The 143,284-nt window shown below is 39.7% G+C and overlaps 6 protein-coding genes across 11 annotated transcripts in view; all 6 read left to right on the forward strand.

Moving 5' to 3' along the window:
* Positions 1-1,995: 1,995 nt before the first annotated feature.
* LMO2 (LIM domain only 2) lies at positions 1,996-5,378 on the forward strand (the record flags this gene model as incomplete). Its single annotated transcript, XM_029963262.1, has 2 exons — positions 1,996-2,216; positions 4,394-5,378. Coding segments are annotated over 2 exons (441 nt in total), but the record flags the coding sequence as incomplete, so codon positions are not given.
* A 9,133-nt stretch (positions 5,379-14,511) lies between these two features.
* FBXO3 (F-box protein 3) lies at positions 14,512-28,094 on the forward strand. The gene is made up of 11 exons (XM_018081851.1): positions 14,512-14,658; positions 17,290-17,379; positions 18,138-18,301; positions 19,864-19,978; positions 21,499-21,703; positions 22,433-22,478; positions 23,917-24,001; positions 24,837-24,959; positions 25,378-25,493; positions 25,862-26,052; positions 27,065-28,094. Exons 1-10 carry the CDS (start codon positions 14,549-14,551, stop codon positions 26,047-26,049), a joined length of 1,242 nt encoding a protein of 413 aa, XP_017937340.1. The 5' UTR covers positions 14,512-14,548; the 3' UTR covers positions 26,050-26,052; positions 27,065-28,094.
* A 5,867-nt stretch (positions 28,095-33,961) lies between these two features.
* Positions 33,962-37,815, forward strand: CD59 (CD59 molecule (CD59 blood group)). Its single transcript, XM_008922911.3, has 3 exons — positions 33,962-34,074; positions 34,747-34,848; positions 36,247-37,815. Exons 1-3 carry the CDS (start codon positions 34,011-34,013, stop codon positions 36,438-36,440), a joined length of 360 nt encoding a protein of 119 aa, XP_008921159.1. The 5' UTR covers positions 33,962-34,010; the 3' UTR covers positions 36,441-37,815.
* A 5,356-nt stretch (positions 37,816-43,171) lies between these two features.
* Positions 43,172-80,678, forward strand: LOC103757914 (golgin subfamily B member 1-like). Of its 6 annotated transcripts, none has more exons than XM_018081799.2 (29): positions 43,172-43,213; positions 46,423-46,480; positions 47,119-47,262; positions 48,035-48,181; positions 49,118-49,240; positions 49,812-49,979; positions 50,338-50,523; positions 51,414-51,536; positions 51,709-51,822; positions 52,673-52,994; positions 53,357-53,466; positions 53,807-53,924; positions 54,457-54,548; positions 55,019-55,170; positions 58,734-58,887; positions 59,483-59,606; positions 60,457-60,587; positions 61,676-61,785; positions 62,075-62,243; positions 62,570-62,674; positions 62,946-73,475; positions 73,840-73,991; positions 74,656-74,815; positions 76,067-76,219; positions 76,751-76,918; positions 77,907-78,004; positions 78,334-78,468; positions 79,088-79,202; positions 80,009-80,678. In XM_018081799.2, the coding sequence occupies exons 2-29, from the start codon at positions 46,436-46,438 to the stop codon at positions 80,165-80,167; spliced, it is 14,307 nt and encodes a 4,768-aa protein (XP_017937288.2). In that variant the 5' UTR covers positions 43,172-43,213; positions 46,423-46,435; the 3' UTR covers positions 80,168-80,678. The 6 variants fall into 6 exon arrangements, with proteins under 6 accessions (XP_017937288.2, XP_017937294.2, XP_017937289.2 ...); XM_018081805.2 differs by having other exon boundaries at positions 62,946-72,776; XM_018081800.2 differs by having other exon boundaries at positions 59,483-59,573.
* A 4,487-nt stretch (positions 80,679-85,165) lies between these two features.
* LOC103758008 (actin-like) lies at positions 85,166-90,502 on the forward strand. The gene is made up of 4 exons (XM_018081798.1): positions 85,166-85,242; positions 85,487-85,615; positions 88,351-88,462; positions 90,438-90,502. Exons 1-4 carry the CDS (start codon positions 85,189-85,191, stop codon positions 90,446-90,448), a joined length of 306 nt encoding a protein of 101 aa, XP_017937287.1. The 5' UTR covers positions 85,166-85,188; the 3' UTR covers positions 90,449-90,502.
* Positions 90,503-130,644: 40,142 nt separating this feature from the next.
* The window catches only part of SHANK2 (SH3 and multiple ankyrin repeat domains 2), a 324,279-nt gene continuing 311,639 nt past the window's right edge, over positions 130,645-143,284 (forward strand). Inside the window, exon 1 of the mRNA XM_018081844.2 lies at positions 130,645-130,672. The gene's annotated coding sequence lies outside the window, so the exon portion shown is untranslated. The remainder of the gene's footprint in view (positions 130,673-143,284) is intronic.

Consider the following 143,284-nt stretch of genomic DNA (forward strand, 5'->3'; position numbering starts at 1 on the left):
CCTCGCTGGGTTTTCCACTCAGAGAAGGGACTGGCTCCAGTACCCCGATCCAGGCTTTTGGGCTGTGCTCCTGCTGTCCCGTCCCTCCTGCACACCCAGGGATGGGAGCTCAGCACAGACCCCGGGTCACTTCAGCCCTGCACATGCTAATAACTGCACTTAGGCTTGTTTGGAATCATGATAAGAGGGAAGAAAAAAAAAGAATTATAAAATCTTCATTTGCAGATAACGCTTCAAACATCACTCAGAGTAAATTGAGTCATTCGTGGTTTGTTTCCTGTGAGATACTAAAAATGCCATTACTTGGAGCCCGGAGTGAACACATGGGAACCGCTGCTTTTGGGGATTAAATCACTTCATTCCATGTCACATCTGATGTTTTACATGTTACATTTTCTCTTCTTTTATGCTGTTTTTTAAGAAATGCTAATCCAAGCTCCTAATGATGTCCAGCTTTCAACTACAAAGTTTTTTAATCTTTATTTATTTACCTGCCTTGTGTTCTAGTGACTTAAGTGCTGGCTTAGGAATCTATGGACATCAAAAAGCTTAATGTGTAAACCAGGAATGCTGTTCTGCATAAACATCCGTTGGGCTGTTCTGGAGTTTAGGGCTGTCCAAGAAACCTGGCTTGGGATTCCCAAACACCCCTCAGATGGAATATTTTGGAATGCATCTGAAGTTTCAAATAAAGGATAATAAAGGATAATGATGTGTGTTTCCTATTGGAAGGCTTTCAGGAGTTGCCAGAATGGAGCCCACACATTAGGAAAGGGAGTAATGAAGCCCAAAAGGATACATTTGGAAAAACCAGGGCCTAATCATGAGTTCCCCATGATTTTTAATGAAAACTCACAGGATGGAGAGCTGGCAGGAGAAGGATGTTACCACACAACTTGCAGGGCACAGCAGTTTAAACTTAGAAGAGTGAAAACCAGAGCAGAATATAACCAGATAATATCTCAGGGCTCAGCTTGCCTAAATAAAAACTGCAGGATCACTTTCTCAGCCCAGAAGTTCTTGACCAGAGGTCATTCCTCCCTGCTGAAGAAAGTCATTTTTGCCCAGAAAACTGCTGATCCAGTAAATAAGCAGGAGTAATATAATTTTTTCCTGTTGCCTGTTGGAAACTGTGAGCAGCCAGCTCCTTCTCCATCAATGTAGGTCTCCTCTACCCCCACCAGCCCAAGGGAGGACAGACCAGTGGCAGAAACAAATTAATGAGGGACTCTGTGTTAGAGCAAGAAACAAATAACATGGAAAAATTTGGGGGTCCACTCTAGTTCCCACAGGTTTGAAATTAAGCAAGTGCTTAGAGGATGGATCCAATAGATTTTTTAGTGACTCCCATGGGGGCACCTTCCTTTGAATTTTTTTGCTGTTCTTTTTTTTTTTCTTCTCTTACCTTGTAAAATTACCCCAAAAGACAAAGAAGAGAATTCCTTAAGAAAATAGTTTTGAAGAAAATTCTTGCTTTATCCTCAGGTATTACCAGAACCATCTTAGATTTCAGAGCTTTTTTAAAAAGCAACAGCATAGGGTGCTGAATAGTCAATGCTAATATTACAATAAAGATTTGTGTGTCTAATGTGTAATCCCAAATAATTGCTTGAGTATAGAGACCCATCCCAGTGGATTCATGTCCTTGGCTAAGGCAAAAAAGAAGTCCTGCACTAACATGAGGTAAAATTCTGGCTCTATTAAAACCAGCAGTGAATCTCAAACCAGTTGGGCACTGGTCTCATCTGTTGCATTTATTCATTTCATGCTGTTCAGGGAAATGACATCCTCAGACTCAGTCTTCAAATTTACATTTCCCAATGGAAAGTGTAAAATCCCTCAGGTGCCTTTTTTAGTCCTTTAGCCCTTGGTGAGATGGAATAAAAACAAGGATATAATCCCTATTCCAACGTGTTTTATTTTGCTTTTCCTTCTCCTCACACAGATGCTTTCAGATCAGAGTTGATTTTCCAACTCCAATGATTCTCTCATTCCCTCAGGGAGCCAGTGGATGAAGTCCTCCAGATCCCCCCTTCTCTGCTGACATGTGGAGGGTGCCAGCAGAACATTGGGGACCGGTATTTCCTGAAGGCCATCGACCAGTACTGGCACGAGGACTGTCTGAGCTGCGACCTCTGTGGCTGCAGGCTCGGCGAGGTGGGGAGACGCCTCTACTACAAACTGGGCAGAAAGCTCTGCAGGAGGGACTATCTCAGGTACACAACCCACTCCTCACACCTTCAGCCCTCTCCTTCACATTTCAGCTTTGCTTGTTCATTTAGTGAGTACAGCGAGGAATAAGGAATTGATTTTTAATTGCTCTTAAGGCCTGACAGCAGCCGGGAGTGTGACGCAGCTCGCGTTTGAGATGTGGACTCATATCATACTTGTAGAATCCCAGAATGGTTGGGGTTGGAAGGGGTCTTAAAGATCATCTCGTTCCAACCCCCTGCCATGAGCAGGGACACCTTCCACTAGACCAGGTTGCTCCAAGCCCCATCCAGCACTTCCAGGGATGGGGCAGCCACAGCTTCTCTGGGCAACCTGTGCCAGGGTCTCCCCACCCTCACAGGGAACAATTCCTTGCCAGTATTTAATCTAAACCCACTCTCTTGCAGTGTGAAGCCATTCCCCCTTGTCCTGGCACTTCAAGCCCTTGTCCAAAGTCCCTCTCCAGCACTCTTGGAGCCCCTTTAGGCACTGGTAGGTGTTATAAGGTTTCCCCAGAGACGTCTCTTCTCCAGGCTGAAACCCACAGCTCTCTCAGCCTGTCTTCATAATTTTGGGTTTAATGTCCAGATGCTTTATGGTATTGCTGGGATTCTTCAGTAACTTCTAGATAAATCTAAAGATTATCTGTGTTGGTTAGATAAAAAACTTGGAGTTGTTTACAGTTAAGTCTTTAAAATCTTGTTTAAAAAAAGGCATTTTTTAATGGAAACAAAAGCATTGCTACATGTGGTGGATAAATCAGAATTATTTGATAATGTGAAGAACATAGTAAGAGCTCCTAGGACTTGGGGTTGTTGGCATCTTTTGGTCTGCACAGACATAACCCCACAGCTCCAGGTGAACCCTACAGGGTCAGTGTTGTTACTTCTTATGGGTATTTTCATTGATAACCCTCTCCCTGTCAGTTTTTCCCAAAATTTGTAAGTAGAAGGATTAGTTGGAGATTAATATATTTCATAAAAATTGGTAACAAAGGATCTTTACATTCTTGAGTACAATTAAAATGTGTTCCATTTCTTCTGGTTGTGTTCCATTTCTTCTAATGGATCCCTAACGTGTCAGGGAACAGAATAATGATATTTAATGGTATTTTTCCAGCTATTTCACTGAAGGCTGATTTACCTGCCAATAAAAACTATACCAAAATCTCAGTGGACTCCCTAATTATGCTGTTCCTGAGCTTTGCTGATGGGAATTTTGCTAAGCTGAAAGTAAGGACTAAGTTCTGCTAATGGGACCACTTGTAAATCCAGCAGTGATCCAGTGTTAATTAGACTCCCCAAATACTTTTCATCTTAAAATGGAAGCAACAGGAAGTATGGCAATACAATTAATGCATTTTCTTGCAGTGAAATTCAATCCTTTTATTTATTTAATAATGCAACAGATAATATCTTCCCCCGTTAATGAAAAATTTGGCAACCTTTGTGTAACCTTAGCATTATTTTTGTTGGGCAGAAGCGAACAGTGACATCTCCTGGTAGATGAAAGAAATTATGTTCTTTCCCTTTAATCCTTTCCTTAAACTAAGAAGCACAGCTGAAGACAAGCAACATTTATCCATGGAAAGGTAATTTGTCAATTACAGAAGTGGAAGTATTAGCAGGGCACAACTTTGTGCAATATTCTGGGGAACCTCTTCCTGAAGTGCTCAGCAAATTCAAGATAAGGTCATTGATCAGAGAAGTAAATTATATTGATAGATTTGAGGAGATTTAGATTGGATATTAGAAGAAATCCTTCCCTGTGAGGGTGGTGAGGCCCTGGCACAGGTTGCCCAGAGAAGCTGTGGCTGCCCCATCACTGGAAGTGTCCAAGGCCAAGTTGGATAGGGGTTGGAGCAACCTGGGCTAGTGGAAGGTGTCCCTGCCCATGGCAGGGGTTGGAACTGCATGGACTTTACAGTTCCTTCCAACCCAAACCATACTCTGCTTCCATGATACTGAAAGCAGGTGAGGACCTTGGATTTTCTGCTTCAGTTTTTGGTGTTGCAAAGTTTCCAGCTCTGCTCGGCAGCTTTCCTCGTCTTTTCCAAGTCTTTCTGACTCCACACTGCTATGACTAATGGCTCGAGGCACTGGGGTTGTGTCCTTGTTTTGATGTGGTTTTTCCCACCTCCCAGCAAAGGAACTCTGCTCACTCCTCTGACGTGTTGTTCCAGGCTCTTCGGCCAGGACGGGCTCTGCGCCTCCTGCGACAAGCGAATCCGGGCCTACGAGATGACCATGAGGGTGAAGGACAAGGTGTATCACCTGGAATGCTTCAAGTGTGCTGCCTGCCAGAAACACTTCTGTGTTGGGGACAGATACCTCCTCATCAACTCGGACATAGTGTGTGAACAGGACATCTACGAGTGGACTAAGATCAATGGGATGATCTAGCAAGGACGTGTCTCAAAGTCTGTCACAGACATCTCGCGGGCGATGCCGGTGCCCGGCTGCAGTGAGGAGATCGACACTGGAGCTGTGGAATTTAAAAGGGGGGGAAACACCACGGAGGCGGCCCTTTGCAGGCAGTGCCACATAGAATGTAAACTACATATAGGTGAAGGAGGGAGAGCAAAGCAATAGTAGATAGACTGACTTGTGGTGACCACATGGACAGTAAATGACATCAGCCATGGGGACAAACACAACTCCATAACCAATTCTCCCAGCTGGGAAAGAGTAGGGACTTCTGTAAAGAGATGTTATGATGTCATCACCTGCAGACTAGGATTGTGCAATTAAATTTTCTTTTTGTCTTGTTTTAATGAATTAAGTTTAGACTACAGCTCCCAAATTAGGTGTGAGGAGGAATACTGGAAGGAAAGAACCATCCCTGACGTGGTCATTCCACATGGCCTTCCACTTTGGATGGGAAAGAAAGCAGGAAGAGGGTGGGGGTTATTTTTGCATGGATTTTTTGTTTTTCCTTTGGGAATGAACAGTGCATCCTCTAGTCCCAAACTCTTCTTTTAAAAAATCCTGCTGAATAGTTGTTTTTGGGCACTGCTGTTTTGAGATGAGATGTTCCCCAGATCATTTCTATACAAATATAAATCTAAAGAGTTGTTCAACTATTTTATTAACTTAGATTATATCAATAAAATATTCGTTGTGTGTAGTAAGACTCTGCAGCTTTAATAAAAATAATGGAAGAATTAAGTGTTGTTATTCCTTTTCTTTTCTTTTCTTTTATTTTCTTTTTTTTTTTTTTTGAGTTGGGCTGGATTTTGGTTGTATTATTTATTTTCTTGTTGGGGTTCAGAGCAACCTGGTCTAGTGGAAGATGTCCCTGCCCATGGCAGGGAGTTGGAACTGGCTGATCTTTGAGGTCCCTTCCAACCCAAACCATTCTATGATTCTGTGGTATCATATTTCCTCCAACTTGTTTTCTCTAGGATAAATAGTCTAAATTCCTTCTTGCATGAAAGCTGTTTCACACCTCTGACAATCTCTATTTCTCATCTGTCTCTGTTTTTCTGATTATATGTTACCCTTTTTGAGATAGGTATCACTAGAACTGCAAGTTGTGCTCAAATACACTAAAATTTAGACCTTTTGACAGAACTGAACAAGTCCTATCCACTTAGAATATGCTTAGCATGTCCATTCCCCCCATCAGAACTAACACATCAGGAATAACACCCATACCTATGGGTATCAATTTCATTATTTTCAATAAATTTGTCACTTAAGGCATCTCCCATCCAAGTGGTAGCACAGATCAATGACAACACTTTGCATTTTACAATGGATATTCTGAGAGCTCGTTTGACTTTTCTTGATTTTGTTGCCACACCAAGTGTTGGGGACAAAACTCTTAAATCTTATTACTAGTGGAAGTGGAAACTACACATAATGAAATCATTGAAAAGTACAGTTTGAGGGCGCTGTGACTGAGCTCTTCTCCGGTGATATGCTGACCTCTGGAGGCCACAGGCAGCTGGTTGGAATTATAATTACCAGCCTAAATTCTTGCCACTAGAGGAAAGAGAGAGATGTGCAAGAGGAAAATTCAGCTATCAGCTCTCTTCATTCACAATGGCTCCTTGCAAATCTTAGATCGAGCTGGAAACAAAGTCTAAACTAATTAATTAATTAATTAATTAATTTACATGGCTTGGTGCATGTACCCAGATGACAGGTTGGCATCTGCTGATAGTACTGACTGGTGAGGGGCAGTGGGAGATAAAATGAGCTTCCCTTCGACAAAGCAAGCCATGATTTGGCTTCTCAGAGTTGCTCTCAAGAGGTTTTGAGCTACATCCTGCTCTCCTGCAGCAAGATGGTACCACTGACTCTAAAATCAGTTACACCAATATAACAACAGCACTGACATGGTCAGAATCAACAGGTATCAGTACAGGTAAGGGTTTTGACACTTTTTCCCTAAACCTTTCCCAGCGTCATTTCTAACCTTACTAGGTCATGCTGCAGAGCTGATTTTCATGATTCCTCCTCACAAAGAGGTTTGACCAAAAATTTAGTTTAAGAGGCCTCGTTAACATCTGGGCTGAGATCAGGTAAGAGTGTCAATAGTTCAGGGAGGCTTCGTGATTTACATGAACTAGACCAAGATCTGTATTTTGTTCTCACCTCAGAAGGTGTTCCCTGTGTGACTTTTGTCAAAGTAGTTAAATATTCTATTTTTCAATTACACACTTGTAGAATGCAGATATTGTCAATTATTCCATAAAATTTTTAAGATTTCCTAATGCAAATATGCTCATTTTGTGTAAGGTGTAGTTTAAACAGCAAAATTCATTTTTTTAAACCTAAATTAATGTATTTGTAAAGCAAGGATGTTGAAGGGTCCACAGTGCATATCCTTATTTTGTTATAAGACCACCAGTGTGATGCAGTCTATGTAACTTCAGAAAGCTTAGGTTGAACTGGAAAGAAGAGCCTCCTCTTGAGCAGTAACATTGCTCTAACTGTATAATTATATCAGTCTGCTGGTGGACTTTTCCCTACTGGATTCCCAACTCTTGCTCTTCGCATCCAGGAGGAGAGAGAGAGCAGATTTCTCCTGGAATTAGTGTAACCAACGCTTCACCTCTGTCCTCACCTCAGTTATGCTCCTTAGAGTAAGGAACTGGAATAACAAGAAGATAAAATATTCGAAAAACCACAGCAAAAATAAAAGCAAAGATGACTTGAACTCATGAGCAAAAAACACAAAAATCTGACTACGACTTCATCGCTGATATTCAAATGCACCATCCTTCCTGTGTTTTCACTATCAGCAGTATTTTAAAAGGCGTATCATCTGTCAAGATTTCCCTTCTTTGTCCCCATTATTCAATGTCATGGTAGGAAGATGGGAGCATTACCATCCATATCACTTTTTTAATTCCCTGCCCTTGAATAAGGGCAATAAGAGCCCTGTATAATGGAGTTTTCAGGGGAGAGAGTAAATGGGAATCGCTTGTTAATTCAATACAGGATCCAGAAGCGGTCTCTCCCCTCTCTTTTCTCAAGGTAATACTCTGCCTCCAATTGTCATTATACCCAAGAATCAAATTATTTGAATTCTGGACACATCAGCACAAAACCCAAGACTCCCTGCCAATTTTGTAGCTGCCTTGGAAGAGAACATCAGAGAGCATCACTCATTTATATGACTGCCAGCCCCAGACTGTAAATTCAGAAAACAAGAAGGCCTCAGGTGCTGCACTTTAACAGGTCTTTCTGCTCCTGAATCACCCCCACCTTAACATCCCTATCACACACAAGGTAACATTTTATCTCTGAAAGGCAAAGCTTTCAAGCATCTGCCAGGGTGAGCATCCACTTTGTGTGGCCTGGGTGTGAATTGAAAATTAGACTGTTAAGTTTATTAATTGGTATCAGTGGCTTAAGGCTTTGAAGGAGATTCATGACACTTGGGAAAATAATCTATAAAGATTTTTGTTGCTCTGAAAAGACAGTGCGGCATCAGCTTATTTCACTTGCAGCAGGTTCATCTCTTTTATAGAGCATATACTGCACTGCAGACAAAGAGAATTTTAATGGATATTGAAAAAAATTATCTATTCCTCTGTCCCACAACAACTGACAAAAAAACATAAAAAGACACAGAACAGAGAGATTGAGATATGATATCACAAAACATTTAAGGAACTATAATTAAATTAGGATTCAGAAGTCTATCAATGGGATGAAGATTAAACTGGCTGAAAGTTGAACCGTGTTTGAAGTAAGTTGTTCCCTCCTGCTGTGGGTCGCTTTGTACCAGGCTAATGAGAAGGCACATCTTGGAAAGGTCTCTAATAAATCAGCAGATCTCTGATGGTTAATTAAACATAGTTTGCAGGAGTATACACCATGTTCCATTTTCAAGTGCCTTGCAAGCATTAATTACTCAACAGCCTCTGCAGACATTTGCACTTGGGTGGTAAAAAGCCATGAACTTCTGCTAAAATAAACACATTTGGTGACATCTCTGGTGTATTCTTCAAACACAGAGCTTGACCCACCATTTCACTCTGTGTAGAAATACTCAAGCAACTCTTGAAGCCCCTGTGTTCTTCACCCACAGCAAAGGGATGATCAAAAAGCTCCTGTTAAACTGCTTCTCTATTAAAAAGTAAATTTTCAAATATTTAATTTTTCGCAGGGCGAAAAGCAGATAATGCATGAAAAAATGATATTTTTGAAAAGATTTTCAGAGTAGAGATATTTCTTTTTATAATGAAAAAATTGAATACACCTTTTGCTAGGTGCTCTGTGATCACCTCTGCTCTCTGTCTGGCATATTCTGGTTATATTTATACACTGATGTAAGACAGCAAAGCTATAACCAAAGGTGAATGGACTGCACTGATTTCTGTGGAGATGCTGGAACTGGAGGGGTAGCAAGAAGGAATGCTGCAACAGGAGTGACTAGAGCAATGGAAAGCTGTTTCTTTGTGGTGTTGAGAGAGGAATAACCTTTTAAAGCCATGACCAAGAGAACTAACCCCTTTTTTTAGTCCAGTGTGCCAGCTACCTTTCATATGATTCCTGAGATGTTTCCTCATCACAGGGCTGTAACTTCTTGGCTTGGTTGGTAAAAGCTCACAGGGGTTTGGTTTTCTCCTCTCCTCAGATGTGTGTCTCATCTCAAACAACTTTACCAATGTATTTCAGGACAGCTGTGAAGTAGTTTTGAGCTAGAGATGCTTTACTTATTTATTTACATTTTAAGAGACAATCACAATAAAGCTGAAATTCTTCTCCGATAAGACACATAGTCTTCAGTCTGACCATATCCTGAAGCATCTTAACAGCTACCCAAAGCAGCTTATCATGTTAATACCTCAATAAAAAAGACCTAAGGCCTGCAATCATCAACCTAAATACGCTTTGTAACACTGGGAAACTCTTGGTCAGTCCAAGATAATGCTCTATCATCACGTGGTTGTGATTTCTTGCAGTCCAGAGCTGTGAGTAAGCTCAAAATGAGCCGTGATGCAGTTGCCCTGGAATTCTTGGAGTTGGACCAGCAGCTTGTTTGACCCACCATGCACGAGAAGCGTGTTGTTCAGCTGATAAGAGAACTGAGAATGTGCATCAGCAAATATGGTTTGTTTATCCCATAACAACTGTTTTTGAGTAGGACGAGCAGAGAGAGGCCGGGTCTGCACTACACAGATAAGAGCTCGGACCAAAAGGACAACCAAAGGTTGCACCAGGCTTCCTGGAAGCTTCAAAAGAGAAGCTTTCGGTGGGAATGGATGACTAAGGGAATTGCAAAGGGCTTCTGGAGGCTTTTATCTGTGTGCTGCCTCTTCAAATCTAGCTCAGCACTTCAGACATTTGTTGTTGCCATCCTCTGATGAATGAGTGCACTCTGGGTTCAGGTGTTCGTAACCAAAAAACCCACCACTGCAGCCTCATCTAGCTGCCCTCCTCGTTAACAATCTCAGCTAATGACCTAAAGAGAGTGTGTGGAGGTGAAGAGTGAGCTGCTGTCTGCTTCATACAGATGTGGGAGTTTTTTAGTTCAGGAAAGAATAGCAGCAGTTTTCTCCGGGGATGCCTCATTATTCTCCATGTTCCTCAGGTAAAGAAACGCCTCCTGAGCTCCCATACAAAACAACCAAGGTCTCAGCACTTTCCACAGGATCATGAAATATTCCTCCAACCCTTGCTTTTGCTGGAGTCTTTCACACATCAGGAATCACACACAGTGAAAATGCTGGAAGTGCATGAAATTAGGAATATTCCTGAGGCTTTATTACTGCCCTTTTGGACCAAGATAAGATTGAAATTAGCAATCTTGGTCTCCTGTGGATGTAGTCAGTGCTAGTCTCTGTCAGTGTTAATCAAGCACACACAACTATGCACAAAACCTGAACACAGGTAGCAGTGCTGCTGACCTTTGATGAAGTACCGTTGATTATCCACTGAGTTACTCTTATACATTATCTGCTTAATTGCATGTGTTAGCTCTTGGAGGCAAGAATCATGCCCTTCTATGCCATCCATGCTCTGTAAAGTAAATAAACTTTGTTTTTTATACTTTCATAGGTTAATGTTTCCGTTTTTAGTAGTATTTTCTATTTGGTTTATGTGAAAGAGGATGATATGAAAAGCAAACCAACTCTGAGCTAAGCAACCCTGGGAAAGAAAAAAACTTGGCTTTGCCGGTTTGTGTCAACATTGAATCTTTCATCCAAAGAAAAAAGCCCAGTCTATCAACATTCCTCTCTAAGTGGGATTCCAAACTCTCCAAACATACATAAATATTTTAGACCCATTTCAGAGCTAAGAATCTGAGACAAAATTATTTGCTAATAACAAAAACAAGCCTGAAGTCACAGAGCACTTTGGCTCAGAGCTGGGACGACCAGAAGAGGTTTCTGACAACCTCAGGCAACTGATGTAGGCAAGAGCAACCATGTAGGGTCATTGGACAATTCCAGACAGAACTGACAGACAATTCCAGTTGCTCTGAGTCTTTCACTGTAACCACTAGATGAAGTCCATTGATTGATTCTTGGTGATTCCTTTAACTTTGTTTAACTGTGGAGCTGTCAAGGCTAATTTACCAGCCTGTGAGATTCAGGAGGAGGGTGTTTTTGCCTGGGTCCACATGGCAGTAATGAGGAAAGGATTTTTTCATGTGTTGTTTCATTCTGTGAGAAAGCAGCTCAAAGCTGTACTCTGACAGATATCCCATTTGTTACTAAAATGTCCGACAAGCTACTCTGCAATATTTAATTTATTCAGGTACACATTTCCCTGAAGTTCTGGCTCTGATCCCTTTCTCTGCCTCCCTGTCATCTTTCACATCTCATCTGAGATTCACTCCTGTGAAGCCTCAAAAAGCAATTTGTTATCAGTTCATTTGTAAATCCCCCACTTTTCAAAGGACTGCTGAACTGTCTTTATGTCTATAAGTGATTCACTGGAGTCACTGGATGACCGTAGAGCTCCCATTTTTGATTTTCTTACCCTACTCCTTCCGTGCTCTTTATTACAGCCACTCATTGTGTTCTGGGTAATTTGAGATGATCTGATTTCCAAGGAAAGGTCACCGCCTCGTTGTTCCTATAAAGCCCTGACCTTATTGCATCTTTGCCACAGTAAAGAACAAACCCAATAATAACAGTATAATAACAATACAAATTTTCTAGACCTCAGCTTCTTTCTTACTACCAATTCCCTAAGCTGCCTACTCCCCTCAAAGTCTCAGTTTTGCCCACTTTTTATTGTCCATTTAGAGCACTAAGAAGCTGATGTGAAAAGCAGACCATTCCCTGCCCAAAAACCTTAGCACATTAGTTGAATTTCAAGAGACACTCAGCACCCGGTGGTGAAGATCCCTAGTGTTTAATTTCACTAGATTTTCTATAAGTAAAAATAAATGAAGGATGCTAAAAGCCTCATCATCCTTCAAAGATTAAACATGGGATGCACGAAGCAATCTGAGAAATTTTCAGCCTGAGGAGCACCTCTGATCTATTTGGCCATTTGGGCTCTATGACTGGTGATAATGGAAGAAAAATTAGGCTCCAATTATTAAAGTGGAAAAGAACCTTTATGTCTTGAGTGAGCTGGAAAAATTCCATGATAACTTACTGGTGTCACTTTGTGCAGCTGTCAGTTACTTAATGGAGAATGCAAAGGCTGATGTGGGTACAAGATCAAAATACGGCAATTTTAAGTGGTTTTATATTTGCTTTTGGTTTTGTGGGTTTTGGTTGGTTGGTTGTTTTTTGTGAATTTTTTCTTCTGCCTCAGGAACGGGTATTTCTCTTTTACTATGTGTTTTTCACACTTGTTAGGAGATCCTTTAGGAAAGTAAAATGCTAAACCCTTGACTAACACCTCAGATCTATGCAAGTACTAGAAGCAAAACTCTCCAGGCTTTGGATCAATCTTTTGGCAAAACCTGATGGAGATAAAGAATTATAGACCTTCTCTTGGCTCTGCATTGTTAGATCTTCATGGACCACAAGCCCAAGGACAAACACAAGTAAAAGCATTTTAGTAACATTTTAATCATGCATTAGAAACAATTCTTTCTCTCAAATCAGAACAAGCTCACTAAAAGTGAGGGACATAAAAAGAATAGTTTCTATTTTTGCTGCAGCTGTTGCATATCATGTGATTTGTTTCATATAAAATGTGATCCATATATACCCTTAAGATGCAACATAGTTTTTTTTTATTTGAAGCCATTCCCCCTTGTCCTGTCACTCCAGGCCCTCTCCAGCTTTCTTGGAGCCCCTTTAGGCACTGGAAGGGGTTCTTAAGTTCTCCTGGATGCACAACCCCAACACTTCCTATTAATTCCCATCCCTTTGGTAAACAGAAAACTTCAAAGCAATGGCAAACAGTCAGCTGTTGGAAGCAGGAAGTTCCCCCTCATCTTTCAGGGATCTCCATGGTCTGATCCTACAAGAATATATCCACATGAAAATTCAGTGGTCCAAGTACTCCACTGAACACAGGTAATTTTTTCTGTTTCAGGAAAGCAAATTAAGACACTTGATCTCTTAATATTCATTAGAAGGAAAGCACAGCTTTGTGTGCATCTGTTAAGCCCCAGACTGGCAAGCTGGGCTCCTGCCAGTACCCAAACCACAAGAGCCAGACACCATCTGGGATGCTCGAGGATATGGAGACACCTGCCCAGGGTTCACAGATTGGCACAGTCAGCAAGGGCTGAGCAGCACCAGGGCAGAGACCACCAAAACCCTGGTGGTCTGAGCCCCCCACAATGCTGGGGCTCTGTCTGAGTCAAGCATCTCTACAGGACAAAGTTCAACAAAGGCAAGGTCCTACACTGGGTCGTGGCAATCCCAGACACACAGGTTGGGCTGAGAAGGGATTGAGAGCAGCCCTGCAGAGAAGGACTTGGGGGTTATGGCTGATGAAAAACTCAACATGAGCTAGCAGTGTGTGCTCACAGCTTGGAATGCCAATGGCATCCTGGGCTGCACCCAAAGAAGAGGATTTTCCCCCTTTACTCTGCTCTCGTGAGATCTGACCTGGAGAATATTGTCCAGTTCTGGTGTCCCAACATAAGAAGGACATAGAACTATTGGAGTGAGTTCAGGGGAGGCCATGGAGTTGATAAGAGGGCTGGAGCACTTTTCCTACAGAGATGGGCTGAGAAAGTTTGGGATATTCAGCCTGGAGAAGTTTGCGTGGAGATCTCAGAGCAACCTTTCAGTATCTGAACGGGACCTACAGACAAGCCAGGAACGGACTCTTTGTGAGGAACTGTAGTGGCAGGACAAGGAGTAATGGGCACAGAATGAAAGAGTGAAAATTTAGGTTACATGTTAGGATGAAATTCTTCCCGGTGAGGGTGGTGAGACACTGGCACAGGCTGCCCAGAGAAGCTGTGGATACCTCAACCCTATCGGTGTTCAAACCCAGGCTGGACAGAGCTTGGAGCAACCTGGTCTCGTGGAAGGTGCCCCCTGCCCATAGCAGAGGACAAGATGATCTTTAAAGTCCTTTCCAACCCCTTATAACGCTCTACGATTTTATGACACGTTTAACCACTGAGGCGGCACGGGGGCTGGAGGCGGCCGCCCTCCGCTGCTCGGCGGGGGTTGCACCGGGGCAACGTGCGGGACCCTGCCCGCCCCAAAGCCCCGCAGCCTGGTCGGATGCCTTTAATCCCGCCGGGGCTGAGGGCTGGGGGCTGAGGGGCTGGGGGCTGAGGCTGGGGCTGGGGCTGAGGGCTGGGGCTGAGGGCTGAGGGCTGGGGGCTGGGCTCTGAGGCTGCTGCGGGTGAGGGTGTAGCCCCGCCGCGCCCAGGGGGGCGCTGCTGGGCCGTGCCGCGCGAGCGCCGCGAGGGGCGGTGCGTCCCCGGGACGTCTCTCAAGATGGCGGCGCCCCCAGACATGGAGCCACCCGCAGCCCTGAGCCTGGAGCTGCTCCCGACCGACCCGCTGCTCCTCATCCTCAGCTTCCTCGACTACCGGGATCTGGTGAGGTACGGGCGGCTCGCGGGGCTGGCACGGGCACAGCGCTCCCGGGGCTGGGTGGGAAAAGGGTTTGGCTTCCTGCGGCGGACACGGCCTGAGCACCCCTTCCCTTCCAGCAGCTACGGGCTTTCCCCCGTTTTTTCCTTTTTTTTCCTTTTTTTTTTTTTAACAAATTGAGATGTTCCCTTTTACTGAGAGGGTGGTAAGACGCTGGCACAGGTTGCCCAGAGAAGCTGTGGCTACCCCATCCGTGGAAGTGTTCCAGGCCAGGTTGGACGGGGCTTAGAGCAACCTGGGATAGTGGAAGGCGTCCCTGCCCATGGCAGGGTTGGAATTCAACAGTCTTTAAAGTCCCTTCCAACCCAAGCCATTCTGCGATTCTGCTTTTATCTTCCCCATTATATGTTGGCTTTTTTTGTACGTAAGCGAACCAATAACTGAATTTGGGAAATCAGTAACTTTTTCCCCTAAAACTCTTGTGTATCTATGGGCAGATAAAGGGTGGTCTTGCTGCCAGGAAATATATTCCATCATGCGAATGAGCTTCTGTTTGAAGGAAGACCAAATGAAATTAATCGGTGACTTTTCAGGGAAGGAAAGTTGCAGGTGCTTCTAGGAAGAGTTGTGACTCAATAAAGATGAGTGTGGTTTTAGGTAAAACCTCACCAGTGAACTGCAGGCTCTGGCAGTGATTGAAATCACTGTTCAGTCAAGGAGGGAAGAATAATTATGAATAAAATAGAATATTGCCCAAATATGGGGGTTTGGTGTGGGGTTTTTTCCCCCTCAAAAATATTAGTCAAGAATGATAAAGACATCAGGGAAAACAAAAAAAGAGATTAAGTGTAACAAAAACTCTTAACAGTTGTTATAGATGGTCTGGTTGTAGTTGCTAATTGTGTCGTAAAGGCACTACAATTTTTGTAACTTATTTAAGAAAATAAGATGGGTTTTGCTGTGCAAAGATAGCTAAATACTGTGTAGATGTCTTATTTATAAGGTCAGTAATGGCAGTTTTGCAGAACTGGCTGTTTGTAACACTCAAAGTGTTAATTGAGGAAATCTCTAGGTTGTTTATATTTACTTAAGTGACATATATACTGTAAGCATTACAAACACTACAGTTTCCCTCTATTCCACCAGCTGGTAAATCTGGTGGTGGCCCTTAAATATTTGGTCACTTCTCAGCTTTTGCATTGTTTATGTAATTAGTGAGAATGGCTTTAATTGCACTTTTATCACATTTTAAGCCATGTGATCCTGTGATGCCTCAGTAGCTTCTTTCCTTCCAGAAATTACAGGCTTGATTGAAAAACACCAACACAACAGATTTCTGCAAGGGCTTTGACTTTGGTATATATGGACTGTCCCCCACAGCCCATATATAATATAAATATAATAATAAAACATGTAAATATAAAAAATCCCTGTGTCGTGAATGAAGTTCTTACGTATCCAGATGTCAGGGGTTGAAGTGAATGTGTTTGTGTCGTTGAGGATGCAAAGGGTAATTTCAGTACATGCAGGAGAATCACTTTGATGAGGTTGATTTTGAAATACAATTACAATTCCAGTTTAAACAGCTTACAGTGGATATGAGGGAGGAAAAAGATGTCTTGAACAGCTAGTATGAATAATTCTGTATTCTTAGTGCAAGATGCTTTGACCAGCTGTGGACTTTGGCTGATTTTACTTATAAAAGACAAGATTGAGGGTCATCTTTATCTCATTATCTAACTATGTCTTTCTTATTTACCAGTTTCTCTTCTACACTGACAACCCCCCAAAAAGTAGTAACTGAAAACTTAAGTTTGGTAACCTCATTTGGGGTCTTTAGATGTTAATCACAGCCATTCACACACATTAACTGTTAGAACAAGCTACCAGAGGAAGTGATATTTCCGCATCTAAACTGGTGGTATCTTTTGGGGAGGTTCTTCAAAGTTTAGCTGATAATTCAGCTCAAATTCATCAAACCAGGATCAACTTAAATGATTTCTGAGGGCTGTTTTAGACCTATATACTACAGGGTTTTTAATATTTCATTTGCAGTAGTGCTTTGTAGTGCAGGATGTGATTCTTTTAACTTTCTGAAGCAGCAATGCAATGGCAATAGCTGATATCTGGTTTTCATTAGGGTGACCTTGCAGTATTTATTTCCATGTTATCATCATTTGTATTTATCCTGTGTCTGTCTTTTTTTTCTGGTCATGAAGTTTGTTGTTTAAACAACTCTAAGTGGAAAGTAGCTTTGTAACATTCCAACTGTATAGTTTCTGTGGCTTACTGTGGAAAAGATTAGGTAGAGCCTGACAGTCCAGGTAAGAAAGAGATTTAAATCATAGCCAGCCAGTGCTACTGGATTGCTTGCCACTGGAGGAGTGGAGTCATGCTGGAATCCTTCAAGCAGTGTTTGTACTGGTGTAGGTCTACAGGATGACCTGCTTTACAAAATCACTTTGTAGAAAAGTAGTTCATGACTTACACAGCTCTACTGAAGACTTTTAATCATTGTAAGCACAACTCTAAAAGGCCAGCTAGCTAACTTTCAAACTCTGCATTTATTTCACTGCTCAGTGGTTATCCCTGTTTGTTTTGCTGCTCTTCTGCAATCAAATGTAATGATTTTATATTTATAGTTGCTGCTATTTAAATCGAAGACTGAATCAGCTGTCAAGCCATGATCCATTGTGGAAAAGACACTGCAAGAAATACTGGCTTATTTCAGAGTAAGTAGGGTTGTTTAAAGCCTTTTTTTCTCTAAAAATGAATTTCTAAGCTTCATGAACATGTGAGGGTTAAAAAGTTTTATGAGTGGATAGAGAAGAGTTGATGTAGAGACTTCTCAATTGTTACATTTTTATTTAGGTGTGTGAAGGTGTGCTAAATTTTGTAGCTTCAGCATTGGAGTGAGGAGTTGAAATATATCCTATGAGAGAGATGCAAGGGCTGCAACAATTTGGAGGCAAACATCCTCTGTCAGATGTTAGTCAGCACCTTTTTGACAGCCTGTCTTCCCATAGCCTGTGAGGAAAACAGAATATGCAGGAATTCCCTAAGAATGTGCACTGATCTGAAAGTCACTGAGTTCTCATTTAACTCTCTGGTTTGCTCCTTAATCCTTCTTAGTGAGTGAATAAAGGAGTTTGTGACTAATGCAGTAGATAAAAAGCCTGTGTGTAAAATGTGCTGTGAATTAGCTATTCACCAGTTCCAGAATTCACTATTATACAGAATCTGTTTAAAAGGCACTCTGTGTAAAGGAGCATTGTTTCCAAATTTTCCCCTAAGTACCCCAAATGTTTCCTAATTTGGTTCCAGCTTGCTGTTTGAATAGATGCTGGAATTAATTGAGTTTGTGTAGCTTCACATAGCACAAAGTGTTCCTGGGTTAATATTCCTGCCAAATAACAAATCCCAACTCCTTGAGTTTAGAACACGAGCTTTTCAGGCTGGTATTGAACTTATTTCCTTTGTGTCCACTTAGAGAGGAGAAAAGCCGACGGAATGAGAGCTGGAAATCCATCTTCATCAGCACCTACTCCGACCTGGGGAGGTACATCCGCTACTATGCCACCCTGAAAAAGGCCTGGGATGACCTGGTGAAATACCTGGGACAGTGGTGTCCCCGCATGATCGGCTCTTTGAAAGGTACTGTCACACCTGCCTGGCTCACCCAGCTTTGTCTTTGGTTGACTGATTTTTTTGTTTGTTTGTTAATATTTTTTAGTGTAGTAATCTCATTACTCCCAATATTATTCTGATTTTATGCATGAGGTTTTCTTAAGACCTAATTAAAACACAGTCACGCGAAAACAGGCATTTTAATCTGAAGCCAAACAAAAAGGAAGTTGTTTTTTTTTTTCCCTGTGGTCAAACAATTGGTTTTCCCTTTTTTTTTTCCCCACTTAAGATTTTATTTTCAATTTCAGTTTGTGTTTTAAGACTTGAAGTACATCCAGTGTTCTGGCTCATGAATCTTACACAGCTACAGTTGAGTTTGAGCTTTTCTGGTATAGGGACATAAAAGACTTTTAAATTTTCAACTACTCGGTTTTCTGTATGAAGTTGACTTTTAGCCCAAGATGTTTGATATAACCTGATCTGAGAAATTAAAAGACAAATGATCTCTTTCCTACTTAAATCTTGAATTTCCTTGCCTTGCTGGATAGTGCTGGATTCCTAAGTTTTGCTAAGTATTTGTGATAATAGAATATGGTTAGAACTTAATGTTTTCTTTACATTTTTGTGGAGGTGTAGCTTGAGGCTTCACTCAGGTATTCAGAACCTCTGAATTGTCAGTCAGATATTTGGTTACTAAAATAGAAAGTTGGGGGTGTTGAACAGATTTTACCACAGTTTCACTTCCAAAATCCCTCGTAAGCAGTTGTGCAGTGAAGCTTCTCTTTGTCTACAGAAAGTCAAAAATAAATTAAAATTATCAATTTCCACACTTGTAGAGCAGTGGCAGGTTTTAAATAAGACCTTTGTAAATAAACCTTTTAGATAAAATCTTTTTAATACCCTTTGTAAGTGATATTGTTTCAAACCTTTTTAATACGTTTTGTAAGGGATATTGTTTCAATGAATTTTTAAATTATGTCCTATAAATGAAACAGATAATGAACACAAAAAGGGTTTCAAAAGATTGCCAAACAAACCTTGATTGGAACAGACCATACAGGCCACCCAGTTGAATTTTGCTAGAAGTGAGGGTGTGGAAACCTGCATGTGGAGGTGTAAGAATAGTTACTCTCCGCCCCTTTCTGTTGTTGATATGAAAATCCCCTTGTTAAAACCCATTTATTGCTTCAAATTCCAGGTGAATGGTGGCTGCAGCCAACATGTCTGTGTTACTGACTGGACTGGAAACTGAGAGAGAATGATAAAAGAGTAAAATCAATATTGCCTGAAAGTTGTAACTGGGACTCAGCTCATGACAAATTCTGGGGAAAAGGTTGATTTCACTTGATAAATACTTTGTGCTGAAGTCAGACCTGTGAGGTTTCACTGGCTAGAGATTGGTGCTGTCTTAAATAATCAGTTCATGTCATCATCTCCCTTCCAGATTTATGTCATATTCATTCTGTGCCACCCAGCACACAGTAAAGTCACCAGATACTGACTTGAGTCTGTGTTCTTTTGATCAAAGCATTTACAAATTCCATGCTTTGTGTTGGAAATACTTGAAATAGCATTTCTTTTGTCCCCAGAGAGTGTGAGGGAGGAAGACCTGGATGCTGTGGAAGCGCAAATACGTTGCAAACTCCCGGATGATTATCGATGTTCATTCCGCATCCACAACGGGCAGAAGTTGGTTGTGCCTGGGTAAGGAGAGAAAACTACTCACCAAGTTATTAATTCCTGTTGTATTTCTTAGACTCCTTATTTATTAATGATGTAAAATGCCTCCTGAACAGGATAAATGAAGCATTTAAATGGGTTGTCACTGAGTCACCACTTGAGTGACACTTCTAGAAATGGCTGCCTTCTAATCTTGGAAGTAATTGAAAACACAGGATATATTTCTAATTGCTCTAATTACTCTTAAACTTCCCTGTTTCCTAGTGAAAACCTTTTTGATTTTTTGCAGTAACTCAAACTTCCAGCTGTTACGCTTTTAATCATCCCACTGTAAGTTGCTTTCCTGAAGTTTTGCTTTGTATTACAGAAGTAAATTAGCCTCTTGCACTCCTCAGACTTCATTCTTTAATACCTTTCTTTTTCTTTAAAATGGTTAGGGAATAACTTTCAAATCAGTCATATTAAGTAGAATGAAAATGTCAGTTCTGCAAATTAAGTTTTCTCAGTAGATTTTACAATTTTATGCAGTTTCAGCATAAATCAGAAATGGAAGCAATTGTCATTGTCAGGTACTCCAGGTTTCTGTGTTTGGATGTTGGCAGAATGTGCTAGTTCCAGGCATGACTTTGTAAGGAGAAAGAGGAATGGAACCTGTTGCCCAATGGGATCAGCCTATGGCACACTGACATGTGGCAGCTTGCACCTGAGTCATTGCTTTCATAACACCACTGAAAGCTCAGCATCTGCAGGAGTTTGCATCTAATTTGCCTTTCCCTGGTGTTCTCAGCAGGGAGTGTGGGTGTGGATCTATACACTGCAGACCTGTGTACTCTTCCTTTGCCAAGTGCACTGCCCTTGGGAGTTATCAGTTTGATCATGTTACCTTTTTTGATCATTCTTACATTGAGTGTATGTTGCTTGGGTTTTTTATTTTCACCCTGGCTCTCATCTAGCCCAACACTCCTATCAACATTAACCTTAGCTTCCAATGCTCACCTCCGTTCCTAATCTCTACACCTTTCTGATTAGCACTACTTTTTTCCAAATGCTTATTTTCCTCTTTTATATATGAGAAGAGAGACTGCTTTTACTGCTTCAACATCACTTTCTTACTGTCAAAACCAAATAAAAAATCCCATCCCTTGCTGTGATGCTTACACAAAGCTAGTTAAAAATTAGACAGTTGATGACCTTGCTATATCATGTTGATGAATCTTGTCTCGTTCCTGCCTCGTATGTCTGTTTATTTGTGTCTGCATGCCTTAGTTTTATACTGAAATTATAATCTCTCTGACTCAGTGGTTATTTTGCTTCTCAACCTTTTCCCTGAAGCACAGACCACCTTGCTCAGTGTAATTTTGATCACTGACTGTCCCTGTAGCAGCTTGGTATTGTTTATTCCATGGAAACATCGTGGATGCTTTGATAGTATTGAAATGAACTTGTACAAAACTGGAGATACAGATCGCTGGCTATTATTACATTTCCCAGAAGATCACAACTTTGCCTTGTGGATTTATCTTTCCTGTTTTTGCTGTTTCCAGTCTGATGGGAAGCATGGCCCTGTCCAACCACTACCGCTCCGAGGATCTGCTGGACATCGACACAGCAGCTGGAGGGTTCCAGCAGAGGCTGGGGCTGAAGCAGTGCCTGCCCCTCACCTTCTGCATCCACACTGGCCTGAGCCAATACATGGCCCTGGAGAAGGTGGAGGGACGGAATAAATACGAGATCTTCTACCAGTGTCCAGTAAGGAACATATGTTTATACTTGCCAATCTACTTTGCTAATGATTGATGGTGCCCCTTTGCGTGTTATTGGGTGTCTGAAATATTTTATGTAGCAGAAAGTGAACACTAAGAGATGATTATTAGTTTGCCCCTGAGTTACCATCTGATTATCATTGACATAAAGTTGTTAATGGCTATAGCAATTTCTATAGGTCATGACAGTGGACAAGATTCATTCTTATTGGAAGGTATCAATTTAATTTGCTCAGTTTATGGCAGGTGTGTGTATATATATGTACACACTCCCTGTTTCTGTAAGGAAGAAAAGACCTGGTGGCTTCCCTTCCACCATCCATTCACCTGAAAAAACAGTGGATGTGTAAAGGATGGTTCTTGTAAAAAAGATGGGGATCTTCATCCTGTTGTCGAGTTTGTGGCAGTTTGTTTTCAAAGCAGGTAGCAATGACATTTCTAGGGATTGTTTGATAATGGATCACTTGAAGAATGTTAAGATTCTCCTTTGTATTATGCCAAGTATTTAAACCTTCTGGTGCAGCTTGGGAACTTGGAAGGTTCCTCAAACACTTCTATTTTGGTTCATCTGTGGACAGCCCTTCTGTGTTAAGCAGCCAGATTTAGTTTTAGTGAATATTGGGAAAGTGTTCCCATTGTTATATTTCAAGTGTTGAATTTTAACCTTGTAAGTCCAATGCTCTCTTTCTAATACACCTTAAACTTTCCCTTTTAGGACCAAATGGCTCGAAATCCATCTGCTATTGTTATGTTCATTACAGGTAACAATTGAGATAAAATACTTTCTATTAAAACTTGCCCTTCTGTGTGTCTTTGGTACGAATCAGTCACTTTCTAACCTGTCCAACAAGGTGAGCAAAACCTCTGTTAGCTGTCATGGGGTGATGTCAGCGCTTATTAAATACAACACCCAAGTGGACAGAAAGATTTTATTTTCTTTTATTTTTCCCCAGTAGTTTCTGCAACCATGTGAGAGGTTGAAAAAATCTGGTATTTGTGGTTATGTAAATTTAATTCCTTTCAGTGGCAAAGAAGACATGTAACAAGTGTCACCAAAATTAATACTAAAATGTAGCCTCTCACATTTCTTATTACTGTGAGAAGCCACACTGGGCAATGCTATACCTTGGGTAGAAGGTAGTCAAACTCTTAACCACGTCAGTTTGAGGAAACCTTTTTAGGTGTTGCTGCTTGTGGGATGGTCCAACTTATTTCAAAGTATTCCACTTGGCTGGAAGGGTTAATCTTGGCTTACCACAGGGTGGAGGAGAAGCTTCACACAGCATTTCTCTTGAAGGTGGCAGGTAAATTGATCCAATTTCTCCACCTGGAGTTACTTTACACAAGGTTTGCATTTTGTAGGTTAGTGGTAGAAAGGAGGATAATAGACATGGAGTCCCTTAGACTTCCAAAAGGGCAAAGGACAGCACACAGAGCTCGTGCTCAAAGGAAGAAGTGGTAAGTACACTTAATCTAATAGGAGTGGGAGCACTTAATAACACATCAGTGAAGGTGAGGATAATAATTTCTCAGTATTTCAGCTTAAATCCAGTTTTGAATCACAAATATTGACAAACAGTTGAACTCTTCTATAGAGCTCTGTATTGCAATGCTTGGAAGATTTATGGCTGAGAAATTCTGTGTATGAAACTCTGAGAGTTAAATGTGACATCTTGAGTGTCTGCTTAGCAATCAGGCTGTTCCAAAAGAATGGCTGTGGGTGTATGAGAAGGTGTTCTCAGACAATGGCTCCAACTGTATGAAAATCCCAGGCTCTTTGGAATGACACACAGCCTTAGTCTTCTGGGATTGTAGCAGGAATGTGGAGGGTGTCGGACTTATCACTCTTTTTAAGGAGAGGAAATTCTGCACCTTGCTGGCATGTTTTTTAGAAACTATTCATATGGAAACCAAATAGTGAGACCATGATCATAATGTGAAAGTATTATAGTTAAGGAATTCTTTGTTGACTGTGTGATTTCTGGAGTGTGCACTCTTAACTCCTAATTCTCGGTTGGTTCCTGCAAATTCTCCTTGTTGGTGGGATGAACTGGAATATTGACTGACTCATCTAAGGAAGTGAGAGTTTGTTATAAAAATATTCAAAGCTTTAAACTTTTTCCTTGAGGTATTTACTGTAACGTGCTCAGTGGTACATTTGCCTGTCCTTATGAATGCTTTTTTTTCTTTGGTATGTAGGTACATCCTACTTGGAATGGTTTACATCCTATGTAAACAAAGTTGTAACTGGAGGTTATCCCATCATCAGAGACCAGATTTTCAGGTATCGTGACTGGCATTTATAACCTCAGTGCAAGGTTTTGATGCTGCTTCTAGAATTCTGACCTCTTTCCGAGTAGTTTTTGGTATCTGAGACAAAAACTGATGGTGGAGAGAGGAAAAAGCACATGAAACTTCCTGAAAATAAAGCTGTAAAACAGCAACCTCATTTTTTTAACCAGAAGTTTCAGAGCTTATAACTTTGCATTAATGGGACCAGAATTTTGCATTATAGGTGATCTGAAGTTTAGTGAACAGCAAGATATTTATTCTGTGTGCCATGAGTGTGTTGCTGTTACAGGACTGTTCTGAGTTATTAAAAAACCAATTGTGTCAGCAAATTGGTCTTAAAATGACACTTGAGTATGCAATAAACAGGACTTGATCTGGTGTTTGAATCTTCTTGCACTTGCAATTCTTCTAAATACAATCAAGAACCTTAATTCTATCTAACTGGGATGCTGTAGAACCAAGTTCTTGATCTGTAAATTAATTTGCTGTTAGAATTTCTAGGTTTTATTCTTTGAATACCAGAATGACACAACCTTATTAAACAAGTGTGTTTTCATTGACTTCAGATCAAACAATGCACCCAACTTGGTGCAAGTGTTAATGGAGTTCCAAAGAGAGGCACAACTTCTTAGGTGATGAGGAATTACATGTCATGAAGACACTGCACACGCCCATCCTTTATTTTACTGCTTAATGAAAAGTTAAAAATTACATTTAACTTAGCATCACAGTGTTCTTATTAGTAATTAACTAATTGCTTTCCATGTCTGTTTTTCTGTATTGAATATGCAGAGCTGTTTGCAGAGTTAATGTTTTCCTCTCTGTAGGTATGTGCATGATAAAGAATGTGTTGCTACCACAGAAGATATTACTGTGTCTGTGTCCACCTCTTTTCTGCCTGAACTCAGTTCTGTACATCCACCACATTATTTCTTCACTTACAGAATCAGGTAAAAATTGAATAAAATTGAATTATTTCTTTTAGCACAGGATAGATCTATGGAATCTCCAAAGCATCAGTTGTTGCAAATTTATGTCCAGCATTCAAAACAGTTCTAAAATTAATAGGATGTGCCCAACATGCTGTACTTTAATATAAAACACACTAAATTATTACCTGGTCAGGTGGTAATTGGAAAAGCACAGTGGGGTAGGGGGAAAGAAATTACAAGCAGCTCTTGTGATTTAGAAAGGGGTAAATAACAGAGTGAAGCAGGGGCATGGAGATGTATCCTGCCAACTGAGTCAGGTTACTTTACCTTAATGTGTTTTTTTTTTCCCAGCTTACTTTGAGATCCCAAGAGCACTTAAAGAATTTCTGAAGTGTGGGAAAGTAGTTTTGTAACCATTGTGTCCTTTGGCTTCTAGAATTGAAATGTCCAAAGATGCTCTTCCTGAGAAGACGTGTCAGCTGGACAGTCGATACTGGAGAATAACAAATGCCAAAGGCGATGTGGACGAAGTCCAAGGTCCTGGAGTAGTTGGTAAGTGAAAGATTGCTTTTCCTAACCTAATAGAGAGAATATTTAATGTATTTATTAGGAAAATTCTGTTATTAGTTGTTGGTCAGGGTAGTAGTTTTATGGTGTGTATCAAAATCATTTTGTATGCTTCCATCTGTTTTGGCTTTAAAGTTGGTTTGTAAGGGATATCTGAACATCCTGCTACTTAACTGCTCTTCAGACAGTTTGGTTTTTTTTTAATATCAATAATTGCTGAAAGTCATTTATGCATCCCCTGGAATATAAAATGAGCTGCCTGATTATGTTGTGGAGTGCAAGTGCTTTAGCAAACTGCTAAATTGTAGTTCTACTTCAGTCCTTACCATTTTGATTTAATATTTTACCAACAGGGGAGTTTCCAATTATCAGTCCAGGGAGAGTCTATGAGTACACCAGCTGTACTACGTTTTCCACAACATCTGGATACATGGAGGGCTATTACACCTTCCATTGCCTCTACTACAAGGACAGATTCTTTAATGTCACAATTCCCAGATTTCATATGGTGTGTCCAACATTCAAGGTGTCTACAGCATGAATGGTAAGTGGAGATGCAGTTTTCAAAACAGCTCCAAACAGACCATGAATGATATTTCAGATATTTTGCCTACAAAGATGATATTGCAGGAGCTGTTTGGATTTCAGAGTTCTTTAAGAGGTTCTTTCTTGAAAGGCTTTTTGAAGTGTGGTCTGTATGACCACGCTCATCTGTTTTAGCTTTAATAACATGTCTGCTTTTTTCAGACAAGTTCCAGTTAATGGCAGTTTAAAAGCTGTACAGTCTGTGTGATGTTCATTAGTTCTTGCTGAAAGTGCATTTCATAAAGTAACTTTGCAAATCACCAAGATGATTCACTTGCTGTTAATTATAATGTAATTTTAGTTTGGAGATTGCAAGTTAATTGTATCATTTCTCCCTTTTCTTTGGCACATTTAGAGAAGAATCCTTGATGTATTTTATTCCTAGTTTTTGTGCAAGCACTGAGTCTTTCCTCAGGGGTAGGCATTGTGCACTTTCTCACGTTTATCCCAGGATTTGAGACACTCATTCCCTGTGGCTCTAACAGGAGGTGCCAGCAGATGTCGTGCTTCTAACAGAAAGTGACATCTCTTAACTCTTGCTCACAGTTTTGGGAGCTGAAACCTCCTTCCCTTCAGATGACTGTAAAAATAATTTGCTTTTCTCTGTTGCTTTACCTCTGTTTTAAAGGTAGCAGTGATCCTTTTGCTTTTAAAATAAATAAAAGACAACCTAAGCCACCAAGAAAATAAATAGAGCTGAGATACTGAATTGGGGCTTACATAGTGGTAGGTTTGGAATGATGAAACCTAATGGAGATTTACTGAGTTAAAGGTCAAGTAACTTGGTAAAATGATCTCTTTTGCAAATTAAACTCAGTAATTGTAAGGAGCTGGTTTCAGGACACGGATCTCAATGTTTGCTTCAGTTCATCGACGTGATAATGCAGATCAGATTTCTCTAGGCAGTTGTTGGTGCTTTCTTATAACTGAAGAGAAGGTTTTAATTAAACCATGGGTGTGTTTTGTATTAGGAAACAAATCCTAATGAGCCTGCAGTGGATGAAGACGAAGATTCCACAGCCACAGATGACACTAAAGATCGACCCAGGGTGTTGGACATTCCTGAGCCCTCTGGGTGCTGCCCACATCGTACCTGATGGGATTTCTCCCAGACTGTTTCTGGAAAGCTTCTGGAGCTGAACTCTTTGGGGCTAGTGCATAAGAATATTTCTGACAATTGTAAATGAACTCTCTGTTGCACATCAGGGCAACTAGCATGAATGTTGGTGCCAGTTCCAAGATCCATTAGAGTATAACTTTTTTTTTCCCTAGTTTGGAAACGGGAGTGGAGGGAGGGGACAGAGGGAGGGAAAGGAAGAGAAAGGTGTTTGGGCTTTGTCCACTTTTTTCTGAAGTGTGAAACAGCTTGATAGTCCAAGGTAATCATATCTTACATTTTTTAAACTATTGCCTATTTATGATCATACTGGAAATAAGGTGTGGGGGGTTTGTTTTTGTACAAGCATTTAAAATTAGCATTTAAAATCAGCAATAGACAAGATGGCAAAAAAGGCATATCCTATTGTCCTTGCTCATGAGTTTCTGCTCTGAATAACTAAGAATGAAATTTGCAGTTTGGTCTGTATATCCTGTTTGGGTGAGTTTAGGTGCTCTTATGCTATTTTTTCTTTTAAATCAACATAGGAATAGCAGAAAATTCTGGTCATCAAATGCATAAATTAGGAGTGAAACTGGCCTTATTTTTAGACAATCTGTTTGTCAGCTTAATTTTATGCTAAGTGACTCTGGTTGGATAATGCCTCTGGGAATGTAGTGTCCATGCATAAATCTGCCACTTGTTGACCAAGAAACTTCTCAATGACTACAAAGGATGGATTTGTAAATATATTTTGAGGTTTTTTTTTCTTTATATGATGTTTGCTGTTGTCATAGGTGACCAATTTATGTTAAGTATATTTCCCTAAATCCTCTGGATTTTTGTAACTACAAAATAAAAATAAAAAAAAAAAAAGAAAAGAAAAAAAAGAGAGGAGCCTGACAGAACACTAGATGACTAGAAACTTTATATTTAAAGAAGTATCTGTTTGGTTTATCAGTTTTACTTTGTTTCTGTTGTCATTAATAAACAATTTAACTGCCTCCTTCGCTCTCAAGGTCTACATGGGACTGTTCTTGCCAAAATTTGGGCAATAATTATGTGACAGCAGTGCTGGAGTAATTTCTTTTTGACAGGCAGAATTAGTAGCTCCTATGAGGGGAGAAAAAAATATTGTGGTTCCAGCTCAAAGTTTCCATTATTGACTAATTGCAGCTTTTTTTTTAACAAGTCCAGGTATTGGACTCTCCATGTGCTCAGCTTTCTGAAGTGCCACACAGCACTTCCACAAGGTAGATATTGAGTATGATCCCTACAGCAGGCATTCAGGTGGAACATCTAGAGAGGCAAAACCAACTTCTGTTGTCCCTCACAGGAGTGAGAATTGCTGGAGTGGTTCCAAAATATTGCCATTGTGAGTATGCTGTGTATTAGCTGGGAAGGGAAGATGTGGTCTAATGCCTTTTCACAGAAATTTCATCAAGGATCAGTGAAAAAAGGTTTTAGTGGGACTAGAACTTTCTCCAGGGCTGTCAGTCTGTTGTGTCTTTTTAAGGACAAGATAACCTTCATGGTTGGAGGCCTTTCCTGGGAGGATTCCTACCAGGATCTGTATGTTCTAGTTCAGTGGAATCAGCATGAGACTCTGCACAACCCTTGGAAATTTCACTCTTGGTTTTTTGTTTTGGTTTTTTTTTTTTAGGGAGTGGTTCTCCTTGGGTTGTTAAAGATGAGCTGTAATAATTGCTGTCTGTGGGAGAAGTCATGATACAGGACAGTGCTGTTCTCTCAGCTGCAGTGGGGGGGGGTGAGGCCTCTGCTGGTGGCCAGGGGTGTCAGTGGAGTGAAGAGGGAAGCAGAGAAGTGGCAGGTTGCTGTTACTGCTCCAAACAGTTTGTGTTTGTGACAGGGAGGTTATTTCTTTGCTCCAGGCAGCTATTTTAGCACAGGGCGTATTCGCCCGGAGCTGCCAAAAGCGTTGTAGCTCTTTAGGATGTGCATTTGAGGTGGGGCTGAAGGCAGTGCCTCTCCCCATCCCACCCAAAACTGAAAAGGTAATGCCAGGGAGGAGTGAATCACAGAATCCCAGGATCGATGTGAAGTGAAAAAGAGCAGCCAAGACCGTTGAGGAAAACAAGGAGTTGGTGATTTTCCTCAGCACTGCTGGGCTGTCAGAATCTTCACGGAGCAGCAGGAGAGAATTGAGTGAGATCCTGCAGGTTTTGGGCAGGTGTAACACCCACCACACAGTGCATCCAGCTGCCAAATTCTTCCTGTGGTCACTGTAATCCAAGATCCGTAATCAGGAATCCAAGATCCTCAACACAGGAATGTCTTTCACTTCCTTCGGCCACCATCCTGCAGGTGCAGCCTGAAGTTCTGCCACCTGGTTCAGATCTGACTCTGATACTGGTGCTCGGTTAGGACTTCACCTGGCAAGGTAAAACCAGCCCTGTTAACCCTGGCACATCCAACACAAATATGAAACTAATCTCATCCTTTTTCTGTCCATGGAAGAGCCCTACACTGACAGTCTCTTTATAACTGTAAGATTCCTTCAGCATTTTTGTGGGATTTTGCTGGTTGAATGATTTAATGGAGAGGACCTTTGGCCATGATTTCCTTCCTATGACTCCATCACATGAGAGAAAAACAAGTGCTGTGCTGGACAGTTGGAAAAAAAAATCAACCAAAAGTTGCTATGCAGGTTATTCCAGGGCTAGTTTTAGTTTTTCCTGACATTGTTTAATCCCTCAGAGTTTATGCAAAGAATTTAAGATGAAAAATTCAGCTGGAGTTGGAAATACCATTTATCTGTGATGATACAGATAAATGTATGCTCTGTTGGAGGGACTGGTGACAGATTTTGGGAAGGAAAAACAGGTAAATGTTCAGCTTTGGCTGAAGTTCCTTGTTCCCAGTTCCTCATTTAACTGAATTTATAAGGGATTTTTTCCTATCAAGTATTAATTGGGTGGATTCTCACTTAATAAATTGCACCCAATAACCCACAAGTATTTTACCCTTATATAATTTTGCTTTTATTTATGGTTTAAACAGAGGTAGAATCTTTTAGACATTTATAAGATTGTAATCTCAGGTGACGGATAATCATTTTACCACATCAACAGAATCTAACATAACTTTTGGGTGATTTGGGGTTTGCTTTAGGTTTAGCAAATAAATTGGCAGTTTTGGTGTGGTAACAAAAATAAATCCAAGATTCCTTTTGAAATACAACTGGTAGTCACATGTGTTTAATACTGTACTCAAGTCAGCACTCAACTTTTTTTTTTCTAAATAGCACTGATATAAGTCAATGTAACAAAAACCCCCTTTTGGTGTCCTCAACTACATTTCTGTTGCTCTTCTTCAGTGTTTTTCTAGGTTGTGAATGTTTAGCTCTATATTCAGCTGCCTCTGGAGGAAACTGCCACTTTCCATTCCTGGTTTGTTCCTTTGTGTGTTCTAAAAGTCTTGTTTTCCCTAATCTATTAATTCCCACCATAAGGCCCTGGGGAGACCTTAGAGCATCTTCCAGTGCCTAAAGGGGCTCCCAGGGAGCTGGAGAGGGACTTTGGGCAAAGGCTTTGAGTGATAGGACAACGAGGAATGGGTTCCCATTGCCAGAGGGACTGAATATTGGGGAGAAATTCTTGGCTGAGAGGGGGGTGAGGCCCTGGCACAGGTTGCCCAGAGAAGCTGTGGCTGCCCCATTCCTTGGAAATATTCCAGGACAGGTTGGACAAGTCTTGGAGCAACCTGGACTAGTGGAAGGTGTCGGAGTTGGAAAGAGATGACCCTTAAGGTCCCTTCCAATCCAAACCATTCTAGGGCTTGACCGCGAGTGGCAACGCACGACAGGCTTCGGGAAGAACGCGCGTGAGGGCGGTAGCCGAGTTCCCAAAAACCCTTCTCGGCCTGTGGAAGCAGCGACTGCGCAGCTACCGCCCGTTCCCGCTCCCTTGGGATCGCTTCTCCCGCCTCGGCGCCCCCCGGGAAGGGCGCGCTCCGCCGCCGGGGGGCACAGGGCGGGCGGCAAGCGCGCAGCCCGTCCGCTTCACACAGAGGGAGAGTGCAGGGAAGGCGCGGCAGCGGCGGTGTGGGGAGAGGAGTGGTGCGGGGAGAGGAAGGCTTTTGCCGGCACTGCGGAGGTTTGGTTGCAATGTGTTTACGCCGTTTCTAAGGCGGTGGTGTTTTGCCCGCGCCCGGGGCTGTCCTGAGTCACGGCGCGGAGCGGCCGCACCGCACTGCGCTAACGCGGGGCCGGGGCGCTGCGGGCACCCCTCGAGCGGCCCCGGAGAGCCGGGGAGGGGAGCCGGGGGCACCTGCGGGGGGTCTGGGCACGGGAACGAGTGACCTGGGCAACTGCGCAGCCCGCTGCTCCCCGCAGGCGTGGGGCTCGTGGTGCTGTTCCCTGGTCCCCGCAGGAATGGGGCTTTGTGGTGATGTTTCCTGGTTCCCGCAGGGACGGGGCTCATGGTGCTGTTTTCCTGGTTCCCGCAGAGATGGAGTTTGTGATCCTGTTCCTTGGTCGCCCCAGGGATGCGGTTTTTGGTCCTGCTCCCTGGTCTCCACAGGGATGGGGTTTTTGGTTCTGCTCCCTGGTCTCCACAGGGATGAGGCTTGTTGGTCCTGTTCCCTGGTCCCCGCAGGGATGGGATTTGTGGTCCTATTTTCTGGTCACCGTAGGGATGGGATTTGTGGTCCTCCCATTCTCTGGTCCCCACGGGGATAGGGTTCATGGTCCTGTTCTCTGGTCCCTGCAGGAATGGGGCTTGTGTTGCTATTTACCCCATTCTCTGGTCCCCACCAGGATGGGGATGGGGCTCCTGGTACTGTTCCTCTTTTCCCTGGTCCCTTGCAGGGATGAGACTCGTGGCCCCGTTCCCCTTCTCTGATCCCCGCAAGGATGGGGCTTCTGGTCCTTGTCCCCTGGACATCCTGCAGAAATGGGGTTTGTGGTCCTGATCCCTGGTCCCTGCAGGGATTGGGGCTCGTGGTGCTGTTCCCTTTTTCTTGCCCCTTTCTGTCGTAAATTGTGATTTATGGTGGCAGTAGCAGCAGGTTTGTCCGCCTGCCCTCTCCCAGGTGGGACTGCAGAGAAATTCTGTTTCACAACGACGCACTGAGCCTTTCATTGCAGTTGTTGTTTCTTGTCATTGAGATGGGTTGGATGCTTGGGTTAAAAAAGCAATTTAGAAAATTCAGTCTAGGAAATGTTTTTGGCTTTATTTCTTTTAAGCCATGATGTGAATTGCTGTCTCTATGTATTATTTTTTTTTTTTAAGCTAAAGTTTTCCTGTTTTTAAGCTAAAGTTTTCCTCCCTGTCATTCTGGAGTACAGAAACAATTACTCATTTCACAAAAACAGACTGGTTGAATTACTACTGGCCCTGATGATTTTTATTCATTTGCCTTATATTTATTCTGGTCATGACTTGGTTTTGCTAAAAGGCGAGACTGTTTTCCCGTGCTGACACATTGGGTGACTGAGGACTCCTGGAAGATGGAGAGATTCCCAGGGAGGTTCTGTTTGCTGTCCAGAATGGCTCTTGCTGTAACCACCAGACCAACAGCCCTTCTGGAGATTTACGTCACTGTGGGATGAGCCTGTGGCCTTGAAGGGCTTCTTTTGCGAAGTTGTTTACCCCAGAAAAATCAACTCATCTTGCACATTATGGTTATGTTTTTCTTAGTTTTCCTGCTCTGCAGCGGGTCATACAGACAGGAAAAAAAAAGGTAGTAGCCCTTTTTTTTTGTTGCATTTTTTATTTTGTTAGACACAGGTTTTTTGTTGTTGTTGTTGGATGGGATTTTTTTTTGTCAGTAGGAAAATTAAAAAAGGGTTGAGAAGCATTTAAATATTGTTTTGCTATGAAACCATCTTTTCAGTCTTCTGGGAGAAAAAAACTCCAACCTAGCATGGTTATAGCTGCATATAGAAATAGCTTCAAGCAGAATTAACAGGGTCAAGAGCAGTGATGTGATGATTTTATCATGTGTAAAACTTGTTTTCTGAATACCTTTAATATTCTGGGACTTTCAGTCCCTCTTGGGCTTTGAAAACAAACATAAAATCATGCCCTCCTAGCACAAGTATGGTCCCCCCTCTCCCTTCTGTGCCTGCTTGATGCCTTCTCTGAATATCCTACTCTGCAATAGCAGAGATTTTTTAGTGGGAGCTCTGATTGCAGTTCAGACTCTGTGCAGAAATCTGTCTAATAACTCCTGCTTTGGAGCTGCCTGTGTTCAAACAAAATCCTGCCCTTCCCGTCTCCCTGCTGCTCATGGATTGCAGCAGTCATGGAGACCTGAGCCATCGCTGCAGGCACTCGGTGGGTTATTGAATATGTCAGTCCCTCAGGGAGAGGGAGAAATTTTGGGAAAGGACAGGCAAAAGCTCCTTTAGAACAGCCAAACCTCTTGCAACACCATGACAGAGAAGAAAGGAGCACAGTCTGCCTCCAGGGTTATTGGGGAATTGCTGTGAAAGAAAAAGCATTTGAGACATAAATGGCCTTTTTTTTGTTGTTGTTAGGTGCATTTGTAGTTGTGAGGAATAGGGAGACCTGTTGAATGGTGTAATCAGAAAGGAGAAATGAGACCCATCTGAGCCTGTCAGGGCTCAAATATCAATTCTCAGAATAAAAATCCCATTCTCAGAATAAAAATCCTCTCTTGGAAAGTGAAGTTATTTTTCTCTCTTGTCTCTTCCTGTTTCTCCTGGCCAATGCTTCCAGTTCCATACTGAAGTCTCGAAGTCTGGATTCCTCACTGGGGATTTTGCTAGTTCCATGTGGCTTTTAAATATAATTAACATGTAACATCTCTTTATGCCTTCAAACTAGGGAGGAAGCATGACCAAGATGAACTTCATCCTGTTAACCGCCTTCATTGTTCTGGTTGCTTTTTGTAGTTTTGGTGAGTAGAAGGGAGGGACCTTCCTATGTAATGTTGTGACAGGGGCTGAGAAAGTCATGGCAAAAATGCCAGAGAAGGAAAAATAGCCTGGATTATTTCATACAACTTTGGGGAATGACAGTGACCTTTGAAGCAGGGCTTAGTTTCTCTCTTAGTTTCTGATTGTCTTGGGTCAGAAGAGAGAATCAGGATGTGATGCTGCTTAAAGCAGCAACAGACTGTGGTGGCTTGCTGCTGGAAGACTGGGTGATTTGGAAACCAGTTTGTTTATGAGAGAGATATATGAAATAAAATAGGGATAGAATAAAATTGTGCTGAAAGTGTCATTGCCTGTCCTTTCCTGCCTGGAAAAGGCAGTCTTTTAAGAGCAGATAAAAGAAGCAAAAATTTAATACCTTGTTCTACAGACATATAATGGTGCTTTTAAAAATGACATGAGTACATGCTTCAAAATCTGCCTTTCAGAATTGCCAGTTTTGATTTGTACAACTGACATAAGCTCGATTTTAGCTGAAGTCTTGAGTTTAATAATTTTGGCTTGAGTTTAATAACCAGGCATTTGTTTTGTGACAGTTAGATGCAGACAGTGATTATTATTTTTTTTTTCATTTTTAATGCTGCTGCTGTCTCAGTGCTTGATTATTCAGTAAAGATAAACCCTTGTTTTCTTAGGTTCTACCCTAAGATGTTACCACTGCGAGAACAGCCCTTCCTTGTGCAGGTCCAACAGCACTTGCTTAACGAATGAAGATAGTTGCTTGCAGATGAAATTTGGTATGTATGGTGTCCCACAGACCTAAAATAAACACAACTTGTATCAGTTTTCATCACCTGTGCATCTCTAATCTGGCCTTAGTATGCATTTCTAAGCCTCACTCAAAAGAAGGTTGCAAATCCTTTTGAAGGTCATGCTTATATCCAAGCAACTGATAATGTAATGACAGTTTAGGCAGTTGATTTATAGTTGTACAAGCATATATACAGATGTCTGTATATATGGATTTAAGAAACAAACAAACAAAGAAACAAACAAAAACCCATCCAAAGGAGCTGGAAAAAAATAGGAGACGGCGCTGACTTTAAAATACAAACTCTTTGCCCTGAATTTGTTGTGCTTTAAGAACAGATAAAGAATGTGCAGCCCACAGAATACACCTGAGATGAAGACTCTGTTGTTTATGAATTGTCACTACTAAAATAAATTCACTTTTCGTGAGGGTGAAGGAATCCTCACAGAATCGCAGAATGGTTTGGGTTGGAAGGGACATTTAAAGATCATCTAGTCCCACCCCCCTGCACTGAGCAGGGACATTCTCAACTAGAGCAGGTTGCTCAAAGCTCTGTCCAAGCTGGCCTTCAATGTTTCCAGGGAAGGAGCATCCACCACCCCTCTGGACAACCTCTGCCAATGTTTCACCACCCTTATGTGCTCTTCAAGCTCTATCTCCTGCATATTCTTCCCTGAAAGGGCTGTCGAGCCCTGCCACAGGCTACCCAGGGCAGTGGTGGAGTCACCATCCCTGGGGGGATTTAAAAGCACAATTTATTGAATCCAACATCTGCATTTCTCTTGGATTGCTGGTGATAAATGCAGGAACTGATGATAAATACAGGAACTGTGGAGTAGCTCCATGGAGCGCTAACAACACTATTGCAATCACAAGCTTAATATCCCAGATCACCACTCAGAATAGCTGAGGGTGCAAGACTTAGCAAAAGGTGTCCCTTCTGCGGAGGGTGAGGGGGACAAACCCACCTACCAGTCCCTGCAATTTCATGTCTCATCCCCCAGTTATTTTCTGTGCATTTTACACCTTATTAACCACTGTTGTGCAAAGTGCTGTGGGTGGGAGTGTGGTCAAACCTTCCCTGCCTTTGTGGGCACGTGGTAAGGGTTATTTCTTGGTAGGAGGTGAACAAAACATTTGTGGGTATCAGGTGTAAGTGAGGCTGCAGAGCTTCCACCTCAGTCCACATTCATCCCCAGTGCCATGGCAACACAGACCACCAGACCTCCATCCAGTTGCTGTGTTTACACCATGTCACATATTGAGCTTTGCATTTTCTCCAGTGTTTTGTGCTTCCAACACCAGGCAGTGCTTTTCTCTTTGTACCAACAATGATATTACTGTCAATATGCTCTTAATCTGTTTAATTTATTTTTTTTCATAGGTAAATTGAGAACTTTCTCCTGCTGGAAGTTTTCCCAGTGCCACATGAATGAAATTGCCGAATTCTTCCAGCTGGATAATTTTGAATTCTTCTGCTGCCAACATGACCTGTGCAATGAGGGGGCCATTACTGGGGTTAACAAAGCAGCCTTCAGTGTTGCCTCTGTAATGGCTATGTTATGGATGCTCCTGTAATAATCCTGATTCCTATGCTGTACTTCCAAGCTGAAATTACACAAAACCATAAACTCTTTTCTATATTGTACTTCTCACATTTTCAGTTCCTATCTGTGGGCAGAAACATTACCTTTCCATTCTAAATTCTGTTTCCTGAGGTTTTATCTGTTAAATCACTGTCTCCACTCACGGGAAGGAGATGTGTGCTGTTACCAGTTACTGAGGTGTTTTGATCTATCCCCATATTCATAAGGAAGAGAACTTATTAGGAAGTAGTGTTATGTGGAGAATTGGGGCAAACTCCAGTGGGTGGTGTGAAAGAGAAGAAACACTACAGTTTTTCTGCTGGAAACCATCATATTTTTACTATCCCATAAACTGTAATTATTGGGTGGCATTTCTGTGGGGTTTGGTTTGGTTTTCTTTGGATTTGCGCTCACCACAAGAAGTGTTGGCTCATAAGTATGACCTTGCTGCAGGCTTCTGAGGATGGAAATATTCAGTTTAAAGTAATGTAGACACTTTGTTTCCATCACTGTAACTTTTTTTTTTAAACAAGCCAATGATATAACCTTGTCAAGTACTGTTATTTTGAGAGAAAGCATCTACATTTCTTAAGCCAAAACCAAAATAATGCTGTAAGTGAAGAACACTTTTCCCTTTTTTTTTTCTTATATATATTTCTGTGAGCATGTAGACAACATGTGCTGGCTTCTTTTTTTATTTTCCTCATGTGATATCCATGCCTAGGATTTTAACTGAGCATGTGCTTTGCACTGAGTATTTATTGGTATACTGAAAATTGATTATAAAATGCTAAAGAATTGAAATGGCACATCTAGTTTACTTTCCCACCTAGTTGGGTTTTGGTGAAAACAGTGACATGTAAACTTAACCTTTCAAGCTTCCACCTAAGAGTATTAAAATCTTGCAGAACTTTATTTTTTTGACTTTTATGCAACTCTATAAATGCCAATGCACAGTATAAGTGTGTTTATATAGCATGAATAGAAGCTGCTCAGTTTGGATGTGTAAGAGGTCTGGAGCTGGAATAGTCCATGGTGGCCTTTGATACATCTCTGGTACCTGGGGACCCTCTTGGTCAGGTATGATGCCAAGTTCTCCTTTTTCTCTTCTGGAGCTGTTGATATGTCCCTCCCAGAGTTGTGGTCCACTGCCAATGGAATATCCTCTTCTTGAGGACCCTCTGCAGGGTGCCAGTGATGCCAGTTCACCCAGGCAGGACGAGGGCGTTGCTCCATATCCATGGTGGGCTCTGCGACGTGTCTTTTGGTTAAGCTTATCATAGCTGTGAGAGTATCCTGGGATCTGTCCTATCACTCCAAATATGGAAGTCATCCTGTCTTTGATTAATAAAAATGTCAGAAAAGAATATGTGGAGTGAGCGTGTGGTGATTTATCAGCATGGTATTTACAGTTAGATACAACTCCAGTCATTTCCACGAGAGGTGCATCCAGACTTCCCATCCAGAGACTCTCAGCAAGTTGCAGGTAGACTTCTCTCCTTCCTTCTTCTTATTTCCCACATGATTAGCAAAAACAGACACTAGAAGATAGTAATTTCTGCACAGTGACCAAACTCAGGCTCGTTTTAGGTGAAAAAGTATTAAAGCACTGACTCAGTGTAAAGGGGGGAAGGTTTGTAGCAGATTGGTGTCTTTTGTTGGACAAGCTGATAGTTCCTTATGTTTAAATCATCTTGGTTGCAGCATTTTTTCTCTGCTGTATAGTCAACACCTCTTGGTGGTGGCACTTTTTAACTTGTTTTATTGCTGTATGGTCTGCATATATAAAATATTCTGCTTTTTTAATAAGTGCAAACAGTAGCTCTGTATTTTGTCTGAGTTCAAACAATCATTTTTAATATTTTGTTTATAGCCTTGAACACTTTTTGTGTCTAATTGATCATATTTCTCCTTCCTTCCTCTTCTAGAAGCAGTTTTGAGCAGTAGAAGGCCACTTTTTTTGTTAAGATGAACAGCAACATTGTTTAATTCCTGTTAGGTTTGCATTTTCTGAGCTTGCAATGGGCTGCCTGATGAGCTCTCCTGCAGACTGTGGAACAGTGACTGCTCCTTGAATTTTGGCTCTTCCGCCACTGCTGCTGTGTCACGTCCAGATCTCATGGCCAATCCTCAAAGACGGGTGACCAGAGCCATTAAAATCTTAGATGAAATACTGGAATTTGATCTAAAATTCCATTTAGTTATGCTAAGACAGTCTAGTGGAAGAGCAGCAGGACCCCCAAGTCCTCTTCTGCCAACTGGTTAGCTCCCAGCACCTGCTGGTGCCTGGAGTTATTCCCAGTCTTTGGGGTGGGTCTCACAAAATGGAACTTGAACCCCAGGGACTCCTAACTTTAGGCCACCCTCAGTGGGAAGCGCAGCTGCCAGGTATTTAAGACACAGGATAATGCAAGAGAAGTTCAGGGTGACCTTCTGTATCACTGTGCAAAGGTGTCTCTTGCCCTCTGCAGTGAGTGCTGGGTAACTTGCCACTATTGTCTGGGTTGTTTTGGTTTCATTTTGTAATTATCTAAATGGTTTGCTCTGCTCTGAATTAGAGGCATAATTCAAACCTCAGCCTTAGCCATTTACCTCTGAGTGTGCTTTTTATGCCAATACACATCATTTATATACTAATGGCCCTCTAATCATCAAATCTAATAATCAGAAGATGATTAGATGATCCCTGCATCTACTTCTCAATATTCATTGCTGTCATAACCAGTAGTCCCTGTTTTTTTTGGATCACAGGTTACACAGGAATAAGAAGAAGGAGGTAACAAATGGAAGGGGTAGCAGCAGCAGAAATTCACTCTTGTGACCTGTCTTTACCATTAATTCCTCTCTCAAGCCTTCATCCTGCTTTCTGCCTTCTGCATAGTGGTAACCAGCTGTCTTTGACTTGGACTTGGGCATGGAGAGCTTGGAATTTTCATGGTACTGGTAGGAATGTGGGGCTGATATACTTGGTTGATAGGAATTTGGCTTCATCCTGTGTGAAGGCCTACTCTGGTTTTACCAACCCTCATCAAATATGAGGTGGGATGTCTCCATGTTATTTCAGGATGCAGGATACTGTGGAAAGGAGCAGATGCATGGGAGAGAGCAGACAGGCAGAGCAGGCAATTTCCTCCCACTGCTATTTGGAATAAGAGGAAAGAGGAGGCTGACCAGTGAGCAGCTTTATTTTGTAAAAAGGGAAAGGAACTGGTAAGATAATAAAATAGTTCCAGTAGAGAACTGCACATTAAGTAACTCACTGTTGCACTAACTGAGGCATCTGGATACTGCCGTTATATAAATATTAAATGCATTTAATAACAATGGTGTTCTTCCAGCTGGAAGAGAGTTTAACATGTCTCTGAGGGGCTTGGATCTCTCTGCTAAGTACAGTCAGTTCCAGGATTGGCAGTAGAGCAAGGGAGTTTTTGGCTGTGCCTAAACATCCAAGAGAGCATTGTCTGCAAGATCCCCATGTTCTGTTCAGGCAGAAACAAGCACTTTTTGACTCGACACAATGTTAATACTGCACTAATTAGGGCACTGCTAACACCATTCTGCATTTGTCTGTGGGATCCCTGAAAGAAGGACCTTGTAATTTCTACTCCCATCTTCCCAAGAATAATTTATATACTGGGATAAAATCAAGACCCGCAGATGATATTATCTTTATGGGTTTATATTCTGTGTGGATCATTACAGTATGACAACTTACTGCATAGGAAAAACTGTCCTGGAGCCCAGAAAAGGGCCTGCCTTAAAAATGCTTTTGGTTTTTTTCTTGTAAATGGAATGAATAAAAAAAAAAAAAGTATTTGGAGCAAAGTTTCCCTCCTGATTAACAAAATTTCTGCATGTTATGCAATGTTGGTTCTATTTAAGTGTTTAGGAGTCTTGCATTGATTTAGATGCTCCCAAATCCAGATCCCAGCCCTGTTCTGAGTCTGAGTTATTCATGGCACACTACTGTTGTTCAGGAATAACAATTTAATTCCTCACTGCACAGGGTTGGCTTGATGCTTAATACAATTGAAACCAGCCACTTACACCATTTTGATGGCTAAAGATGAGAGTGAAGCACGTGCACTCCCATTTTCTCCTGTTTCAGCTATTCGGAGATGCTGCTTTGGGGCAACTTTGGAAAAAGATGGTGCTATGGAGGTACTGCAGGATGGGGATAAAATTACAAAGGTTACAGGTTGAATAGATGGATGTTGTGGTCAGATTCACTTTGGAATTTGTCTGGGAGGCTACTGTGAATGAAATTAATTGGGGCAGGAAATAGTGCAAACATGACTCTCTGCCTTGTGCTCTGCTAGGCGCGTGAGGAGCACAGTGCAATAATGAGAACATTGGCTTAAAACTTTCCATTGTTTTAAGGATCCAAGTTTCCTCTGGGTTTCATTAAAATGCACAATATTTTTGAATCACTCACTAGCCCAGCAGTGCAACAAGGTGTTTATTCCCCCATTTATATCCCACACAATCCTTATTCTCCAGGTGATTCTCCAAGAAGGGCTCTGTGTCCAAGCCTGCAGTGCTGGAGTTCATTCCATGCTCAGACTCCTATTTCCAGAGATGCTAATGTCTTCCAGAGAATTTCACACATCCATCATCAGTTGACATGTCACTAAGTGGTCCAGGCTTGGTGAGAACATGCACAGCTCAGTATAATCATTTAGGTTGCATCCCAAAAAAATGAAGATAAGAGTCTGCAGCGTTGCACTAGGAAAGATTAAAATTATTAAAATGACAAACACATCTTGAAATCTAATTTCTTGTCAAGTCTGTTGAGTTTCTTCCTTCCTGCTCCCAGTCATGTTAATGTTGTAGGCTCCTGTAAATTAAGGTTTATTCTCTGTCTGTGGTCTATAGGATGAAGTGATGCTTGTCTGGGAAATGCTAGGGCTGTAGCCCATAATCCAGTGCCAGATACTGCTGGAAAGCTGCAGTTTGCACACAGCTAAAATGACTATCTAAAAGATTACAGAAGACAAAATACAAAAGCTGCTGCTGTCAGATATGATGTACAGCTTTTGTACTTGTATGTTCTACACCGTAGAAAGATGGAGGTGATTTTCTTTTTTTCTGCTTAGAAAAAGGATTTTCAATCCATTCCTCTCCCTGAAAGCTAGATCAATAAAACTATTGTTATGAAAATTGCTCTCCTAACTATATAGCAACCAGTTTTTCTAGTATGAAAGTGTTTTAACTTTATTTTTTTATATATATGTGTATATATATGTAAAATTCACATTATACACTGCAATGTAATGAGGTGGTGGAATTTTACTGGAGACTTTGGCATTGTTCAGCACAGGTCAGTTGTGAATTTTTGGGATGCTGTGCACCTATACCTTTACTAAGAGGTACTTTGAGACCACAACTGAATGAAACTGGGTCTCTCTTCAGGAATTTTTTCAGAGTCATTCACTTTTCCCTAATGATGTTTATACACATTGATGAGGTCCCCTCTCAGTCATCTCTTGAAGCTGGACAGCCCCAACTCTCTCAGCCTTTCCTCATAAGAGATGCTTCAGTCCCTTAATCAATGTTGTTGCCCTGAATTACCTTGATCTCATTTTTTAATTGTCTTGGAGGGTCATTTTTTATTTTTCCTTGGGTTACATTTTTGTTCTTCGTAACTTGTAATGTTTTGCTTCTGATGGAGCTGATTTCTCTACCTTGCTAAAATAATTACAGCTGAACCTGCTTGAGACAGAGGCACTTAGAAAATGGGGAAGTTTCAGGTTCCTAACCCTTATTACAGTCAGATTCCAATTAACTTCTCTGTTACAAATCATGCAGTGTTAGCTCACTTCACAAAGGAATACTTACTGCTTGGTATAAAAGACACATTTAGATGGAATATAGAAAGTTGACATTACTTTATTCAGCGTTGAGGTACACGGGGATCACTCCACAAAACATGTACATCACTTATCAAGCCTTTTAATTATTTACACATTTCAGCAAACACAGGAATTAGTTCAATGGCTTACAAGTCACATAGTTCTCTTTGTTAATTAGTATTCTATCTTCTATCAGTTATCGGTTTCTCGCTTCTCATGCTAATTAGTCCACATTTTCAGTCTTTTTATTACAAGTCTTCCTGTTATCTTTTTATTATCTTTTTCCCGGATAGGGCATCTCTGGTTCACGTAACGTGTGTCTTCGTGGTAACTGCATTCTTGGTGTCCAGGTCTCAACAATAAATAAATAAATTCCTCTCCCAGGTCTAAAAGAAATGAAGCACATCAGGCCTTAAACTTTAAATTTGTTTTTCTAACACACGGACGCCCCCCAGATCTCGTCATCTTGCATTAAAACAAGAATATCCCCCTGCTGCTGCACAGGCTCCTTTTTAAAGGGATACAATTTGTTCGGTGACAGCTGTTAAATCTCATCGCGTTTTTCACAAAGCGACGCGTGACCACCTGAGGGCAGCACAGGCCCGGTGGGTGGAGGTGCGACACAACATCTAATGCACAGCAAGGTGTAGGAGACGTGTGTAACTCGTACGGAGGGTCCCTGTTTTTTTCACGAGAAGGAAGTTTAGGACTAACGCGACATAAATAGGGTAAAAATCCCCCAAAGCCGTGTGGAAGGCGGGCAGTCCTCCGGGCCGCCAGGGGGCGCGGCGGCCGGTGGCGGTGCCGCTCCGGCGGGGCGCGGCGGAGGCTGCGGGCCGCAGAGGCGGCGGCGGCCGCACGGGGGCTGGGCTCGGGGCTCGGGGGGCTCGGCCGCCCCTCCGCCGCCCCGCAGGTGAGTCCGGGGGTGGGATAAACCCTGCCCGGCTGAGCCTCGGCCGTGCGGGTGGAATCCCTCGGGAGGCGCGGGGGGGGTGAAGTGCTCGGGGTCATGGACCCCCAATCCCATGTGCTGCTGGAGCCGGGATGGGAATGATGGGAGTGATGGAAATAGCTCGTTCTGTTTCTGTCTGCCTCCCATGCACCTGCGCTGCTGTGGTCTGCCCTTAGAAAATAGTGCTTCGATTGTATGTTACTTTTATTATATGTCTATATGAAATAACACGTATTTATTATAGAAATTAATATAAATAAAACGTATCACCAAACTACTCTTTAAAATTGTTTTTTTTTATTTATCGTTTTATTATTTATTTTTATTTAATTTTATCTATATAAAATATTTAATCTATAAATAGAAATGTATATATTATTGAATTAATATAAATACTAATGCATATTATTATTAAATTATTATGAATAATAATTTATACTATTATAAAATAGTATATATTTTATATATACTATATAGTATATATTATATATGCTAAATAGTATATATTTTATATATATATTTATACTGTTATATACTATTATTCTTTAAATGTGGTCAGTGTGATCAGGATATAGTGCTTGTAACAGCTACATAAATATATTAGTATATTTTTACAGAGTGTGTGTGCTTTGGTTAACACAGCTCCAGTTTGTACTTCTTGCCTATATGTCATATGTTCATGTAGATTTTGCTCAAGATTTTGCCCGGGTTTTGGCCAGGAGCTCTTAGTTCATACATGACACAGATCTTTTGAAAACAAATTTGTCTTGTTCAGCAGAAGAACCAACATCCAGACAAGGGTTAAACCAAAAGTGTGCAGATATGAGGAGAAAATAATTCTATTAAAATGGTTTGCTTTCAGTGGGCGTGTTCACAGCAGAGAGTTTTTCCAGGAAATGGATTTAAAATAATAAAAGACTTAGCTGGGATTTTACACTCTCTGTTTTTCTGCTTGTAGAAGAGAAGGAGGAAGGGAACTGCCCTTATATTCCTTTGTACTGAGAGGGGCAGAGCTCTCCCTCAGTATTTTCTTCCACAGTCTATTTCTGCAAGAGAAGGGGGAAAGGTCCTTCCTTAACAGCTTGATGGTGAGAACTCAAATAAGTGCTCTTCGAAGGCATTTTTTTATCAATATGATTTTGGAATAGATGTGTGAAAAGCTAGACAAACACCAGGAGTTCTGTGAGAGTCAGAAGACTGTTCCTCTGCCCGGGTAGTCACCTGGAGAGGGATTTGTAAGATTATAGTTCAGTGTTTTGCCATGTAGTTGGTCACCCTGAGCTGTGGGACTTGTGTGAGTGCTGCACAATGAGCTGCTGCCAAAATCTGTATGTACCCCTTGTACTGGGCCCTGGGGTATCTGACTGAGGGGAGGAAGGTGGCTGGAAAGTGCCCAGGTGCATAATACCTTGTTAGGTTTTCTTTAGTCGGATTTGGCTGCAGCTGGTAATGAATGAATATGAAGGCAAAGCTGCCACTGGGACTTTTCTTTTTTGCTAACGTCCCGTTGTGATAAGAGCTGAAAACTCACTTGTACTTTCAGCATCAGGAGAAACTTGTTTCGTAAAATTAAGTGGCATCTGTTGTATCTCATGGAATTTGTGGAAGATAAGACTATCCTGCTGTTCTTCAGTGAGGAGATCAATGGCCTGGAGTGTGTGGTGGATGCAGGGAATGGTTCTCAATGCAGCAGGGCATGTAAGATGAGCAGGATGAAGGGCTGGCAGTAATATGAAACCTTGACAGTGAGAGTGAGCAGCTTGAACTTGAAGAAAAGCAAATATCTGTCATTGAAACCTTCAGAGAGGAGAGCCACAGAAAATTTGGACTCCCTGTTTCTCTTATGCCTGGTGCCTGAGAGTGTCCTAGGCACAGTCTACCAGAGGAAGGGAAATGGGGATCAAAAATTTACCTGAATTGAGTTTAGATGTCCTTCAAGGAGAAGGGATCAAGTTGAGTGGTCCAGAAGCTTTAACTTCTTGCGTGTACCCCAGAAAAATAGGAAAAATACATTGTTGTTGGGTAAGGAAAGCTTGGTCGATTTTATTTCCCAGCATGATCTGGAAAACTTGTCAATATTCAGTGTCATTGGTGTAAATAACTGCTCCTTTCTGCTGCGTTTTTAAGGTGTTCGGGTAGGAATGCTGGCAGGTGAAGCAAACAAAATGATTGCATCAGTCAGGGCTGGAAATGAGCTAAAAAATTCATAAATGAAATACAAATGCACCACCATGTTACATCTAGTGAGTCATTGTGTCCTCTTTGTAACCCTTTTATGTGTGTGGAAATGAGCTTTTCACTGAGAACAGGTTTGATGTTACAGCTCTGGAGTAGTTGTGAGAGGAGTTTTTTACTTACAGGTTCTGTAATTCCCATCCCCAAGCCCATGGTTTTAATGTTAGGAAAGATCCCTGGAGAATCCAGTTTGGCCTTGGAGGTGATGTGGGCCATAGATTGCAACCTGTGATTCCTGAGTTTAGCTTGGAAGTGCTAAACAGCTTTAAAAGCAGCCTCTGCTATCAGTCTGCATTCTTTTAAAGATAAGACATGTGCTAATGTTGATTATAAATTGCTTTCCAAATTCAGGGTTGGCCTGGGAATGCCTATTTCAAAAGTCTCCAGTACAGATTACAAAGGACACATGATTTTCCTCTGGGTGTTACTATGTGAGAGGGAGAATTACTGAGCAGGTGCGGTGCTAGTTGTGTTTTTCAGATGTGCAGCAGTCACAACAATTAAAGCAGTTGGTTCTTTAGTGGTTTGTAACTTTCTGTATGATTTGTTAGAAATCCACACTGTTTTCCTGCAGTGACAGGCAGTGTTTAAGGTCAGGTTAAATATTAGCAGACTATATGTGGTTTGTATCTTCTATTTATGTGTTGGAGAAGCAGCTGTGCTGAATGATAAAGACTTTTTATGGATTATTTTTGGTAGTAGTGACGTTCTACTGCCCAGCAGTTTTTAGAAAAGGCATATTACACATATTTCATACATGATGTCATTATTTCTCAACAACTGGTAATATGGTGGAGATCAGAGGTGCTGTCAGAGTGAACCAATGAGTTTCAAGCATTTCACAATGAAGTACATAGGGAGAAGTCTGAATTAATTACAGCTCTCTGAGAGTCTCTGTTACTTACTGTGTTCTTATTTAATTTCTGTTTTCAAAGCCATCGTGGAGCTATGTGGAAATGGGGTAGTGGAGATGATTCTCCATCCAAAACAGTAGTAAGTGCTGAATTACTGTTAATATCTTAAGAATTTAATTTAACTTTTCTTATACTAATCATATGTATTTGCTCTGTTATAAAAGAGTTGTTTGACTAGCTTTGCCATGACAGTTCTAGGACTCTAAAAGTCAGGTTGTGTTCTTGTTTCTTATCTACTTGGTGTTTAATCTCTCATGCATAACCCAGCTGCTGTATTCCTCTTCCCTCTGCTTATCTTGCCTTGAGGAAACATCTGTAGGAATTATATAAGCTTTAGCCCAAGTGTATTTCTGTGTAGAGTATGTTCAGTATCAGTATTTTATTGATATTTATTTTATCTCCCAACACTGTTGGTTGTCACAACACAAATACAATGAATGAGGAAATTCAGTTTTAGATACCTGGAATGCTTTGATGGTTTTGCTGTAATTCAAAGTAATATTCTTAAAGCAGTTTTCAAGATTTACAGTTCTATGTGAGGATCAAACTTGCTAAAAATGGCCTGTTGTAGGGATGTATAGTAAATGTAAGTTTTAATATTTAATTTAATAAGATTTGCTGAATTTAAAAAAACCCCAAAACTCAACACACCAGCTGCAGGCTTTTTGAGGTTGTCTGCAGAATTTTGTTTGATCCAAGCACAATTAATCCCTGCAGGCTGCAGGCTCCCAGGATGCAGGAAACATGTCTGTGATGGATTTGACTGAACAGCTGACAAGCACTGAGCAGCTGGTGGCACAGCTAAAGGAGCTTGTCAGGGAGAAGGATGCTGAGCTGCAGAATAAAGACCTTCAGTTAAAGGTACTGAGTGTGTGTTCTGTCAAAAAGAATATTTAAAAGACCCCTTCAGTCCTGTTTATAATGTTTTTATAGATACAAATCTGTTACAGTAGCTCAAGGAACATGGTCACACGGAGCTGTTATGGTTTCTGGACATTGCTGCTTTTTCCCAGCATGTGTAACTAGGAAGAATTTATATCTAATATCCTAAAGATTTTTTGGGGGGTTGTTATTCTTTTCTCTGTTTTTTTAAACGCTCGTAAGGTTGGACTGTTCCTGCAAGACTTATTTTTCCACTTTTTATAAAATACCTTCTGTGGTTGTGAACAGCCAAGTGTTAAAATATTGAATTTTTTAAAATTCCACTGTGAATTAAGTAATCTCTTTAAACAAAACAAAATGAACTTGTATAGTATTATAAAATATTATTAATCAATATTATTATAGAAAGTATAGTATTTTGTCTTCCTTTTTGCATAAAAAAATAATTCTTCTTTTTAAAAAATCAAGTCCAGAACCTGTACAGCGATGAAAAAAACATGAAAATTTGTATCATAATGCTCTGGATTCTGTACACTAATAATAAACCATGTGCTGAAAGTTTAAATAATAGAAAGAAAACTTAAATAATGAAAATGAGACATTGCAATGTCTCATCAGGGGAGAGATTTTTTTTTTCTTTATCACTTCAGATTTCTCCCTCTCTTTTTTTTTTTTTTTTTTTAATGGAAGCACTGAAGGAAGCAGTTGTCCATGGAGCTAATTTAGTCCTTCATGACTTTGATGTTTGTAGGAGGAGAAGGAATCTGCTGATGCCAAACTTTCCAAGCTGAAGCTGCAGAACAAAGCCAAGGTTGCATCATTAACCTCCCAGTTGGAAGAGCTTAAGAAGCAGTTACCAGGAGCAGGAGGCTTAGAGGCAAAAGCAGAACCAAAAAAGGTGAGTGTCCTCACATTTTAAACCATGTATAATTCCTGTGGGCAGTTTGCCATGCTGGACTCCATGTGGAGCCAAAGTTCACATTAGGATCAGGGTGCTGTCAATTCATCTATGTTGCTATTTAATAGTTTTATTTTTCTACAGACATTTAGAAAATGGTACATTCCTTTCAAATTGTTTTAGTAAAAAAAAAATTCTTACTGATCTTCATCTTATTATCAGCTCAAAGTTTTAACACATGTGAATCAGGAAGGAAACATTTTGAGAAGAAATGAAAACCTAACTTATTCCTTAGGAAATGGAAAACTGTCCTTGGTAGCAAAATTTAAATTAAGTGTTGGAATGTTTCATTTCAGTGACAGGTGTTTTACTGTTAACAGAGATCTGTTTGTAGTAACACAGTTGTGCAAGTAGGCTTTTACTTCTTCAAAATAGCATATTTGGACTTCATACAGCTTCTAAAATAACTTTAGTGAGGCTTTGGTATTTTTAGGGCATTTGTTTTTTAAAGCAGTGCTGAAAGGGAACAACAACAGCTTGTAGCAGTCCCTAATTGTCCTCAGAAATGTGCAGTGCCATTATTTATGATTCTGATCTATTTTGCTAATAAAACATGCTTAGCAATTGCTCTCGATAGCATAATAATAGTGTTTATAACCCAGCAGTTACACCTATGGAAATTACTTATCAATAATTATCATTAATAATTTAAATACAGAGACTTTTATGAGCTTAATACAAATTCTATGCCTGGTTTGTCCAGCTTCTACATGGAATATATAAGAGAACTGAAACACAAACCATGAGTAAAGCCCACTTTTTCTCACTAATATTATTTGAGTAGATAGAGGTAAAGAAGCCAGGTGTTACCTGTTAATGGAAAGCAGCCATGTTTTCCCTGTTAATGGAATGCAAACCTCCCTGGTTTTTTTTCAGGCATCAAAAGATGGTGACCAGGAAAATGCTGCAGCAAATCGTGGGAAAATATTAGTGCTGAGAAGGAGAATTGAAGAACTGGAATCCCAGATCACCCAGAAAAATGAGGAGTTACAAAAAAAGGTAGCATTTTGCATGATCCCAAGGGTGTGGCTTTCCACATTTGTGTATAGGATTATGTTTAAATATATTTATTTAAATATGTAGTTAATTCTATGCTGCTAAACACATATTCTGAGAGTTTTCTGTTGAGTAGAGGAGTTTATATGCTACAACTTCCCTGAACAAATGCAGTGGAATTCTGTCATTTTGCCTTCAGTGAGCAGTGAATCCTGAATGAATGGAATAGGATACAGAAAGATGAACTTTGTGGGTATTTAAATCATGTATTTTGAACAAAAATGCTGGCTTGCTTCAGTTTTTCTTGAGTCACAGCAGAAAGAAATGTAGGCAAGGGCTGATTGCATGTGTTCTGTGGACATGACTGTTCTCTCGGGAAGGTGGCAGGAATGTGAGCGTCACAGAGAAAAAGGTTCAGTAAGTAAAGATTATACTTAAAATTGAACCAGTTATACATCTGACTGTAATTTTTTTGAGTACCCTAATAGAGGCAGTAAGGAAATAAATGCAAATCAATCACCTGTGCTGTGGATGGAGGCAGAGATCTCAAGCAGTGCTGTGTTTTCACTGGCAGAGTGTTGAGCTGGAGGCCCAGCGCTGCCGTGGGGCTGAGATGGATTCCATGCTGGCAGAGAAGGAGAAGAGATTGGCTGAAAGGGATGCTTATATCATGGATTTACAGATGGCCTGTGGCTCCAGTGGGGCTGCCAATGAAATACACCTGCCCAGTGAAGAATTGAAGGTATATCAGCACCTCAGATATAAACTCTCCGTAGAGGTTTCAAGGAATCAGTGAATTCTGATGCCTCTCTGAAGCACAAATCCTCTGCAATTAATTTGTGAGAATAAAAATTCTTCACTGATTATTTTCATTTCTATTTACTTATAGTTTCATTTATCTTTATTCTGTTGTCATTACCGCCTACACCAATTAGTAGCAACTTCAGAATATGCTGAGAAATTTAATTCCAATTAAAACCCAACCTCAGTGTTGAGTTTAATGTTGCTCTAACTGAGAGAAGGGCTTCATGAGTGCTGTATCTTTTTTTTTTTTTTTTGGTGTCTATTCTGCTAATTGTCTTCTGGTTTGCAATTTAAAGAATCAGCTAGCAGCTAAAGAGTCATCACTGCAAAGCATGGAGATTCTAGTTCAGAACCTTACCAAGAAGGTTGTAGACAGTGAAGAAAAATGTAGCTTGTTCCAGGAACAGATTGAGAGCCTTAAAAATATTCAAAGCACAGAGAGAGAGTTTTTCCAAGGAAAAGAAGCCTCACATATGAAAAATGTAAGTAAACATATTGTAAAAATATTGATCATTTTTTGTGAGAGAAGTTGTGTCTTGGCTGTAGTGTTTAGGAAATGATATTTTTCATTCTAGATAATTTTTGATTAATGATCTATATAGTGTTCAGATGAAATTGTTAAATAATACTTAAAATTAAAAAAAAAGAAAAGTGGAGCTAGGGAGCATGTTACCCACTCCTTGATGTTACCAGGCTCTTTTACCTCCTTTGGAAGTTAAAACTCAGATTTTAATGTGATGTGTGTGTTTTCTCAGCATTTGAGTTCTACCACATATGAAATTACTCATCTCAGAGTTTCCCACATTACTGGATGTCTGAGTTTATTTTATCTGTAACAAAAATGTTACCTTTGATCCTGAGCAGACCACACCTGTTCAGCAGCAGGCAGGGAATTAGTTTGGATCCAGGAGAGAGAGGAGAAGACAGACAGCTGAGGCTGTAAAAGCCATTTTGGGGAGCAGATGTCACTCAGATACAAATTTGGGTAGGACATGGGTGAATTTATTCAAAATGTCATTAGCAAGATGCCAAAAGTTAGATCCAGTTCTTATAAAAATGATAAGAGGACTGAAAAACACCTTGGAAGTAGAAAACAGATTTTTGAGCAGCACACGGCTGAGTTTCAAAGTTGCCATTTGGGCTTAACTGATAGGAAGTTGCTAGAAATGAAGGTGATATTTGACTATTTAGCGTATTTACTGTTAACTGGAAGTAATATTTAGGCTTAAATGGAATCCATTATCTTGCAGTGCCTTCAGTTAGACAATGCAGTGTACTTTTACTTACAAAAAGGACTTATAAACATTTACTTTTAAAAGTTTGCTTACACCTTTGTGGTCTGGTTTCATATTTACTTTCTTTGTGGTTTTAGGTACGTGTGCTTCAAAAAATCATCCAGGAGAAACAAAAGGAGTTGGAAGCACAAAGAGAAAAGCATGAGCAGGAGCTCTTTAGATTAGCTGCTAAATCTGATGCAAGTGCTGACCTAGAACAGGTTTGTTGCTTTGGAAACTCAGTAGCTTGAATTTGGAATCATGGAATTACTGAACTGTGACACAGTTCAGATGTCTGGCTGGGAAAATAAAAATCAGTCTTATTCATTCTCTTCTGAAAGTTTTAACTGCTTTATAGATTACTTGATTATTTAATTTAATTTTTTTTCCTAGCTCCTAAAGGCCTTGAAACAGAAGCTCCATGAAAAGGAGGAGGTCATGCTTGGAAGGACACAGGTGATAGATGTCTTGCAAAAGGAACTGGATGACAAAGACCAGCAATTGAAAGTAAGAAATGGCATAAATGCACAACTAAATTCATCAGGTCATTTACAACCTCAAAAAGCTGTCTGGTTTTACATGAAGATTAGTTTAGGCAGTTCTCTGGGAGGCTTTGACTATTTGCTAGTAATGCAACTGTAGTTATTGAGACAAATATTAATTCCAGTTGGGAAATTACCTTAAAGGAGAGTTAAAGTCCATAAAGTATAAGACTGTCAGCTCTCACTCTTACTTTGTCTTGATAATTTTGGGAACCTGCCACGTAGGGAAGACTTTGCTGTCAAAAGTTTTCAGTTTCTCTAGTTAGCGGCTGCAGTGAGCCCCAAAACTGAGGCTTTTTGTTCCTGCCAAAGAGGGTGTTTTGCTAGTTTTGTGCCTTTCCTTTTGCTGTGTTGCAAAAGCAATACCTAATCAAGGTTCTTTGTGTTTAAGCACCTGCCATGATCTCTCGTGTTAACCTCTGAGTGATGCTGCTTCAGTTCAGCAGTGTAGAAAGAGGATGTTGTGGTCTCTCAGCTAAAACAGGCACATTATGGCCTGTCTGGAGTGCCAGGTCCAGCATTTCAGCCTTTTTCCTTTTTCTTCAGTATTTCATAGAACCAAACATTCTTTTTTATTTCATTTTCACCTATGGGAGAGGTTGCATGTGGTGCACTTAAATAGTGATGCCATTTAGATGAAGTTTTTTGAAAGTTAGAGCTGAGAAGCTTTTGTAGTAGAGCCAAGTTACCAACAGTAGCCCTAGTTTTTGATTGTAATGTATGTAGGAATACCAGTATAATATTTGACAGTGGTAGCAAAAATACTTTGCATTTAAATATAAATGTTTTTGTGTGTTGTGTTTATTTTTTAACAGGAGATTAATGAAAACCTGAAACGTCTCCTGTCTGAAAAAGAAAACCTCCAGTCTAAACTGGATGCTGAGAAACATGTAATGAGAGCCCAATTAAAAGACATGATGGAGAAACATGAGCTTGAAATGACAAAAGTTAAGGAGAAATATAATGCTGAACTGCATGAAATTCAAGAGAAACATGAAACTGAGCTGCAAGAGAAGGATCGGGCCCTGTTTCAGCTTCAGAAACAAGTGGCAGAATTGAGTGGGAGTGGACAGAGTAACTCCAAAGAAGCTAAAGATCTGGAATCTATAACCAAAGAGAAGATGGAAGATTTGGAAGGTATCCTTTTTAAACAGTTGTCGAATGGAAAGGGTTTCTTTGCCTCAGACTATTGTGTGTTTTAGGCCAATTTTGTACCTGTTGCAAGCAGAACTACATTAAATTTAGTGGAATATTATTGCCACACCAGTTAAAGTATCTATGATCAAGTGCTGTAATAATGAGGATTAGAGGATCACCAAGACAATCACATGAGCTATAAATTTCTCACTGTGTTTCTAATTGTTATATTTTTCTGTAAATGCCTTTTTCTTCTCTAAGTGTATAACTTCCAATTGCTAAAGGAATTAACATAGTTAATCTTTCTGCTGTTTTAAATAGTTTTAAATAATTTTAAATAATTTTTACTTCTTGTTTTTTAGTACAAGTGAAATTAAAAACAGAAGAGGCCAGCAAATCTGAAGCAAAGTTTCTGAAGATGAAGGCCTGGTCTAAATCAAGAATCAAACAGCTGGAGGATGAACTAAAAAATGTATGTGTAACTTTCTTTAATACTCCATGTCTGTCTTAAACTACTGTGCTTAGAGATTTGAGTGAAGAAAAGTAAAATATGGGATAAATAGAATATTAAAATAATTTACTTGAAGAATATATGAATAAATGTATAAAAATGGAATTACAAAAAATGTCGATACAAGATGAAGTTTAAACAAAAATAGTACAAACTGATATTACCAGCATTCAAGAGTAAGTTTGTTAGAGATGAGCTACTTTATTGCACTTTAAATATTCCTAAAAAATAAAAAAAAGGTTGCATTGACTTCTCTGTGCTTTTGCTGCATTTGAAAACCTGTGACTATTTTTTCTTTTAGTTTTCCTCAAAGAATAGTGATGTATCTGCCTTAAACAATCGTGTCTCAGAATTAGAAGTCGAAAATAAAGAACTGCAGTCAAAACTGCAATCGTTGTATGAAATCAGAACTCACAATGGTAAAAGAAAATCTTCTTGTTCTTTTTTTCAGTTGATTCAAAGTAAAGAGACAAATGAATTTTTAGTTTCCAAGTGTATTTTTTTTTCAAAAACAGATTCTGAAGTAACTTCATGCAGTTTTTAACAATAGCAGACCGTGTTTTAAGTCAGAGTTTCAGCTCAGCTTTGCCTTCCCTAAATCTACCTGTGCATAATTCTTGTTGCATTCAGGCTTAGGCAGAATAGGTGTAAACTTTTCAGGGATAGGCATCTTAGGAGGAAAAATGAGACCAAATAAACCTGGAATATTTATCAGCATGTATACAATAAACTTTTGAGAGCAGTGAGTTGCAAGTAAATTAAGAATTATCTTTCCTTTTGTAAGGATTTGAGAGGGAATTTTTGCTTAAAACCCCAGGTAGTTTAAAGTAGAGCTCTGTTATTAATATTGCATTTGCTCTGAACTTTCATTTTGAATATTTCTTTTAAATTTTTATTCATCTTCCATTTAATTATGTGTCCTAATGAACCAAATTTATTATGTTTTTGTAGAAGAACTGCTGAAAAAGCTGGAGGTCTATGAAGAGCAGCAAAGGAAGCTGCAGGCTGATCTCGATCAAGTTACAAAGAGAGCAGCTTCCCAGGTTAACTTGCAAATTGATTTGTATGAGTTACTGATTAATGGTGCTAATTGGACTTTGAAAAGTGTCAGCTGGATTTTGGAGCTGAGAATTAATTTCATGATAGATGGAATTGTCAGTGTCAGTAACTTCAGTTGGATAACAAGATGACAGCTTTTGAATTACTTAAAAATTAATTTCTACCTCCTTTGCCATGTACCTTAAATTACATTTTTCCAAGCAGTTTGCTATTTATTTAGTTATGTTTAACATGAGTCATCAAAGTGTGGCTGTTATTTTTGTAGGCAAAATATTTTTGATACTATATGAAGTGGTGGGGCTTGTTTTTCACATAATCAATGATAGCAATTATCACTTTCATAGATTTCTTTTATGCAAAGTGATGAATTATAATGGCTTATCAGCTTAAAGTATTATTCACATTTGCAGTGGGGTTTGGCAAATATATTCTAATGCACGATTTCTCTCGTTAGGCCAGTGAATCAGGTAGTGTGGATGAATTGCAGAGTCAGCTCTTGGAATGGCAGGAAAGTGTCCCAGAGTCAGAGGAGTCCCGGGATCAAGTCAGAGAAGAGAAATCTGCCATGGCCTTGAGGATGGCTCAGATTGAGGAGGAGAGAGAAGGTGAATTGCTTTATTTGCAGTACAATAATCATATTTTTATCTATATGTATGTGTGTGTCTGCTGAGCTTCAGGCTGAATTGATAGCACACCACCATGACTCATTTCTGTAGTCATATAATTTGTATATGAAATTGCTTAAATTCGCAATTTCTACTTTTTCTTGTTTCTTTGAGTTTGTTTTTCATACATTCGTCTTTTTTTGAATAATTTTTATGAGTAATTGTGCTTGTTCTGTTTGCCATCTGAGCTCTGTAAGACTCCTTGAACTGACCTCAAAAGCTTACAGTCAGCATATGAAAAATAATAATAGTGGTAAAAAAAACTTTAATAAAGAGTTCCCCATTGAAATATTAAAGCTGCCTGCCTAGAGCAGCTGATGAAGGTGTGGGGGACTGTAGTGTTGGTTCGAATTTGATGAATGAAAGTGTTGCTTTAGCAAAATGTGCTTGATATGGAGTTTCTCTTTAAGAAATTCCTTACTAATTACATTTAGAATATTGTGTAATCTGTTAATAAGTGTCACTTGTATAGACCATCTGAATAATGTTAACTGACTGTGGCTTGGAGCTAGTTAAAAATATTAAATTACTTACAAAAATAACATTTCAAGTAATGTCAGGTTTTATAGTTTGTTAAATTATGAATTAATCAGGTGATGAGAAACTGAAGCAGTTTCTATTAAAACTTATGAAAGTCTGGTTAAATTTCAGGTAGTTTTTACTGTTTTTTCCATGCCAGCTGGGTACTATATTGTAATTTTTGTCCTCTGAGTTAACTTGTATGGGGATTAATGACAAATTTTAATACACAGGGCCTACCATCGTAATTACTGCAGTTAGTTAATTTGAACCTTCTCTTTTTAATTGCAAATTGATCATGGAAATGGAAAATAACTGAAGTTCAGTGTGTAAGCACAGAAATGTTTTCAGGATCATGACTCTTCTTTTGAGGGATTTTGTCATGTGATGCTTTGGGATTGAAAGAGAGTAATATCCCTCCATTAAATCTACTTGTGGTGCCTACAGAGCCACATGCAACATTAATAACAGTTGTAAAATTTCCTCTGCCTCAGTCCAGGTTTAATTTTGCATTTTTTTTTCCCCTTGGGATGAGCATGACCTTTCTGTTTCTTTTTTTCCTGCCGTTCCTGGTGAGCCCTCAGCGTCCCTTCCCCCTCCACTCCTCCCTCTGCTGTGATTTGGGCAGCCAGGGACAACAGTTTCCCATCAGTTTTGTGCATGCAGGTTCCTGCAGCAATGGCAATTGTAATGTTCTGCTGCTGATTTCTTCTTTTTTGGCTTTTTTTTTGGGAGAAAATCGCCAGCAGTACCTTATAAAATTTGCCATTGATGGTATGTGGTTCTTAGCAACACGTTGTAACAAGTGCTGGGTTTTCACTTCAGTTTCTCCTGCCTTGCAATACCTGTTTCTTCTTTTGCATTAACCAAATCATCTCTATATTTCTTTGTGGGAACAGCTGACTCCATATTTATATATTATCCATGTTGTATTTCTTGGTCACGAGTGGTGGTGACTAAGAATGAAAATCACTTCAATATTTTTGGTAGTACTTGAAATCCAGTAATATTTTAAAAAAACCCTCACACAATTATATTCCCTTCCATAAATAGCAGAACTTGGCTGCATTAATATTAGTTACCAATAATTTAAGCAATATATAACCCCACTACTCATGCCATCATGGTCTGTGACAATTTGCCATATATGACAGTTATCTCTTTTGGACTGAATATGTGGGGAGCTGCAAAAGCTTAAAGGATGACAATATTAGTTACATTTATAAATCTGGGGCTTGTTTCCTCTGCAGATCACCAAAGATGGTGCTGCTTAACATGAATAGTGACACAAGGAAATACAAACACATCATTAGTTAGTTTAAATGCACTGTGTATCTGAAAAAAGTTATTCTAGAAGTTTTTCAGTCTTTTTAATGTAATTGCAAATGAAAAGCTCCCCCCTAAGCATCTGCAAAACATTAGAAAATATATTTAATTACTAATTGTTGCTAAAGCAATGCTCAATTTAACTGGAAATTTTTTAACAGTTGTCTGAGTGCTCTAAGTCATTCTAAAGCTCCAATTTCTAGCCTTTCATTTTCATGTAACAATGGTAATTTTGTTTTTTTCATTATCAGATACTTAGGAACCTAAATATTTTGGATTCCTAAATGACCGTGTCAAAGAAGGGGGTTAAATTCTTATCTGGAATAATGTTTATTCCTTGAACCCTTTCACTGAGAACTCTTGTAAGCAGAGGTTTAAGACCTGTGATCAACATTTGGCATTTTTTTTACAACTTTGAAAAAGTATGTATAATGATTAAAAAAAAGTGTAGAATCTGAAAAATAAACAAAGGTGTGTAAAACAAATGCTGATAAATTGACAGTGCAAGAAGCCAAAGTGTAATTGAAATCAGAAGTGTAATCCAGTTTATCAACCCCACTTTAAAAGAATCATTAATTTTTGTCTTTAACTTTTTTCCACTAATCTTTTCTGACAACACATTAGGTGTGTCGTTTTGAAATATTACAGGAAGAATTTAAATCTATCAGGTGTTAGAGAATTGTGTGGTAATGAAATTCATGGGATAAGTAATCCTTGGACAACTCAATTCAGAGAAGAGTATTCCCGATAGGCACGAATCTCCAAATAGTTTCACAGATGCATCCACATAAGTTCCATGAATTTTGCGTGCTGTGAGCACAACTGTGGATTGATGTGCTTAAAATCAAAGCCAAATTTGTAATTATCTAATTAATTTTTCTTGAAGTATGGAGCCACCTTTACTTTCCCTTCTTTTCCCTGGCTGTTGTGTTTTGTCTGCTTCGCATGAAATGTCCATTTCCTAATCTATTCCCCCAAATATGTTTTGTTGTGTCACAAAACAGATGGGAATGTCCTTTAAATGACAAATCATTTCTAACAATGAACAGGATGCATACCTAAGCTTTCATATTCTCAGTTTATTCAGTGTGTTTATTTACTAGTGATTCTGTATTTGTCTTAAAAAGAGTGATGTAACTAATTTGTGATTAGGTGGTTTGATACCAGTTCGCAGTGTAACACGTGCTTGTGACTCCCTCAAATTATCTGGCTTTATAGCTCATACTAAAATCAAAGTTGGAAGGGACACGTCATTTCTGTAAAAATTAATGTGATTGTTCAGATTATGCAGTCACCAGCTGAAAAAACTGTGGTTTTTATCACACAAATATATTTTAACCTGGTAAATTGAATTGAGGTGGAATTTGGCATTTTAATTTTTTTTTGTGTATTGGTATAACCTCACCCTCTCCACTCTCCTGTGTAAAGTCTTCATTTAGAGCTGGTGAAGAAGTGAAGTTAGACTTCAGTTTGCTTCTCCTTAGTGAGATACTTTATGTTCTATACAGCAATGTTGGAGGGAAATCACGAGGTGAATGCAGTGGATTTTAATCTTTAATCTTGTTCCTGTCAGTGATTTGTAGGGTCTTCACCCTGTCCCTGGTCTCTCTTCATGTAGTAGTGTCTGATATAAATGTAAATGCTTTCCTGTGGCACAAAACTGATTGAGGATGACTGGTTCTTTCCTGGCTGCTCCAATCCAGCCATAGTCTCAGGGCAGCAGGAGCTGGAGGAGGAACTGGCCACAGCTCAAGGAATGGGCAGGCTGCAGCAACCCAGGAGGAAAGGCAACCAGACCAGCAGGAAGCTTCAGGTGGGTGAAAAGAATTAAGTTTATTTTTACTTGTACGTTCATAAAAATATGGGGAGTGATGTTATTTATGTGGTGCTTTAGACTTCAAAACATCAAAGGCTTTTTTGGTTTAGATACAATCTATACAAATCTCTTGGTGGAGCTCGATTGAATGATTAGTACCTGTCCATTTAGGTGGATTTCTAGGCAGTTGGTGCGGTAACTTGCACAAAAAATGATAACTTTTGTAAGAATTAGGATGTCATTGTCACATCAACATATTGGAAGAATAATTTTATGATTAGTTAACTATAATATCTTTAGAACTCAGGGGACCAATTAAGGTATCCAAACATAGTTATCCATTGCTCTCTCAGATGCCTGAGGGTATTTTTAAAAGCTGGCAGATACCTTAAAAAACCTGTGGGAGACTTGGCTTTTCTGGAAATAATAGCTCCAATGTCCACAGTAATCCCCTATATTTGCATTTAGGCACCTGAATTGCTTGCTGAGTTTTAGGCCTTTTAATTGAAACTATGCTTTTAGTAACAGAACTGTTTTACCCTTGCTGCATTTCTCCTTTAAATTCATCTTCATTCTCATGTTTTATGTGTAGGAGGAATACAACTTCGATGGCAAACAATGCTTTCAGGAGCTGAATGTCACCTTGGACAGCACTGACTCGGCTGAAGGAGAGAACATGGGAGGTTGGTGGCCAGAGTACCCTTCACCTAATGCAGGTGTGACAGCAACTAGACAGTTTATTAAAGCATGCACACAGCATCTGTATTTTGTGTCCACTTTTGTTTTCAAATTCAACTAACAGCCCATTTGTGGTGTATTCTAATCTTTGTTGAATTTTTTTGGCTTGTGTTTTCTCCCATTTCATTTCAAAGCATGTGCGTGCTGGATGAACTGCCTAGTTCTGCTTCAGTAGTAGCGTATGGATCTGGCTGGACACTGGGATTGGATGAGCCTTGGTGCCCATCAAATATCCTCTGTGGCAAGATCATGGGTTTTTTTAAGTTATGAGTCTTGTACCTGTGAATGTGTTCCCAGTTTATTTCACAGTTAATGTCGCAAACTAGAATTGCATCCCATTGCTGTTTGCTTTTCATCCAAAACCACAATTCTTGATTTTTAATGCTGATGTTTTTATATCAGTGGTAAAGATTGCAAATACATCTCGTTGTTAAGATGGAATAGGTTCATTAACAAATTTTGATACACACCAGTTTATTAATGATTACTTAAGATCTGATCCTGCAAGTACCTGATCAACTTGTGGTTTAAGTAACATGGGCCACACTATTGATTGAACCACAATAGTTGTGTCTCAATATAACAAGAATATTCCTTCTCTGAGTTCTTGAGCTCTGCAACTCTATTTTGGTTTTTCAACAGTTGAGGGTACTTTTGCCATCTAAATTTTGGGAACGCAGGGCCTCAGGCATTTCCACGAGAAGTGGGTGAGGTCTGAGTGTGCCCAGCACTGGTGAGAATCATGAACAAAAAGCTGAAACCATTTCTAGACTTCAGGGATTTTAGTTGACTTCTCCTGAAATAACTTTTCTCCTTTGTCTTGAGTAGGTTTACGGAGTGTGGTGGAAGAGTTGGAATTAGAAAGGAATCAACTGCAGGAACAAATTCTCTTTCTGGAAGAGCGTTGTCAGGATTTGGAAGACAGATTTCAGCTTCAAGGTAGAATGGAGGCTCTTCAGGTGAGCTTTTGAGTTGTGTAAACCTGATGATTCAAGAGAATTATTTTACTCTCAGTTTGTTCTTACAATCATAGCCTACAGTATAACAAACATCAATTTGCAGCTAACAAAAATGGCTAAAGCCTAATTTATACTTATAATTACGTTGGAAGAGAGTGTCCCCTTACTACATTATGCTCTGAAGTTGAAGCCTGTTGCTTCTGTTCAGCTCATGGAGAAACATATTTAGGATTAAGCTTTTTTATTTGTTGTAGAAACATAGGAAAAGACAACATAATTTTCATTATTCTTTGTGGAGGCCTTTGTCAGAAGGTCCAGAATTAGATTTTGTTACTCCCTCTTCTTTACATCCCTCAAGTTTCTTTTCTGTGAATGTGTATGCCGTATTTATATATATATGGACATTTATAGAAAAGAAACTGTATAGAAAAATAATAATTGAATATTTATATATATATAAAATCTAAATTTCCAATATTAGACATATATTTATATTATAAAATTATTCAGTGAAGACCCCACAGAGTAAAGTTCTTTTCAAAGTAAGACTTAATATTGCCTGACTGACAAATTACAATGATAATTTGTGAACTTTTTTCACTAAATGACACATCTGATCTCTGTCTCAACCACTTGGTGCATTACTCATAGTTCTTTATGAGTACATATATAAAAAAAATATAATTTTCAAGTGAAAGACAAGCTTATATTAATTATTACTTGAGAATCTTGTAACCAAGCCTTTCAATACAGGTAACGTTTGGTGTAGAGGAAGAAGGGCAGCCATTGAGGGCTGTACAGGTGTGTTCTGCCTCCTCCAAAATGCCGCCTTATTTTCATGACTGGTGACAAGTGTGCCATGTTTGTCCTATTTGCTGTTGGTTCTGGATGTGTTTTGCTTTTGGTTTTTTGGTTGCTGTTGAACAATTCCTTTAATTTATTTTTCTTTTTTGTGGTTTTATTTTTGAATTGGTGCAGTGGATCTGACTAGAGTAGGAGATTTGTACTGTGTTTAAAAAGCCAGAAGAGCTGTGTGGATATTAATTTTCTCTTCATTATGAATAATCTTCGTTATTGTTTTGTTGCAGAATGAAAATGAACGTTTGCAAACTCAACTCACCCAGTTACGCAACCAACAAATGCGAGATGTGGAGAAGCATCAAATTCTCATCTCTGGCTTGAATGAGCAGCTTAAAGGGTAAAATGAAGGTTCTTTACAACTCCAAGTATGATTAGCTTGCTTTTAAACTTCTAATGAGGAGTATAATCTCTTAAAACACTTGAAAAAGAGTTCCTTGATTCATGTTTCTGTTTGCAGTGATGTTACTTTTGTACTTGCAAGTTGGTTTCAGTCCTAATATTTTTGTACTTGAAAGTTTAAATGGAAAGTATAAAAATAATTACTCTCTTAGAAAAACAGTTTGGGGCTGGTAAGTCTAAAAAAACTTAAGCTTTGTTTTCAAAATGCCTAAATATTTTCTTCTTAGATTAAGTGACAGAAATAGTTTCCTTGAGAATTCACTTGGAGAAAAAGAACAAAAACTGTTGAGCACAACAGAAAAACTGGAGCAAATTGAAGCTTTGAGGAAACTGCTTCAAGAAAAGGATCTTCTCAACAAAGAGCTTGGTGAAAAGTTTGTACATACTGAGCAAAAAGTAAGTTAAATTTATTAGCATTTCATTTATTAGAACTAATGAGCTTTAGCCATAACTTTATTTTCCCAATCTGAAGGTTCTGCTGTGTTTTTGCAGTTCTGTTCATTTAAATATTTGCTTTAAGTTTGGTGTAAGGATTTCTTAGACCAGGCACAGCTTTGCATGAAAGTATTTACATTTTATTGGGGTGATAAGTTATCATGGTTTATTAACTTAAAAGTAAAAACTTCTCTGTTGTGTAAACTCAGTATTATAACTGGTGGCATCAGAATTTTAATAAAATTCTGTTTATTTCTATCGCATGAATTTTTCTTTTTGATGCTAAGCTGACTGAAGCCTTAAAGAAATGCAGTGTGTATGAAGTGGAGAACACTGAGCAGAAAGCAGTCATCAGTGATCTCACAGAAAAAGTTGCTACACTGAAAGAAAAGGTAACTCCTAAAAATAGAGAAGAAATGTTACATTCTTTTGTCATGGCCTACTTAAATGTCAGCAAAAGTGTAACAGCATTAGCTGCTTAAAATTTTATACACTGAACCTTCTGTATGCAAAAACAATCTAAAGAATAACATGGTTACCTTGTGATGTTACAGTTTGGTACAGGTTGTTACTTTAAGTATTGATCTACACGCAGAATGTAACTTCTGTTGTCCCTCTAACATGTTTGAAATATTCTTGTAACATTATTTTCTTGATGTTTAGACCTTGAAACAAGACAGTGTGGTGGAGTCAATGCAGCTGGATCTGGACCAGACCAATGAAGAGCTTGACAAACTGAATTCAAGCCATTTAGAGGAAAGATCTCAGCTCATTCAGGATCTCCAGAAACGTGAAAGAGAAATTGATAATCTTAAAGAGGCACTGGCAGAAAAGGACAGGGAGATGTCTGTCCTGTCTGTGAACATGGCAGAATATTCTGAGCAGGTTATGATCCTGAAGCACCAAGTGCAATGCAAAGAGGAGGAAATGCGAGGGATGGAAGAGACTTTGTCAAAGGCTGAGAGGGAAACTCATTTACTGAAGGAAGTACAAACAGCTGATGTGAGAGATGCAAGTGTGAAGATCTCTGTCCTTTCTGAGCAGAGTAACACAATGAGACAAGAGCTGGAGAGAGTTAGAGCTGAGAATGAGGCTAAAACCAAAGAGAATGAGGAATTAATAAAACAAAGCACTGAGAACATCATGACAATTAAGGATCTCCGAGCGGAAATCAAGGCCAACAGTGTTGCTTACAATAACAAACTTGCAGAATGTGAGTCACAAATTACTTTGCTGAAAGAACAGATTAGTAAGTCATCTGAAAAACTACAAGAAACTGAGGATAAACAAAGAAAAGAAACTGAGTATTTGAAATCTCAGCTTGAGGAAAATGATGCTCTGAAGGAAAAATGGAATAATTTGCTTAAAGAGAAAGAGAGTAAAGCAGAGACACTTGAAAATGAGTTAAAATCACTTAAAGATTCATACAACAAACTGGTTTTGGAAAATGCTAAAAAAGATGAAGCGTTGTCTGAGTTATCCAGGAAACTTGTAGAACATACTGAACATCAGGAAACAGTAAAAAAAGAATTGCAAGAGAAACAAGAGCTTGTTATTTCCTTAGAGCAGAAACTTGGGGTTTTGGAGCAGCAAAATGAAGAGACTAAACTTAAATTAACTGGAGATCTGAAAGCCAAAGAGATGTGTTGCAAAGAACTTAATAATCAATTAAATGAAATACATAAACAAATTAACAAACTGGAAATAGAGACACAGGAGAAAACTTCAGCTAATAACCAATTACAGGCAGATCTTGAAGGGAAACAAGGAAAATTGGCAGAGCAAATGAAAGCAAATGAACACCTGAAAAAAAGTATAAATACCATGGAAAAAGAGAAGGAGCAGCTCATCAGAGAAAATGAGAATTTATCCAAACTCCTGGATGTAAAAGAGTGTGAATTATTAAAGAAAACCCAGGCTGTGGCAGAAATAGAGAACAAGTTGTCTGTTAGCACTGCTGAGTACGAGAAAACACTCTCAGCACTAAATTGTGATAAAAACACTCTGGCAAAAGAGATTGAACAACTTTCAGCAGCTGCTGAGCAAAAGGAAAGTTCAGTTGTGGAACAGCTGCGGGAGAAAACAAAGGAATGTGATGTGCTGGCTGAGCACTTGTCTGAAAGCAAGGACCAGACCCAACAGTTGCGTGAGCAAGTGCAATCACTGCTCATTCAGCTGCAGGATATTAGAGGTGAAGAAATAAAGAAAGGAGAAATGTTAAATAATAAATTATCTGAATGCAGTGGCCTAATCCAAGAGCTCAGCCAAAGTAAGGAGCAGAATTTACTCCTGCAGGAACAAATTCAAAGCATAAGTTTGGATTTTGAAACTGCAAACAGGTCTCTAGAAGAGAAAAACCTTCAAAATGATTTGTTGTGTAAGGAAATAGAAAAGACTAAGCTTTGTGTTGTAGAGTTGCAGGGTGAAATTAAAAATCTTAAAGATGAAAGGACAAATCTGTCTCAGTTGGTAGAGGAAAGAGACCTGGCTGTCAAAAATCAGGGTTCTGAACTTGAGAAATTTCAGACGCAAGTTTCTGAAAAAATGGAGGAAAATAGAGTGTTAAATAATCAGCTCCAGCTATTAAGCAAAGAAGTGGAGGTGCTTAGGCATGAAAAAGAGAACTTTTCAATCATATTAAATGAGAAATCGCGTGAATGTGAATTCCTTCAGTCTGAAATTACTTCAGCAAAGCACCAAGCACAAACAGCAGCTCTAGAAAATGAAAAATTGAAAGCAGACATTGAAACAGTTAATGTTACAGCAATGAAAAAGTCAGAGGAAGTAGCTGCTTTAACTTCACACTTATCCCAACAGAGTCATAATATCTTAGCTCTCAAAGACCAAATTGATGGCCTGTTGATTGAGAAAGAAAACTTAAAAATGGCCTTTGAAGAAAAAGAAACTCTCCTTTCTGAAAAGGAGGCTTTGATTAAGCAAATGAAAGACAGTAAAGTGGCAGGAGAAGGGCAATACATGCAAATCATTTCAGATCTGCAAAACCAAATACAAACCCTGGGTTTTGAAACTAGCCAGCTCAGAAACACAGTGCAGGAAAAGGAAAATGAATTTAAGAGGCAAGCCCAAGAATTAAAGTTATTAAAAGATAAATCTGAAGAGTCTGATGTACTTAGGATTCAACTGTCTGAGAATATGGAGGTTATTTCTGACCTTCAGAGTCAGCTTAAAAACTTGACAGAACAGTCATCCCAGTTGAATGATTCAATTGTACAGAAAGATGCATCTTTAAAGCAAAAAGTAGATGAATACATCAGTTTAAAAACACAGTTTTCTGAGGTACAGGAATCTTCTGTTTTGCAGGAGAAACAGTTACAGCTTTTAGCCTCTGAAACAGAACAGTTAAAAGTACTTGTTTCAGAAAAAGAATCAACCATCAACAATATTTCAATATTCAGTGAGAATTTAAAGGTGCAACTTCAAGAGAAAGAGGCTGAATGTGATGTCTTAAAGAAACAGGTGGTGGAGCTGGAGGAAGTGAGAGTGAATTTCCAAAAAGAAATACAGCAGCAGAAGAATGTAATAATTGAGATGGACCAGTCCTTATCAGAAAAGGAATCCTCTCTTATGGAAAATGAAAGTCTCCTCAAAATTCTGGAGGTAAAAGCAAAGAAAGATGAAGAGAAAACAAATTTAATTTCTCAGCTCCAAAATCAGGTACATGAACTAACACAGGAACTACAAAAATCTAAAGAACTACTCCACGAGAAAGAAAATGCCGTTTTATCTCTTCAGGAGAACATTGAAGGACAGAATGAACTGAGAACTGAGTTGAACGTGGCTCTTGAGAAAAAAGAAGAAGTTATTGCTGGACTCCTTAATTCCTTAAAGGAGAAAGATGCCAGGGTACAGTTGGCAGAGAGCAACGTCAATGCTCTTTCCAGTGAGATTGAGGTTCTCAGAGAAAAATTAGAGAAAAGTGCAACAGCCATGAAAAACTTCACTGAGGAATTTCAGGAAAAGAATGAGAAGCTTGATATTAATCAGAAAAAAATTGATTTATTGACTGTTGAACTTGACTTTCTCAAAAATGAGCACCAAAAAGCACTAGACCGAGTAAACGCACGGGAACAAGAACTGCAGCAGAAAGAATTGGCTGTGGAGTCTCTGCGTGTGAAGTGCACTGAGCAGGCAGAGAACTTGGAAAGTCTGAGGTTAGAGTTGGACAACCTGAATTCCAAATCATCTCAAGAGTGCCATGACAATGTGCTTTTAATAAACAGTCTCCAGTGCCAGGTGGAGTCTTTAGAGAAAGAAAAAAATCTGTTACAAGAAGATGTTGGTAAACTGATGGCTGAAAACACGCAGCTTGGGGCATCTCAGAGTGATCTGCAAAAGAAATTGGAAGAGCTCCGGGAAATCCAGGAAAAACTAGAAACCAGTGAGAATTACTCAAGAATGCAGATTGATGCTGTCAAACTGCAGATGAAGACTGAAAAAGAGAAGTTACAGATGCAGGTTAGTGTGAAGGGTGAAGAACTTTCTAAATTAGAACTTATGTGTGAAACTCTAGAACAAAGTCTGCTTGAGTCAGAAAACAAATGGGTGACAGAACTTGATAGGGCAAATTTGCAGAATAATAATCTTACTGAGCAAGTGAGCAGTTTAGAAAGTGAAATGAAATCAAAGGATAGGAAAATCCAGTCTTTGCAGCAAGAGCTGGATCTTATAAAAGAGAAATTAACTCAAAGCTTGTCTCCATTACTTAGTAGTAGGCTTTTATGTACGGAACAAAAGGCACAGAGTTCAGATTCTGAACTGAAGCCAACTGATAGTAAAACTCAGCTGGAAAAATTCTCTGCTCTGATAAATTCTATTCTGAGCAAAGAAACAGAAGGAGAGCAACTGCAACTCCTGCTTTTAGAAAAACAGAAAGAAATAGACACCATGAAAGAGGAATTAAAAAGTTTGGAGTCGCTTCAGAAGCAGAAGGAGGCGCTGCAGAACGACATGGAAAAGACGAAGGGGGAATACACATCTGAGATGGAATGTCTGTCCAAAGAAATGCTCACACTCAAGGAAACATTATATGAACAACAATCTCTCTTGCAAGAAAGGGAAGAGTCCTTTGCAGAAATAAATAAGCAGGTTGAATTTCTGCAAGACAAGATAAATAAATCAGAAGAAATAATAAGAGCCAGTCAAGAAAAGCTGCAGATTGAAGGTAAAAAAGTAGCAAGTCTCCTTGAAGAAGTGGGGGAAAAAGATCAACTCATCAAAAACTTAACTTCCCAGGTAAATCAGCAGAAGGATTTAATTTCTAGTCTGAGCCAGCAACTGAAGGAAAAAGACAGTTCTGTTACTCAGGTCATGGAATCATTGTCTAATGAAATGCTGAATTTCTCTGAGGAGAAAAATGCATTAAATGCCAAACTGCAAGACCTTGAAGCTGTTCATAAGAGTTCTGTGGCAGAGCTAAACCAAGTGCTGCAGGAACTTGAGGTTTGCAAGAAAGAACTGGACCATAATCAGGTTCTGTTAAACAGTAGAGAAGCTGAGTTTAAGGATTTAATGAGTGAAAAAGAGGAGATGCAGGTTAATCTCGAGAAAATGGGCAAGGAAAAAGAGAACTTGAAAAAGAAACTTCAAGCAGCGTTGATAGTAAGAAGAGATCTAATGCAAAAAGTTGGAAAACTAGAAAAGAGTGGACAGGAAGAACTAGAAAAAGAGCAAAAAAAAGGAGAGGAGCTGTCGAAGAAAGTTAATGAGTTAACAGACAAATTAAAACTAATTGAAGGACAAAATAATGATTTTAAGTCTCATCTTGGCACTTTGAAGCAACAACTTCTAGAAAAAGATGCCAAAATAAGTGATTTAACTGAAATTTTATCTTCAAAAGCTTCTTATTTAGAGGAACTTCAGCATAATATCACAGAGCTAAATGATGTCATTGCTGAAAAACAAAATGTTTGTGAGCAGAACCTAAAATCTTTAGAGGAAAAGGACTGCAGGCTTGCTCACGTGCAGTCTATGCTTGATGAAAAAGCAAGTGCCTATGAAAAGGAACGTTCTCAGCTGCTCTTAGCTCTTGAACAGGTGAAGTCTGAACTGAAGAAGAAGGAAGAATCATCAAAGAGTTCCAGTTTAGAAGAACCTGGTTTAAGTGCTGGGGACAGGAAGGAGTGTCTGGACCCCAACAATGACATTGATGTCATGAGTCAATTAAAAAAAGAAAAAGAAGCTTTACAGAGGGAGCTTTTGGTCATGAAAGAAGATATGAAAAAATTTCAGCAAGAAAGGGAAGAGCACAGGAAACTTGCAAGAGATTTTGAGGAACAAAAAGCCCACCTTGAGCAGCTCAAACAAGAACATTCAGTGGCAAGTGAAGACACTGAGATAAAAGAGCTAAGAAGTGATTATGCAAAGCTTGAGGAGGAAACAGCAATGTTAAGGAAAGAACTGAGAAAAATATTGCTGGAATTTGGTGATGAAAGAGAAGAAAAAGTCAACTTAATGTCTTTGAGTCAGCAGGAGCAATGTCAGGGCAGCTTGTTGGAGGACATAAAGCAGCTACAGAGAAAGCTGAAAGTGTATGAGGCTGAAATTGTAGCTCTTAAGACAGTGCTTGAACATGTGAATAATGAGAAGGAAACACTTATTAAAAAAGGTGAGGACTACAAGCTGAGCCAGGAGGAACTGCAGAGGTCAAGAATTGAAGCTGAGAAGGAGGTTGCAGAAAAGAATGAGGAAATAGAAGCATTGAGGTGTTCACTTGCGGATTTCAAAGGTAAACTTGATTTGGAAAAGGAGTTATTAAGCAAAGCTGTTAAGGAGGGCCAAGATGAAGCCCACAGTTACAAAACAGCACTGGAAGAAATGAAGAGTGAGAAAGAGGAACTTCTCAGCTGCTTAGAAAAGTCCAGTTCAGAACTAATGAATATGAAAAAGGAGGTAGGACGTTTCAGTGAAGAAAACAAAAGTCTCGTGCAAGAGCTGTGTCTGCTGCGTGAGAAGGCTGAGATGAGTAGACCTGTGGTGTCTGGCAAAGAGCTTAAGGAAGAAAATTATACTGAAAAGGAGCTGGGAGAGGTTGGTTCAGAAAGGAATTTCCTTGAAGGAAAGTTAGAAGGTAAAGACACAGTTTTTCAACTATCAGAGGCTGATTACTCTGGGAAAACTAAACTGAGAGAAGCAACGGAATGTGAAATGCATAAACAAATGCAAATGATGGAAGAGCCACTGGGAAAACCTGCAAATATAAGTGATTCTAAACCCCAGGAGCAAAGAACTGTAACAGAAGATAAATCCAAAGAGCGCCTTCAGAGGAAACTACAGGCAGCTTTAATATCGCGGAAAGAAGCCCTGAGAGAAAATAAATGTCTAAAAGAACGGCTTGATCAGCTGATGTTGGAAAAAGAAGAGCTGATGAACAAGGCAGGGATGCTGGAGCACTTGTTAGAGCTTGGCAGAGACAAGCAAAGTTCAAGTGCTGTTGCTCCCTTGGCTGGAGAGGAGAGCCTTGTCTCTGAAAATGCGAGGCTGCTGACGGAAAACGAGAACCTCAGCGCAGCATGTGAAAGTCTGAAATCCACCATGGAGTCTATAGTTCAGGAAAAAGAGGCCTTTTCTTTCCAGCTAAATACCTTAAAAGATTCTCAGACAGTTGAATTGACAGGCTGGAAGGCTAAACATAGCGAATTAAAGCAGGAGTATGAATCACTTCTTCAGGCCTATGAGAATATCAGTAGTAAAGTGGCAGAGATGAGGCAAGTTATTGATCTCAGTAGGAAAGAGAAGCAGGAGGCTGTTCAAAGACTCAGGGAAGGAGAATCTGAGAAGGAGGCTCTGGAGAAGCATTTACAAAATCTCATGGATGAAAATGAGGTTATTAAGAGTCAACTGAAACAACTCAGTGAATCCAAGAAAATGGAAGTCGATGAATTGCAAAGCAAAGCAGAAAGGCAGATCCGTGAGCAGGAGGCAAGGATGCAAGAACACCAGGATCGCCTTCATGAGCTCACTGAGCAGAACCATCAGCTGATGGAGGAGAATGAGCAGCTGAAACAAACTTCTGAAAACTTAAAGCAGGCCTTAGAGAAAATCCAGAATGAAAATGATGTCCTTCATAATAACATCACTGTAACTAAAGCAGCCCTGGGAGAGCTCCAGGTTCAAATGGAAGTGTACCAAAATGATACACAATCTAAAATCAGTGATGCATTGTGTGAGAATGAATCACTGTTAAAGGACATTAATGTGTTAAAGGATAAACTCTCTGAAAAAGAGCAAGATGTGCTTGTCCTAGAACAGGAAAGAAAATTAATTTCAGAAAAAGCACAAGAAACTGAAAAATCTTTGGCCCATAAAAATCATTGTCTAACAAAGCTGGATATGGAGTGTAAAAGCCTTACACAAGAAATTGTTAGTCTAAATGAAAAAGTCAAGATTTTAGAGGATGATAAATGTCTGTTACAGGAAGAATTAGAAAATGTACAAGAAAGTTCTTACAAAGTAAAGAATGAGAGAGAATTTCTCGAGACAGAGTTGCTTAATCATGTTAAAAAAGTTGACCATCTTACTGATAGAATGAAATCAGCACAGGTGCAGAATAACTTGCTGTTACAGCAGCTGGAAGAATTAAAGGCAGAAAAATGTCATGTGGTTAAAGAAAAGGAAGAACAGCAGCTCCATCTTGTAAAGATGTTTGAGGAGAAGGTGAAAAGTGCTCAGAGGGATAACAGTGGAACTAAAAGCAAAACAAAAGAATTGCAAGAACTCTTAAAAGAGAAACAACAGGAGATCAACCATTTGCAAAAGGATTCCATAAAGTTCCAGGAGCTGATCCTGGACTTGGAAAGATCTGTGAAAGTGTCACAGTCGAAAAGTGAAACATTGGAAAAGGACTTAAATAATGCATCAGAAAAGCTGGTGAAATCATATGAAGAAATCCATCATCTCAAGGGGAAGCTTTCAGCACAGATGGACTTGTTTAATCAGTCAAAGAATGAGGTGGACAGGCTTAAAGATGAGAATCTAAACTGGAGAAAAGAACTTAAGAAGAAGGAAGAAGAACTGCAACTCCAAAAGAGAGAATATGAGAGAGAATTGGAATTTCATCTCCAGCAACTAAAATTGCTTCACAAAAGGGAGTTTTCAAACCTAGAGGAACGGCACAGAGCCCTCGAGAGAGAAAAGGATCGGGCAGTTAGTGAGATCCAGGGTTTGCAAGAGGAAATCAGCACTAAGGACTCTCAAAACAAGCAACTCCAGGTGGATTTGAACGCAGCCTTGGCACGATTAGCTGCTTTTACAAAGTGTATGTCCTCTCTTCAGGATGACAGGGACAGGGTCATCACTGAGATGAAAACCTGGGAACTGCAGTTCAAAGAGGCCATCCAGAATAAGGAGAGACAGATAGAAGACAGTAATAAAAGAATAGTGGCCTTACAGGATGAATTGAAAGATAAAATGACTCAAATTCAAGAACTGAATATCAAATATTCTGTAGTAGAGGAAACAAAGGATGAACTGTACTTGAGGCAGAAATCTGTTGATATGCAGCGCTATGAAGAGCTCTGCAGGATAAAGGAAGAAAACACCTTTTTTTTTAACAGACAGCAAGAGTTGGAGAGTGTTCTTCAGTCCAAAGAAGAAGCTTTGCAAGCACTCCTTAAAGAAAATAATTCTCTTAATCATCTCATAGAGAATAGTAAAAGTACAGGAAGAGAAATAAAAACTCTGGAAAGTAATTTTACTAGACAGGAGCAGGAATTGCAAGAGCTTCTAGCAGAGAAGGAAAAGGTGAATGCTGAGTTGCAAAAGCAGATTACCATTTCTGAGCAAATGAAGGTCATGCTAAATAATAAAGACAAAGAAATTTCCATACTTATTTCCTCAAAAGGTGATGAGATTTCAGACTATCTGGTTCAGGTACAGACTCAACACAGAAATCAAATCAAAGAATATGAACTTCAGTTAAGGTCTTTGCAGATGGACAGACAACAGGCTGAGGAATCCTGTCAGAGGATGGAAAATGAGCTGAGAAATCTCCAGGTGAAAGCAGAAAAAGCAGAGCAGGAGAAGGCTGCCATTGCCAGTGAAATAGATGCCTTTAAAAAATCAATGTCATCTCTTCAGAATGATCGGGATGAGCTTTCTACCAAATACAGAGAGCTGGAGCATCTTCACCAGGATGTCTTAAATCAGAGGGACAGGCTTATAGTTGGCAATGCAAGTGAGAATAATGCTCTGAAGCAGGAATTAAGGATACTCCTCAATCGAATAGATGATCTGCATTCTGAAAATGCAATGCTGAGTGCACAGCTCATCAAGTACAGGGAAGATCTTAACCAGGTTTTGTCTCTGAAAGACCATCAGCTGAAAGACTTACTGAAGCAGAAATTGGATTGTATCAAAAGCCTTGAGCGTGAAAAATACGATCTTCAAAAGCAAATAAAAGAAATACAGCTTTCCAGTGAGCTGCAGAAGGGGACTGCTGTGTCTTTGGAACAGGAAAATAAAAAGTTGGCATCTAAAGTAAGTGATTTAGAATCTCTAGTTGCCTCCTTAAACAAAGAGAAACTTGTTTCTGAATCTGGAGAGAAACTGCTAAGTAGTGATAGTGTTCAGAAAAAAGAGTCAAGTGGACAGCATGGAGAAAACATTCAGAAAAAGGTTCAAGAACTCCAGAAATGCAGAGGCAGAAATGTAGGTGAGGAATCCAGCAGGAGTCTTTTGACACCTCAGTATGGAGATAAACCTGGTGCTTTTGCAGAGAAGGTGCTGCTGGAAGTTCAGTCTCAAAACAATGAGCTGAGGTCCCATAATGAGGCCTTTGGGAAGGCAATGACTGCTCTGCAGAATGACAGAGATCGAGTCCTAGAGGACTTGAAGGCACTTCAGAGCAAATACACAGCTGAGCTCAAGACTGAAAAAAGGAGAGGAGATGAACTTGAAGCTGAGTTGGAGGGGTTTAAATTACATCTCATCAGTATCCTCAAAGAAAATCCTCTTCTGCATCGGGGTGTCTTTGATGCTGCAGATAAAGTTACACTTGCTCAGATTGCTGATGAAGTTGGAAGTCTCTGTAGGACTTTAGTCAGTCGGGACATGGAAGTGAGCAGGCTCTCATCTGAATGTGGGAATTATGTCCAGCAGATTGAAGCATTTTCCAAGGCTATGGCCAGTCTCCAGAATGACCGAGACAAATTGCTGCAGGAGCTCAGCAATCAGAAGGTAACTTCTGAAACCCGATATCCCATTGATTGCAACAGCATCAATGAGAGAAATTACTGTGAAAGTAATTTGGATGTGCCTCAGAGCAATAGGGTAACGCTTTGGTAAGTTTTAAATAGCCACATCACTTAGTAGTTTTATTCTTTGTGCAGGGAATGCTTTGAGACATTGTGGATTCTGAAGTTTAACTTTGTAGGTTGTGTAAGTGCTATGATAGCACTGCGTGACTAAAGAAGGTGTGTTTACAATTTTGGGGGTTAGTTATCCTGTTAAATGGAGCAAATGGGGAAAACCAATATTCTGTAATCAAACTTCAACCATAGAGTTTTCACTGCAGTTCACTACTGATGTTTATTAAACGTAGGCTAAGGAAGGAGCCAGCCTTGCAGCTGTGGAAATATCAAAACTAAAGACCAAGGTTGATGATTTGGAGAAGGCACTGCATCAGACAAAAGCCTTCCAGGCAGAAACTGAGAGAGAGATCACATCATACCAGAATGAGCTGGCTGGATTAAGGTATGAATTTTAAATTTAAATAGTGCATGTGGTTCTTGTTTAGAATTCATTACCGACTTCACAACCCAACATAAAACTGACACCCAGAACTAGCAGGAGGCAGGATAAGAATGTTTGTAATGTGTGACATCAACTTCCACAGGGTTGTCTTTGTGCACAGTTTTCCTTGTGTTTTTATGTCTCTTGGTTTATGTGAAGTTTCAAAGTCTTACTTGAATGATTTCTGTTCTGTTGGTGACTTGGGTATTTGGAACTACAGTAAAAGAGTATGCTTGGTGTGGAATAACAATAATTCTGTTTGAATTTGAGGCAGTATCCTGGTACCTCACTGCATTTTATGGTCCATAGTGCAATTTCTAGATCTCTAATTATAAAGTCTTTGTAGGGTATTATTTATCTTACACTACAAGTTTTTTGGGGAGAGGATGTAGATCAAAAGGCCAGCCCCACATTTCTCTGTAAACGTGAGCAAATTATGAAATACTCAAACCTCATTTTAACTTGTAGACTTAACCAGTGAACAGCATAAATATATATATATATGCATATTACTCTTCCAAAATTACCATTATTTGTTACAGAAATAACAGTAAGTACAGCTTTATCCTTTTCATTGATTTGTATGTAGTGTATAATTCTTTAACATACAATATTTTATGTTCAGAATGGAAAAAAACCTCCTCCTCTCTGAGTCCCAGGCACTGAGAAATCAATGTCAGATCACAATTGCTGAGAAAGACCGACAGATTGCAGAGCTACAGAAGCTGCAACAAGACATGGTTGTTATGAAATCAGTCCCTGCTGGCAGCAATTATCCAGTCAAGGTAAAGAAATGGAATGCAGCAGGAATGTAGAATGGAATTTAGCAGTTTATTGTGTTGAATTTGCAGCCTTAGAAGAGAACTATGCAGCACGTGATAGCAATCTGGCAAGTGTTAGGTTAGTTAAATCCAGAATATAACAGGAAGAAGTTAAAAAAAAATTAAATGGATTTTTTTTCAGATTTATTATGGCTGCAACATGTGTTTAGGGACATGCTTTTTAAGAGGATCAAGAGGTTGGTAGTTCACGCTGACAACAAATTTCACAATTTGTGTAGTTGGTGCAAATAAATTTTAAAGATCTAATAAAATTCATTCTTCAGAGCCTAAATCAGTGTCTAATTCCTGCAGATTAGAGCAGGATGTAACTGGGGGGGAAAGGGGAGATGTCCTAATGGAAGTGCTCTTGCCTTTCCCCTGAAGCAGCTGGAATTGGCTTCTGCCAGGAACAAAATCCTGGATTTAGAAAGGCAGCAGCTGACACCCAGTCTGGCAATTGCTGTCTGCTTTTGTAAACTGTCATTAAAGCTTCAAGGAAAGTGTTTTTTTGAGTACTATTCTTATTTCCCTTTTGTGTGCCAAAGGAAGGAATTTTTAATTTCATTAAAACCAACATTTTAGTTGGTCAGGTTTGAGTTTCATATGCTGTTCATTTTCTGTGATTAAAATCACAAATAAGAGCTATTGAACAGTAATATCTGTGGGTTATGGAGTATGTGATAAAAATCTTTATTTCAGGATTATGTGGGTAAAAAGATTCCATAAAGCATTAGAGTTAAAGAAGGCAAGAGCTGTAAACTGATGATAAGATCAGGTGTGTTTTTCTTTTCAAAATGGACTCTTTCAGCTTAAAATCCATATTTCCAAATAGCTGTTCTGCAGGTCATGAATACAAGACATTCTTAGCTTGAAAATAATTTTCGAATAATAATAATTTTTGAAAGGTGTTTTATATTAATATGTTTCTATTTTACCACCTTTCTTTGTGCCTCGCACTATTTGCAAATTAAAAATTAAGTTGGGTTGCTTTTTCATGGTAGTTTTCTATTTTTTCTTAATGCAAATATTTAGGTTGAAAACACTATATATTAAAAAGACCTTGTCTTCTACTTAAAGTGTCTTGCAAATGTGGTATTACATTGTGAGAAGGGTATTATATTGTGCAAAGGAAATCCTGCATATTTAGTGTTGGAGTTGTGTATTATTTAGAGAACTCTTGTACTGTTTACCCTGAATATCCTAATACTTTTTAAGGCTTTAGAAACTGCCTCCCTTGCTGGAAGTGGAGATGCACCAGAGGAAATCAAACGTGTCTTGGCTGAGAAGAATCAGCTGCAGAATGAGCTGCAGCGCTGCCTCCAGGAGATCCACCAGAAGGACCTGCATTTCCAACAGATTAATTCCAAGGTAATTTAGAACAACAGCTCTGATCCTCAATAGCTCATGCCAGTCTGGGCTGGGATCACACAGAAATATTGATAAATTGGTGGTGTCTTGCATGACTGACAGTTAATTTTACTTTAAAACTCAGATTCTTGAAAACAACCCAGTTGGCTCAGACTAGAAATTGCAGATTAAATGTCAGTATTGTCTTCTGTCAGGCTCTTCTGACTTATTTGACTGAGAGGTTTATTTGACTCTGCATTCTAAAGCTGTTGATGGGGCACTGTTCAACTTCTACTCAAAATATTTTTCATTATAGACAGAAACAGGCTGGAACAAGATTTTACCTTCTGGTTTGGGTATTTTGATGACAGGGGAAATCAATGCTCACGTTTCTTTATTTGCTCTCATAAAACAACTAGTTTAAACCTCAGCGAAACTGTGACCTTGCCAAAAAGTTTGTGGAATTTTGAAACAGCAGGTCTCAAATCTGTAGGAATTTCCTGGAGGAGCTAATTCCTAATTTTTAGTTCTTTAAATGTGAATTCCTTGCAGGTTGTGCAGTCAGCAGAGGAGAATGCTGTCTTGTCTGCCCAGCTGAAGACTCTGTCTCAGACTCTGAGGGATAACCAGCTTCATTACACTGACCTGCAAAATCGGTATTTAAGACTGGAGAGGGAATATCAGTCAGTGCAAGTGGCACCTTTCCAAGGCTCTGTTCAGGTAAACAATACTTTTAGGGTTTTTTCTTCTGTGCTTACATATTTCATGCCAAAAATTCACTTTTTGTTGTACTGATTCAGTCCTTTTGCTAGCCCTTTGTGTGTGCTGAACATAGCTGTCTTTATTGTTGTAAAGCTGTTGTAATTTGACTTTTCATTTAAAGAAGCTGTTTATACATGATTTTTCTTTTGTTTTGGAGCATTTTTTCAGTTGATCCACAACTGGCAGAGGTAATTGAATGATCAATTATCAATGGATCAGGAAATTTAGTGGTAATTTCACATCATTCATGAATAGTTTTGCAAGGTGTTTGAGTAATATTTTCAGAAGTGAGATTTATATCACCACTTCAGCATTTTGGTACTGTTTCCCAACCCCTCATACACATAGGTTAATAATAACAATATAACATAAGGTTATTATTTGAGGGCTGGAACTAGATGATTTAAGGTCCCCTCCAAGCCCATGCTTTATGATTCTATCATTATTCCTTTGTGAGATTTTAATTTTTAAAAAGCTTTCCTGTACTGCCTTGGCTATTCATTAACAATCAGTTAATATAATACCCTAAAATAACATATATGGATAATTATAGTAAACAACCCTCACTCTTCCATAAATGGGAATAAACCCAAACAAGGAGAACTATAAATTAAAAATAAATGAATAGCTGCAATATTTTGAAACTGTACTCAGTGCTGCATTATTATGTGGATATAGATGCATTTCTTTCCCCTCAGAATTATTCAGAGATTGCTGCGGTAACAGGTGTACCTGTATCCTTCAGGTCCCACAGCATTCCTCAACTTTCTGTTAGAAAACAGGCCTGGAAAATTTCAGCTCTGGAAATCAAAAAATTAAATGGTACAAAGAATTATTTGTTCCACTGTTTTGTGCTGCTTATGGCTTCTTTAATTGAAATAAAGACTTTTAGCAAGTAGAAAAATGGTGACTGGCTTTTTTTTTCCCCTCTCTTAATATTTCCTAGGACGAAACTAGAGCAGAAGTTCCCCCTGGAGCACCACGGGAAAGATCTGGGATTATTGTTGAGATAGACAATATGGAGCTAAATGAGCTCAGGAAAAGGTCAGGACTCAGAGCATGTATTAGCAATATTGTTTTCCTGACAGCTGTGTTGTGAGTGTGAAAGTAATGCTTTTGTATCCCTCTAAGGCATTTGTGTGGAGAAGGGAAAGAAGTGGATTTACAGTGGATTAAATAAAGCATAAGTCATATCCTTGAATTGTTACCATCTGTGGTTTGTTTTTGTACCTTACTTCATTTCAATTTAAAGCTAAAACATCTTATTATAATTAAGTCTGTCAGATAAAGGAAGATTTCTTAATAAAAAAACCAACAAAAAAGTAATTCTTTAAGTACATAAAATACTGATTTCAGGTTACATTTTGTCCTAGGCTTGCAGAGACTGAGCAGCAGTATGAGTCCGTGCAGCAGGCTCTCTCCCAGCTGACAGAAACACTGGCAGAGGAGAAGAGCAGGAGAGAAGCTGCAGAAGAGGCTCTTGGGCTCTCTGAAGAGACAAGTAACAGGTAAAATACCGTGTCAGATTATTTGTTTGCCTTTTATTTTTAGTGAGAGGTTAGTGATAGGTTTTCCTGTGGGTGTTAGATTTGTGAGCAAATAATAGAACAAACAGATAATAGAACCTGCTTTTGAGTCCACAATGCCTGAAGCAATGGAAATCTATGTATAACTGTGTAAAAAAAGCTAAGTTTAACTCTGGATGAAGAAAGTGTTACAAGCTTTGGATTTTTTTTCTTTATTTAATTTCATCTGTTGGGCTTAGTGGTATTTCTTTTTTTCCAAGTTAGAAAAAAAAAATCACATATACAGCTTTAGCAGAGCCACTGGTTAGATTTAAAATATCATTATCCATCTGCCTACATAAAGTATCCCTCACAACCATCATCTGAAAATCACTATTCAGTCAGGTAGTAATTTTGGTGTTTATTCTGAATAAATGAAACATCTTAAGCGTAGATTGTAAATAAAAACTGAAAAAGACCTGGCAATATAAAGTGAGTCTGACTGCTCTGTGTGGAGACCTTCCCTTAGTAATGTAAGAATGCAAAATAATGTTTTTGTGCGAATTCAGTACTTAAGAGAAGATAATTCAGTACTCCATATCTCCCTGTAATTTTTCTCTAGGTTTGAAGTGAGCAGTTACAGATCTGTACCCACTGAATACACTGTCCAGATGGAAACTGAGGAGGAGAGGGAAGCCTTAATCATCAATCCCAGTGAACATGTTGTTGTGAGAAAGGTAAGGAGATGAAAGCTTTCAAAAGCCCTGAATTACCAGCTACTTAAAAAGGGTATGCATGTTGTATCCTGCTGGTTGCATACTGGATTGAAATGGCACAGCTCATGGTCCCCTTCATGCTACTGCTTTCTTTTTTCTGTCTTGCCAAATTCCTATACCTTATTTTCAACTGTCATTCATTCTTGGAGTGCAGATTTCCCACCTGAGTGACTGGAAATCACTGATTGTCAGTTGTCCTCTTTATGTGTAAGCAGTGGCACAAGGCAGCTACTTGTCTGATGTGCCTTGGCTCTGAAAAGCTGACGGAAGTACTCTGTGTGTTTGGTATCAAGAGAATGGGCAGGCCATCATTCAAAGCAGCAAACTACTTCTGAAACTCCATTTCACTGAAAAAACATCTTTAATTTCTTTCTCTTTGGGCTGTGAGCCAAATAGAAGCAGCTGTGTAAACTGCATCATAAGACATATTGCCTGTGTCAAAATTAAAATGGTAGCAATCATATTTGTACTACACACATCCATTAAATAAAATGTGCATTGCATTTAATTATGTGCATACGCAAAATGCAATATGCATCTCTAGTGTGTCTGTGTAACTGCATAATACACAAATACCTGATATTCATTCCTCTCCCCTTTTAATAATGCTGGTTTTTTGAACTTTAAATGATTTATGTTTTTATAGCCTGTGGTGTGGCATCAATTGCTATGTCAGAGGTTTACGGTGCCTCAGAAATCCAAGCTGCAGTGGAGCTTCTTATTCATATTCATGATTATTGATATGGAATTTTTTGTTTCCTACCCAGATGAAAGGAGGAGCCCTTTCCCTCCGGAGGTGGCTCCGAGGGCGAAGCCTTTACTGTTCCAAGCTGCTGACTTCCCGAGCAAAATCCCGCTATTTATTCCTCGCTTACCTGGTCACTCTCCACCTTGTCGTTTTCCTGTGCCTCACTGGTGTCCTCTGAATACTGCATTTCCTGGGTGGATTATTTTGGTGTGCCAATTTAGGATAGTAGACTCCTCACATGCTGCTGTTACACTATGCACTGGACACAGTTGTAAATATTCCTGTGACACTACATGAATCTTGAGCTTCTCCAATGAAATTTGTCTTTATCACACTTTGCTCCAAAGTTGACTTGAATGGCTCTTTCACAGTGGAATATTTGCTAAGGAGAAAATATTCCCCTCTGCCCTCTAAAGAAACTGCTGCATACAAGTTATTTAATATTGTTTGTGAGTACATAATGATTGGTTACTACTGAATGGGTTGTAAATGATATCTTTTCTATACAAATTTTATTTTAAGAGTCAAACTATAAATTTCAAAGGAATATCAAGATATTACTGTATATTGGCTTCTTGATTCTCACAAGAAGTTTTATAGAGTGCAATAAAGGAAGAACTACTGAATTTTTGATTTTCTTTGGTTGCTTGGGAGTTTTTTTGGCTGAAAATAAAAGAATTAAGAAGGTTGTTCTTTGCCATTCAGTTTGTGCCCAATTCTGTGTGTGGTAATGAGGTAAGCTGATGATTAAAGACACAGTAAAGATTCATAATTGAGATGACATAAAGAAATGTCTTCAGCTTCTTATATTCTCTTCTTTGTAATTTTTTTCCCTGTAACTTGTGGGGAGTTTGGTAATTTTTTATTGACTTGCATTTCTTGTCTTGGTGGGGTTTAGTCACTGCCTGTCTTTGTGCAAAATGTTCCTCAGCTGCAGAACACATGAAATTCAAGCTTATAAAGGCACAACATTTCATATTTTACATGTTTGAGCTTCAAGGTACAAGTCAGTAAAGGGTAAGTTTTCAACTGAGAATCTTGTGGGGAAAAGAAAAACCACTGTAGGTAAATCCTGTAAACTTGATTCTTTTGATGGTCTTTAATATTTCTTAGTCTAGTAAAGGTCTGATTTTTTTAATATAAACCCAATCTATTCCAATATAAGTGATGATTTTTTTTTTTGTATAACAGTAATTACTCATCTCCTTTGAATGGCTGATTCAGTCCCTGTTTTCAGCCCTCGTGTCAAGTACTGGGATAACATGAGGACTGTACATGCTGACTTATCCTTTTCCAGCCTGAAGATGGGTGTTAGCAGAAGGATAATGAAGTATTGTTAGCTAATTATGTTACAATGAAGCAGAATGCTTTTCAATGGCAACACTGGACCTACAGTCCTTCCAGTTTTACCTTGTGTGAGGGATTTTTGTCTTGAGGGGAGAAAACAACCCTCTGTCCTGAGGCAGAGCAAGTTAGTGAGTGGGAAAGGATCCAGAGGTGTTGGAAATTCTGTCCTAATTCATCCAGGCCTCTTTGCTGTCGCTGACAAGCACAAACTGAAAAAAAAAAGTTTCCGCAAGTGGCTTGACATGTGTAGATATTCTGTGAACTCCTTCCAGAGGCTGATATAAATATGTTGGGAAGTGAGACCATGTCATTTATGAAGCAGCTTCTACAAATCATCACCATTTCCTGGGTAAGTATTGCCCTGAGAGTGTTTTCATGTTACATTTCATAATTTAAATGCTTTGCTTTGCTTAGTCTGAGATCTTTGAGGGATTACATACTTGTTCCTGGACTTGGATGCCTTTTACCTGAGGTTTTGAAGGCATTCCAGAGGGTCTGCTGGTGTAGGGTAATCCAGACCTTAGTGAAACGAAATGAGGAAGAACAGTAGTGTTTTCTCTCTGAACATCAGAAACCAAAAAGGAGGTTTTCTGTTAATTGTATTTAATTTTGCACTTGGGAATTAGACAAGTAAAAACAAACTAAAAATTAAAATCAAGCAAATTTAGGAACTGCTTTAAAATTCTCTACTCTTAAATTCCAGTGTCTCGTGATGTAATTTCTGATGTATTTAAGGACTGAGTTTCCCTCTGGTTTACATTGTTGGAATCAGAGTCTGTGGGCAGTTCTGTAATGTTGGATACTGCTTGTAAATAGTTGGTTTATTGCACCCTCTTCCTGAGGGGTTTAGAAGAAAATAACAATTCACAGCAACATTCATTCATGTTCAAAGATACCAGGTATCAGAACTAATGGTTAAACATTCCTTTATTACCGCTGTTTGCAAATGCATGTGATAAAATCCCATTTTTGCATTGTTAGGGACAAGAACTTTGCTGGACGAGTGCTGTTTTTCATTCCTTTCCCATTTCTGAAGTACCCTTCCTTACTGAGTGAAGTTGCCAAAGAAGGAAAAATAAAGTCCTCCCCTCTTCTCAAATGCTTAAAGAAGCAATTGTCCAATCCTAAAAATAATCACTGCATCCAAAATACATCTTGGTGAACTCCAGGCCCTCTCTTGTTGGGAGTTTTGCCATGAATTTTTCAGGGAGATCAGCACTTTATTGTGATGGCCAACTCCTGAAGTTGAGATGTTCCTGGGTGGTTGTGCCAGCTGCCTCTTGTTCTTTTTCGCAGAATAACCACTTCCATGAGGTATTTACCATTTACAAACATGAAGTAGGGCCTAGAGTGAGCACTCCACATTACAGAGTGGCTATCACTGAAAACACACAGCAAATGCTTCCCTGAAACTTTTGCTGGGGGTTATTTTTAGTTGTTCATTTGAGATTGATGGTGACTCTCTGAGAAAAAGGCAAATTTCAAGAAGCCATGAGGGAACAACTGCCATCTTTGAAGTAATGAAGGTTTGGTGATTCTTATGTACCATGAACTACTAACATTAGAGCTGGTATGTGCATATGAGTAATTAATTTTAAACAAATGAACTTTCTAGAAGATAATTCAGCCTTGAAAGAGATGGGGTTTATGCTGAAGTCCAAATAGACCTTGTCCTCTTGCAGAGCTTGTCCATGGTCATGAGGCCAATTAACAGAATATCACAGGATCCTTGGGGGTGCAGCAGATTTCCCCTTTGAAAACAAAGGACTGATTAGTTTGCTTTGGTAAAACCCATTCAAGTGGAAATTTGTGTGGATACTTCACATGCTTTGTTACATCAGAGCTTTAGCACTGACTTTGCTGTTTAGGTTTATTCTTTCCCAACATTACTCCTCCTACAGCAGTTTGCTCTCTAAATGATGGGGTGTTCCTTCTGTCCTGTTCCATCCCATCTGAGGAGTGTGTCCCTCCCTCCAAATTGGTGCTTTGCAGCCAAAATTATGAGGCACTGTGTGTGATGGTGATGAAACCACTGCCCTTGTATGTGCCAGTGGTGCTGGGCTTTGCAAAGTTGGATTTGCAGGAGATGATGCCCCAAGAGCTTAATTTCCATGCATCATTGGACATCCTGGATATCAGGTCAGTTGGTACCAAAATGAAAGTTCTGTTTGGTTTGGATGGTTGTGTTCTGGGGGAAAAAAAACAAACCAGCTTGTTCAATTAATTAGTACTTGGTGAATCAGTGCAAATTAAAAACATTGGCAGAGCATTGCTAACATGAGAAACCAAATGAATAATAGTGATAAGTTCCCTTTTTGTTCCATTAAGCAACAGTATGGCCCAATAAAATTCCAAAGAGGATCTCCAGCACATCACTTTATAAACTCAAATAAGACTGGAAAGGATAACTGTGGCTTTTCTTGACCTTGAAAAGGGTCTTTCTGTTTAATTAGATTTCTAAAAGTTCCTTTGCAAATAGAAGATGCAGATTTTTGTTTGTTTTGTTCATATCTGAGCCAGATTTTGATTTTCTGGACTGTCAAAACCCTTCCCTGAAGTTCTGTGTCATGAAAAATATTTTACCATACGTTGTTATATTATTTGGGGCAATTGTGATACACTTCCTAATGCAAAAGCGATAAACTTAGTAAAACTATTATTTAATAAGTGAGGGGTTTTTTAAAGAAAATCTGTCTTTTATATAAGTATCTCAGTTTCATGAGACTGAAGAATTTTACTAAGGAGGATGAATTATGAGGAAGACCAAGCTCCTCCCTCTAAGCAAGTGGAAATCTAAAATTAAGAGGCTCCAATGGAAGAAGTATGGAGAAAAAAAAACCAACAACCCCTTATTAAAGGCTATGTATGTACTGGTAGATCAAGAAAAGAACACAAAACCAGCTAAGCACTACTCCTGTACCCAACAGTCCCCCCCAAAGGAAACAGTTCAGCACTTTCTGCCTTTGGGCGCCATTCTCAGCACGGCCAGCAGGGGGCGCCGTTGGATGGCGGGGGGAGCAGAGCCTGCAGTGCTCGGGGTTGGCCAGCAGGGGGCGCTGTCGGGCTCTGGCAGCCGCCGCGCGAGGCCCCGGGAGCGGGAGAGGCCGAGGACGGAGATTTCCCCTCAGAACTAAGAAGGGGAAGGGGAAAGGGGGAGAAAAGGGGTTCTTCCCGCGGACTCACGCTGTCAGCGGCTGGCTGTGGCCAGGACTCCCCCAAAGGTTCCTTCGCAGAAGGGTCAAGCCTCTCCGATGAAATCTGAGCAAGTCCGGGCTGGGGGCAGAACAGGGCGCAGGAGAATGGAGGCGAACGGGGGCCAGAAGCAGCCAGATGACCCGGCCGAAAATAAAGCAAACTCAGAGCCCTTCCACACACACCCCTTCCCTGAGTCAGGGCAAGAGCGAAATGCCTGCTGTTTCCCGAGGAGAGGGAAAAAAACCCTCATCACCTCACCCCCCCCCAAGTCTTCTGGGAGCTATCAGCCTGGAATGCGGGTCTGCTAGCTAGTTCCTTTGGGTGCGTCAATCAGCCCAGGCAGACACCCTCCCCCTCCCTCGTTCAACATCTTTCTTTTACAGCTATGCAGGGGAAAAAAAAAATTTCCCCTTGGTTTTTTTAGAACAAGTAAACCTATTACAATAAGTTAATACTTCCCCCCTCCCAAATGTACATTTTTAAAAATATATTTCTCTTCCAACAAGGGGAAATCTCACTGTTTCAAGGCAATAGTGGAACTGCTTAGACAGAAAGAGCAACCAAATAAGTAAATCTAGAGAGATTATACCTTTTCCACCTATAATTCCTTCCCTTTATTCCTTTGTGCAGTGACAAAGGACCCACCTCTGATGGAGAATGATGAGTTTACTGGTGCCCACCTTGGCTGGACTCCTGTGTGGGCAGCACCAAGTATGTGATACTTCCTTCATTTTTGAAGCTGCCTTGCTCTTCCTGGTTGATTTATAGGAAGAATGATTCCAGAGTAGGTGGTTTCCCATAAATTCACATTTTAGTTCCTTACATGTTTTGGGAGTACATTCTGTGAGGGCAGTAACAGGTACAGTATTTCACATGAAGTTTTAACTTAAAAATGTTATTCTATCTCTGATGTGCCTGATATATTGCACTAATATTGGAATAATATCCTTTGCAGGATGTTATGGTTGGAGTGGATCAAAAAGACAGCAATGTAGAGGCTGAAGCACCAAGTAAAAGAGGGATCCTGAGGCTGAAATACCCCATTGAGCATGGAGTTATCAGTAACTGGAGTGACATGGGAAAGGTGGGTGTTTATTTTTAATGTAATTTTGTTGAGGCACAACTTCCTTGGTGTGTGGCCAGAGCAGTGACCTCTTTGGGAAGTGCAGGAGAAACTGGAGAGGCATGGGAAGTCCAAAGGACACTCTCACTCTGTTAAATATCTCAGATATTCCATATGTCCTGGTCTCTTGGGGAAGTGTCTGAGTGTGTATGTGGAAATATTGTACCTCCTCTTTAGAGACAGGATTGTTATTTGGTCCCTAGTCTCCAGGTAAAATGGCCTGGGGAGAAAATTCCACAGGGAAATTCTCCTGGTAACGTTTTCCTATGGAAAATACCACAGAAAGGATGACAAGGGGCTAGGGTTGTTCTGTACTCACACTTTCCAGGATGAAGTGTGTGAAATTATAATCTCTGTATCTAAAGTCAGTTCTTGCGTCGTATTCATGAACCCAAACTGGTGAGTGCAGAGTGTTCCAGATAACAAACCAAAGTCGATAGAGGAGCAATGGGACTTCCTCAGTTCGTATCTGGAAATAAACTGCCCTCCTACTCCACTAGGTGGAAGCACAATATTTGGATTTCAGTCTTGCACTGCTTGCTGTGAGGACACCTGTCTACCTCGTACATCCCATTATGTTTTGCTCCCTGATAATTTTCCTGCTGTCTGCATTCAGCAAGAAATTATATTTTGCTGAAGAAAAAAAAAAATTGGAGGTCATTATTTATGTTCCCACATCTGGAAATTGTCCTGTGCACAACACATACTGCTGTGTGTTCCTTCTCTGGGTAATGCTGGATGCAAGAGCAGACTATCTAAAATGTAATTAGGAAAAGGAATTGGAGAAGGTTAAAAAGGTGACATGTGCTTTCCTGTAGTGTGAACTCATGGGTGGATAGATTGGTTTTAAGGTGTAATGTGAAGGAGGCTTCTGGCCCTGCTGTAGTTCAGATAATGGTCAGGTACTGTATGGGCTCTTGTAGCTTTAGCTTTTCTTCTTTGTCACTCAAATCACTTGTGGAAGTGGGTCTCCAAACTTCCCTTCTTCTGGTAGGGAAGAGACAAGAAACAGAGTTGATGACTGCTATGATTATTGCAAATAAGGAAAAAAGTGTATTTTTGGTTATATACAGGCTTCTGTGATTCAGTTATGTATCTCAGGTCCTCCTGAAGTTCTGTAACAAACACAAAGACTCCTCCTTTCAGAATTTCTGGAATAAAATTCCTAAAGTTTTGATGCAAAGGCAATATCTTTTGCATGTGCATATATATATATATTTCCCCCAAAATTTTCTAAACCAGTTGCATGATTTTGATCCAAGCCACAGATTTATTTCTAATGCTTGGAAGTCATACTCCTAAAAGCATCTTGATGCAGAAGAGACAAGGGAATTACTGGGTAACGTGCCAAAAATGGGACAAAGGCACAATAGTGCAGTGCCCAACCATCCACAGGGTACAGAAAGAGGGGGATCACCAAAGAAGGAGGCTGAGTGTGAGGGGAAAGTGGGAGCAGGGATACTGCAGGATGTGGGAGCGGAGGGGGGAGCACATTCCTCTTCTCCCGTGCTTCAATTCACAATATTCAAATTAGGCCTGCTCTGTTTTCCGCTGGATAATAATACAGGGCATTGTCCATCCCTGTTAATTTGTTCCCAGGAGCTGACCTGACAACATGTGGGAGGGATGGAGCTTTTCTGACTCTAGTGACAACATAAATGTTTAATATAAGTGTTGGGGTAATTTGGGGTAGTTCTTCCTCAGTAATTTGTCTTTGCTGCTCACATTTAAGTCTCATGGCCTATAAAATCAACACTGAATTATTTTGGTTCTTGGGGAATATCATTATCCCTCAACATTATGGTTACTGGGCTGTGCAGTGCCTGGATTTGAGGGAAAACCTGGAAACTGCCCAAGATTTAGGCAGGGTCCTGCTTTGTTCCTCACTGCTGAAATCACCAGCACTTTGTGAATTATGTAAACACCTTCTCTTCCCTTATGTGTTCCCTGTCTGAAATAGCATTTTTTTCTTATATCTGACTGATATATATTTTTAAACTTTTACATAATTACTTTCTGGTTTATTCAACTTCTCCCTGCATTTCTATTCTAAACCTTCAAATGGAAGATGGCCTGGCATCCCAAGCCCCACTTCTGGAAACATCTGATTATTCATTTTTTTTTAGGGGATTGATATGGAATTGAAATTTCTTTTTAGGACTGATTTTTTTTTTTTTCCTCTAATGAGTAATTCCAGCTCTGGACAGCTGTTAACTTTGTAGGTGCTTCACAAAAGAGGATCTTTCTTCCATTTAAGTTCATTTTGGAGCATAATAATACTTGTTTCTGAGATATTCTTCAAATAAACTTACCCATAAAACTATCCTGATGTTTTATGCTCAAAAATAAGCTCATTGGGTCAGGCAAAGCTGAGGTAAAAAAAAGAATAAAACCACAGCACAGTGGTTTCAGTTCTAAAATAGAGGTGAATTTGGCAGATTTGCACTTGCATGCTTTCTGTCTATTTTAATGTCTGTAAAAATATTAATAAAATAAAAGATAGAAATAACAATTTTTATTGTATGATATATACTACTTGTATTTTAAATATAATATTATTTAATATAATTTAATATATTACTAAAAATATATTAAAAATCCATTACTCAGGCTGTATTTGAAGAGCTTTCTTTGTAGTTCTGTGGGCAGAGGAAACCATTTTGAGACACTTCTCTAAAGCATTTTTTCACTTTTAGGTTTTGACATCATTCTTCCTACAACAAACTCTGGTTTTGCTGGAGGAACATCCCACCCTTTTGACTGAGACCCCCTTGAATCTGAAGGCCAGCCATGGAAAAAATGACTCAGGTAATTGTCTGAACCCTGTGCCACGGATCATTCCTGCATGGAAGCAGCTAAAAAATATCAATAGTCCCCGGTGTTCAATTTTGTTCTTAATTTGGGAGCTAATCCCTTATGGTTAGTGTGGGTTGGCAAGATGGGTAAGCCATGATGAGAGAGCAAGAGTTGCTGCTGCTCTTGCATTATCAAGGTCCTGAAACATTTGGGACTTGAAAATATGTCACTGCCATGCACAGGTATCCTTTTAAAAGCTCGGAGTGATTTTTTTTTTTTGTGTGTGTGTGTGTGTTCACAAGACTGTGCTCAGTTCTGGATGTAGGAAAGCTGAAGCCAAGAGGCTTGTGATGCTGAGTTTTGGTGTGTATCTAGATAATGATAACACAGGATTATGTGATTTTTTTTGGTTGGAGTTGGTGAGTCATTGATGTATTTAAAAGTGAGGTTTGAAAGTGCTGGTTGTGAACCAGCTGAATCTTCAGTGTGAGTTTTGGATCAGTGGCACATTTTGGGTGCCCACCTCTGGCTACCAAGAGTGTTCAACTTGTAGCCCAACTCCTCAGCTACTGCTTTCTACCCTTGACACTGTCCCTTCATCAGCACTTCTGCATCAGGCAAAATGCTACTTGTCATACCAGAATTGTGAGTTTTGAAAGATTAGAATAAAGCACATGACTTTGTGGAACTTCCAAGTGGAGCACCTCTTCAGGGGTCAGGGGAAAAGTGTTCCAAAACTGGAATGTTTGTGTTGTCTTGGGAAAATGAGTTGTCTTAGCAAATGATGCTTTGCTAAGTGTTCCTGCCTGTGACATACCTAGTCTGATCTAGCCAACTTTAATCAGAACAAAAAGCAGACCTCTGAAGTTTTATATATTTTGGAGCAGCTTTATGGCCAAAAGTCCATGTTACAAGTTTAACCAGTGATAGAAAGAGAAGTAAATGTGATTTAAATACAGATATAGGTATAGAATCACCTGGGAAAATGGGATGTGACTCTGCACTTCCCTTTGTTCCAACTTTTGGCATATATTTAATAGGAAGATTATGCATCAATTTAGCAACAGTGTAAATAAATTAATTAAGTAGTGAGTTTGACAGAATGAATTACTGGGAGAGAATACAACTGGGAGATAACAAACTACAACAGACCATAAGAACAGTGTACTTTTTAACAACCAGGAGATGTGGCTCATACAATAGACGTGTCCAGGACTGCTCCTCTGTCATTATACTGTAATGATAAATCTTGCTTTCAAGATTGTTTAAAGGCTTCTTGTTTATTGCTGATTGCATTAAATTCATCACCATAATTATGAAATATTGTTAATTCATGTAACCTTTAATTGAAAGCATAGTTTCCATTAAATGTTGGCTTCATTGGCAAAAATATTAGCCTCTGAAATCCAAAATTTGAGTTAACCCCCTCACATCAGAAGCTCTGATGGTGATGGTTGAGTCCCCATCCCTATAGGGATTTAAAAGCCATTAGATGTGGCACTTGAGGACATGGTTTAGTGATGACCTTGGCAGTGTTGAGTTTACAGTTGGACTCTGATCTTAGAGGAATGGCTTATTATTCCTTGAGATGGGAATAGGCAGCTTATTCCTCATGGCTCCTTCCAGCTGTGTCTTCTGTGCATTTTTTATGTGTGTGTAGATATATACATATAAAACTCTCTAGATTTCTCCACTGTGCAGTCCTGCCATCAGTGTAAGAAAATTATCCCAGGGGTATCATCTTCAATTAATGTTGTCAGCAAAAATCTGACCTGGGTTAATAGAAAGATATCCACTGGCTTTGGTGATTTTCTTTTCAAATGAAATCCCAAAGAAAATATAACATGCTGTTCACAGAAGAGCTGTGGTTCAGGAGGGGACTCAAGAGTAGTAACTGTCAGTATTAATTTTAAAAGAAATAAAATTTACTATCTCTTCAGATCCTGTTAAGTGTAGATCTGAAAGTTTTTTCTACTCTTCATTCCAGATTCTGTTTAAAACATTCAGTGTGCCAGCCATGTGTGGAGCAATTCAGGCAGTGCTGTCTCTGCCGTGGGACCAATGACTGGTGAGTCTTCCTGGGGGTTGAATTTTCCACCTGTCCTTCTCTTGAAGTCTTGAGTCTTCATATATTTTGAAAAACAAGTTAAAATACTACAGACTTTGTAGCCTGATGCCATGATATAATTTTGTATACAAAGATGGGCAGCTTACAGGAATTATGACTGTCTTAAATACTTGTTTTATGTTTAAAATTCAATTATTTGTGTATCAGAAATGCCTTATTCATTTTGAGTGGAAAACGTGCTTCATTTCCTACCCAAGAATAACATGACTTTACACAGGTATTGTTATATTTTCCTAGTGGTGTGTTTTACTTTAATGAGAGATTCACATTTTTATTAAAAAATAGGTGGGTTTTTTTTACAGTTTGAACATGACTTCATATCTGTAAAGTGCTGGAGCTTGTCTTAAAAATGGGCTTGGGAAAATCTGTGTCCTGACTGTCACACTGTGTCTTGATTAAAAACTTCTTGGCTGCCTGCAGCAGAACAGGAGATGGTGAGAGACATCAAGGAAAAGTTTTGTTGTGTGGCATTGGATTTTGAAAATGAAACAGCAACTGCTACTTCTTCCTCCTGTCCTGAAAAGAGCCATGAGCTTCCTGATGGACAAGTTCTCACTATTGGGAAAATTTCAGAAACTCCCATCCAGGCATCCTTTGTAGGTGGGACAGGACTTTTCTTTCTAGGGATTTGGCAGACAATGAGAAGGAGAACTTTTAACAAGTATAGACAACCTTCAGCTGTAGGAACTGAGTTATTTATTCTCAAATGGAGTCACTTCTTTAGAAGCTATGGATGCTGCTGCTGCTGGACAAAAAGATGCTTCTTTTTAATTAGTAATAAACTTCCATTAAAATTCTCAAAATTGGCTTCCTGGGAACATGTTAAATAATGTGTCACTTCAAAACAACCCCTTCTCCTGTATTAATTTTAACAAAGAAAAATTGTCACCATCATGGAATTTACTAAACCTATGGAATATTTGGCATCTAGCTTTTAAATGGGAATGCTGTCTTGTAAGTGATTTTTGAGACTTTAGTCTCCTGCAATTCAATTCTGCATTTCCCATCAGCAATGTTTTCCTGCTAAATGATATAAGGTCTGTGTGAGACACTTGTCGTCAGTTATGTCACAGTTCTTGATGTTCACTTTTAAAATACAAGCAGCATTTTAAAGATTTGTTTTGGGGGCTTTTCCCTCTGTTTTTGCTTCCAAGTTAAATGTTATGTCTGTGATGAAATAGTATTGTCTTGGAATTAGTGAGCTCTGTATTAGGGCTTTGCTGACATTCTAAGAAACTCTAAATACAAGAAAATCTATTTTAAAAAAGCAGCATTTTGGAGATAGAAGATGGAAATGGAAAATCCAGAAACTAGTAATTAACCTTTGATTAAAGTGTTTGTTGGTCATTTTAATTGGGGATTATGGGCTTTGAAAAAGAAATTACATCTGCTTTACCTCATGTATGCAAAATAGGGAGGGAAGAGAAAAAAACATGGAGTGATGAAAGCAAATCACCTTTGTGGAAAGCTTCTTGAGACCACTGGGGACACCACAGCTGGGGTGAACTCGACCCCTTTTTCTATCTGGGAAACTTTTAATGAAAGAGGAAAAGGACCTGGTGATCTTTTACTGCAGAGGTTAATAACACATGATACTGATGAGCATTTTCTGTAAGAAGTGAACCCTGCAGATCTCATTACCTGGACCTCCTGATTGTGCATTCACATCCCACAAGAGGAGTGGAAAAGACACTTGACACATTTAAAAGGTTATAGTGGACAATGTTTACATTTCTGATTCTATTCCCAGTGCATTTTCTTCTTATTAGAAGTATAAAAGACCACTAAGGGTCATCCAGGCTGTTTTCCATCCCACTGCTGGCTGAGGCATGTCTGACTGCAGTGAATGTCAAGGTAAGGACAAAATTTGGGGCCCAATTCATTAACTAGCAATTGCTGTAACTCAATCTGTTTTGCTTGCATCAATTTTAGGTAAAACTCTTGATTTCTGTTGTAAATCTTCATCTAGAAACTGTGGGGAGATGTGCTGAGTTATGTCTAAAGTGTGACAGCAAGGCCAACTCTTCATCACATCAGAGTTGGGCCAAAGCATGGAATAGTAAAAACCATTCAAAATACCCATCAGTCTATGCTGGTTTAACAGGGCATTTTGGAGAACAGCAGTCCTGAGAGAAAGAAGCCAAGAATAGTAATGTAGTGACAGCAAGCAGTGAGAGTTGCAAGGCCTGACGTGAATTAAATGTGCGAAGGCGGAAGCCGAGCCCAACAACAACCTGATATGGAGGAGAATGAGATTAAGGGGTTGAAATATCTCCTGCTTAAGGTTTGCCTCAGGCAAGAGCGAGTTTGTAGGTGTAATATGTTGTTGAATTTTAATATGGAAATGTTTCCTGGCATGTATTTCAAACTCCCTAGAAATAGTGATATTGATCTAACCTTCAATTAATGGGAGAGGTCCTCTGTGAAAATCGGGTCTGGGTTTGAATGGCAAATAGCTTTAATATTCTGAGCAGAGAATCATTTACACAGCTCAGTAAGAGACTATAAATCACCAGGACTTTGGCTTTTTTTTTTTATTATCATTTTAATGCAGGCTTGCTTTCCCTGGAGCAAAGGACCAGGAGTGTGGTGGATCATTGAAAAATCACAGAGGTGATGTCAGTAGGTACAGACAACAAATAATACAGTTATGCAAAAGGGAGTTATTTGAAATCCATTCCTGTTCTCTGTTGCCATGTTTTTCAGAAATCTGCTCTCTTTTGGGCAGTGGGATGAGATGAACACTCCCCCCCTTTAGCTTTTACACAATCCAGGGGTATCTTTCCACTTTCAGTTTGCACAGAACATCCATTCTGAAGGCCATTTTTTATAGCAGTCTTTTTCCTCCTAGGCTGTTGGCAAATAAACTTTCTTAACCATGAATTAATACAGAGTTTAACTGAAGTTGATGCTGATATTGAGCAGTATTCTATAGAGCTGTTCATGATCCAGGTGTACATTTTGCAGGTTTACTCTCTTTATTGATTTCCTATCTGGCCCAGAGAAAATTAGGTTCTTACAGGGCTTCGAAGCCTCTAATTAAACCAGAGAAGAATTTCATCCAGTCCTGGCCTCCACTGGTCTGTGAAATACCCAAGCTGAGAGATCACCTTGACCAAGTGGACCCCCTGATTTAATAATACCATTCATAGAGCTTGCACCTTCAGAACTGACCTTCCCTAGCAGTTTGACCTTGGAAGCGTCACTTTTATTTAGTTTAATAAAATAAAAAGAAAAGAAAAAAAGGAAGAATGGCTCCAGTCTGCCTAAACTTGCCTGGTTTGTGCTACTCAAGTTCCAAATGACAATCCTATCTGCCCACTTTCTGCTATTATAGTCTTAGCTCTGTTTCTGGATCTACCTATTTCCCTGCTGAAAGGTGGAGAAGGATGAATTGGGTAGAGTTTTGTCATACTTTTTAGCTGAAAAAGCATTAATTAAGTGCTGTGGTCTGGGTTTGAATTTATTTTACTTTTGGTAAGGTTTTTTTTCTGCAACAAAATATCCTCTTCTGATCTCTTATATAGACTTATTTTCCAAAGGGTTGTATGGTGGTTGTCTGCAGAAAATACTACTACTCTGAACATTTTCCTATGGCCATTCCAATTGCTGCATGTTTTGCTGTTGTCCTTGGTGAGTGAGAGAAGATGTGATTCTCTGAATGTGTGTAATTCCCTGGCCAGGCAACTGCTTGGAGATTGTCAGGAAGCTTTCCTTCTGGAAGCTCTTCCTCTCTGGGAGTCTTGTAAAGAGCTTTTTGCATTGCAGGTTGCTCACTAAATCAGCTGCTTGGCTCTCTCACAGAGCTGCTGAATTAACATGATGTGACCCAGGGCTGCGAAGGGATTTCTTTCATTAGCAGGACAGGGATGCTCAGGAGAACACAAGATGTGTTTCCCAGACAACAACTGATGTCGCTGGTGACTGGAAGAAAGTACAAAGGTTGAAAAAGGAGTTTATGAAGAGTAGGGATCAATTTAGAGGGGAAAAAAAGAAGCAAAATTATAGATTTTTACAAAATATAAAACAACATATAGACCTGCTTACAAAGTCTGTGAAACAGCTGTGAGAGTCTCAGGAATAAAAATCCTTCACAAATGAATGGCAAAGAAATGCAGTTTAAAACACCTCCTGAAGTCTGTACACGCTGCAACCTTAAAGTCACAATCCTTACCCGACTTTTTTTCTCCAAAATAAAACAATCCAGAATGATAATCCTGCTGGAATAAACACAGATGGCAATTTGTACACGATTTAATTTCAGCTGAAGTTTTACTTCACATTCTGAGCGGAAAAAATAAACCATCTCTGAGTGCTCATGATAGGAAGGCTGCTGCAGACTTTTGGTTAATATTTAAGAGGCATTCCTGACAGAGGAATACTGTGCATCAGCCTGACAAACCAGCCTGTGGCTCACTTTTGCAAAATAGCTTAGGAACTTGGATGCACCATTCATCTCCTTCAGTATCTAGAGAAGGATGACTTAAATTTCCCTCATCTGACCATTTTTAAACCATTTAAAAGATTATTTTTCTGTGCTTAAAACTATAGCCACTTGGGCTAACAATCATAACTATTCTAGGATCCTAAAGGTATGTGGTTTTTAGGTTGCAGTTTCACAGATGTCCGAGTTGATCTGTTGGCTTGTTGCCATAAGCAAGGCAGGGGCTTTTTCTCCCCTCTCATCAATTCCCTCCCTTTCCTTTTACCTGCTCTGCAGTGGTCAAACAAATGGCCTCTTTTGTTTTGTGTTCACTAATTAGCTTCCAGATGGGTTAGTGAGTTGAATTGTCTTTTGGACAGTCCTGGCAACCCTCAAGGCTGATGCCAGGTGAAAGCAGACAAAGGGGGAGTTGGCTGCCCCTTCCACTGGCAGGATTTTATTGCATTGCCCTCCTGTTTAGGGAATCTTCAACATCAGGGGAGAGAATGTGGTGTATGCTGAGAAACAAGAGTTCTTGTCTATGTCCAAAATCCAGTAATACCTCTTTCTATAGTCTTGGACCAGGACTGCCAAAAGGTAGGAATGGGTGGGTAACAGAGATGAAGGAAACCCTTCTCAGGACAACCAAAGGACATGATCAAAGCAATGGTCACAGACAGAAAAAGGGAACTTCCAGTTAGATTTAAGGAGAGAATTGTTATCTTGTATGTGGATGTGCACTGGCAGAGGCTGCCTAGGGCACTGCGGGGAATCTTCATCTTTAGAGGCTTTTAAAACTTGACTGGACATTGCCATGAACAATCTGATTTAATTTACAAGTTGACTCTGTGTCACGCAGGATGTTGGACCAGGTGAACACCAAAGGTCTCTCCCCGTCTGATTTTTTTCTTCTACAGATGCAGGGTAATTTTTTTCACTTGCCCAAGCTCTTAAAGAAACAATCTGAAAACAGCCATCATAACAACTGGTAACAGTTCTGTGTTTCAAGTTCTGTGAGTATCAGAGACTGAAACGGTTAATGATTTATGCATTCTAGGATTGCCAGGAGACTTTTTCAGGCTTTTGCAGGACTTTTGCATTATACCTCTGATGGGCAGCTGGGCCCATCTCCCCCTCCAGTGCTGCTGAAGGTGTCAAGCCCTGAAAAGGCGAGGAGAGCCATGTTTACCGTGCCCTCCACATGAACTCTGCTCTGGGCTGTCCTAGATGTTGGAGGTTGATGGTACGGCCATCAAAGCGCATCCCCCCGCCAATCTTGAAAGGCGGGAAAAACCCTTTTACGAGGCCCCTCACAGGAACTCTGCGCAGGCCCAGCAGACGTTGGAGGCTTGTGGCATGGCCCGGGACACCATCCATGGATATAATAACTCATAACTTCTTGGAGTGTGGGGGCTTCCCTCCCCCACCCCAATGGATCAAGGCCACCACTTCAACTCACAGACGTGGAAGCTGCAACTCCCAAGTTCCATCGCTGGACCCCGTGGGCAGTGACTATAGACATCTTTCCACTCTCATCTTTGCTTTCCCTTACTCTCCCTTACCCTTATCCTGTCTTTCCTTTCTCTCCTTTATGCATTTTCCCTAAAGGTTATCTTTATGCCATATTGCTATAGATGAGACATATAGACGATAACACCCAAAATGGCAACATACCTGTTTATCTTTGAAACAAAATTGTTCTAAAATAAACCCTACGTATGTAAGTTTTCAAACACCAATTATTTAATGTCGTTTCACTCTAATCCACCCCAAGGGATTTATTAATAAAACCTGGGTTACCCCCCCTTTTCTGGGGCGGATCGTAACAGTGTGTCTCTTTTTCCACATCAGCATCTGGTGGACAATTGTTAAACCGTGACTGTTGCTGAAAAACTTTGACCGGTGGTTTTTTTTAACTTTTAACTGTTGCTTTGACCTGGGATGCTTTCAGTTTTCTTATTAGAAAAAGGAGGAATAATAGTAAACACCTCTGAATTTATTGCTTGCTTTTAATTAATATCTTTTCCTTTCTCAAAACTGTTTCCACTCTCAGGCCCACGTTGGGCAAATATATTGGTAAAGTTTGTTGGAATAAGAGGTTACAATAAAAGCAGAGCTCTGGGATGCTGCAGTTTATTGAACTACTCGCTGAATCAGTTTTCCTCTCCACTGCCTGCCAGTGGATGTCACACTTACACAAAAATGGTGCAAGAAACGAGTCAAATTTCTACTTTTTCCATTAAAAAAGAGTTCTTGCACTAAGTCTTTACAATCTCCTGAAAGAAAGCTTTGGCTTCAGTGGGAGGGCAGCCTGAGGGAAGAAACAAAAATCAGCATATCCTGTATATTCAGTGAGGATTTATTTTCAGTTTTATGCACCTGGACTGAGGGGTTCCTAAGACATAATGAGGGATTTTACTGTGAGGAGTTATCAAATCTGTAAGAAAAGCTTTCTCCCTGGTTTTATTAGTGAACTCTATCTATGCAAGGGAATTCTGTTATAAATACAACTTAATATGAATGTCACAGAATCACAGTAACAGTTTCATCATGATTTTCTTATCAGAGCAATGTGGCCTTGGCATTTTCTTCTAATTCTTTGCATTGTGACTTTCTTTGTTGTATTTCAGCAAAACATCAAGGCAGTGAGGTGCTGCTGATCTGGGGCTTCTGTGCCCTGGAAAAAGCGGTGTCAAGGTTATCACAGAAGTTTGTATTTAAATTGTGAAGCGTTGAAAACGAGCAATGGTTCAATGGTACTGTACACACAAACTGAAGTGGACAAAAGTAGCTTTTAAAGACAGTTCTGAGTACTAGAGAGATTATTGCCATTCCCTGAGGCACAGGAAACTTAAGAGGCTTAACCAAAAACTACAGGAGTTCATTGTGAGAAGCCTGGGCTGATGCCAGAGAAACTGAGCTTTTTTTTTTTTTTTTTTTTTTAAATTTCATTGCTGAAATCTCAGGGATTAAAAAAAAAGAGAAGAAGAAAAAAAATACCACCACAAAAGAATTAGTGGCTAAATTATTTTGATTGACTTCAGCATCCAAGACATGCACTTGGAAACTGATTCTTAGAAGACAATACTAGATTGGTGTCATATTTAAAGCCCTTGGATTTGTCTTGGTCAGTAGAACTGAAATAAAAATGTTTGGCAACAACCTTTCTTTCCTACAGTGGTATCCTGTTAAATCTACTCAGTTATACACTATCAATCATAATGTTATCATGGTTATATTAGTTAATTGCTATGTTTAGTAAGACTAAACTTTTTATTTGACAATATTTTCTATTATTTAAAATACTTTTTTTAATGAAGGCTGAATGCATATAAAAAAGTCTTAATTGATGGTGAGAATGCTGTCCCTTGCTTTGGGAAATCACCAAAGAGCTAACCAGTCTGAAAAGAGAGTCATAATTGAGAGATGTCATATCTTGTTTATGCCAAAGTTACAAGTTGCTTTTGAAACACCATGAAGTGTCTCAGGATGTACTGTCAGCATGGGTGCAACTTTTCTCCTGTTAAAAAGGGCCCTGCACCTTTGTACATTCTCGACCTTAATTCTGCAAAACGTCACCTTTGACTTCCTCCTTCTAGGAGAACACGATAGAGACAAATTCCTGCTCTCTAGTCTTTTATCTTGCCAAAAACAGACCAGATCGGACACATTTTCTATCTAATGACTGTATATCAGTATAATAATTTAAATTGTGGGTGCGTTAGTGGTCAGAAAAAGATCCCAGACACAAGATCAGCAGGCTTTGTGTAGAAAACGTAGTTGAGATACACTGCAAATTTACCTGCCTTGTAGCACAAATGCCTTTTTCTTTTCCATTTGCTTCCCTTGCAGGATTTTTAAGGGGCTTGAATTGGTGATCCTGGAGGCAGAAGTTTTGTAGTTAGATCAAAATCTGCTCATGGAGTGATAAAATGGTTTTGGTTTGGAAGGGCCCTTAAACATCATCTGGTTCCAACTCCTACACAGGTGGTTAAACAACCACAGGTCAGTTGGGGAGGGAGGGATGGGTAGAGACAGCTATTTAGGCCCTGTATTTTTGTGATGTCTAATATAATAATTTCTCTCTAAATGTAAGTAGATGGCAGTTTGAATTTGTATCTAAAAGGGGGTATATGCAACAAGTTGTAGATATTGTGATGTTGTAAAGCATCTAAGATAATATTTTAAATAATATATTTACAGTAGAAAACAATATATACAGTTAGAATATAAAAGCATCTAATGAGTTCTAGCCATTAATCATGAAAATTGGTTAGCAAAAGTATTTTTATAAGCAATATACTGAATTTTCGTCACTGAAAGGAACCACCTGTTGCCAGTTGTTTTTCATGATCAAAGGAAAAAGAAAAGTAAGTTCCAAATATTTCTTTTTAAAGTGAGTTTCATTTAAAACCAGTCTTCACCTCTCCAAATAAAGCAGACTTTGAGATGACAGCTTCTGTTTGATATAAATCAGCCTCTTGCTTGAAAAATAGATCTGCTTCAAAACACTTTGATAGTTATCAAGACCCACTAAAACACCTCAGAGACTCCAGTGTGTTTAACTGCTCCCAGCAAAAACATCCTATTTGTTGTATGTTTTTGTTATTTAAATATATCATATTTTGGTAAATTATGTAAATATTTCCCTTATAAATTTACCAGGATTCATAGTTTCTCTGTTATTTAAGTTATAAAATCTTATATCATGGTGTTGTAGAGCTCAGAGGGTCAAGCCTGAATTTGTGAGGCCAGTTCAGGGTTTTGTCCACCCAGGTCTTAAAGCCCTCCAAGGACAGAGATTTTGCAACCTCTGCAGATATTCTCTTTGTAATTTTCCTCACAGTTTTTTTTTCTGTTATGGAGTTGGAATATTGAATATTTCCCCAGGACCAGTGAGCAGGTAACTCCTTTCTGTAAAGAGAGTCTGGAACTGAGTTAACTGGAAAACAGTCACACTTATTTTGAAGGCAGAGATGGCAAAAAATGAACAAAGAGCTCTTTTATTATCTAAAAAATTGAGTCTGGCCAAAGTAGCTCCACCCCATTCCCTCCTCCATGTGTTTTCCAAGCGTGGTGGTACCTCCACAGTCACCTGTTAAACTTCTGCATTAAAAAGGATAAAGTTCTCTGCTGGTTTGCTTTTTCCTCCTCCTGCAGCTCTGCAATAACACAGAGCTTTTCATTGTCATTAACTAATACAGATGTTAATTAATTAATCATGCTTGCATAGTTCTCTGTTAAATTGCTGGTCTACTAAAATTCATCCTTTCTATTCCCTAAAGGTATTTTATATATCAGTGAGGTCTTCTGTTAATTTTCTCTTTTCCACAGCGTGTTTAACCTTCTTTCTCTATCATTTAGAGGCATTAAGGCTTATTATCTGTTATCCTCTCTTGAACCTCCTGTGTTGTCCATTTTTTTTTCCTTCCTTTAACCAGAACTGTGTAGTTATCCCAGATTTTCTTCTGATTAAGTGTAAAAAATCAGGCAAAGACTGAATCAGGGTTAACTATCAGAAGCCAGATTATAAAACCTTTTCAGGAATTCAGACCTGACTTTCTGCTCCATATCAAGATGCAATTGCTTTGATGTTTATTTTTTAAATCAAGATTTATGACTGTGCGCTGATTAGGCATTTCCTAGTAACTTGTGTTTAATTTATGTGGAGGGGAAAAAAATAAAAACTTGGAAAGAATAAGGAAGAAAATTATTTGGAATCTCAAAATCGTGTTTAATAATGAGAAACTAAGCAAGTCCAACCTACTACAAGATAAGGAAACTTAAAGCTGTAGAACCTCCAGAAAGAGGATTTTAGAGAGCTTTGAAATCAAACAATGCAACGAAATCCAGAGTTTGGGAACTGGAGACAGACTAATTCAAGGTACATTTAAGATTCACTGGGAGTAATTAAGCATCAGAACAATTAACCTATGGACATAGTGAATTTGCTGAACTATTTAAATTGAGACTAAGTATTTTTCCTAGATATCTGGTTGTCCAGCCAAGAATTACTGGGTGAGATTCTTTGGCACTGCATTCTGTGTGAAGTCAGGATAATTCATCAAAGACTCTTTCAACCTTAAAATTTGAGATTTTAAATCTCATATGCTCAAAGCCTAATTTTAATTTATTTTTTTTCATGAATTCATTCAGTGGCTGGGGAGGAGGGTGTGGCTTACTTTTGGTTAAGCACAAAACATCTCTCTTGGGATTCTTGCCCACACACATCCCCAAGTGTTTTCCTGGGAATAGTGCAAAATATGCCTTGTCATTCAAGATCTTTTTCTCCCTTGGTGTCCTCTAATGTAAGATCTCTTTTAATTTATTCCTGTTCTTTCCTATTGCAGCAACTGAAGTTTGATTGTACTGGTTGCTCCCTTATTCATGTTTAATTTCCAGCTGTTTTTATATATATATACATATGTATATATATAAAAATATCTCCTGTAGGCCGTGTAATTATACCTGCAGATTCTCTCTCTGCAAAATCTTTTCTGTATTGCTGCTTCCTCAGTGACTCAGTAGGAGATTTGTTACCAGCTCTCTGTGGGTAAATTCATGCTGACTGACTGCAGTTTAGGTATAATTTGCTAAATGTTCCATGCCAACTATTTTCTGCTATTTTTATCATTCAAATCATGCTTGTAGAGCTGTCTGGTTCTGTGTTGTTGTTTTTTTTCCCTCTCTTTTTTTCTTTATATCTGTAATAAATGTAACACGGGTTTCATCCTGCTGCTTCTGCCTGTTCTGTCAATCCTAAAGAATCTGTTCGTGCTGTTAAAATTGTATTCGTTTGGCTGATTTCTGCCAAGTCAGAGATTTGAATTGTCATTTATTTGCCTCTCCTCCCCTTTGGTTTTGTGTACAGTCCCTCCTTGCTCTTTGCATGTAAACCGAGTGAAGGATAATGAAGCTTTATGCCTCTTGTGACAAGTTTCTTCCATTTCTGCCTCTTTTTTGTGCCACCCATTTTTCCAGCTAATTTATTCATCTACAGACATGCTTTTCTCATCTACCTGTTGCTTGGAGCTTGTAAACACATCCTGTGTCACAGATATTTGGCCTTTATTGCCCAAATCCCCTTATTTCTCATGGCTCCTGCTGACCGTGGGCATCTTTATGGAGCACTGACTTAATCTGTTCCTCAGTGTTACATCTTCCAGCTCCTTTGTTTCACCTAGGATTTAAAAAGTTGAAAGCTATCAGTGTCCTTGCTATAACACAGTATTTTAGTGCTGCTCTGAAAACAAACAATGCTCAGCTGACATGCTTTGGCATCGAACACATGATTGTTTTTCTCTGTCTCTGAAGTCTAGCATTTCTTCAAGGAAAGGTTATCATAGGCTCTTGCTAAGGCATTGATGACCCATTTTTATTTTCTGTCGTGCTGTTCAAAGACAAAAGAAGGTTAGACCATCTGAGGGAGCTTTCCTGATTAATTGGTCTCTGCTACCTGTCCCAGAATACAGAGTGAAACTGGAACGCTCTGGCTCCCAGAGCTGAATTCTCAGAAAGCAGCTGGGGGGTTTTCTAATAAGAAGCAGAAACACACACCTACCACTTAATACATGAATGATCTGTAAAACACCAGGTTATTTCAACTAGATCAAAGCTTTAGATACAGTAATTTAGAGCCATTTGCATCCTCTTCCTTGTTGTCTGTGATAGCCATAGAGAGGCACTTTAAAAGTGATGCATTTCTGGATGTTGTGTTCCAGTTTCAGTTTAAAACCACAGGCAGTAGCTGATTTCCATTCTTTTGGCTGTATCATCTCTGATAAACTGTTCATTTGGCACATTAATAATGGAGAATCAAGCGAGCTGCACTTGTACCATCATTGTGGCACTTGAGCAACTCCCTGTCATGTAAATTTGTTTGCCAGTACTTAGGCAGTGAGAAGAGTGATATCCCCTTTACATCGGTAGGGAACAGCAGAATACAGATATGAAAACCACTTGTGTGTCCGTGGAATAAGGAACACTGGAATCAGCAAGCCTCCTCCCAGCAGTCAAATTAAGCATTCAGATGGGTATTCGAAGAAATCAGAGTACAACAACTGCACTTTCAGCCCAGGAACATAAAAAATGATTTGAACAGATGGGAAAGGGATCTCCAGAGCCACATGCCAGCACTTCCAAAACTCTGCAGCCAAATGGAAGGATGTCTCACTTAAAATGATGCTTGATGGGAGAAGGGACAATAGGCAATACAGCCACGGCTGGGGTATAATTAGCTGGGCTCTTTGAAGTCTTTGAAAACATGGGTAGTAATTTGGTTGAAAAATACTTTGGAGTGACTTAATCTGCTCTAAAAAAGAGAATGTTTATTGATCCTTGTTTATGTGTTTGTTTTGGGGAAGGGTTAATAGTGTAGGAATTCTGTTGGTACTTTTAAGGCACTTTTGCTTTAGTTTTTATTCCCTTTAAAAGCCTCAAAGCACTTAACTTGTGGTCATGCTCCACAAGTGTCACAAACTTGGCGGAGGTTGGCATTTGCAACAGGTTGACTCAAGGCATAGGAAATAATTTTGTTATGTTTTCTCTCAAAGAAAGAGAGGCTTTTTCCTGCTTTTGTTGCTCTTATGCCTGGGAGAAACTCAACTTTAAGTCTGGGGCATCTTTGGCTGTCAAAAATGCTGGGTCACCAGCTTCACATTCTTGTATTTTTCATGGAGGAGTTGTGCCTGGATGGCAGGCTTTTATTTTGGGTCATATTGCCTGGCTTTGCTCAGTTCTCACCCGGTGATGTGTGGCTGTGCCAGTGCTGCCTCAGAGCTCTGCTGTTTCCACTGTTCAAGTTTCACAGTGCAGTAAAACAACTGATATCCACATCCACTGAGGATGGGAAAGTGGAGAGCCTTAATTATTAAATGCTGGGAGGTGTTCCAGGGATCTAATCTGGCAGTGCAAAGCCTTTTCTTGTTTGCTTTAAATTGGATGCAACATATAGGAAAGCATAAGGGCTTTCCTAATTATTGACCCCTCTGGATATAGGTAAATGTACCATTTCCAGACTCACCTGCTATCAATGTCATTATGAGCAGGATTCCATAAGGATCTTCTGAGGTAGTAGAAGCAAAGCCCAGGCAGGTGACAGCTGGGTCCTACTTAGCAGCTGTCACGGGTAGGCTCAAGTATCTTTATGAGCTGTCACCCGCTGGATGGGCAGCAAATTTGTTTCCTAAGGAGCACAGAGGTTTTTTAATTCTCTGGGAACTCTGTGAGGTCTGGAAATTGTTCTGAAATGTGGTATCTCACATTTCATAGGAGTGCCCAAGCAGCTTTCTGAAGGGAAGCCTCCCACAGCTGCCTGCTTGGCAAAGGAAGGTATTTTCGTCAGGGTGAAGGAGAGACTTTATAAAGGTTGTAGGTGTGATATGATATATATATTTATAGAATCATTTAGGTTGGAAAAGCCTCAAAATAGAGTCCAACCATTAACCCAGCACTGCCAAGCCCACCACTAAACCATGTCCTCAAGTGCCACATCTACCTGGCTTTTAAATCCCTCCAGGGATGGAGACTCCACCACTGCCTGGGCAGCCTGTTCCAATGCCTGACTATCCATATATATTTAAATATATATATATGAAAAAATATACATATGGCATTTAAGTAACTGCAGGTGGTTGGAAAATGTGCTGTCATGTGCAGAACATACTTGAAATAGTCAAAAGGCTGGAGCCTGGTTTAAAATTACAGCATTAAGGCAGAAGTGGTGAGTCCAGTGAACGCTGTCATGAGCACAGGTAGTAGATAATGATGGACTTGTACATGTTTGGGCTGCGTCAGACCCTGAGGAAATCCAATCTGTTACAGCCCTTCTAGAGACTTCTGTGCCACTGCAAAGAAATTCACTTTAATGCTGATGGTTGATATTTAGTCCTCGTGGGGCACTGCAAATATCAAAGATGCAGCAAATATTTTATACATTTTCTTGTAGAGCTAATCCAACCCAAACTCTGTGTTCTGCCACAGCACCTCCAGCCCAGCTGATATCAGGAGTGTGGGTATTACAATTAGGGATAGTGTTTGGCTCATTATTTCTGGGTTATCATAAAATGATCTATTCTCCAATCTCCCGACAGACAATCTGGGACAACAAGGCACATAACATCATTTTGATATTTTGAGAAATGGGGACAAAAGAATTAGAACATTCTTGTTGGCTGCCTTAGAAATTTCTTCATGACAGCAAGGAAGAATCTTACAGTAAGGAAAAATTCTTAACCTTTTCAATTGCAATTTATTTTTTTTAGAGCAAAAAGGCACTTTATCAACATTTTTAACAGTAACTGCAACTATTAAAAATTCTAAATTGAAAAAAGGTATTCTGAGCCTTCCAGCAATCAAACCAAATGATTGCATTTTCCTCATCAGTATAATCTACTGCAAAGACAACGTTGATGAAATTTAGATAAGATTTTAACTTATATGTTGTGCTAACAGGAATTTAGTGTCTGTTTTAATGATAACACATATCCCAGCTTTCTAATGCAAGTTAAACTACAGAACTTGAAATCACTGTTGCTGCATGTAACACATGTGTAAAACTTAATAAACAAGTACAACTCAGCTTGACTGAATAAGTGATTTGATCCCCCATATATGACATTTTGAATTATAGAAACAAACGGTGCTTTTTGGGAATTATTATTCTGCTGCTTTTGCTGTTATTAACTTCTACCCAATGTAAAACCTGATAAGCAGCATGCAAACAAAATATTCCAAGCAGACTGAAGTTGTCTTTAAAGCACCATTTAAAAAATAAACCATTGCTTAAAAATAGCCAGAAAACTGGAATATGCTGTGTTGATGAGGAAGGAAAACTCTGAGATGAGACTATGACTCTAAAAACCACAGCTGGTATGTGAACCAGACTCTCCAAAACCCTTAAAGGACCTGTCACCTCCGCAAAATGCATGACATCATAAGTTCAAATTCAGTTATACTGCATTTACCTTTCTTCCCATGAACAATTGCACCATTTTTTCCCCCTGGGATTTTGTGTAAAGACCTCCAAGAAAAAACTCATCTGTCTTTCACTGTGGGATTAAGACAAAAATGACCTATTTTGCTGCCTTATTATTTGAGACCCAGCATTGACCATCCCCATAAATTCTCTCAGTTAAATGCTATATCTGCCAATTGGGATAAAACAGGTGTTCAAGAGGATACCAACATGATTTATAAAGGAATATATATATATATATATATATATGAATGTTGTACACCATCTAAGTGGATTTGGTGCCTCTTCTTGACTAAGACTTGAGACTTAGTCTTGGCTCTGGACTTGGCTCTGGATTTCCTTTCTTCACAACCTCCCTTACAGCTTTCAACTGGAGATTTGAAGGGTAGGTCAGTCAGTTAAAATCTTTAAGATCAGTCTCAAAAGCAACAGTGAATTATTGTCATTGTATGTTTTTAGTGGCTAAATTAGTTTTATCTCCCACATCCCTGTGATAAGTCAACGCACATTTTCAAGCTGTTCACTACTATGTGCAGTGGGTAATGACACACAAAAAAAAATCTCAATTAAGAGTGAAAACCAGAATCAAATAAAAAAAGAATGTTTCTAGTCTAAAACTGAGAAAATAAAAGGAGATACCTCCATCTTAATTCTATTCAATCTCATGTGAAATAATGACATTTTGTGCTAGCCTACCATAAGTGATTCTGAAGGAAAAATACTGGAAAGATTGTTATACAGGAATACCCTGAACACACAAAACCTGGTATTTTTAAATTATTCTTTATAATTTTTTAAGGAAAACAGAATCCCTGTGAATCTGCACTCAATTGTAGGCAATTCCTAAAGAGTGGAAAGCCTTTAAAAGGGCTACTTATAATATAACTATATACTTTTATTTACTTACATGTTACTGTCCTTTACCATGAAGATCCTATAAGTTTTAATTAAGGCAGTGATCCCTAGGGGAGGGGACAGGGAAAGAGGGAATTTCACTGCTTGGAAACCTGAAGTAAGGAAAAACTGATTTTTAAATTATATTGCAAATACCAAGTCAGACTAATGCTACAGTATGGAAAACTGTAACTTTGGAAGTTACAACAGGGCATAGAATTTCTCTGTGGTGAATTTTCTTCCTCTTATTTTACAGAACTGCTCTGAAATATATTCTATTCCATTTTTTTTCAACATGAGGATTATTCATGTTGTGACTAGCCATGATTATTGAAGATTTGAGTTGTTATTTGAATGCATTTGGCCAGATATATTGTATGCAATGCCTGCTTCTTGATTGGAGAAAACCAGGGGAATTCTTTGTTCAAATATTTGCATCCACACATTTTCCATTTGTTTTTAAACAATATGCAAACATTTGACTTTTTAAATGATTTTTTTTCATGAACACTGGTTTATGAAAGGTTGATTGCTGAGATTTTTTGGCAAAACACACTCAATAATGACCATACTATGGCCAGCCTGCCTTCATATGAAAACAAGAATATTCAGGATGGATTTTTCTGTACTTTATGCCTTACTTGTGTGCAATGTATTGTTTTATGCACACATGACTGTGAGCTGTTTGACTGTAAAAGCTGCTCAGAAACACTTTTGCTGGTATCTTGGTCCTACTGCTTCTAAAGTCAGATCATTCCAGTGCTTACTGGTTGTGGCATGACTCTTATGATTAAATATTCAGAAAATTCTTACTGAAGCACTGCTTGCCATCTGTGATCATGACAAAGTCTGATACCCAGTTAGGAATAAAATTCCCTTGAAAGTGTTGAACTTGGAGTGCAGATTTGTAAATCACACGAATATGCTTGATAAGTTTCAGTATCTGGTTTGTCTTCAAGCCCAGAATTCATCAAATCACTTAGATTAGGAAAGCTCTCTAAGAACAAGTCCAACCATTAACTGCCAAGGCTGCCACTAAACCATGTCCCCAAGTGCCACATCCACATGGCTTTTAAATCCCACTGCCCTGGAATGTGCCAGGTGAAGAAATTCCTAACATCATGCAAGAAGGGAGCTGCAAAAGGGAAAACAGAAATAAGGTCAGAGCCCAACAGACAATCTGGCAGAGAATTTCTGCCCACTCCAGAACTCCCAAGAAAAGTCCAAAAAAAAGAAGCCTGGGTTCCCTATGTCTGTTTATATGTGTCTAGTGCTGGCCTTGCAGAGGTGGGGGCTACTCTTTTTTTTCTTCATTAATATTGAGGGTTCATGGCAACTTTTTATTTCAATGGCTGTTTTAGGGGCTACATTTTGGTTTTCCTCGGCTATCAGGCTTGTAATACATGTCTTACTACCACTACATGGGGGTTTGTGCCAAGGGAGGGAAAACCCTCTGAGTGTGACATTCTGTTTGTTGTTCCCCAGTTTGGGACAAGGCTGCAGTTTCAGTTTGGATAAACTCAGATCAGGACAGTTTTCTCCCTCAGCTTTCCTTCTTTTCCTAGTGACCAAGGGCATTCCTAAATGGAAAGAGAAACCAGCCTGCTCCATCCAGTTCTAGTACAGCCACTGGGTATAGCAGAATGATTTTTTTTTTCTGAGAGCAATAAAAACTGTATGAGATTGCAAAAGGTTTATCTATGTTTTATGGCAGGAACAACCATTAGAGCAAAACTACATTGTTTTCCTCTTTCATGCTCCCTTTCTGCTTTCAGACCACATCGCTGTGCAGTCAAGCAGGAGGTTCTTCAGCTTCAGAAAATGACTCAGGGAAACAAATTAGTGGTAAAATTATGTATCTATGTAGTGGCATTTAGCAGATCAGAAATGTTATGTATATAAATGTTATATATATGTTTATATATAAAAAAGTTGTATTTTATATTATATAAATCAAGTGGTATTGCTAAACAGAAGGTTATGTATGTTAATGCAGCATGTTTCTCACTCATATCCCCTAATCAAGCGGGAAACTCAAGGTATAGTATTTTTGACATAATTCACTGAAGTCAAAGGCTGGTGTTTCCCAGGTTTCCTTGGGTGTGTTCCAGCACTCATTCACTGCATTGTATTTCCAGGACAATGGGATTTTCAGCAGTGATAGAATCATGAAGTAGTTAAGGTTGAAAAAGACCTCTAAGATAATCAAGTTAACCCATCACTGCCATTAACTACAAAATGATGTTCTGAAAACGCTCAGTGACAAGCCCATAGATGCCATAAAGTGATTTAAATGGAGTTACCTGTCACTGCCATTATGCAGGAGAGGTAGAAAAGCAAAAAGTTTAATCCCCGTGAATGTGTTGGTTGTGTGCTAAACATCCACTGGTCAGATTATATGACCAATACATCTGTTCTTGAGCAAGCTGCTGTCACAAGTATTGAGGCCATGTTGCTGAGAACACAGCTGTGATGGGCAGGGCACGTCTCCAGGATGAAGGACCAACCACCGCCTCCCGAAGGTCCTGCTCTATGGTGAACTTGCCACTGGCTGCTGCATGAGAGGAGCTCCGAAGAAAACATACAAGGACTCCCTGAAACAACATCTCAGCCTTGGCCATATTGACCAACATAACTGGTCTACTCTGGCCTCCAATCGGGAGGCCTGGAGACACACCATCTATAACGCTGCTGTCTCCTTTGAGAACACACACAGGATCACTCTCGAGGAGAAAAGGCAACGCAGAAAGAACCGTGTCTTGCAGAATACACCATCTAAGGAGTCTTTCTGCTGTGCCTTTTGCAATCGGATATGTCTGTCACGTATTGGCCTCATAAGCCACCAGCGTGCCTGTAGCAAATGTGGATAGAGCCCTCCCAAATCTTCGTTCGCGAAGCCCAGCCATGGTGGTGTTTTATTTTGTTTCTTATTGGAAATATTGCTGGGGAGAACTGACATCTGTTTTCCTAAAGGAATAGTGAAATGATTTGCAAAGTGTTGGTGATGCCTGTCCTTTCTGCAAGGAGATGTTGGACCAAAATGGATCTCTTGGATAGAAAATTCAGCGTGTTGCTTTTAAGCGTAGACATATTTTGACAGCATTTCTGGTTCCCAATACTTCTGGAAGGCTGGGAGGCTTTTGGTGTTGAGATCATCTGTCAGCTGACACTGCTCTGTTTCCTGAAGCCTGGATTGATTCCTGTCCCCCCTGAAGTCAGGGTCAATTTATTGCTTTTGAAAGCAATAGGAAAAGATAACCATTTTTAATTAGGAAAGAGTCAGAAGTGGGGGAATGTGTGACCATGTAAAACACATATTAGTTCAAAACAAGCTCTCCTCTGACTCAAAAATAAAAATTAGAATAAAACGGTTGCAGCATTGACTCAAAGGATTGATGCCGTGTAAATCAATTCCCATAGGAAGCTATAAATGTTACTTTGCTCCACATCAGTCGAGGAGGATGGTGTCCCCTAAATTGGGTGAGGATCAGTTTGTCCTCAGACAGCCTCTGACTGAAGGAATGTGTTTCCATCATTACAATAATCTGCTATGGAAAATTAAAAAAAATAAGCTAAACTTGAGGCCTTTCCCTATCCCTTAAGCAAACACTGTAATAATTCACCTTATCTTTAACATCCTAGTAGTTGCAAGTCAGTTTAAATACTAATTAGTATTGAAACACTAATATTAGCATTTTCCATCATAAAATGAAAAATCTAAAACTAAAAATATCACAGTAAAAAAATAACTGTTATGGAGGAAAGGTGTTTTACATCAAGTGAAGAATATGATTTCCACCAATTTTTAACTAAGGAAAAGCCACAGTTTGCACTCAGCAATACTGTTTTCACCAGACTCTAGCAAGAAAAATGCACCCTGAAAAAAATTCTTAATGTGCTTATTTTACTTTCAACATTTGAAAATGCTTTATAAGCAAGATCCTAGTCCAGTTGGTTATTTTAGACACAGATTAGATTTCTTTCTTCAGTACAGCATTTAAAGACATGTTTGTCCTCCAGAACGAGCTTAAATGCAGTTGTTATTAGGTACGAGAATAAAAGCTTTGCTGAATAGGGACAGATTGCTGCAGCAGGCTCTGAAAGAAATGAGAATCAAGTGGATAAAGGGATGTTTTGGGTAAATTGTGCTAAATTTTGGAGAAGTTGAGATCCCCATGACAGTCTTAACCATGGGGGCTGAGATTATAGACTTCCTATTTCTCATCTGGAAATTATAATGCGGGAGGAGGCAGCAATTTGCTCATGGCTTGTGTGGTAAGTGGGATGTGATTTCCAGCCCACAACCAAAGCTGAGATTGTCAGTAACAATGTCTATTCCATCCTCAAAAGAGGAATATTTTATTTTTGATTGGAGATTCCCATCTGATACTGATTAGTGCTGTGTATGGGCCTTGAGGAAAGAGCGTGAGCTGAGATAATCTGACTCTTCTGCAGCGGTCACTCCATCAGGAAACTTCCTTTATTTCTGAGTTAATGGGCCAAACACCCTCCCAGTGACTTCAGTGATGATCCTGGGCTGCTATTCCCAAGTGTTCCTGGCTGCACATGTTCTTACTTGGCTGCTCTAGGACTGAAACAGGCTGGTGAGCAAGATTATAGGGAGTGTGTGCTCAGAGGACCCTGACAGGGACCAGTGTGGCTTGTGATGAGGGTGAAAATGAAAAAGTCTCGCTGTGTAATGGACTGTCCTGATTCAGATCTTGTTTAAGATGTATATCAGAAAGGACAAATCCTTCAAATTAGCTTTCCGTGTTTCATTTTGTGGGATTAAAAAAAAATAATTATTTAACTCAGCTGAGATGTAGAATGAATAACTTGTTATAATTGATGAGCAATCCTGAGAAGGCAGGGAAATATTCTACTGACATGTTTTAAAAACAATTATAGCTTTCCTATTTCCAAAATATTAAACTGAAGAGTCTCGAAGCTGCTAAACCAGAATGTGTTTCTGCAAGTCAGTGTTGAGTTCTGTGAACAACTGAGGCTTTACAGTGGTTAAACACTATCATCATCTTCTGTGACAAAACTGAGTAAAAAATAAATCCATTAAATATGACCATGGCCATTTTTCTTATAATTCTAAGGAGCTGAATGACACCCGAACCATTCTGTGATTCTGTTTTGTGATACTTTGATTGTATAGTAGTGACTTGGTGTTCTGATGCTTTGGCATTTTCAGGTTCATCCTATGCTGGCTTTGCCCCTGTATTGCCTTTTTTTTTGTTTAAACAGTAATAAATCACTCTTTAAAACTGTAAAATCAACTATTATATTTCAGTTCACTTATAGTTTGCCCTTCTGTAGATATACAACTCCATCACTTCACTGTATTATATAATAAGATATAGCAGTTCCCATCATAACTTCAGTTTTGGCATTGTCTGTTCTTCCAGCCTCCTCTGGGACCTTTTTTACCCTGAAAACAAGTGTTGATGTTTTGAATACCATAATTTATCTTTGTGAAATTTCATTCAAGGGGGAAGTTCTTTTCTTTATGAGTTTGAATTTAATTTTAACTTTTGAAGAGATAATAATGTAATTTTACTGAAATCTGGCAAAACCTTCATGGACTTCAAACGAACCACTATACTATCCAAGGCACATGTGTATAGAAATATAAGACTGCCTGAATTGATCACTTCCTGGGCTGTGTATCAGGAACAGCTCAGACTGGGAAATAGGAGAAAAGAGCTCTAAGAGCTGAGAAATCTATCAGCAAATAATCCATTCCCTATTTTGGAAATGTTACTTTTAACAAATCCTACAGAAACTATGACTCTTTTTCAGGCATCTGCTTTTCTTTACCAAACCCCAGTTCTGTCGATAAACAGTGAATGGCTTTAGGACCTGGTGTTGCATTCAAAGCTGTTGCTGGGAATCATTATACCCAAAAACACTGGGGCTTTGTGCTGCTTCCAAGGATTCATTCACACATAATGCGCTGCAGAATAAACTGCAGCCAAAGGGATCCTAGAAAGAGCCCTGGAAGGATGCCTCAGTAAATACTGGTATCAGTGTTTAAACTATATTTGGTTAGCAGCCTTGCTATTGCTTTACAGTACATGTCCTTTAATTTGAAGTGAAAAAAGAGAAATATTCTATATAGCCAACTAATAAAACCTGTGTCCCAGCTGATATTTCCAGAAGCACAATTGCTGTATGGGCCTGAAAATCTGTAATTGAATTTTGCTTGTTCCAGGTGAAACTCATCCGTAAATAATAATTAAAATAATTCATTCCACTTCAATATTTCTACTGTCGAAACTGTAGAAATCACTGACAAAGTTGGCCTTGCCTGTATTTCAGATTTCCCAATTTAATCCGTTTTGGGATGGTGCTAGGAGTCTGGGTGTCACAGAAAAGAAAGTTACTAGCAATTTCTTGTTTTGACTTCAATTCCTAAGTATTTTAGTTTCTCACTGTCTAAAGTTGCAGCTTTGTTTTTCTGCTGCATTGTTTCGGGTGTTTTCCTGGAAACATGAACCAAGCTGGAATTTTTCCTGGAAACATGAACCAAACTGGAATTGCGGAGCTGTTGCACACACTCCTGAAGTGTTTCAGAACCTCCATATTTTCTGCCAATACTTATAGGACTGTTCATGTTATGTACAAATAACTTTATTTGCAGTCAATGCATAAAATACCAGTGAAATAGTAATATTTTTGGTTTTGGTTGTTTCATACACAGATTTATTTTGACAATGAGTGATTTTTCTCTTTCTTTACCTTACCTTGGGAAAAAAAAGTCATTAGGTGGTTGGTTGGCTTAATCTGCTGCTTAGGAGCTGGCAGAGGTTGTCAAGGTGTCTCCAGGAGATGGTTGGTGACATTTGGAAGTTGGCACACGTGGGAGCTGAGTTTCAGAGAGCAGAGGGCTTTGAACAGCTGTAACTTTGCTCTTTTAAACTGCCTTTTACTTGCTTGAATAACCATGTTTTTGATGAAACCAAGTAAAGCAATGGTGAAGGAAATTAGATGTAATGACTGTAAAAGGAAGTGAAGGAGAAAAAGGACACACATGACTTCAGTGTAACTTATCTTTGACGTGCTGATCTGTTATTTTTCACTGCTGGAAAGGTTAAATCCATTAACTGGTGGTCTTCCAGTGAGGACAGTGAGCTGACAAGGCATGAAGGACTCGGGCCAGCAGAACCACAAAGTACTTGATCTTTGAATGTCTGACTTTTATTGTCAGCAGCAGAAATGACTTGACTTTCATCTGTTCCCCCTATGTGTGAGGAAATGAACATAAATTAATGGCTACAGTAATTTCCTCTGGGTAAATCCATCTAAACGATCCTAAATGCAGGAATGCTGAGGGCTAATGGCTCAACTATCTGACATGAAGAACATCTAGAGCTGTTTGTGAAGCCAAGGGGAGGGCTGGGTGCTTGCTATCTTTGAAAATCAGGTCACAACAACGTCTTTATACAGAGAATCCCCTTGATTTCAGGAAAATTTACACAAACTTAGAGCAGGGTGACAGCCTGATGCTATATCTGAGTTTCTAAAAATTCCAAGGCTAGGAAATGACTGCTGTGTTTGCCTTCTGAGAGATGTTAGACAACAGGTGCAGTGTTTTATCCCCAACTGTTGAATGCATCAGTGTTTTGCATTTACTCTTATATATGCAGTGGTCTGAAGAGTAAATTGTAATGTAATTTCAGCCATGTGATTTGGGTTTTTCAATTCACATGTATGACCTCCCCTTGCTAGAATTAGTGATAAAACCAACTAAAATGTTCATGTCAAAGTGCTTCTAGTTTTTCTGTGTCACAAGGTGTTTGTAAATCTGTTACACAGGATGATTATGTTTTTATTTTGGATTTATTGTATTTTTTTGTCTGTGAGGAAAATGATTTCTTATCTACCTTGTCATGTTAATTAATAACTTTAAGAGAGTATGTATTTAAGGGAAATGGCTGGTTTGGACTGTAAGATTTACCTTCACTATTTATCCATTCGAACTCTGTGCTTGTGTGTTTTAATAATCCAGACTTGGCTCAAAATATAGCTCTTGTGTACTTTTTTCAGCTTCTTGTAAGTTATCTGTACCAATTCACTAAAATACAGTCAGATAATAAAAGTGGCAAATTAATAAATTTGGGGAACCTCCTGCCTGGTAATGGTTGTGTACACACATATTGTTTCTTAACAATAAATAAAACAGATTAGCCATAAAGTTCTAATGAGCTTCTTTTAATACATGGCTATTTAAATTTGAGTTTACCTGCCCCTTAACTGAGATGTGCAAGCATGGGCAAATTCCTCCACCGTTGAATTGAGGAGTAAAATGGGTTCCTGTGAACTCCTAACTCTTGGAATCAGCGTGACTCGCTACCAGCCACTGTGCTGTCAATTCAAATTGTGCCTCACCAGCAAAGCAACAGCAACAAAAAACAATGAAGACAGAAAAAAAATGTGTTCCCCCCATCTCCTGTTTGCCCTGGGTCTCTGTATCACCCAGTCACACGTATTTCATGTTTTGAAAATGATTTACAGTTTTCAAGAGGCTGAGAAGCAATAAAATCTAAGCTTACCTAAACCTGGTAGCATTAACTACAGTACAGAAACTACTGACTAATATAAGAGGGAACATAATTTGGACTTAGCAAGGAGCAGGATTTATGAATTCTTCATTCCCTGTGACTAACTCATGCCCTTGGGAAAGTTTCTTAATATCTATTTTTGCCAGATCCCTATGGAAAATGAACTTGCACTGAAGGTATTTGTGAACTTTGAAAATTCAGTGTAAATAAAACCAAGTAGACAATGATTGGTGAAGACATTTAAATGCTAACCTTAAAGAAAATAAATTTATCTTCTTTTCTTTATCAAAGGTTGCTTAGATCTCCCTAAGGTTAGTGAATGCTGACATCAGAAATCCTTCCTTGATTTGATGAACTCCTTCTTTTAACAACAAACCTCAATAAACTCTTATTTTTAAAGGGTCTGTGTAATCCCAAATTTCTGTAACTCAGCTCTGTAAAAATCTCGTGTAACTTTCCAGCAAGCACTCACCTTAGTAAATGAATATTTATGGCTCTGAGTAGTTAAATGTGGCGTATTCCTGATCCTGAGGAATAAGGTTTGAGACAGAGAGCCATAACATGAAAAAAATGTTAGTAAATATTCCTTTTGGCAGGAAAAGGAGAACATCTGCTGAAGTCACGAGTGGTTTGTTGCCTGAGTTAGCAGCAGGACAGCCTACAGCTGATTAGCTATGGCTTGATAAGAGAACAGGAGTGCAGTGCATAGAAATGTCTGTCATTTGAAGTTGCTGGAAATCACTCAAAAGGACTTAAAATAATGATGCTTCACTTTTCCTTTTAATTCTTTCCTTGATATCCTCAGAAACTGCTGTAATGGGTGTTTAACTGTGAGCACATATCCACACTGAAAATTCTGTGCATGCACGGTCCTGATTTGATCTTGTCTTCACTGAAGTATTTAGTATTAAATTCACTAAAGCGTTAAGTCCATTCCTACCCAGAAATGCAGGTAAGCACATGCAGAACACTGAGCAAAATCAACTTAAAACAAATCCTTAGATTTCACCACATATGCTGAGGCAACACTGAGAGTAGCCAGAATACAGAATTTCAATTCTTTAAAGCTTTTGTTGTGGGTCTGCTCTTGGGAGCTGCAGTGCCACACTGAACTTGGGACCACAGGCTCCAAACAGCTCTTGCCTGCTTTTTTCATAAATATTGTGCACAGATATCTGAGATTTAAAATGGATCTGTGAATTCAAACACCTTTGAATCTCAGAAAGGTTTGGTGTAAGGGAGAGGTAGTTGTGGATGCCAACATAATTAACCTTGGATGTCTGTTATGTAAATTCTTAAAGACAGGTGTGCTAACGTATGGAAACAGGAATAACCTCCAGGAGGTTTCACTGTTTTTCTGAATTCCCTTCAGTTTAAGATGGAGGAGGACTTTTTACTTATGAGAGCTGCTGTGATAAACTGACCACTGACTTAAAGAACAAAATCTTTATGATGAGGGTGGTGAGACACTGGATTGTCCAGAGAGGCTGTGGATGCCCCACCCCTGGAAGCATTCAAGGATAATTTGGATGAAACTCTGAGCAACCTGATCTACTTGAAGATGTCCCTGCTGGTTGCAGAGGACCTGAACTAGATGAGCCTTGAAGGTCCCTTTCCAACCCAAACCATTCTGTCACTTCACTTATTGTCCCTGGGAGGTCTGTGTGAAAGGTTTCTCTCCTCCCTGAAAAGAAATCAAACAATCCGTGATGTCTATTTCCAGGGTTGTTTAGGAAATACTCATGCAGCAGTTTAGGCATTTGGCCACTGACATAGCATATTGTTTTAGGGTGACATATTTTATCATCCCAAATGTCCCCTGCCTGTCTGAACATTTCTCACTTAGGGAATGGAGAAGACCCTCTGTTACTCCAGGGTGACATGACAACCTAGGATGGGATGGGATAATGACTCCAGTCACAACTGGAGGGCCCTTCCTGGCTTTGCTGAAATTTTTAGACCTGGACCTAGCAAGCTGGAGGTTGAGGAGCTTTCTCAGCCTGAAGCCACGTTCCCTCTTTACCTGCAGGATCAGGGCATTCTGTGCCACGAAGATTCCCTTACCTGATATTCTACAAATGAGCCTATCAAAGCTAATTCTGCATTGTCTAGAGAGTAAAAAGTTAGTTTTTTATCCCTGTTACTCAGTTTTGCAAGTGAATAGAGCAGGTGTTTTTACTCTGATGCAGTAATTTATATTTTGTGTAACATGCTTCATTTTGGCAAAGCTCCTGTGAGAGTTAAATGCTAAATTCCTTTGAGAGGAATATATATTTTTTAAAATTATACCTATTTTTAGAGAGAGAGAAACTCTACGCAAACAGCACATGTTTGAACAAGGTAACACTTGTTTTCCATGGTGTTTATGATAGCCACACACCTCTGATGAATCTTATTGGGTCATCTGCACTCACTCAGATTTGTTCTTAGCAAAAAATGTGGTAAATGAGCTCCTTCTCTGGTTATTTGTGAAAGCATATGGATGACTGCTGATTTTCAGTTTTATTACTACCCAGATACCATAAAGAACAGAGGTAAATCTTACTTTATCTGTACTACATTTGGCAGTAAATAGTGGATCTGTTGTCCAAAAAGCCAAACTAGAAGAAGAGATGCAGAAGAGGACACTAATCCACCTGGTCTGTAAGAAAAGGATTGTTAATGTACACTCTTCTGAACACAGTAATGTGTCCTTTCTTCTGCACTAAGATCTGGTGGCTCCAACTTAAAAGAAAGATACAAAAGTAGAAAGAACCCAGATATATAGATGGAATTACAGAATGCATGGAGAGTTCATTAAAAAAAAATAGTGGAAAAAAATAGTGGAATTACTTGGTTTAAAAAATAGAAGTATGTCCAAAATAACAAGTTCTATAAACCAGCATAGTTGGTTGTGAGACGTGGGAGCCAGAGGTATATTTAAATTCCAGCTTCTCTTTGTTGTGTTCTATTTTATTGTTCTCATTGATTTCAATTAGTTCAGACAGCAAATCCCATTGATTTAAGGCTTCCAGTGAATGGGGCCTCACAGTGAAGCAGAGGCACACAAGTACAACATCTGCTGCACACAGCAGATAAAATAAAAATGAGGAGACCCTTTATTTAGAAACTACATTTGCAGCTGGAAGGAGCTGTGGTGATGTTGGGATGGTTGTGTTGTGCTTGGGGGTGAGCGCAGCTCCAGGAGGAGGAGGAGGAGGAGGAGGAGGAGGAGGAGGGTGACCACCCTCACCCCAGCTCTGGATTAAACCACAGTCTTCCTTCAGGGCTTCAGAGCAGATTGAGCAAGACGTGTTTAATACTAATCTGTAAAATTCTTGGCTCAGTTTACACACATCACAAAGCCAGTTCTGTCTCTGTTGCTTGTTGTCTCTGGTAAAGAAGTGGCAGTGGAACAATAACCAACCAATCAGCCAACCAACCAATATAATCAACCACTGTAGAGGTACCAGAGGAAGATGTGGCCTGGAAGGTCATGATTATGTGCAACACTCATGACAGGTCAAGTAGAAACGAGCTCTTAAAATAAACTGTTGTGTAACTGTGCTGTTACGTGTGGAATCTGAGGAGGAAATGAATTAACCATGGAAATCAGAACATCTATATTACAAATCACACATTTATCAGAAGAAAAAAGAAAGACAGACTTTCAATATAGGAAATTTAGATGATTTATTAATTAATCTTTGCTATATAATAAAAATTTTTGCTTGTATACTTATTTATAGAAGAATTATTTTCTCCAACATGAACAAGGAGGGGAAGTTAGGGAAACCTTTTATTCTCTTTTTTTTTAATAGCAAGAAACTTGTAACAAATGACTCCATGGTAATTCATCTATAACGGAAAAGGAACAGATTTCTTTCCTTGTCAGTCATTAATTTTAAAAAGTATTTTATCTTGGAGAGCAAGGAACTAGTAAAAATTGACACAAAGTTTTTTATATTTAGATGCCTTATTATTTTAAAGGGCACAATAATCTTACATCAGGAGGCATTCATGTATTTTACACCTCTTCCAGATCTGTGTCTAACTGGTGCTTTTAATGACTTCTATTATTCTTGAAGAACATAAAGAGCTGCTGGAGAAATCTATTCACAGTCACAGGAAAAAAATTTCTGCATTAATTTAACTTTATGTTGGTCTAAACTTAATAAACTAACTTATTAAGTCCAGCTGATAAACCATTTCTGAATAGGAGGCAAATAGTTACTGAAGGAGTATGAAAGTACAATAATGAGATAAAGATGTCAAAACATCCCACCCAAAAACAGCCTAGGAAGCCAAACTTTGAGAGTATTGAACAGACCATAGAAAAGGATTGAGAATTCAGTGTGAGGATCATATGGGCACAACCATTTAAGTGGTTCTTAAGAGTGAGGGGAGTGAGATCTTACCTTGGAAGCAAATACATTCTTCAGAATTGTTTAAGAGATTTGACTTGGCCATGAAAGTACTTTTGGGGGGTTTTAGTAAAGGTGCAAAAAAAAAGCTAAATAAAATTCCCGGCTAATTTATACAACTAGATCATTCTGGAAACTTCTAAAATGCCAAGGAATATGTAGGTGGGGCTTTTTTAACAAAATGTATTAACTTTTTACCTCTTGTTCAAGAAACCTGAATTTGGAGTCTGCCACATTACTGCTTTAGTCCTACCTTGGTTTCTTGTAATTCAGCTACATGCAGGTTCTGTTTGACAGAGTTTTAAAAATTTTATTATAATAAGTCCGATGCTGGACTTGCATTCAAAATGACCAGAATGCACTGAAAGCAGGTCATTAATCTGAAACAATGAGAAGTTAAAAAGTCCTTGAAACTTCCTTTGCTGGGAATAAGAAACATGGGTTTCAACCCTCTCAGCCTATAAAGTGTCCATTCTCAGTCTGTATAATTAATAGTCAAATGTACCCATGGAAGAAAGTTCCCTGAAGCTGCACAGTTGTGTAATTTTGATGAAACATAGAGATTTTCTCTTACTGTGCCTCCTTTTTTTAAAGGATAAAATGTCATAGAGAAAATTTCCTCATTTCACATCTCAACTTCCCAAGTTTTTCAGGCAACTGGTTATAGCTGGGAGAAGCTGCTTTGTCCTGGTTTTCTTTGCTCTTACTCAGTTGAAGCTCCTTAAGGTCATAATAATGTTTTTTTTTAAAGGAAGAAAACTAAACATCTAGGAACTGAAAATGCATTTAATTATAGATAAAACTTTGGCAGGACTTAATTCATCGAGGGAAAGTTTTAGATATCACAGTTAAGAAGTTGGAGGACTTACATTTGTGCTTCAGTGTTGTCTGTGTTCCATCTTAGGCATGACAAAGTTATGTGTCGTATTTTTGGACTTTTCATATGAAATATGATGAAGATATGTGTTAATTAGATGTCAGTAAAAATATGGATGCAGAACTGTGCACTTCATGCAGAGCAACTTATCAGCTCTTGCCACTGACATACATAATTTTCATTTCCACTTTTTGTACACTGGCTATTGGATACAATGTTGACTTCTGAATTAAAGCATAAAAAAGAATGAAATACTTTTCACTGCTGGCTTGGTTTCTTGGGGTGGTTTTTCCCCTGTTGTTGCTGTTCACTGTTTGCAAGTTTTTAATTGTAAAAGATGCTGTAGATGGAGTTTTTCTCCTTAGCACTGCTGTCCTATTTTCCCCATCATATCCCCAGGGGATCTAACATGAGTTTAAGTAAGTCCATTTTTTCTCGACTGACAGAACAAATGTTCAGATGCTTTAAAATTTAAAGAGCAAAATGTAGGGATGGATAAATTAGCTCAGAAGAGGTAGGAAATTCCCATTCAAACCAAATTCTTTGGGTTTGTTTGCTAGCTTAATTCTGGTGGCTTTTGTTTGCTTTTAATTTCCCATAAGGATGTTACATAGTGAGAGCTTGGCGTTCCCAATATCCTTCACTGTACCTAAAAGGAAAGACCTCCAATGTGTCATAAGTGTGCCAGTGAATCCACTTATGTGCATAAGGCCTTTTGCACGAAAATTATTTTCATGGCACGAAATTTAATGTTCATTAATATTCATGAGGTAACATAGTTGCCCTGGGTATATTAAAGAATATTGTCCTTTGCATTTCGTGTTGAAAAAGAGACATTTGAGAGTTGCCACAGTAAAAAGTTTGGTAGGTGTACAAAGCAGCTCAGAAAGTCCAAAAGCGAGTTACTAAAGATATTTAGGTGCATTTTCTGTCCTATTTAGTTTGAAATGTCTTATATAGAAAAAATACAGTGAGAGTCATTATTGAAGTTCAGTGTGGTGTTGTGCCTAAGGATTGAGCCTTCAAGTGGTCTAAGATCCATATTCTTGCATGGAATAACTTGAAATTTGCTCTAAGTGACATTACTGATGCAAAATTGGGTGTCATTTGGGGATAAAAAGAGTCAAAGATATTTTGAGAATGACATTTTAACATGGTCCAAACTTTGTTGCACCCACCAAGGACTCAAACTACGGTTCTCATGTCTCCCAGTCCTTCCAGTCCTTGGCAGTGACTGTAGCTAGAAATGAGTGTTTTCCAAAGTGATCTGACTCAGATCCAGCCTGTGCCGTGACAACCTTTGGTGCGTTTGGAATTACCTGCCGAGCCGCAGCTGCCCCTGGATGCAGGTACGCGGTGTCTGGGAGGATTTGGAGGAGCGGCAGCAGCAGCGGCGCAGTCGGAGCGCGTGAGATCAGCACATCCCGGGCTTTGCTGCATCCCTGCCCACATCTCCAGCGAGCATTGCCCCACAGCTTGAGATCTGTGGTCCCCACGCTTGGATCTCCTCATGGCTTGAGCCTGGCGCCTTCCACTCCTCAAGGAAATCAGTGTGTCGGGAGAAGTTTCTGACTTCTCGCGTAGCAGCAGCGGCTGCCAGACGGAGCCTCTGGGCATCATTCCCCGCGCCCATCCGCCTCCTGGACGCGCGGGATGCGCCCACCGAGCTGAGCCGGTGCGCGCCCTCAGGGTGCCCCGCGGAGGGGCAGCAAGATTAAAAACCACAAGAAACCCCCCCAAAGAAATGGAGTACGCGGGGAGCGGCGCTGGCTGAGGGGGCTGACAGGAACACCAAACGCAAGTATCGCCCTGTCCCCGCGGGTTCCGCGGCACCGCCGGGGGGACGGGCGGGGCAGCGCCGGACCCGCCCGGCGGAAGCGGCCGGGGAACGCTGCGGGCAGGACGGCGAGCGGGGACAGGGGCGCCCGGGAGGTGCCTGTGCCAGCGGGGGGGCGGCTCCCCGGCCCGGCCCTCCGGGGATCGCGGCGGCGGCGGAGGCGGCCGGTGTCGCCCCGCGGAAATCGCGGGTGTCGCGGCGCTGCCCAGTCCAGGAGCCGGCGCTGGGGGCCCTGCCTGGCAGTGACTCGGGATGGCGTGGGTTGGCCATGGCCAAGGATAACCCCTCGGGCGCTCCTAGTTTGGGGGAGCTGGGCGCATCCCGCCCGCATGCCCGGGCTGAGAGGCGGGAAGGTCAAGCCGCTGAATGGCCAGGCTGGACCTTCCCGCCCGGCTGGGGATGGAGCGGTGAGGCGGCACCGGGGGGGGGATGGGGAGGGTGGGGATGAGGGGAGGGTGTGGGCTGGACTGGCCGGGACAGATGGACCCCCCGTAGTGGGAGGGGGCGGAGGGGGCTGGAAGACTGGGTGGGGGTGCAAGGACAGCCTGACTTTTCGCACGGAAGGAAGAGGGCAGGATTTAAGCAAGGATGTAGGGAATGCTGAATCCTCGCTCAAAGCAGAGCGACCTTCCCTCACGCTATATACCTACGAGCGGCACGATGAGGTAGGAGCGAGAAACATGATGGGAGCAGGAATAGAGGGAAAGTCCTTCTGAGGGCCTCGTGGAGTAGTAAAAGCAGTGGGAATTGAGTCAGCTGTTGGCACGTTTACTCCAAAACCCCTGTCTAAGCAGTACAAGTCACAAAACCTCCCTGCAAGTGACTGAATGCACGAGTAAATTTATTCTTCTAAAAGTTTCTACATCCTTTCTTCTTTTACACCTTCCCTTTCTCCTTTCCCGTTCTCTTGGCTCTGTTAAAGTCCTCTCAGAATAACCTGCCTTGTTGAAGGGCTCTCTGTCAGGGGAGGAAAAAAAAAGTCCTTAAAAACAAACGCTATCTTTGTTTAAAACTATTTGTGGATCAAGGTTGTGACTTAACTGTGAAGCAACATGGCTCCCCTTTGCTTATATTAAAAACACAATAACACATTAAAAAATCGAAGCCTTGGGAGTTAACTAGGCTGAAATGCAATTCAGCAGTGTGAGACTTTAATGTAGGTTTTACAGTACCTCATCTCTCTTGTGAATAAATATATAATTAGTGGTAGGGCTTTTTGCTGCTTTTCTTTTTGTGTGTTATTTGAAGAAATTCTTCAGGGTAGAGGTTGTAATTGATAATACTTCTAATCTTTGTCACTCTCTTCCTGAGGTCTGTAGCTATATCTTAAGTGTTTATGGTATGCCATGTTATTTTATTGGTACAGAATGTTATTTTAAGACTGGTTGTGTGTTGGTGAGTGCATTAGATTTCTTGTAGACGTGGCTGAATTAGACTTGTGATTGCCTAATTACCCTTGATTGCGAAGAATGAGAATCAATAAACAGTGTCGTCCTCCCAGTCTCATGCTTCTGTTGTAGTACATTTGTATCACCCAGCACAGCATGGCCTTAATCTGCTTGTCATTGTGGAACAAATAATAGGGAATTGCACACAGCGCTGCAACACCTGAGGGAATTCGTGGATGAAGCAGCAGTGGCTGTTGTCTGGTCTACCTGGAGCAGGGTCTTTCAGCTTAGTGAGGTGCTCATGAACACCCCACCTCCTGCCTGCAGTGGGAAACTGGGAGAACTTCCACATGCAGCAAGAACAGGCTGGATGGTGCTCTGAGTAACCTGGTCTAGTGCAAGGTGCCCCTGCCCATGGCAGGGGGGTTGGAACTGGATGATCTTTAAGTTCCTTCTCAACCTGGACCTTTCTGTGATTCCATGATCCACCAGTTTAAATGCCAAGACAGCAAGAGAATGGGTTAAAGTATGGATCCACCCTTTCCAGGTTTCTGTTCCGAAGTGAGCTGGAGAACCTGATGGTAAATTTTTGGATCTGTGCTGGATACCACAGCAGGAGTTTTCAGGCTTGGGCATGGATGTGAGTGGAAGTTGACAGGTCCTCAGCATCTCTGAAATGTAGTGAGGACACCAGACATCTATGTGCATTTCAGAGCCAAGACACTGAAGTCCCAGGTGTCCTCTTGGATGTCATAGTACATTAACTTTGCCCATATCTTCTATATGAAAAATTCAAGGACTCCAATTAGACCAAATATATGAATCCTTCAGAAATCAAATGATAGCTCAAGCAGAGGGTAGGGAAAGAGATTCTGTCAGTGGCAGGAGGGGATGAGCAGGTTTGCCAGGTCTCAGTTTGGAGAAACGCTCCTGGTCTTCTAGAAGGATGCAAAATGACCTCAAAAGGCTCTTGCTGATTAGTGGCAATGCTTTTCCCAGTCCCAAATTTGATGGCATATATGAGCTTACATTTATTAAGTATAAGCACTCCCCAGGCATTTGCAATGATTTTCTGCAGTGCCTCCAAACTACAGTGCAACTTTGGTATTTCATTTCTAGCCACAGTTGGTTGGTTTAGAAGAATTAAACTGAAAAAAGTAGCAGCCGAATTTAGGTAGGCAGGCTTGAAAACTGGCCATATGCAGCATTATTCCCGCACACCTTTTCCAGGTGTCTTGCTGTAAATTAGAATTAAAAGCTCATGAAGATACATCTGAGAGTCAGGGCCATCTGACAGATTCTTTCATTGGCTGTGACTGGGTTATTTGTGTTTCATTCCACGGCACTCATGCTTTTCCCCTGCTGGTAGGTCCAGAAAATATAATTTTTAGTTTCTTCAGGTTGATTATCCCCTGTCTCTCTTCCAGCTTTTCTCTTTTCCCCCACATTTGTTCTTTTCTGTCTCAGCTGAGATTATTCAAGTTTTCTGTTTAGCTTATGGATTTCTCAGCTGCTGCAGCCCCTGCGTTACTTCTTAGACTCTCCACTTAGAAATATCCCTCTTTCTCACTGTGGGCTGCTCACATCTGGTGGCCAAAACACTTTCTGAGTAGTTTGCATCTTGGAAATAACACTTCTCCTCCTTGCACTGTATTCCTGGAGTGGATGGTCCTGTAGGACGTGCGTCAGGTGAGGTGTCTGTCAGATATCTGGGATGCGAGGAAGGCAGAGGGCTGGGAGCTGTGGTGCTCCTTCTGCAGCTCAGCCCAAAGAAGACAAAGTGAATTATGCAAGAGACTTGATCAAATTTCTTTCTTAAGTTTCATTGGCAGACTTCAGTTTCACAGCTCCTGAGGTCACACTGTTCTGTTTGAGAGTCTGAGGAGCATTTGCAGTGTAACAGAACTGTGAGTTTCCAGAGAAGCCCCTCAGAGCCCCAACATGACGTAGGTTTTCCCATCGAACTAGTTTCTCATTAATTAAAAAAGTATTCACCTTGGATAGCATGAACTCTTTGAGGAGGATAGTGGAGACAAGTTATTTATCTTCAGCCTTTAATCCCTTTTTTTTTGACCTTTGCTTATTTCTTCCATGTTAGTTATTCATGTCTCTTGCATATCCGAAGCATCTTTGCTGGAACCTGCAGGAGGATCATTGCTCTATTTTCTAACTTCTCAATCTTGTCCTAATCAAAAATGTAAATACATGCATAGTGATTTGCATGTCATTAACTTCCAAAAAACACTGTCATGCTAAAATCAATGATTTTTGGAATCCAATTTTCCTGCCTGCCTGAGAATTAGCACCTGGAATTCATGAACCAAGAACTCTGAAAATATGAACTGCTTTCAGCACTGCTGTTTACCTTCTTTTTTCAGTTTGTCCAGGGAAGAACATTAATTTAAAAATAGGGTGGTGGTGATTTTTCTTACCAGTTTCTTTCTTCAGTCTTCATACTTCAACAGAAAGTTTTGTTGCTTTTTTTAAAATTTAACAATGAGTAAAGTTAGCATGGCATAAACTCATTGTACACTCATTTTTCTCAGTGAAAATTCTCATTGTGACAATTTATGAACACAGCATCTAACACATACCAGGAATTTATGGGAAAATACTTGTGAACAAGAACTTTGAGATTTCAAGGAATACAGGGAAACCAGGAGAAAATAATGTCATTGGGGCAGGGCTGGCAGTGAAGCTGCCCCTGAATTTCGGTTTCCTTGGCACAGAGCTTTGTGTACCAGCTGAAAGATCAGGCTGGGAACCTGTGTGGAGCAATCAGCAGACAAGGATACGACACGGGCGCTTTGCCAGCAGTTTACATGAGTGGCTTTGCTCGTGACAGGGTTGCTGAGAATAAGAATTCCTGGGTTTTCACTTGTGGAGGTGATTGCCACTGACATCTCAGGGATGCTGAGTGTGTGGGTTTGACAGAGTTGTTCTATCTTTAAGAATAAGCAGATGAGATTTAATTCCTGTTAAAAACCTGAGGTCTGAAATGAGCCTTTGATACGCTTCACTTGCCCAGGACTCTGGGCTTGTTTTAATAGGCTGCCTTCAAGTCAGTGAGTCTGTAAGCCGGCTCAGGGTTACTCTGGATCAGATGCCAGAGCCTATAAGGGCTCTCCCTCTCTGAAAACTCTCACAGTCTTTGAAGACAGGATTATCAGCAGTGCTGGAAATGCCCTGTGCTGCTGGAGTGTGTTACACTGTGGTTAGAAAGGCACATTCTGCACCCCTGGGTAGCAAACAGAAAGGGCCACTGCTATTGATAATTCAGTGTAGCAACTTTAAAGTGTCTTTTCTTTAAGGAAGGAGGGGAAAACAGTGTGCAACAGTTCTCTTGATGCAAATAAAATATATACTTCTAAATGGTGAGATAAAATGTAAGGCAAACTGTGGATCAGATTTAAGTTCCAACTATTTTTGAAAAACCATCTTGCTTTCTATGCTGGAACACATTTAGCTGTGTGATGTCTGAGAAATGGCAGCTGTATTTCCCATTCAGCATTGTTTCTAATGAGTTTCTGTATTAAAAGGTGTTTGATCTCTCACTTAGAAAAACACAAACAAACCATTTTTTAAGCAACCATCTAAGTCTTTAGAAACCAGCTGTGTCTCTGATGGAAAGAAGCACATCATGTTCACTCTTGAGCATGTGTTCTCTTGTTGTAGCATGTGGGAATGTGCACTGGGAGCATCCTGTGAGGATCTTGACAGATGTGCATGGTTGAGCAATAGGATGTTTAGTGCTCAACTATGCAATAAGTGATGTGCCAGCAACCTTCTTAGAGGCACCAGGGCCTTCATAATTAAATAAAAGAGACCAGTGGCTATTGTCCTTCCCCAAGGCCAAATGGCACAGCACAGCTCCCTCCATGTGCCTGAGATCATTCCCTTCCAAAACAGGGTGGCAGTGACTAGAATCGCTCCTTCCAAAAAGGAGTGTCAGTGACCAGACTGGCTGTGGGGGATGGAACTGGGGGTCTCTGAGTTATGCCCATTCATTCACTGTCTGGAATGAACAGGCAAAAAACCATTCCAGTGAGAGTGCAGGAAATGAAACCACATAAACAATCTCTGACCTGTTTTGTTTATTAGTGAATCTGTAGCTGTGATGTTCAGGACCTATGACATCATCCCTCTGAAATTATTATTGCACTTTCATGTAGAAGAGGTGGTCATGTATAATTGGCTTAAACCATTTCATTCCCGTGTTTAGACTATAAATATCCCTGCTTTAGGTTTTGGTAACGCCCTGATACTTCCCTTTGTACACCAGCTCATCATTGCAATTTCACATTCATAGTGCATGAGTGCTTTTGTTTAATTAAAATTTACTGACAAAATATCAACAGAGTGAGTTCTTGACAAAATGTGAGAATTGTAATGAGGGTGCAGTTGTTATGGAAATACACTTCTGGAACTAGCATCCTTTCAATTACAAACAGAGGATATTTGTCTGAGGGAGTTTTGGAAGTGAACCTTAGGAAAACAGTTAGTTAGTTAAACAGTATTTTTATATTCATCACAGAAACCAGTTAGTTAAACGGTCTTTTTATGTTCAACACTGAGCTTCTGAAGCTATGAAAACAGTAGTTTAAGCTTTAAATTTAATCACCAGAGTATAACAGAGAATATGTTAAATAGTCTTTAATCTAAATGATTATCAAGATACTCCTCCTTTAAGTTATGCTATCATTTCAATATATATATATATTTTAATCATCCAACTATTCCAGTGAATTTCACCTGTGGATGTAAGAAGAGTCTTTGTATCTTGAATAGTTTGTGACTTCTGCAGATCATCCTTTCTCATTGTTGTATCTCAGGAGTTCACTTTTTTCATTAAGCTGTAAAAGTTGCAGTCAGTCAATTTTCCAGCTGAAGTTCTATGATGTTGACTTAAGTGTGAAAGATTCTTCCCTTCCTGGGAAACATTTTGAAGGTCTTGTCTCGAATTTTTTAGTAAGAAATCTGGACCAATTGTCTTAGTAGCTTGAGGTGTCACTTGGTGTGTTATACAGAAGCTCCAATCTAATTTTTAACCAAAATGCAGGCTTCAATTAACAAGGCATATAATTAAAGAATTTGAGATCAGACTTTTCTGGGTAAAAAAAGGTGGAATGAGAAAAACCTGTGCTCAGATCCAATGAACCTCTGGTAGATGAGGGCTGATCACAGAAACTGTGATGTGCAGTAGGTTGGTAGTGAATTTTGTTGATGTCCTTTGTAGGTGTATTTTGAAAGCAGCTTTTCCACTGGAAGAGAGTGATGTGAACAGGGTGTATCACTGGAAACCATGCTGTGTTTTGGTTAAGTGACATTTTGATTAAAATTGTTGTATATTAACACTTTTCCATTTGATGAAAAATGGAGTGTAATAAAACTTGTGCCCCTTGCCAGCCTCTGGGTTACTCCCAGCTGTCTTTACAGCTTCCATATCAGAAGGAAGAGGAAATTTTAAACTGGCAGGTAACTGACCTGTGGAAATCTTTCACTGGGCCTTTTAGACCAGCTGCTTTCCACTAAAATTCCCCTTCCAGCATGCCATGGCTGTAGGAAGCTCAGTAATTTGGCCAATTATTTTAGTGTACATGCTTGTAGCCATTATTTCTGACAATAGATCTTTATGTACATTATATATGATTCTGGCTGGATGAAACATTTTGTCTCTCTTCAATGTTATCTATCCAATTAGACAATATTCTTATAGGACTTGACTTTGGTGTAGTATATTGTTATTAGCTTTGTTATTGGACATTAATAAGACTGCAGAATGATGCTGCCATCAGTGCAGTGGACTGTGCAATATCTGTCCTCTCTAGGAAATATTAAGATAGGATTTTCTGAAGCATATTATAGCCTGAAAAACATAAACAAGATGATACCTGTTCCTACTACTGCCACTCACACATCCTTCGTTACCTGCTGTCTCTTCTTAGGAGTAATAAAAAGAAATGTTGCCCAATTAATTTTTTTACCTTGATTTGTGGGAGGTTTTGTATTTTTTTTCAGTAAGAATATACTGTATTAACTCCCAGAAGCTGGAATTTCTGTGGGAGCAACAGAAGTTGCTGTGTATCCAAAGACCTTAATTGAGCTCATTGCCCCTGTTCAGATTATATCTGAAAAAAGATGAAAAGTTTGAAATGAAACAGAAATTTTTTTGGTAGAAGAGCTTGTCTACCTGTCTACTGCAGGGAATAGCAGGTTATAAGCATGTAATTCCTGTTAGGACCAGCAACATGTGTCAGCTGTGGGTTCCTCAGGGGAGGGATCTGGGTGAGAACTCAAGCAAAGAGATACAGTTTGGGTTTTTTCACTCCTTGTTATAATAGTAAAGCAGGACCAGGAACCAGGACAAAACTGTGGCCTGCACTGAATAGCTTACAGGGCTTTACTGCTTTAAAATATATTTAATTTAGGATTGGTTTTGTTTTACGTGACTTCAGTGGTTTAAGTGGTGGACAGAGAATGGTCCTTCTGGAGGGCCTTCTTTCCAGGTGGCTCAGTCACCTTGGCAAGGGTGAAACCTGGTGGGGAAGCCAAGAGCCCTCAGAAATGTAACGCTTTTCCTGATTTTTGCTTTCAGCCCTGTTACATCCACCTGGATCCACTCTCTCCCCATTGGAAAGTCCAAGAGCATCAGGACAGAGAAAGGGTCTGCAGACTTGCCCCTGTGGGCACCGACCACTGTACAGACCACTCCCCTTGCGGGCACAAGGTAAGGTCATCCAGGGGGCAGAGAGGCTTCTTACAGGAGGGAAAAGCAATCTCAGGATCAGCACTGAACATCTCTGCTGGCCTTTCACCCCACAGAAGTTGTCTTGCACCTGTGGACCCTGTTTTTCCTCTATTTCTTTCCCTTGGCTGTAAGTCAGAGGTACCCCAGTGCTGTCCTCCATGTGGTTACACCATGTGAGGGACAAGAGCTGGTGACAGAGGCAGCTGTCCCTCTCCTCCTGCAGTCTGACCTTAGTTTTGAGGCTTCCTAAGCCTCCCACTGGTGCTGACACTCGTTGCATTCCATCTTTATGGTTTGTCCTCTCATGTCTGCCAGCTCCCCACCCTGGAACTGAGGTGTTATCTATGGCAATCTGTGTTATCTGGGCTGTTATCTGCGGCAAATACCACAAGCATGACCTGCAAAACTCAACTGAACCCACCTTTTTTCATGTGCTGAAAAAGTGTTATAGAAGAAAAACACGCTGCTTTTTTTTTTTTTTATATGCTCCTGCTGCCTGAACCAGAAAAGTGTGCATTACCTTACCATTGGCATACTTCTTAGCTTTTTACTTTTTAGTAGTGAAGATGACCCTAAATAAATATTTGGAAATGTTATCATGGAACAACTTTTGACAAATGGTGCTTTTTACTCTGGTTTTTCCACTTTTACAGTTAGGTGTGAAAAGTAATGTTTTTGTGTCACTGTGAATGCTACTTGTCAGTCCAGTAAAATGAGTGTGCAGAATAAAGCCATGTGAAATTTTTAGACATTTTAGCATTCTTCTTATGCTTCAAAGCAGAAAAGAGAAAAAGGAGCCTTTTTAAAAGCTCAACTGAAAACTTAAAGATTTTGTTGAAATTTTCTCTCCTGTGGTAATCCACCTGTTTGATATGACTTTTGTCAACAAAGCTGGACTAAAACTTTGAGGATTACTTTGAAACCTTCCTCACATGAGACTTCAGATTGACTAAGAAGGTATAAAATTTCATGAAATTAGACTCATCAAACTACTTATTGCTTCCCTTTTTTCAAAGTTCCCTTACTTGCCAAACTAGATGGGACAAAAATACAGTGCCAGTTACTCTGATTGCAGGAGTTTAGCTCTTGGTAACACACTTCTAGGAGAAAACGCATATGGACTTCTTTTGGTACAGTTTACTCATGCTTATGTTTTTTATTCAGAGTGACAGAATGTTGTGCAGTACAAAATGACATGTGTAGTAATATATTCATTATACTGATATTTATTGATACCTAAGAGTCTATAATTTTAAACTGGAAATAATGTCCTGCTGAGATCCTCAGATATCAGCATTTCCTTGCTGGTCATCTTGAAGTGTGAAATGGTCCTGTGAAGTGTAGTCTAATTAATGGATTTTGGTAATTTATACTGCATATCAGTGTAATCATTACCCCAAACCTTACTCTACCATGTTGTTGCAATTGTTGGTTTTATTTGTTTCCCTCTTAGCATTTGGCTACAGTTGAACTGTTTATAAAATTACTGTTCAGTATTTCAGCTTCTCTCCAGTCAACTCTTATTTTGAAAATTGCTTTTTCATGTCTCTCACTCTTTTTTAAAATTAAAATCCTGCTTGAACCAGATGGTAGTTTTAGATTTTCACTTTTGAACTTGGATTTTTTTCCCCTTTTCTTTTATTTTTTGTAGGCAGTTTATTCTATTTTAATCTCTCAGTAAGTAACTACAGATTGTAATATTTTTAAAAGTTTGTAGAATGAGAAGCACCAGATAATAATTCAACTGGTGACCCCAAAAGAGAACAATATTACTTGTTTTCTAGACCTTAATTTATATGCCAGTTGATTGAGATAAGGACTTCAGACCTCCATATTACATCTTTGCTTGAGTAATACAGACATTCTGCAGTGGTGGAATCAGATCCACAGATTCAAACCAACAAGAAAATGAAGGGAAATATGAAAATGAACAAATATTAATTTTAATCCTTCTTTAGACCTTTTTCCACTGTGTGTGTGGAGTCACATCAGTGGGAAAACTTGGGTCCCCTTGGGTACTTGTAGCTGATGCAAGTTCCTGATTTCCTAAACATCTTATGTTTCAGTGTGCTCAGTTCACACAGATTAATTTCATCAGTTTCTCACAAACTATAGACAAATGCTGCATTGATAGTTGCAAATCTATACAAAAATGCTTGTGCTTCAGAACACCTGGAGGTATTAAACAGGTTCTGTAGGGAACAGAGGGTTTGCCTTGAAACCTGTCTACCTGTAAACTAAAAATGGAATGTAAAAAACCCAAACCAAACCAGAGCTGGAGAAAGTAATCAGTATATACAGTCCTGCTGTAATAAAATATGGGCATCATTTTGCTGCTTCAAACCATGGCAATGTTCCATATAAATGAATTAATAAACTCCCATGAGATATTTGAATACTATCATGCATTTAGAAAAACAGTCATGTAACCACTGAATAGAGTTTATTAGGTAACCAGAAATACTGGCTGAAGGAAAACCCAACAATTTTTACATTTGTTGTTCATACAAGTAAGACATACCTGTTGGCTTATACCTAAGTGTATTTTATCTTGCTTAGGGACAGAGAGTGAACTAAACACCTTCTTGATGTCTTTTTGGATCCTAATCTACCTGATATTTGGCCTGACTGAAGTGGTCAGTTAAAAACTTTCAGGTAAATTGTTTATGAAGCTGAGAAAGTGTAATTGAATTTATATTTTCCTGAAGAAATTTCTTCTCTGAATGTTAACCCTATTTTTTTCTACTGATGACAATCAGTTAATAATTTCCTCCAAAATTTCTACATTACTTTACTTGTGTTTGAGGACAACCAAAAATCACTTGTTTATTAGTGTAAAGCATTTTGCTAAAAGAACATGTAGTTCTGTCCAGGGAGGGTGTAAATTCCTCCTCTGATTTCTGGATGTGGATCATTTAATTAATGGGCTGTCTGATAATGTGGTCACACCTTTAAGTCAGTCTTTCTTAAAAAGGACAGAGTGTAGCAAATTCCTGGCAGCCTCACTGAATTATAACACTTTCAGAAGTCACTAAGCCAGTTAAGAAATATCCAAGGTACACTGATCAGTTGTTTAGTCAGTTAATGCCAACAGGATGTCGGTGTTCCCTGGCTGGGAACATTTGCAGATGGTGGGATCGGTGGTATTGTCTCTTCTGGCAATATATAAAACTCACTGGAACTCTTGAAATTACCTTTCTATGTGCTTCTCTTCCATTGTGAAAGAATGTGTTGCCCCAAGGACTGTTCAGTGAGGTCTCCTAAACATCATCATTAAGGTGGTGCTTAGGCTTCTGTAAAGAAAAGAGTGTGGTGGCCTAAGGACAGTTGTGAAAAGGTTGAAAAGAAATCTGTTTCAAACAATCCCAAAATCAGGCATTAGTAAGGTACAAGGTTTTTGTGTCATACATTTAAACTCCATGTAAGAGCAGGATGCAGAAGAGTTTCTGCTTGCTGACTTTTTTTTTTAGTTCCACCAAAGTAAATGTTATTTCAGTTCTGCTGGCATACTCCTGAATCATAGAATCATAGAATCAGATGGGTTGGAAAGGACCTCTGAGATCATCAAGTCCAACCCTTGATCCAACACTGCTGTGGTTACCAGACCATGGCACTAAGTGCCATGTCCAGCCTCATCTTAAAAACCTCCAGGGACGGAGAATCCACCACTTCCCTGGGCAGCCCATTCCAGTGCCTGATTACCCTCTCTGGAAAGAATTTCTTTCTAATATCTAACCTAAACCTCCCCTGGCACAGCTTAAGACTGAGCCCTCTTGTCCTACTGCTGATTACCTGGGAGAAGAGACCAACCCCCACCTGGCTACAACCTCCTCTCAGGTAGTCGTAGAGAGCGATGAGGTCTCCTCTGAGCCTCCTCCTCTCCAAGCTAAACAACCCCAGCTCCCTCAGCCTCTCCTCATAGGACTTGTGTTCAAGTCCCTTCACCAGCCTTGTTGCTCTTCTCTGCACCTGCTCCAGCACCTCAATATCCTTCCTGAACTGAGGGCCCCAGAACTGGACACAGCACTCCAGGGGTGGCCTCACCAGCACTGAGTACAGGGGAAGAATCACCTCCCTGGTCCTGCTGCCACACTGTTCCTGATCCAGGCCAGGATTCATTGGCCTTCTTGGCCACCTGGGCACACTTCTGGCTCCTGTTCAACTTCCTGTCAATCCAAACTCCCAGGTCCTTTCCTGCCTGGCTGCTCTCCAGCCACTCTGTCCCAGCCTGTAGCACTGCAGGGGGTTGTTGTGGCCAAAGTGCAGGACCCGGCCCTTGACCTTGTTGAACCTCATCCTGTTGGAACCAACCCAACTCTCCAGCCTATCCAGGTCCCTCTACAGAAAGGAAGCTGCAAAGCAAAAAACCAAAAAAACCTCTGACTTTACCTGCTCTGTGTTTCATTTCCTATTTCTTGGTTTGCATTCCAGAGATTGCTGTTGTAAATGTCACTGGTGGCCATAGGATAAGGGAAGTGTAACGGAGCAGAGCCTTTGGTGAAAGTTTTGTCCCTTTCTCAGCACAAATTAAACAGGCAATGAAAAGCAGAGGTTGTAAAATCCTTCAGGCCAGGCAAGGCTGGCAAGGGGAAGGACAGGGCAGTTGTCACTCGGGGCTGGGTGTAGGTGGAAAGAATAGGACTGGTTCCCTGGCAGAAGGACTCAAAGAGAAATGAAGCTGCAAGTCAAACATTTATCATCCTTCAGTCTTTTGGGGCTTATTCTGGCTTAAACTGTGCAAGGAGAAAAGGTGGTGTGAGTTCTAGGACACTGGTTGTAGGGATTGTCACAATGCTGTCCCTTAATAATCAAAAATTCAAGTGTGTTGTAAGTGTAGGGTTGAACAGAGGTGATGAGTGTTGTAATAGGGTGTCAGGTTATTTAGGTTTGAGATGACAAGGAAAATAATTTATTTGAGGTTTGAGAGAAGTATAGACAAAAGTTTGGAAGTCACATGGGAACCATGGAATGAGGACATTCTGATACCACTGTGTGGTCCCTCTGCAGCAAAAGGCCACACAGGGTTGTCAGTAACATTGTTTAAAGCAGTTTATAAAGAGCAGTCAATGTGAGTGAAAGTTGTTCTGTTTTTTTGAAAATCTATATTGAATGAGTATGTGATGCTTGAGGAAAGACTTTCACAATATGCCCCATTGTGGCCTCTGGGGGTTGAAGTTTCAGGGGGTTTGTTTAAAGCTCAGTCGTGTAGCTTGTGTGCAGAACAGTTCCTTGGTGAACTCAGGTTGGTACATGATTTGCTTTTGCAGGGTTTTGGGTGCCTGTGTGTCAGCTCTGCCCTGGGGGGCGTGGATTGCATATCAATATCTGCTGTTTCAGGGTATACAAGTTTAATTTCAAAGAATGCTTTAAAAAATTTTCAGAGATCTACATTGTGTTAGGCATGAACAAGTATGTCCTGGGAAGAGAACTGAGGGCATAGTTTTTCTCCTGTGTAAAAAATTAGTGTGACTTAATTCTTAACCAGTGTATATCTCTGCATCTCATGAAGGATGTAGTGGAGTTGGATGAGATACAAAGGGAGAATAAAGGAGCCGTGACTTCAGTTTGGAGAGGAGAAGGCTGAGTGCAAAAGAATGGAGGTTTTCAAAACCATGAAGGTGGTGGATTAACTTGGGAACTGTTGTTCATTGAGTTCTGCAACGCGAGAACTAAAAATTGAATTTTTTTGTTGAAATTGGTAAATTGGTTTAAAACAGATAAAGTACATTTTTGTACTGTATGGGCTTTGTTGAGTGTGACTACCAAGATGAAACGTATGAAGAGGGTTAGAGTCTTCTTGGAACAATGCAAAAAGATTTCCACTAGTGCTCTCTGAGTAGGACTGGGTTAAACCAAGACCACTACACCTTTATACTGTTGAACTGGGGAGTGTGTCGACCTCAGCCTTGCAGTTCGTTGCTCAGGGTGGTAAGAAAACCTAATTGAAGCTGGCAACAAAGCACTGCCAGCATGATGGTTGTTGGAAGGCACTAAGGAATTGAGTTTTATTTGGAGAGAAGAGAAATTCATTTTTTTTGCCCTCTATGAAGCCATGCCTGGATGGTTAGCAGGTTTTCAGAGCTTCTAGCAACTCCAAAAGTAAACCTTAGTCTACCTCTTAATAGAAGACATTGCATTTCACCTGGGACTTGGACTGATAATGTTGTGTTTTAATCTATTCAAAATATTGTTTGCAAATTGAATGATAGATAATGAGCAGAAATATCCAATTTGCTAATTAAGTTGCTAACAGGTTATTACCAACTGATTCTGTTTGCCCTTAGTGATGATACATATTTTGGGTTACTTGCTATTGTCAATATTAATGAGGCACAGAAGATACTCATCTGATCTGTCCTCTGAAGGATCTTCCAGTTTTTCTGGGATTTGTGATGTTACAGTGTTCATAACAGCAATAAGAAAGTATAATCATATGACTTGTTGGAGCTGAGATGCTGTGTGACATCCCCTCACACCACACGGCTGTCGAGAAGGGTGGAGGTGGGAGATGGAGACACACAGACAAGATTTGCAGTGCCAGGTATGGCCAAACTGGACCCTTTCAAGACAGGGTAAAAGTAGGGCCAGGACCTGCATTTCACATATTTGTGACATGATTTAATATCTTTGATTTTGTTCTTTATTTCTTTCCTAATGTTCTTGTGTAAAACTGACATTTGCAAAATACTGTCTTTCTTGAATGGCATTAATTAGCTCAACTTCAATTGCTGTGTGTTTAGGATTGGTTTTGCCCCTGTCACTTCATATTAATCAACTTTATATTCTATCTTCTATTTTCTTACCCAGTCATCACTTTCTCCTGCTGTTCCCTGCTGCCATCTTCTTTCCTCCCTTTGGATTTCTCCTAGGCCCTGTTGAAAGTTAAGCTGGAAACACTCAGAGAGTGATGTAAGTTTTGGTATTTGATGCAGCTCCACAGACTCGTGGTTCTTTCCCTGGAGGAGGTAGCTTTTGGGAATCCCCAAGCTCAGAATGGTTGTAGTACTCTATGCATTAATACCAATAGTGGCTTTTACAGCTATTTTGTACCTTCCTGCTTTTATTTATTTATTTCACATAACCAGAAAAGCGCACACTGTCACCTGGAGGTTAAAGAATTGCTTAGTGGAAGCCAGATACATCTTTCAGCAAATGAGTGGTTTATATTTCACACTCACCAATGTGCTCTTTGCAGTTCTACTACTTTTTTTTTCCTTTCCCCTCCCCGCCCCCTCCCCCCCGTGGTGCACCTTGGAATTGTATCTCGGGTCAGGGTGACATTGTGTAGCATTAGCTTTGCTTAATTCCTGACAGACACACACCTTGTCTTTTCAGGATGAGGAAGAGAAGTGTTTCTGACTGAGGCTGCATATGAATAAAAGTACTGTTTTTCAAGGTAACAGTCACTCAAACAGAAGCTGCAACTGTATGAATATTTGAATTCACTTAACAGGCTTTGGGGCATATTAACATTTATTTTTTCAGCATGGAATGGCAGTTCTCCACACAGCAATCTACATATTTGTAGGGCTGGTCTAGGGCTGGACACTCTTATCAGCTGAGTGTCTTTTTATAAGTGTGTATGGCTTTTTCAATACCTCAATTTTGGGGGATAAATTTTCTTAGTATTGTATTATTTCATAGTATTTATGGTGTTAAGCAAACTGCTTTGTGGATAACAAAACTAGGTCATATGTTTAGGACAAGACTGACTAATGTATTTATTGGCTGAGAAAACCAGGGAAGGGAACAAACTGTGACTAGAAGAAACTCAGGACAAAGGGCAGAGTGACCCATATTTGAAAGCTGGAGAAAAATGTATGTGCTTTCTTTAATTGTATTTACACTTTGTATATTCTACACAGAGCCAAGTTCGAAAAAACTGAAGACCTTAAATTACATTGACGCTGTGAGTAAGGATAAGTGCTGAATAAATCCCCTATGGAAGGAATAGTTGATATTCTATTTAATAGATCTTTACTGGAAAATCCAAACAAATAAATTGATGCCTGGTGTAACACTGTTTCCTGCAATATGTTATGTGAGCAAGGAATTTATATCCTTGGCTCAGATGCTTTGTTGATATTAATAAATGAAGTTCCACTAATGTGCTAAATACCTTTATGGTGATTTAGGGAAGGGAGAGCACTTTTCGCTTCTCCACAGAACCCAAGTCATCAACCTTAAATTCAATATTTGGATAATAAATGGGCCAAGTCATTATGTGTGGTATACATATAACTAGGAAAAAGCCAAACTAGGCTTTTTTTGAGAAAACGATTGCAATCCACTTGGAGGTACAGCTACACAGCGGGGAGATGGATGGGGACAAAGCGGCCTGACAGAACCCAGAGCCAGTACAACAAACAGCCTTATTGCAGAGAGTAAAACCAGTGCATCACTGGCACACCAGTCCAGATCTCATGTCTTAGGACTGGACATGTCATGCAAACACAGGTGACAGACACTCTCAGAGATAATGTGTTTTGTGAGGGGCAGTCAATATGACACTGCTGTGGCTCATGGATGCTCAGCTGGAGACAGCTCAAGTCAAGTGTCCTTTCCATAAAATGTCAGGAGCTGCCTTCTTAGGGGCTTCTTTTCCTGCTGTAATTCTTCTGTAATGAAAATTTCCGTGTATTTTCAGCAAAGGTAAATAAGCGTTGCATAATTTGGTTGATTGGCGTGGGGTTTTATTTGCCTGGCTTGAGAACTCCAGTAGGATTTGTGTACATCTGTCAATTTTATTCTCTTTTCTCCCATCCCTTTATCAGAGATGTGTTTGCCTGGGAGCAGTGACTTCCCTGGGGGTGGTGGGTAGTTAACGTGACTCAAAATTCATACCTGATTTTTTAAAACTCGGATTGTGATCTTAATGCATTGCTTGCATGTGCTTAAATGTGCAGAAAAGGCTTATGAATTTCTAAGTTGTGGAAGCTTTTATGTTCTTCCATTTGTTGTGCTTCTAGTTTCATTGAACCTTGGTTGTTGCTATAAGGGAAAGAAGAGAATAGTGTCTGAACTATCCATTTAAAAGACTATGCAATGTCAGTACAGATGCCTCAAATCTGCTCCCACTCTACATATCTGCTGCGTTAAAGCACATAAATCAGTTGTAATATGAGCCTAATCTTATTAAATATTGTCCAATGTATATGGAGATAATCCCATTTAGCTCAAAAATTCATGGGAATGTTTTGGTACTTGCTGTGTCAACTTTAAGTTTCTGTAAACTGTGCTTGTGTTATGAGGCTCATGTTTCCTTGTGGTTTTATTTCCTCACTGGTTCCCTTCCAACTCACCACAAGTAAATCCAGGGCTGGATTAGGAATCTATGTCCCAGATCTTATTGGTGTCTTCCTGAAATCTGCTACAAGGAAAGCCTCACACCCTACACCTTTAAAGGGCATCCTTCCCTGTACTGTCTCAATGGAATAAAGAAAATGTACCCCTGGTGATATGGGAGAAGCCAAACAACCTGTATTTTGAGAGGCAACACACAAAATTTTTTGTGTTTTTCACTTTCTGTTGCTTATTTTCCTTGTAATTTTCTCCATGAAGAGACTGCTGTGCACCCTCAGATTAATTAAGCCTGATGAGTTTCTTGAGATCACATGTCTACAGCTCTTAACCTTTGTGGCTTGTTGTGTTTATGGTGACTTACTTGCTAAACCTTAATGAAATTTTAAATTAGCACCTATGTTTTCTTTATTATTGAGATGATTGTCATGGTATTTTTACTAAGAACAGTTTAATCTTCCACGACAGGTTGGTATAATTATTTGAAAAGTATTTGACATATATTACACTTTATTGTACATTTCTATGTCCTTTAAATACTGCTAGTGTGATATAAACTGATTTATTCCCTTTGATAACGGCAAATGTTTTTATTAAGAGAATTTTTAACCCAACCCCCCACAGACTAACAATCCTGTCCACCTAGACCAACCTAAATGTGGTACAGATTGGGAATGGATTGACCTGTGTGTTCGCTCCAGTGGAGCTGCAGGCAGGACCTGGCAGTGGAATAATTCAGTTGTGGGCAGGTCGTCCCTGCACAGGTCAGCCTGGTTTCTCTCCCTTTCATTATTCCATCTTTCATCTCTCTTCACTTAGTGTAGCTCAGCTAACAAAGTTAATAGATTCCCATCTTTCATGGAAATTCCTGTCTTTAAGAGGATGATAAAGAAACAGAGGCTGCAGCTGCCCTGAGTTGTGATTTATAAGTGGGGGCAATGATCTCCCTCCTGCTGTCACAAGTGACAAGTGTTTCCACAACACAGCAGTGATTGTTGAGATGGGACATGTAAATAAAACAGAGCTGTCTGGGCTGCTTAACACAGCAAACACGGCACTCTGCTCCTGGGAGGGGATTCAGACTCTTTCTTCCTTCTAGGTAACTGGAATCTGTGCATTCATCCACTTCTTGGAAATATTCTTTTCTCTTTGGTCAACAGCTGGTAACATTTACAACCCTTTGAAAGTGCTGAATTCTAAAAACCCAAACCTTTGTTTGCTAAATACAATCAATAGGTTTTCCTTTGTGATCTAAGGCTCAAAATCCAGCTATGGGATAGGTAGAAAATGGGTGTAAATCTTCCTTTGAATCACAAAGTTCTCCACCACTCACAGAACAAAAGACTAGAAAATTTGCAGAGCAAAATTTAGGGTTGAATTCATTGAGTTGGACAGATCTGGTGAGTTACATGAAAAATTACATCCAGGGTGAGCACCTCCTGGCTCTTGGAAAAGCTTTTATTATTTAGTACATGTCATGGATTTTTGCACTATTTGGGAAATGAAATAATTATGAGCCATGAACTGAGGATGGCACATTTTTCTTTCATCACTGATTGCTGATAATTTGCAGCAGTACTTATTACTTTAATTATATTGCCATTTTATGTTTAGATAAGCATAGGAAGGAGGTATTTTTTTTTCCATATGTGAACATTTTTTAAACCTACTACAATCAGGCAACCAAAATGGAAGATCTGATGTTAGACCTACTTAGAATGAAATAATTCTTTATATATAGGCTTTTCTAATATGGGTCTTCACAAACTGTTTTGGAGTGGAAATGTTTAATTTTAGAAATGCTGAACACAGACATTGAATAGGTTGCACATAAACTATTAGCAAGACATCCAGATACTTTTGGGGGAATGAAAATGATTGTTGGCTGTGAACATTTTATTCTTGAACTTGAATTTAATGTTTAGCCAGAGTTGCAGTTGCTTTAGTAGCGAAGAACCATCCTCTAATGAGCTGCCAGGTGTACAAATTGCCTCATGTGGTCTCTTCCTATTTGAATTCTCCTTAGTTGATGACATATTCCAGGGCCTCAAGAATCCTCATCATACAAATTAAACCACGCTTTGCTTCAGGTGATTCTCAGTCCAAGTGCTGTTTAAATACTTTGCAAGCCCTTCTGATCCTGACTATTCAGTGTTTGCCCTACAGGGACCTTTTTAAGGAAGGTTATACCACCCGAAGTAATCTGTTAGAGAAGACAAGAGTGGTATGATCTGAATTTGGGGCCGTCCCACTTTATGAGAGGAGAAGGGAAATCAAGAAAACTCTTACCATGAGGGTTCCTGCTGTGGCTCCTGTACTTGGGAAATCTCTGGCATAAAGCAGCACAGTGACATGTTGGATTAAGAGTTCTGCAAGACTGTTTGCGCAGCAGGACTGCCCAGCAGCATTTCGAAGGATTTCTAACTGTTACAGTGCTTGTCCCATTTAAAGCCCTAGACTATTTGTTTTCTGCTTAAAAGTGGGATATTCTTGTATTGCAGACCAGAATTCTGCGTAATTTGGATCAGATAGTTGCATTCAGCTTATTTTGAGATAGTAAAGCTTATGAGTTTACTTGTGAGTTGCTGTACTCCACATTTATTCAGGCTGATCAAACTGCTATAGCAAATATGTAGAATCCTGACTCCTGCTGTCACAAGAAGGAAAAGGTCATTATCTTCATAAACTTTGCACCTTGTCTTCCCTCCTCCTCCAAATCTAGGGAATTGGAAGAAACCATTTTGTGCCTGAGTGGGAAACAGTGGCTGAGAGATCCCTCCTGTACCTCTGCTTTGCATTTTTGTGGAACATCCCTGTTTTAGTGCTAATTTGTCTCATTTTAGCATATTCTGGTGGACAGACTCTTGATGCTGCTTTTTTCCTGTGTCTGTTAAGTGTCTTCAAAGAGCCGAAGTGTGGGACTATGGAGATTCTCTGTCTTTAATGTATATGAAATTAAGAGTACACATTTATATTGTCTGGATTTGAACAGGAATTAAATTTTGTTTGGTTTTTTGGTTGTTGTTTTGTTCTTTTTTTTTTTTTTTTTTTTTTGCTGCTGGCATGAATTTGCTGCCATAAGCAGTGAATAATCTGAAGCTACAAAGCATCTGGCATTTTTGAAGACCATTCTTTGCTACCACACAATATACAGGCATTTAAACCATTATGTTTAGGCTACTGAAGAAAAAAAGATGACAGTAGTTGAGCATAGCAAAAAATTAAGAGAGTCACAAATATGTGAATTCATTCCAGTAAGTGTTTGAGCAGCTGTAGATTTGGTATTTATTC

This window comes from Manacus vitellinus, unplaced genomic scaffold (genome assembly GCF_001715985.3).
Source record: "Manacus vitellinus isolate BGI_N305 unplaced genomic scaffold, ASM171598v3 scaffold_57_pilon, whole genome shotgun sequence".
NCBI lineage: Eukaryota > Metazoa > Chordata > Aves > Passeriformes > Pipridae > Manacus > Manacus vitellinus.

Excerpts from the sequence above, each read along its gene's own strand:
- FBXO3 (XM_018081851.1), top strand. The coding sequence starts at position 14,549 with ATGGCGGCGCCCCCAGACATGGAGCCACCCGCAGCCCTGAGCCTGGAG. Across the intron at positions 14,659-17,289 it reads GACTACCGGGATCTGGTGAG|TTGCTGCTATTTAAATCGAA; the intron begins GTACGGGCGGCT and ends TTATATTTATAG. Across the intron at positions 24,002-24,836 it reads ATCAGAGACCAGATTTTCAG|GTATGTGCATGATAAAGAAT; the intron begins GTATCGTGACTG and ends TCCTCTCTGTAG.
- CD59 (XM_008922911.3), top strand. The coding sequence starts at position 34,011 with ATGACCAAGATGAACTTCATCCTGTTAACCGCCTTCATTGTTCTGGTT. Across the intron at positions 34,075-34,746 it reads GGTTGCTTTTTGTAGTTTTG|GTTCTACCCTAAGATGTTAC; the intron begins GTGAGTAGAAGG and ends TTGTTTTCTTAG. Across the intron at positions 34,849-36,246 it reads TTGCTTGCAGATGAAATTTG|GTAAATTGAGAACTTTCTCC; the intron begins GTATGTATGGTG and ends TTTTTTTCATAG.
- LOC103757914 (XM_018081799.2), top strand. The coding sequence starts at position 46,436 with ATGTGGAAATGGGGTAGTGGAGATGATTCTCCATCCAAAACAGTA. Across the intron at positions 51,537-51,708 it reads CAAGTGCTGACCTAGAACAG|CTCCTAAAGGCCTTGAAACA; the intron begins GTTTGTTGCTTT and ends TTTTTTTCCTAG. Across the intron at positions 52,995-53,356 it reads GAAGATGGAAGATTTGGAAG|TACAAGTGAAATTAAAAACA; the intron begins GTATCCTTTTTA and ends CTTGTTTTTTAG.
- LOC103758008 (XM_018081798.1), top strand. The coding sequence starts at position 85,189 with ATGATGAGTTTACTGGTGCCCACCTTGGCTGGACTCCTGTGTGGGCAG. Across the intron at positions 85,243-85,486 it reads TCCTGTGTGGGCAGCACCAA|GATGTTATGGTTGGAGTGGA; the intron begins GTATGTGATACT and ends TATCCTTTGCAG. Across the intron at positions 85,616-88,350 it reads ACTGGAGTGACATGGGAAAG|GTTTTGACATCATTCTTCCT; the intron begins GTGGGTGTTTAT and ends TTTCACTTTTAG.